Source organism: Bufo gargarizans, chromosome 11 (genome assembly GCF_014858855.1).
Source record: "Bufo gargarizans isolate SCDJY-AF-19 chromosome 11, ASM1485885v1, whole genome shotgun sequence".
Taxonomy (NCBI): domain Eukaryota; kingdom Metazoa; phylum Chordata; class Amphibia; order Anura; family Bufonidae; genus Bufo; species Bufo gargarizans.
Genome location: NC_058090.1, coordinates 39,663,511 through 39,773,571, shown reverse-complemented (window position 1 = coordinate 39,773,571; position 110,061 = coordinate 39,663,511). Strand labels below are relative to the sequence as shown.

At 44.8% G+C, this 110,061-nt stretch overlaps 1 protein-coding gene across 4 annotated transcripts; it reads left to right on the top strand.

The window, feature by feature from the left end:
• Window positions 1–19,110: 19,110 nt before the first annotated feature.
• On the top strand, window positions 19,111–95,449 carry RPAP1 (RNA polymerase II associated protein 1). 4 transcript variants are annotated; one of them, XR_006387073.1, is made up of 27 exons: window positions 19,111–19,172; window positions 21,039–21,248; window positions 21,475–21,623; window positions 23,417–23,509; window positions 40,501–40,681; window positions 42,239–42,403; window positions 45,427–45,603; window positions 48,392–48,507; window positions 49,914–50,012; window positions 50,340–50,441; window positions 50,919–51,086; window positions 54,867–55,070; window positions 57,462–57,596; window positions 57,926–58,105; window positions 59,391–59,548; window positions 60,675–60,854; window positions 61,917–62,118; window positions 62,540–62,649; window positions 64,120–64,315; window positions 68,102–68,251; window positions 68,439–68,581; window positions 85,521–86,325; window positions 89,851–90,027; window positions 91,469–91,525; window positions 93,363–93,538; window positions 93,808–94,018; window positions 94,749–95,449. XR_006387073.1 is itself a non-coding variant. In XM_044272282.1 (26 exons), the coding sequence occupies exons 2-25, from the start codon at window positions 21,059–21,061 to the stop codon at window positions 93,507–93,509; spliced, it is 4,284 nt and encodes a 1,427-aa protein (XP_044128217.1). In that variant the 5' UTR covers window positions 19,111–19,172; window positions 21,039–21,058; the 3' UTR covers window positions 93,510–93,538; window positions 93,808–94,062. The 4 variants fall into 4 exon arrangements, 3 of the variants coding, with proteins under 3 accessions (XP_044128217.1, XP_044128216.1, XP_044128218.1); XM_044272282.1 differs by lacking the exon at window positions 94,749–95,449 and having other exon boundaries at window positions 93,808–94,062; XM_044272281.1 differs by lacking the exons at window positions 93,808–94,018; window positions 94,749–95,449 and having other exon boundaries at window positions 93,363–93,802.
• The last annotated feature ends 14,612 nt before the right edge of the window (window positions 95,450–110,061 follow it).

Here is a 110,061-nt window from a genome sequence, read left to right as displayed (position 1 = left end):
TCCTAAATCACCCTCATTATTCTTTCAGAAGATGCCAGTTTTTCTGCTCTTTGGTGGTGGAAGCTGAAACTTTCCTGGTCTGCATTAGTCCTGACCAATTATTCCTATCTTGTATAGACAGGTCTATTTCTGGCTCTGATGATATAGCAGCAAGGAGAAAATCCTGTTGGGAGTTGCAAGTGGGAATTAAGGGCTGGCGCCGAAGGGTTGTGCTTCCTAGCAGCAGGTCATGGACTGGGAGAGATGTATCATGTACAGATCAGTGGAGATGATAGGGAAGGAGGGGGATAGCGAACCTCCGTGTAGTGTTAAAATCAAGCAATGGAATAATTGGAGGTCACCACAGTGGTATCAGGAGAGGTGTCAGGCTTTGGAGGTGAGATGAAGAACAAACGTTGGAACAGATCTATTGGGAATAGGAAATCGCTGCATATAATTGCAGACTCTAGGAGAAATTCTGAATAGGAGCGAATATATGGTACAAGGTTAACGAAACCCATCTGTAATATTTGCACTATGGGGTGTTAATAAATGAGATGCAGGCAGTAAGTAGTCCCTCATCTATAATGACTCAGACAAGAAGTGGTTATCAAAGCATAGCTTGACATTTAATACCATAGGGCAGCACGGTGGCTCAGTGGTTAGCACTGGTGCCTAGCAGCGCTGGGGTCCTAGGTTTGAATCTGACCAAGGGCGACATCTGCATGGAGTTTGTATGTTCTCCCCATGTTTGCATGGGTTTCCTCTGGGTACTCGGGTTTCCTCCCACACTCCAAAGACATACTGATAGGGACCTTAGATTGTGAGCCAGTTGGATGCTAATGTCTATAAAGTGCTGTGGAATATAGTAGCACTATATAAGTGCATAAAATAAATGCATAAAATAAATAAATAATAAAATAAATAAATAGCACGAACTCTGCATATATTATATGACTGCATCAAAAGGAGAACATAGTCCTACCACTTTACAAATCACTAGTCAGACCACACATGGAGTACTGTGTACAGTTCTGGGCTCCTGTGAACAAGGCAGACATAGCAGAGCTGGAGAGCGTCCAGAGGAGGGCAACTAAAGTAATAACTGGGTGGACTACAGGTCCCAGAAAGATTATCAAAATTATGGTTATTCACTTTAGAAAAAAGACAACTATGTATAAATATATCAGGGGTCAGTACAGAGATCTCTCCCATCATCTATTTATCCCCAGGACTGTGACTGTGACGAGGGGACATCCTCTGCATCTGGAGGAAAGAAGGTTTGTACACAAACATAGAAGAGGATTCTTTACGGTAAGAGCAGTGAGACTATGGAACTCTCTGCCTGAGGAGGTGGTGATGGTGAATTCACTAAAAGAGTTCAAGAGGGGCCTAGATGTATTTCTGGAGTGTAATAATATTACCGGCTATAGCTACTAGAGAGAGATCGTTGATCCAGGGAGTTATTCTGATTGGAGTCGAGAAGGAATTTGTTTCCCCTAAAATGAAAAAAAATATATGGATTCTATCTCATGAGGGTTTGTGCACAGCCTTTACCCCTCTTAATATGTGTCTGCTGTCTTTTGATGGTGCGGCAGTTTAGATAATAACAAAAAAAGGGGGAAATATAAAATAATACAAAAGAGATAACGTGGTGTCCCAATATAAATATAAATCACATACTGCAAAGAAAGGACCCATTAAAACACAATACTTTATTTCTATTCAGATAAAAAGTATCCCAAACCTAAATTTGTAGGCTAACTCCAATAAATACAAGATAGAGGTACACAAAGATAAAATATCAAACACAAACAAATCCACTATCACAGGGAAGGAAGGAGAATGTGGACAGTAAGTGTCGGGGAAGTCACCGGTAAACCAGGGAAGGGGAGACTGTCCCTAACAAAACCCTGGTCTACCCTCAGCCCGGGGACAATACAAAAGTATTGTGTTTTAAAGGGTTCTTTCTTTGCAGTATGTGTGGCAATGTAGGGCCTCAGTCTACACCAATGTCTTCTAGTGTCACTCAGTTAAGGGGAGTTAACGGCTCCTGTTGCGTTCCTACTAGAAAACCCTCTATTACCAGTAGCTCCAGTTCTTAGTGCAGGCTCCTGCTTCAAAGTCGGGGTCGAAAGAAGCCTCAATTCTAACTTTAATTGTTGCTGTCCATGAACTGGAATTAAATGAAAAAATGGGGCTTCTTTTCCTATGATCAAGGTCATCAGTATCTGATCAGTAGGGGTCCGCCACCTGGGACCACCGGCAATCAACTGTTTGAGAAGGCACCGGCGCTCGCAGTAGTGCTGCAGTCTTTCTCTGTGCTTACTGAGCACAGCGCCGTGCATTATATAGTGGCTGTGCCTGGTATCACAGCTCAGCCTCATTCATTTCAAAGGGTGTCAGCACAATTCATGCGCTTCTCATCTTGTTTGTGTGGTGCCAAATCAATTAGAAGTATAAGTATGTACGTATCATACTGCTTTCATAATGAGACCAGACACACTAGGTGGTTTCATGAAAGCATCTTCTCATCCCCCTGAGCCATGGTAGAAGAGAGAGACTTTATTCACATTACATTTACTTAAATAGCAGACATGACATCACAAAAGGGGTGTTCCTTAAGAATTGGCTCCTTAACCTAATAGGAGTGGTTTCAGCAACTTCAAATCTGAGTTCATAGGTAGATTTGAAAACTGCAATGTAATCCACATTGTTCCCCATTCCCCTTGACCTTAAAACTAAGAATGCACACATGGTTCATACATCTGGTTTACAGCCATCTAGTGGACACAAATGAGTACTACACAAAAATGTGTATTACAGAATGTTCCCACTACATTATATAGAGATATAGATCCCATCTCTCACAAATCCCTCCTTTTGCGGGAAATAGACCAAAGGTGAACAGGCAAAAGTGAGGTACTCTACCAATGCCCTAAACAGCGAAGAGCTGGACTTTTCTTATTGCTTCACCAGGTCCCCTCAACTCCCTTTCGGGTTTGCCTTCACCTTGACCTATTTACCCCGCAACCATCAAGAAGGTTTTATTTACTTCAGGATGGAATAATTTTTGCCTTTGACAGGGGCACAGAACATATATATAGTGTGGGCATGGATGTATTATACATTTTGAAAAACAATTTTCCTAAAATGGAGAACTATATAATAGCCTGGTAAAACCAAATGCTAAAAACATTGTAGTCGCTGAACCAGTTCCCAAAACATTATTCTGGCCATGATGTGATTAATTTCAGAAGTTTTCCCATCAGTTCATTTGATAAAGTGCATCAGTTTATTTAGATCCTTGGTGATCCTTCCATCAGGGGCAGTGTTGTCCCGAGTGTAGATGCAGCTGTTCCTGTAGACCCCTCCTTTTTCTGCTGTCAAGGACCAGTCGGTTCTGTAGAGTCATCACTGGAAAAGAGCTCAGTTGTTCCACTATTCCCTATTTTTACACTACTAATCGTGGGAATTAATGACTCAAATCCTGCAGCTATCTGACTTTTAGCTTTAAATTCGTCAGAAACTCTTCTACAGACTCCTATGGCATCCATGTATACATGTGAGTCAAAGGATGTAGGGAGTGACCTCCTTAGTCGTGACTGGACATTGTTTCTGATTTGATCTCACTCAGGAGGTGAGAATAGAACAAATGGCATCAGTACTTGATCAGGGTACATTGGCCACCTCATTCTACCTGCATCCTGGGTCAGAGTTTCAAATCTCCACACAATCACCAGATATCTGCGTTTTGACAATTTTGGTTGATAAATCAACTGTCAGAGTAAACGTTAGAGTCACTTCTCGTCTCATTCAGCTGAATTAAGTAAGAACAATATCCTGGAGGAAAAACACCAAAGGGCTTTCCTGCATAAAATCCTGTCTCTAAGACCAGTTTGTCTTTATATTTTTAAATTGGTCAAATATTTAATGCCAATTATAGGTAAGGATGTAGGAGCCACAGATGCAACTGAACTTTGAGGTTTTTCCCTTACCAACATTCTAAATTTGCCTAGGGGATCTTTGCCACTTACACATGCTCCTAAAACATATATCCCCGAATCCTGTTGGATAGGATTTCTAATGGACAGGAACAGAGGATTACACTCATTATGTTTACAACTGTTTGGTGGTGTTCCTTTCAGGACAGTCATCCTTTGCGACAAACCTTCACCTTTACTGACTCTAGAGGTAGGTTCCACTGGTTTATATTCCCAACACTTCAGACTAGTGTTCCATTCTGTTAGTCTCCAATATCCACAGTTGGTATGGTCATATTTAAACACAATTACCATAGACTGGGTCAGTTCCAGTCACACAGATGTACAGGTCCTTCTCAAAAAATTTGCATATTGTGATAAAGTTCATTATTTTCTGTAATGTACTGATAAACATTAGACTTTCATATATTTTAGATTCATTACACACAACTGAAGTAGTTCAAGCCTTTTATTGTTTTAATATTGATGATTTTGGCATACAGCTCATGAAAACCCAAATTTCCTATCTCAAAAAATTAGCATATTTCATCCGACCAATAAAAGAAAAGTGTTTTTAATACAAAAAAAGTCAACCTTCAAATAATTATGTTGGTCGGGAATCCTTTTGCAGAAATGACTGCTTCAATGCGGCGTGGCATGGAGGCAATCAGCCTGTGGCACTGCTGAGGTGTTATGGAGGCCCAGGATAGCGGCCTTAAGCTCATCCAGAGTGTTGGGTCTTGCGTCTCTCAACTTTCTCTTCCCAATATCCCACAGATTCTCTATGGGGTTCAGGTCAGGAGAGTTGGCAGGCCAATTGAGCACAGTAATACCATGGTCAGTAAACCATTTACCAGTGGTTTTGGCGCTGTGAGCAGGTGCCAGGTCGTGCTGAAAAATGAAATCTTCATCTCCATAAAGCTTTTCAGCAGATGGAAGCATGAAGTGCTCCTGTATCTCCTGATAGCTAGCTGCATTGACCCTGCCCTTGATAAAACACAGTGGACCAACACCAGCAGCTGACATGGCACCCCAGACCATCACTGACTGTGGGTACTTGACACTGGACTTCAGGCATTTTGGCATTTCCCTCTCCCCAGTCTTCCTCCAGACTCTGGCACCTTGATTTCCGAATGACATGCAAAATTTGCTTTCATCCGAAAAAAGTACTTTGGACCACTGAGCAACAGTCCAGTGCTGCTTCTCTGTAGCCCAGGTCAGGCGCTTCTGCCGCTGTTTCTGGGGAATGCGGCACCTGTAGCCCATTTCCTGCACACGCCTGTACACGGTGGCTCTGGATGTTTCTACTCCAGACTCAGTCCACTGCTTCCGCAGGTCCCCCAAGTTCTGGAATCGGTCCTTCTCCACAATCTTCCTCAGGGTCCGGTCACCTCTTCTCGTTGTGCAGCGTTTTCTGCCACACTTTTTCCTTCCCACAGACTTCCCACTGAGGTGCCTTGATACAGCACTCTGGGAACAGGCTATTCGTTCAGAAATTTCTTTCTGTGTCTTACCCTCTTGCTTGAGGCTGTCAATGATGGCCTTCTGGACAGCAGTCAGGTCGGCAGTCTTACCCATGATTGCGGTTTTGAGTAATGAACCAGGCTGGGAGTTTTTAAAAGCCTCAGGAATCTTTTGCAGGTGTTTAGAGTTAATTAGTTGATTCAGATGATTAGGTTAATAGCTCGTTTAGAGAACCTTTTCATGATATGCTAATTTTTTGAGATAGGAATTTGGGGTTTTTATGAGCTGTATGCCAAAATCATCAATATTAAAACAATAAAAGGCTTGAACTACTTCAGTTGGTGTGTAATGAATCTAAAATATATGAAAGTCTAATGTTTATCAGTACATTACAGAAAATAATGAACTTTATCACAATATGCAAATTTTTTTAGAAGGACCTGTACTTATCAGACCAAAACCAAGTGTCCTATCTGTCATCTGTTTTACAGTCCACTATACTGCAAAAGTCAACTTAGTTGTTCCTCACTCATCTTGATAATATAACACTGTTGGAATTTGATTTTAATGTGATTTCCTTCTGTGCAATATAGAATGAACAATAAGACATGCAAAACATTATAGCTCTTATAGTCCTGGGACTTGATTTCAATACGATCAGGCTCTCCTTCCAATTTGACAGCAATGGCAGCGGTTATCAGGACTTGATGTAGATCTCCAAACCGTAGCTCTAGGACTTTCCACATGTCTCTCGTTTCACCACTACACAAGTACCCAATCTTCTAATTGTAAAGAATGAATTGCTTCTATACAGTCTGGATTCTAGGAAACAAAAAAAACTTAGAAATACACATTAGACAATCAATTTGTGCAACAGACAACATAATTTGGAAAACTACTATGCTGCATCTGGAGCTGTTGGGGAAATAGAGACCTAATCTAGGGGCATACCCAAAAAATACTTCATAAGGACTTAGGCCTATCTTCTGGTTAGATGTGTATTGGCTGGAGAAAAACCCTAGGGGTAGGTACTCTCACCTCAGTTAGTATCTTTTAGTTGTAGCCTTTGCTACAGGCTAAATCTCCGAATTTTTATTTTTATTTACAGAGGTGGGAAAGCACTACTACTCCGTTCCCCCCTCCAGACGCAGCAGAGTAGTTGGATCTAATTTTGCACACCCTTAAGACGGTGATTAATTGGTGAGAGGAGTAGGAATTACATTACTATCTACTCCTACACATGTGATACTACCCTTAGCCATGAGAGATCATGGAACATGTTTGCTATGAGGCAATAGAATTAGATCCTAAGGATTGTATAGATAATAGGGATCCAGCATTTGATTCTGGATTGTTAATTCCTTATGAAAGGCTGAACATTTGTAGCTCCTCCCACGGGCGAGGAAGTGGGCAAGTACATACAAAGTCTTCCTCCACCCCCCCCCCCCTTGTGGGGAGGACTGATAGGCAGCCACGTCCCCCTTAGGCCTTTGTTCCATTCCCTTGCAGCAACATGGAGGGACAAAATGAACTTCTCTCAAGCCTAGCCAACACTAGACCTTTCCAGATGATCCTTAAGATCATCCATAAAGGCAGCACTTAGGATTTTCTCATGCATCTCTAAGGTAAGCTCAAACTCCCAAATCCAACCAGCTTTCCTGGAGTCTAGTGAAAACTTTCTCCACACTTTGTCCTGTCCTGATGACAATGTGACTGGCTAATCACCTAAATGCTTCCTCCTCCACCCACTGATCTTCACTATGCATTAAATCCCCAGCTCTATATTGGACTAAATTTTCCAGATCTCACAAACAACATGAGAAAACTCTCCATATTTTAACTCATTTTCTTACAAAGCAACATAAGTAAATCCTCTGGATTTGGAATTCTACTCATCATGGCAAAATTGATGTTACTACTGGGTGTGGTGGATGTCATACATCATACAATGATGCAGATATCCCTACACTTTTCTCTTACTGCCACCCAAATAAGTCTGAATAAGGACTAAGAATGGGTGCAACCTTAGATTGATAGGATTGGACACTTCCAATTGGCATCATGGAGCAATCACTGCGGGCACTTTCTTAACTAGTGAAACATACAATTGGTAAAGGTTAATGAATGGAGCCCTGCCTGAAAGATCTATTGATAACACACATGTTAGTATCTTCACAGTCTGCAGATGTATTACCAGTCCCCCCTCCCCCAACCCCCTTTATGGAGGGGTTGAATTCCTGAGGGGGGGTTTCAGTAAGAGCACATGGAAAGGAAAGGATGAAAATACACGATGGGAGGGTTTCTCTCTGGAGGATCACATTCCAGAGAAAAAACAGGAAATGTTCTAGTGGAACTACAAGTTCCAAAATTACTTTTGGAAGTTACAGCAGATGTGGTGGGGAAGGGATGCCACATGGCAGACTGTCCTGTTCTCTATGGGATTCAAAATCCTCCATCTTGCTTAAACCTTTTAATAGTCACTTCCATAAACAATTTATACCATAACTTAGCTTGCACCAGCCTATTACCCTTTATTCAACATCTCTTTTCCTTCAATACACTTTCCACAATCCTTAATTTAGTCTACCGGTTTCTGGCATATCAATTGCACACATGAACGATTTTAACTTAATAACAAACTTTTTAGGGGCTTTGCTGGTTCACCACTCAGGTACTTACTCCATGGCTCTTTAGTGGGCAGTTCAGTATAATAGATCTATGCACTTTGTTATATTTGCACTATGCACTTTATATCTTTTCGTGTACTGTATTAGATCTTTACTTTGCCCTAATAGCTCTGGCTGGCTATATGTATTTGACATCTTGTCTGGGCCATATGTACATTTTATGATATTTATATTATTCCTTTAGCCTTGATATGTCTAGTTATTAGTGGTGTCCCATGTCATTTTGTGTGTCCTCCATCCACCATTACATTGTCTTTTACATGTACCGTATTTTTCGCTTTATAAGACGCACCTGATGATAAGACGCACCTAGGTTTTTGAGGAGGAAAATAAGAAAAAAATATTTTGAACCAAAAGGTGTGCTTTTGGTAGCTTTTGAACTAAAGGTGGTCTGTGGATGATGTACTGTTATGGGGATCTGGGGATGACGCACTGTTATGGGGATCTGTGGATGACACTGTTATGGGGATCTGTGGATGACACTGTTATGGGGATCTGTGGATGACGCACTGTTATGGGGATCTGTGGATGACACTGTTATGGGGATCTGTGGATGACACTGTTATGGGGATCTGGGGATGACGCACTGTTATGGGGATCTGTGGATGACACTGTTATGGGGATCTGTGGATGACACTGTTATGGGGATCTGTGGATGACGCACTGTTATGGGGGGATCTGTGGATGACGCACTGTTATGGGGGGATCTGTGGATGACACTGTTATGGGGGGATCTGTGGATGACACTGTTATGGGGATCTGTGGATGACGCACTGTTATGGGGGGGATCTGTGGATGGCGCACTGTTATGGGGGGATCTGTGGATGACGCACTGTTATGGGGGGATCTGTGGATGACGCACTGTTATGGGGGGATCTGTGGATGACGCACTGTTATGGGGGATCTGTGGATGACGCACTGTTATGGGGGATCTGTAGATTACACTGAGGGGGGATCTGTGCATGACACTGAGGGGGGATCTGTGGATAACACTTATGGGGCTCTGTGGATGACACTTATGTCATCCACAGATCCCCCTAAGTGTCATCTACAGATCCCCCATCAGATGCATCAGTGTGGAGGGAGGAGGCGGAGACACTCATGGCGGGGCCCAGTGCAGTGACTCTACTCTAATACACCGGGCCCCACAACTGTTAAACATTCAATCTGATATATATCTAATAGTACATGCTCTGTACGGCTCTTAATGTAGTACCGTAAGTATAGCGCAGACCGGCATCTCCATCGGTCATGCGCCACCTGCCGCAGCTCCCTCCTCATGCGCCGTCTGCTCCAGCTCCCTCTGTCATGCGCCGCCTGCCCCAGCTCCCTCCTCATGCGCTGCCTGCCTGCTTATCTCACTTTATGAATGAACAGGCAGGCGGCGCATGACAGAGGGAGCTGGGGCAGGCGGCGCATGACAGAGGGAGCTGGAGCAGACGGCGCATGAGGAAGGAGGTGCGGCAAGCGGCGGATGACCGAGGGAGATGCCGGTCTGCGCTATACTTACGGTACTACAGTAAGAGCCGTACAGAGCATATACTATTAGATATAGATCAGATTGAATGTTTAACAGTTGCGGGGCCCGGTGTATTAGAGTAGAGTCACTGCACCGGGCCCCGCCATGAGTGTCTCCGCCTCCTCCCTCCACACTGTCACTGATACTTCGCTGGCCGCGCTGTGCAGCATAGCGGCCAGCGAAGTATTCGCTTTATAAGACGCACGGCCATTTTCCCCCCACTTTTGGGGGGAAAAAAGTGCGTCTTATAAAGCGAAAAATACGGTATTTTATTGTATTTTGTCTCGTATTGAGACCATAATAAAGTTTATACTTATCATTATTTGTGCTAGCCCCGTTTTCTCTTTTGGTGTTTTACCCCACATGCAGGCTTAGCACGGGTACTCACTTTTGTGAGTCATTCATTATTGGTGTTTATTTATTTAATAACAAACTTTAGTTTTGATATGCAGCCTCTAGGGGGAATTCTTGCACAATACTACGTATTTCCGGATAATACCGGATAACTCTGCTACACACTATAACTTAATGCTTTCATCTTTTTAACTGAAAATTTCTCTCTTTCTTGCATTTGCTGAGCCGCTGTTACATCTCCTCACTATATCCTGTGTAACATTAGAATTACCCATCATTGTAGGGCACCAACTTAACAATATGTGGTTGCTATTAAACTTACTAATATTATAATAGCTAAACAGTATTGATCCCACAATTTCTCTTGTATAGGGCACCAACTTAATAACCTCCAATTGCTTGTTTAATATGCAATTTTGTGTTAATCCTACACACTCATAAGGACCCCTGGTTACTACTCATGAATCTCCAAAACCTCTCGTCAGAGCATGGCTTAGGTCCAATTCTATGTCACGGATATCCGACTCAACTATCTATCAATTCCCGCTTAGTTTCAGCATGTCCTACCACATTAAAAGCCACACAAAGAAGGAATACTCAAACGGGTTCTTTCGTTCTAACGGACAGATCAGCTATAATTTGAACCCTTCTATCACAATAACACCAATTCAACTCTTGAGAACCCACAAAAGCGGCAGTTTCAGAGGAGAATCGTAAGAAATAAAGCTTTCTTACCGTGCCGGCATGTGATCTCGTCTGATGGTTCAGTTTAAGTTGCTCTCGTGGCGTTTGAATCAGAAGTTATGCAAGCTGTCTGCCCACCCAGGGACGCCATTTTGTCAGCGCAATTCATGCGCTTCTCATCTTGTTTGTGTGGTGCCAAATCAATTAGAAGTATAAGTATGTACGTATCATACTGCTTTCATAATGAGACCAGACACACTAGGTGGTTTCATGAAAGCATCTTCTCATCCCCCTTGAGCCATGGTAGAAGAGAGAGACTTTATTCACATTGCATTTACTTAAATAGCAGACATGACATCACAAAAGGGGTGTTCCTTAAGAAGAGATTATTGGCTCCTTAACCTGATAGGAGTGGTTCCAGCAACTTCAACTCTGAGTTCATAGGTAGATTTGAAAACTGCAATGTAATCCACAATTTCCCCCCTTCCCCCTTGACCTTAAAACAAAGAATGCACACATGGCTCATACATCTGGTTTGCGGCCATCTAGTGGACAAAAATGTGTACTACAGAATGTTCACACCACATTATGTAGAGATATAAAACCCATCTCTCACATGGGTCTGAGCTGAACCAAGGCCACGTGACCGATAAATAGTGATGTCATACGGCTCAGAAAAAGCTGGAGAAGGCTGCCATCTCAAACAGCTGATTGGAGGGGGTCTCATGTGTCGGACCCCCACCAATCAGATACTAACACTATCCAGAGGATCAGTTATCAGCAAAAAAAAATAAAAAAAAAACAGAAAACCCTTTTAAGGATGTGCAGAAGAAACTAAACGGGTGCAAACCATATATTTTTATTTTTTTATTACTATAAATAAATAGTAATAACTTTTTTCCCTATTTTTTTTCCATAACACATTTCCTTTAAAAGTATTAAAAACCAATTGTTAGGAAAGTTGAAATATCCTTCTCTAAAAGCCAAAGACTGCTTCTTCATCTGTAGAACCCAGCATCTCTGTCTGTAGATTACTTGGACAACACATGCTTCATTTTTCCTGTGGTGGCACTGCAGGTATATTGAACACACTTGCTGACATAAGACGAATTTGTAATGAGCAAGATAAGGCCTCATGCGTACAAACGTATTTTGTTTCCTTGTCCGTTTTTGTTTTTTTGCGTGACCGCAAAACACATAGCCTAACGTGCATGTAGCCTAACGTTCAGGTTTTTTTATGCAGTTTTGGAAGCCGACCAGGAGTGGATTAAAAAAAAGAAAAGAAGCATTATCTTTCCAATATCCATTCTCTCCTTTTATATTCTACTTCTGATTTTGGCTTCCAAAACGTCATAAAAACCTGAATGTGTGGCCGTACCCTCAAAGTGTATCTGTCATTTCATTTTTTAACGTATAGGGAAGGGAAATATGTCAATTTTTATCAGAAAACTGTATCTAAAGTCTCCCCTTAGCAACATTTAATTGATGAGATAAGAAGAATCAGTCTTCAGTGTTCTACTCAACCCTGAAGACACTGGATAACAGTATGATGCAGAGTGTTCTCAACCTGTCTCTGGTCTCCCTGTCTCCACCTCTGCCTCCTTACCCGTCATTGCAGTAGGATACCCAATAAATTGCCTGTTCATCGGTAATTACTTTCAATCCCCCTCCTTTCATTTTGATTGATGGCTCAGCATTTCTGCGCAATTGCAATGCAGAGAAAAGTGATTATGGGAAGACCGAGCCACCAACCAAGATGAAAGAGGAGGCGTTTGGGAGGGATTACTGATGAACAACCAGGACAATTAATTCCCTGGCAAACCAATGCCCAGCAGACACTCTTGATATATAAATGAGACCTCCACACTGCAGTATCTGTATGCTTTAATGTTTTTTATTATTTAGGCTAGGTGAAGGACTGACACACACTCTGCAGAAGTAAAATGGTAGGAAATACTTAATGAAGACTATTTAGAAAATTACTTAATTTTGCATTTAGAAAGAAAATTTACAATTAAATAAAATGTTAGAACAATGGCGTCCATAGTCTTAAAAAGTTGGACCGACAAATCATGTGTTCAGATACTGCAGTGGGAAGTTCTCTTCTGTGCACTTGTTAAATTGTGATCCTACTCCAGCTTCCAGAGTGCCATTACTTGTGTTGTATTATTCCAGCGGACACTTGCATTTTATATACATACTACACAAGATGGAATTAAACTTCATTTATTCTGGTGTTCTGCAGCAGTGTTTCCCAACCAGTGTGCCTCCAGCTGTTGGAAAACTACAACTCCCAGCATGCCCGCACAGCCAACAGCTATGAACGGCAACACTATATGCACCAAGTAGTGGGACACATTGATTAATGATTTCAGGTGTTTCGGTCCCATTGCCACAGGTGTATAAAATTTCAAAAATTTGTGAAAAATGTCTCATTTGTGATATTTCGTCCCTCTTATATAATTAGTATATTAAAAAGTGGAAGTGTTTAGGAACCTCAGCCACAAAGTGGAGACCACGTAAAGTTACAGATCGAGCTCGCATGGTACATAAAAGTCACCAGCACTCTGCTGACTCCATAACTGCACAGTTCAAACCTCCTTAGTAAAAATACTGTGTGCCGGGAGCGTCATGGCCGCAAGCCTTACATTATGAAGCACAATGCCAAGCATCGAATGGAGTTGTGTAAAGCATGCCATTACTGGACTATGGAGGATTGGAAACATGTTCTGTGGAGTGAAGAATCACGCTTCTCTATCTGCTGTCCGATGGATGAGTCTGGGTTTGGTGAATACCAGGAGAACGTTACCTGCCTGACTGCATTGTGCCAACAGTGAGGGTTGGTGGAGATAGGATAATACTATGGGGTTGTTTTCAGGGGTTGGCCTAGGCCCCTTAGTTCCAGTGATAGGAAATCCTACTGCTTCAGCATACCAAGACATTTTGGACAATTGGTATGCTTACACGTTTCTGAGAACAGTTTGGGGGAGGTCATTTTCTGTTCCAGCATGAGTGTTCCTCAGTGCACAAAACAAGGTCCAGAAAGGCATGGTTGGGTGAACTTGGTGTGGAAGAACTTGACATGCACAGAGCCCTGACCTCAGCCCCATCCAACACCTTTGGGATGAACTAAATCTGAGATTATGAGCCAGGCCCTCTGATCCAATATCAGTGTCTCTTCTGGATGAAGGGGCACAACATTTCCCCAGATACTCAAAAATGATGTAGAGAGCCTTCCCAGAAGAGTGGAATCTGTTTTAGCTGCAAAGGGCGAACCAACTCCATATAATGAATTAAAAAAAAAGATGTCAGGAAAGCTCCTGTAAGTGTAATGTTTAGGTGTCCTCATACTTTTGTAATACCTTCCATCTTTTTGGAAGGTCACAGAGGGACTCTTTTGGTTCATTGTGTGAAAGATCCATTTTCCTGCATATCTATAAACCTCAGGCGTTATCTTTTATACAGTAGGGTAGAAATAATCTGACTACAGAAATTTCTGTAATCCAAATTGCATCAAATAATTCAATAATATATAAGGTGAGCTCTAATATACAGATAAGAATCCGACAAACATCAATATTGTAAATGTAATAATGCAGATCTATACCTCATTTTAAAAAGAGGGACATTTAAGGAGTAAACAGGGACTTGGGTCAAAAGTAGTGACTGTCCCTCCAAAAGAAGGACAAGGACAGACTTTCTTTAACATTCCTAACATATCTTTAAGTGAATTGCATGTAGCAGAATACAGTAGACTCATATCAGGTCCTCGGTTATAGGTCTGCAGTGCTAGTGTCACGGATGCTCCCGCGACAGGTGGCATGAGATCGGTGAGACTGGCAGCACGTGGTTTGATCTGACATGTTTTCCGTTTGGATCAAATGACGTCTGTGTTGTTTCTGGTGCTTGCCACACCATCTTTCCCCAGGTGTGGCTATTATGGTAATTTAACCCCTTCACGACCAGCACCGTACATGTACGGTGCAACAGGACATGACTTAACGCCCAGCGCCGTACATGTACAGCAGCTGATCGGGCGGGTGCAGGAGCTGCGCCCACCCGATCAGCGGCAGGGGCCCAGCAGTCACTGATAGTCACTGAGCCGCCATTGGTGAAATCACAGATGCTGGTGCATTAACCCCTGCACAGCCGCGGTCAAATCTAATAAAAACGGTGCTAAAAAGACAATTTTTTTGTCACCTTACATCACTAAAAGTGCAACACCAAGCGATCAAAAAGGTGTATGCCCCCCAAAATAGTACCAATCTAACATCATCCCGCAAAAAATGAGCCCCTAGCTAAGACAATCGCCCCCAAAAATAAAGAAACTATGGCTCTCAGACTATGGAGACACTAAAACATGATTTTTTTTTGTTTAAAAAATGATATTATTGTGTTAAATGTAAAAATAAAATAAAAAAGTAGACATATTAGGTATCGCCACGTCCGTAACAGCCTGCTGTAAAAAAAAATACCACATGACCTAACCCCTCAGGTGAACACCGTAAAAAAGATAAAATAAAAACAGTGTCAAAAAAGCAATTTTTTGTCACCTTACATCACAAAAAGTGTAATAGCAAGCGATCAAAAAGTCATACGCACCCTAAAATAGTACCAATCAAACCGTCATCTCATGCAAAATAAAATAAGCCCTTACATAAGACAGTCGCCCTAAAAATATAAAAAAAACTATGGCTTTCAGAATATGGAGACAGTAAAAAATAATTTTTTTCACAAATGCTTTATTATGTAAAACTGAAACAAACAACCCAAAAAAGGAGTCATATTTGGTATTGTCGCGTCTGTAACAACCTGCTCTATAAAAATACCACATGATCTAACCTGTCAGATGAACATTGTAAATAACAAAAAATAAAAACTGTGCCAAAACAGCTATTTTTTGTTACCTTGCCTCACAAAAAGTGTAATATAGAGCAACCAAAAATCATATGTACCCTATCACGTAGTTTCCAAAATGGGGTCATTTTTTGGGAGTTTCTACTCTAGGGGTGGATCAGGGGGTCTTCAAATGTGACATGGCAGCTTAAAATTATCCCAGTGAAATCTGCTTTCCAAAAACCGTATGGCATTCCTTTCCTTCTGCGCAATGCCGTGTGCCCGTACAGCAGTTTACGACCACATATGGGGTGTTTCTGTAAACTACAGAATCAGTGCAATAAATATTGAGTTTTGTTTGGCTGTTAACCCTTGCTTTGTTAGTGGCAAAACATTTATTAAAATGGAAAATCTGCCCAAAAAGTGAAATTCTGAAATTTAATCTCCATTTTCCATTAATTCTTGTGGAACACCTAAAGGGTTAGCAAAGTTTTTAAAATCAGTTTTGAATACCTTGAGGGGTGTCGTTTCTAAAATGGGGTCATTTCTGGGTGGTTTCTATTATGTAAGCCTCACAAAGTGACTTCAGACCTGAACCGGTCCTTAAAAAGTAGGTTTTGGAAATTTTCGGAAAAATGTCAAGATTTGCTTCTAAACTTCTAACGTCCACAAAAAATAAAATGGCATTCACAAAATGATCCAAACATAAAGTAGACATATGGGGAATGTAAAGTAATAACTATTTTTGGAGTTATTACTATCTATTATAAAAGTAAAGAAATTGAAATTTGGAAATTTGCTAATTTTTCCAAATTTTTGGTAAATTTGGTCTTTTTTTTTATAAATAAAAATGAAATATTTTGACTCAATTTTACCACCGTCATGAAGTACAATATGTGACGAGAAAACCATCTCAGAATGGCCCGGATAAGTAAAAGCGTTTTAAAGTTATTACCACATAAAATGACACATGTCAGATTTTGCTAAAAATGGCCTGGACAGGAAGGTGAAAAATGGCTTGGTCCTGAAAGGGTTAACCGTCTCTATTTCTTGTTGTTTCTCCCACTATGCTATGGTCTGAGTTGTGGATAGCTGGTACCTTAATGCTTGTTTACCCTGATAGTCCCAGCGATCGATCCATCATCTTCTCAGGACTATTTTATCGCCCTATAACGCTTTCCCGCCTTTTATGCTAATCAACAAAAAAGAGTCATATCGTAGAAGAGTATGACCGGAGAAGAGTCATATTTTCTCCGAGTCAAGCGCCTTAGCTCCACCTAAGAAACGCCCCTATAGATAAAATCTCGCGCATGCGCAGTATTCATTTTGGGCAGAACTACGTTGCGTAAGTATCGCAGCGCTACCCTCCATAATGCACACTCCTTATTTACTTCCGCACGTAGTGGCGTGAGGGTGCGGGGACATACACTAAGGCAGCTGATTGGTCTTTCATAAAAAGGGCAAGTGCGCATGTGCGCGATTTTTGACGAGATTACAAGCAATGAGGGCAGAAAATGGCTGTTAATCAAAGTCTAGGGGGAGGGAAATAGGCTATGGTGGTGTGAGGGGAAGGAATTATTTATGCTAATGAGCATAACGGCGGGAAAGCATTATATGGCGATAAAATAGGACAGGTTAGTACTGAGAAGATTATGGATCGATCGCTGGGAACTATCAGGGTAAACAAGCATTAAGGTACATTTGATTTTATATGTCAGAACATGGTGACAGGTTCCCTTTAAGTGTTTTCTTTCCCTTTTGTATTTTCTTGGGGTTATTTTGTGTGTTGCATTTCCCTGTCATTTGTATTAAGGCCTGAGGGAGACTCCTGTTCGTCCTTCCTTTTGGAGGAACAGGTTGTCTCAGTCCCGACATTAGTACCAGGGTCCTATAGGGGGAGTTAGGACACTAGGTATTCCTGTGTATGAACTCACCTACCTCTGGGGTCTGTTCATACTGGTAGTTAGTCAGGGTTTTACTAGGAGGTGTCCATCTCCTTTTCCTAGTTTGCAGGCCCTATTCCCTCATCCCTTTCCCTCCTATGTTCAGTGTGGGGTTTCCCTCCCACACTTGAATGTGACAGCTAGGTTATGGTTCTGCAGTGTTAGATAATTGGTCTGCATGCTAGATAAGGAGTCAGCAGCGCTAGGTTATGGGTCTGCCGTGCTAGATTATGGGTCTGCCGTGCTAGGTTATGGATCTGCAGTGCTAGATGGGTCTGTGGTGCTAGGTTATGGGTCTGCCATGCTAGGTTATGGGTCTGCCGTGCTAGATGGGTCTGTGGTGCTAGATCAGTGTTCATCAACGCCAGTCCTCAGGACCCACCTGCCGGTCACGTTTTCAGGATTTCCTTAGTATTCAGCAAGTGATATAATTAGTGTCAGTGCATCAGGACTAACCTAAGGTATTCATTCTGTGGGATATTCTCAAATCATGACTGGTAGGTGGGCCCTGAGGACTGGAGTTGAGGAACTCTGTGCTAGATAATGAGTCTGCAGTGCTAGGTTATGGGTCTGCAGCTATATCCATAAGGATACATTCACACGACCGTATAATTTTATCCGCATCCGATCCATATCTGTTCCGCATTTTGCGGAATAGATGCGGATCCATTCATTTCTATGGGTGAATAAAATGTGCGGACAACGTTTAGTATGTTGTCCGCATCCGTGTTTCCGCATTTCTAGTCCGCAAAAATATGAAGCATGTCCTACTATTGTCCGCACAGATCAGTCCGCAGCCCCATCCAAGTCAATGGATCCGCAAATTGCGGAGGACATACGGAATGGTTTCCGTATGTCATCCGTTTTTTTGCGGATCCGTTTCCGTATTTTTGAAGGCATAAATAATTCCTTTTTTTTCTCTCAATTTTTTTTCCCTTCCATTTTTTGTGGACCGTAAAAAAACAGAAGACATACGGAACACAAATGGAAGTCATTTGTCCGCAAAATGCGGACACACGGTTCCGTTATTTGCGGACTGCAAAACAGAAAGGATTACACACGGTCGTGTGAATGTACCCTTAGCCTCATACTGGGCCGCTCTCCTGAGTTCTTCAAGATGGCTGTCTCTGTATTAGCTTGTATGATTAAATGCACTTTCTGGGCGATGAGCCCTCTCTCGCTGTTTGAGTCTGTGGATAAACGTATGGACCGTATAAGGCTACTGTGACATTTATAAGGTCACTATGGCTGGCACTTGTAAGGAGACTCTGAGGGGGGCACTTATGTGGCCACAAGGTCAGTGGTTGGCTCTTGTATGGGGACATTGTGGCTGCCACCTATAAGGGCACTTTAGCTGGCATGGTTGGTGACACTGCCCTGGCTGAAATGGTGTAAGACACTGGAAGCCACAAGGGCCGGGAGCCTGGTTGAAATACATTGAGGGGGACACTCTGAAGGAAACTTATGGGGGTCACTATTATTGGTAGTGTGATGTAAAATAAGTCAAATGTATAGAATTATACGTTTTGAGACTTATTTGGAAAATCTGCAGTACACAGTAATCATTTACGAGTTGAGGTAACTGAATTGCACTGGAAAGACACCACGCATGCGCAGCCGGCTGCAGGCAGCTACTTTTGCGTTCCAGAGGGAGGAAATGACGTCACCGCCCAGTGTTAGGGCGGAAGTGTGTACCGTGTGGTTTGCAGAGACTATGAGACAGGTGAGTGGCTCGCGCTGTCTTGCGCCCCGGGTACGCTTTGTACATAACGTCTCATAGCGCTGTACTCTCTCTGTGCAGCATGAAATAAACGCTTCCTCTGCCCAGTGCAGGCAAACAGTGCTGCATTTGCCAACAGCAACCAATCAGAGGTCTGGTTTCATTCTTGCAGTACTAGTTAAAAGTTACCATCATCTGACTGGTTTCTATGGGCAACGTCTCCACTTTTTGCCTTTGTCATGTTCAGTTACATATTTTACTCCTGTGCCGTCGGTGTGCGTGAGGTCACAGCGATGCATGTTTCATGGTGACGGGTGGTTGTATACATTGGGGCAGATTTACTAATAGTGTCGCACTTTACTGTGTCTAAGACTACAAATCACAGCCTCAATATTAGACTTATTTTGTCCGGTGCCTGGACCTTTATAAAGTTACTGTAAATCCTGCGCCAGATTTACGCTACAATTGCGTCAGTGCCCCAGAAATGTGTCCACGCTCCAGAATTTGGTCTGTGCACCAAAAAAACCCTGCCTAGTCTAGGTTTTCACCATCTATAAGTTGCTGTAGTTTTAGGTCCCTTTCACACGGGCGAGTTTTCCGCGCGGGTGCAATGCTATTGTGCGTTTATCACGTTGCAACGCTGGCCCCATAGAAGTGAATGGGGCTGCGTGAAAATCGCAAGCAAGTGTGGATGTGGTGCGATTTTTCATGCACGGTTGCTAGGAGACGATCGGGACCCGATCTGTATTATTTTCCCTTATAACATGGTTATAAGGGAAAATAATAGCATTCTTAATACAGAATGCATAGTACAATAGCGCTGGAGGGGTTAAAAAAATAAAAAATAATAATTTAACTCACCTTAATCCACTTGCTCGCGCAGCCCGGCTTTTTTGCTGTGTGCAGGAAAGGACCTGTGGTGACGTCACTCCGGTCATCACATGATCCATCACCATGGTAAAAGATCATGTAATAGACCATGTGATGACCGGAGTGACGTAACCACAGGTCCTTTTCCTGCACACAGCAAAAAACCTGGGCTGCGCGAGCAAGTGGATTAAGGTGAGTTAAATTATTATTTTTTATTTTTTTAACCCCTCCAGCGCTATTGTACTATGCATTCTGTATTAAGAATGCTATTATTTTCCCTTATAACCATGTTATAAGGGAAAATAATACAATATACCCAGCACCTAACCCAAAGTTCGGGTTTGAGTACCAAACATGCCGATTTTTCTCACGCGAGTGCAAAACTCATTACAATATTTTGCACTCGTGCGGAAAAATTGCTCATTTTCCTGCAACGCACCCGCCTCTTATCCGGGCAAAAAACATGACGCCTGTGTGAAAGAGGCCTTACTCCAAAAACGCACCACAATTTTGGTGCATTTTTTTGTCACACGGAGGCCCATTAGGGCCAGGCCCCCTTGTCAGACGAGGCATAAGGCTAGGGCTATACGGCGACATATGTCATAATGACAAATGGTGCGCCGGCCTGATGCGCATGCGCACTTTGCTCAACGAAGCCGCTGCCAGGAGTCTGCACGAGCGCATCAGGCTGAGCCTAGTGCGCACGCGTGGGATCTGGCAGAGGGACGGGTGGATTGCGAAGGCGGCGCTGCGGTGAGGAAGGCGGCACTGTAACCGTTTCCTCCACTAGCTAGCAAGCGTTCCCTCCCTCCTATGGATTAAACATCATTGCAACCTGATCACTAAACAGGGCTGTGGGGTACCGGTGGCCCAGATGGATTCTGACCACTTTGCACATTTTTCAGTGGGGTATAAAATCCATATTGACCTGAATTCAACTACTGTAAGTGTATCCTAATGTAACAGAACCTGACCAAGAATTTATATTTACACTACTAGATGTTCTGAAGGAAATCACAATGCTTTCAAGACCAAAGCCGGGGGAGTCCGAAGAAGATCTTCTGGCCTTCCAAAACCAATTTCTTGCTGCCGGAGCTTCTTCAGCCGCAACTGTTGTTAGGAAAGCCGATAAAAGAAAAGGGGGCTCTGAAAACACGAGAGAGGGGCCTGCCAGAGGAGCAGCAGGAAAAGATGTTGTGTCGCTGCCGGGTAAGGACTGATGCATGATGTGTATTATGTCCATGTTACATATATATGTGCTACAGATCAGTAGTATGGTGTCCATAGCCTGCTATGGGTCCATGATATACCAACGTGTCCTTCTGATTTTATATGTGGAGACAAACGTGGTGGCGTGGAGTGAGGCAGCAAACTGACGTTACAGATGGGGCAGCCAGAAATTTTGTCATTATTCTGTTTCTTTTTTTTTTTAAAGATTTCTCTGATTTGCCTCCTATTCTGTCCCCGGGGCCAACTAAGAAATCAAAGGTTGCTGGAGCAAGGGTTCATTTTGCTGACGAAGATCCAGAAGACATATTCGAAAAGCATGACCAACATATCACAGCTGTCATCTCAAAAATTATCGTGAGTAAAGTTGACCCCTCCATTTATTTACACGTCAATTTACTTCTAAATTCTGTGAGGCAAGGGAAGGCTCAGGGAAAATTGGTCTGCAAGAATGAGCTCTTCAAAAGTGCATTCGTCCCCCATGCCCTTAAATTGGTTATCTTGCCTGGAGGTATTGAAGACGTATCCTTAGGATAGGTCATCAATATCAGGTCGGTGGAGGTCCAACACCCCCACCTATTAGTTGTTTTCGGCAGCTGCCCTGTGCCAGAAACAAAGAAGTGGACAAAGCCGGAAGCAGAAGACCCAGTCCACCCTGTACAGCCCATGCTGCAGCTCCGCTCCCATTCAAGTGGATCCCATTCTCGAGGATAGGCCGTCAATATCTCCAGGCTTGAAAACACCTTTAACATTTTTTCCTGCCAAGGACGTATCTGATATGTCTTGTTAGGGAAGCACTTCTGTAGCTAGGGATGTTTCTAATATGCTTTTGTGACTAAAGACTCTATCTCCAGCTAGCCGCAGTCCGGATCTTGCTTTAAAGCCAAGACAGCTTGGCTGTGATCTAGACCAGGCAGGAGCAGGTTAACATAGTAATAGTATGTATGCTTGCATCTCATACTTAAAGGGAGTCTTTCACCTAAACTGACCATTATAGAACGCTAACACTATTATCTGCATTATAGTTCCTATATTGGAATGCTACTTACCGTATAGCTGTCTGTCGCCTATTTTCGCTAAAATATACTTGTATTCAATATGTTAATTAGGTTCTGAAGGTGCCGAGGGGCGGCATTCAAGCGGCCGGTGCCCAGGCCCCTCGTCTCTTTTCATATGAAACCCCTCCCCTTTCACCCCTCTGGCCTACCCTAGGTTCTTCTGAAATCCAGCGCCAGCGCCATTCACAAGATTCGCCGCGCCTGCTCACTTCATTCCCCATTATGGGCAGAGGCACAAAAGCGTTTAATGTGCATGTGCCGGCCCGTACATCTAGCCGGCCTTGTGCCACTGCCTATAATGGGGAATGAAGTGCGAAGGCGCGACGAATCTTGTGAATGGCGCTGGCGCTGGATTTCTGAAGAACCTAGGGCAGGCCAGAGGGGTTTCATATGAAAGGAGACGAGGGGCCTGGGCACCTTCAGAACCTAATTAACATATTGAATAAAAGTATTTTTTAGCGAAAATAAGCGACGGACAGCTATACAGTAAGTAGCATTCCAATATGGGGACTATAATGCAGATCATGGTGTTAGCGTTCTATAATGGTCAGTTTAGGTGAAAGACTCCCTTTAAGGGCTCATGCATTTTTCCGTTTCCGTTCAGTTTTTTTTATACAGGTTCATATGTGGAACAATTCACTTTAATGGGTCTGCAAAAAAACGGAAATGAGTCCATGGGCATTCCGTTTCCGTATGTCCGCAGGTGTGTTCCACAATAAAACAGAACCTGTCCTATTCTTGTCCATTTGCGGACAAGGACAGGCATTGTTACAATGGATCTGCAAATAAAACGGATGCAACACATATTTCTTCTGTTGTTTTGCAGACCGCAAAATACATACGGTCGTGTGCATGAGCCCTTAGGCTGTGTAAAGAACAGAGTGGGAGCTAGCGGAGGACATTGTGGCAGTGTGCAGGGGGTGTAAGGGGACTGGGACCTACTCACCTCCCTAATTCTCAAAGATCATAATGGAGAGTGCTGAATGTATAGCCAGCAGACCCTTCAAGCTTCTTATCCCTGTATGTGATCTGTAGCACCTGTCACCTGTGTGATAGTAATAGTTATCCTTAATAATCTGTCTGTGGTTCCAGGAGCGGGACACAAGCACTTCCACCATCACCGCTCCACTCCCCACTGGAGAAGCCTTTCCTCGAGTATTTCACAGATCGGAGATAGCCAGTGCGGTAAGAGAGACTTCTGTGCTATCCTTTTAGGCGCTGTTTACACTACCATTGTGGCTTCTGTTTTGCAATTCTGAGCACATTGTATGCAGGGATAAGCGAACTTCTGTTTTCAAGTTCGGCGTCCCAGGTTCGGGTTCAAGACATATAAGAATTCCGTTTTGGATTCCGCTCCCACGGACCATAAGTTATGGTCCATGGTAGCAGAATCCATAAAGGAATTCTTAGATAACCCGACGCCGAACTTGAAAACAGACGTTTGCTCATCCCTAATTGTATGAGTAATACCACTGGTGTCTGACATACTTCATTGATCTTCCCTCTATGGGGAGGAGGTCCTATCAGTGATTGACAGCCGTCCCTCTATGAGGAGGAGGTCCTACCAGTGACTGACAGCCTTCCCTCTATGAGGAGGAGGTCCTACCAGTGACTGACAGCCTTCCCTCTATGAGGAGGAGGTCCTACCAGTGACTGACAGCCTCCCTATTCTCTATGAGGAGGAGGTCCTACCAGTGACTGACAGCCTTCCCTCTATGAGGAGGAGGTCCTATCAGTGATTGACAGCCTTCCCTCTATGAGGAGGAGGTCCTATCAGTGATTGACAGCCTTCCTTCTATGAGTGTGTATACAGACATAGCGGTCAATCACTGATAGGACCGCCTCCTGGAATTCAAAGCCCTAAATGAGCACAGATATAAAAGAATAAATTACAGGTTTTACTGAATCTTTTCCCATAAAAATATATATGAATCTGCTCGGCTCCTCCTCCTCTATAACCTGCAGCTCAGACACCATGTTCCACGTGACAGGTTCCCTTTAAGTATCCAAACCAGATAAAGATAAATCAATTGCCACTACACCATCCATACAGTGCGATTCCATCCAGCATTTCGCCAGCATTCATCAGCAGACCCCTCGTCGATCCTACAATGGTGCTGTCAATTAGCAGTTCAAGTCCAAAGCAGATTTAGGCTAGGTCTACACGACGACATTTGTCGCGCGACAGATAGGGCGCAACATTTTGTTGCACCAATGTCGCGCGTCAATTTTTATAATGGCAGTCTATGGTGTCGCACTGTAACATGCAACATGCTGCGACTGCGACGCAACAGTCGCAGAAAAATCCATCTCAAATGGATTTTCTGCGACTGTTGCGTCGCAGTCGCAACATGTTGCAGTGCGACACCATAGACTGCCATTATAAAAATTGTTGCGCGACATTGGTGCAACAAAATGTCGCGCGACAAATGTCGTCGTGTAGACCTACAGCACTCACCAATTCAAAGCTTCTCCATTTATTATACGCTCAATAATGAAAAAGGTAACGCACCAAGAAGGAGTTGTTGGACTGAAACTTTCATCATGATATACGTAAGCGATTACAATATTCAAGCTATAGGATAAGTTTATTAGAGAAAAATGTTACAAAATAAAAAGAGGCTCTAGGACCCTGTTAGGCCGGCTCTAGCCTGGATACAAGATGAGATACGGTTGGACATGGAGGCATACAGGTTTCCTATGGTATCTTTTGACACATTTGCCCACAGATGTTACAGCTGGGCCTATAGGTCCTGCACACTCGTAGGTTACGAACGATGGAGTCCCAGTTGGTCCAATAAATGATTGGTGATAAATCTGGCGACCGGGCAGCCAAGGATGTGTTATAATCTGGAGGAGACATTCCTGGGAATCCCTTGCTGTATGTGGGTGAGCGTTATAGTGCTGAAAAATGCCAGTTGGAAGCCCTACCATGAGAGGAAAGGCATGTGGCGGTATCACGTGTCCCTCGTATCACTACTAGGGGTACTGGCTGGCTCCACAGATCATCACATGAGCAGTTGGGGCAGTGTGTCGTTCCACAGCAAAGGTAGGATTGAAGTGCACACCATGAGGACTCCATATTCAAACCTGACCATCTTATAATCGCAAACAGGCAAACAGAACCTGGATTCGTCACTAAAGATGCTACGGTTCCAGTCTGTATTAGTCCGGTTTTCTTGTTCATGACACCACTGCAAACGAAGGCATTGGTAGCTGGCGGTCACTGGCAGGACACCTAGTGAGTACCATGACACCAAATGTCCTTCTGCTAAGCACCTGGAGATGGTCCAGACAGGGGTGTATAATGAAGGTGCCACCTGTATCCGGATGGTGGGCAATGAAACTATGGGAGCTGCTCCTCTCTACTGGTGGGCCGTCCAGAGCTTGTTTGCTGTGTGTGCATACCATCAAATAACCACTGCACCCAACTCCTCCTTACAGCCAGGTCAGAATGGCCTAGATCAGTGATGGCGAATCTACGGCACGGAAGCCAGAGTGGGCACCCACACCCTGAAAAATGCCAATCTGCCTTAGACTTTTCCTGCTATTCCTCAGTGCAGGGCGCACTATGAACAACACAAGCAGCACACTGAATGTAGGCAGCCATTACAGCTAAATGATAAAGTACATGGAGGATATACTATATTGGACTGTAGTATTCAGGTTAAATTGCCGTGTTGGCACTTTGCGATTAAATAAGTGGGTTTTGGGTTACAGTTTAGGCACTCAGCCTCTAAATGTTTCGCCACCACTGACCTAGATGGTGGGCAGTTTGTCAAAACGACAATCGTGCCTCTCTCAGTCCAATGATTCCCCTCTCTCTAGGTCTGTTAACTGGGCAAAATGTCTTAGAGTGCATCCTAGAGGCATGTCTAGCATTCAACTATCTCCCACCAACATGTGCACTGCCCAAAAGTAGTCTCTGAGAATCTTTTTATTGGACAGCAGGGAAGCACTTTTACACCCTCCTTGTGACAAAACCGAGTGTCCACATACCTGCCTGAGACACATCTGCATGCCAAGTTTTGCAGCAATTTGACATCTGGGTGCGTTTTTTTTGTCAATGAGTGTATATCAGTCCATTTAGAGACACAGTAGGGAACTCTTCCTGAGCCGGCATGATACCTCACATGACTCCCAGTAAAGGCCCATTTTATATAGCCAGTCATTAAAGGGGTTGTTTACACTTTGAGGTCTTTTGGGCAGACCCACCAGCGTGGCTGGACCTGCAGAGGCAATCATACTTACCTGATCCCCACCGCTAGGTTCTGGCTCTTTCGCTCCACCCCCGCCGCCACAGATCTTTGGTCTCACAGTGTCAACATCCGGTTTGAAGTGTGTTACGTGGCTGCTGCAAACAATGACTTCCGCAGCGGTGATTTGTCCCCCATGCGTCATGTCACGTGCTAGGCTAAGCAGAAAGATGAAGACTAGGGAGAAGGAGTTCTACACCTGAAGACAAGTTCTCTATAAAATCGATATAAAAAAAGTCAATAACTCTTTCATCCTATGATGGGCAAAGATGCAATAAATCTTTTTCTGACATTTAGTGCTTGTTGGATATGAACTGTTTTTACCAGCTGGGATTTTTTTGGGGGGGAATTTTTCATTGCCTGTAAAAGTGGCACAAAAAATGCAAATAATCCAGTAAATACAATAGTGCCGTACTCATTATAGAAAATGTACTAATGCTAATGCTGCGTCATAAATGTGAGAATCATGGCAAATACAAAATTATCTGTGCCTGTCTGCTAGCGTCAAGGCGATCCCTCCAGGATAGGAACCTAACACTAAACACTACCTCCACTGGTGCCATGCCATATCACTGGTGCCATTATTGCACAAGCCACAGACATGACAGTGAATCACAGAAGTGTGCTATCCGTGTTCTCCATGGACAGTACACGTGCCCATTAAAATAATGCATTTATTGACACATCAGTTATTTTCCACTGACCATGGACTATATTGTTCCGTGATGTGGACCGAACATGCCTATTGAAGTCAATGGATCCGAAAAAACCACTGACACAACATCCGAGTTCTGTCAGTGATTTTCACGGACCATTGGTCGGAGATGGTCTGGAAACTAATTTTCAGCTTAGCAGTCTGCGTGAAATACACATCACACACGGACAAACCACTGACATAGAAGTGTGAATGAGGCCTATACAGCATGGAGGTGACCAAACAATCAAGCCTAGAAGAAGATGATAAATGAGGCGTAAAATGCGCCAATTTGATAGCCCAGCCCCCTTTAACATTTATAACTCCTTTTTGGAGTGATGCATTCTTTATGGTGAAAAATGTGGTGAAAACAGTTGATATTTTTAGTACAAATTAAAACGCCAATCTTTTTGGCGCACTTTACGGCATAATTCTGGCGCAACATGCTTAGTAAATGTCCCCCATGGACTTCAAAGGGTCCATGAGTGTGCATGGTCTTCCTTTTGAAGAATGGACACATGGATGCCGTAAATACACGGATCATCTGTGTGCTGCTAACGGGTCTGCAAAAAATGTGGCTGCAACACTAACGGTGTCTGTATTTTGCCTCAAGTCTATTTAAAGGGGTTGTCCGGTTTATTGAAGACATATCCTCCGTATCAGATTGGTGGGCGTCTGCCTCTGGGCAATTCCCCCCGCCGGTCGTGTGAGCTTTGCATCCTCTTTTATCTGCACGCTATATGCATTGCAGCATGATTACAGCAACTCCTCCCATACAAGTGGATGGAGCGATTACACTGCACCTCCGCTACCATCCAAACACAATGCAGATAAACATTAAAAAGCACACAGAGCTCATGCGAGCGCTGCAGCCCTTTCACACGGCTGATTGGCAGGGGGCTGGAACTCAGATCTTCTCCGATCTGAATAGGATAGGTAATCAATATAAAAAAATAATTAAAAGAATAATGTAGCTATGTGAGGCCCTTATAGTTGTGAATAAATCGTTTGGCGACTTAGGCTACTTTGACATTAGCTTTTTTTTGCGGATCCGTCATGGATTTGCCAAAACGCTTCCCTTACCATAATACAACCGCATGCATCCGTCATGAATGGATCAGGTTGTGTTATGTCTTCTATAGCCATGACGGATCCGTCATGAACACCATTGAAAGTCAATGGGGGACGGATCCGTTTTCTATTGTGTCAGAAAACGGATCCGTCCCCATTGACTTACCTTGTGTGCCAAGACGGATCCATCTTGCTCCCCACCACATCGCAGACAGAAAAACGCTGCTTGCAGCATTATTCTGTCCGCGATGAGAGAGCAACCAAATGGAATGGAATGCATTTTGGATCACTCCGTTTCGTTCAGTTCAGTTTTGTCCCCATTGACAATAAATGGGGACAAAACTGAAGCATTTTCTTCCGCAATTGAGATCCTATGACGGATCTCAATAGCGGAATTGAAAACGCTAATGTGAAAGTAGCCTTACTGTTGAATCCAAAAGGGGGGTGTCCCAACATACAACGCACTATAGGCTTTGGATGTGGAAAAGGATTCAAAGCCTTGCTTGGTGTTGCTTAACTCCTTTCCCACATCTAGACATAAATGTACGTAATGGTCGGCACCCTGCTGGAGATTGGCTGTGATTAATAACCATCCTCCAGCACTAGCAGCCTTGATCGGCGAAAACTATGATTTCCCCTTGTTCACCCCTTTAATTACCATGTCCCATGCTTATCACAGTGTGGACAAAGGGGGTGGGCCACCTCTAGGAGCAACGGGTGGCATTGCCTTTGTACCTCTCTGCAACTGCAGACCCCTCTCTATGTTGATTGACAGGACCAGGTTTGATCACAGTTTCATTGCCTGGCCCTGTCAAAGTGCAGAGGGCGTGACAGTTGCAGAGAGAGCAGAGCCTCTAGGTCTAACGGCGGACGCCCCTGTTGCTCCTAGAGGCTCATTTGGATATAATAAAACATAATTTTTCTCAGCAATGCGGTGTGACACAGTGAGAGGTTTGGTCTGGGAAAACGTGTATTTTCCTCCAAGCATGTGCTGCTGGGCTGATTTACAGCCAGTTGAGGTCAAATACCGGACCAGATTTTAAGTGCCGGTCTGGGTTTTGGCAGCACCTTGCTGTCCTGAAATAGGCAGCTGGACTCAGAAGCCATGTTTGTGTGCTGGGATCTGAGACCTGTGTGTCAGGGGAACAGGCCGCCTAATGCCTGTATTTGGCCTTTCTGAGGAAGAACTTGCCACCAAGGTGAGTGTTTGTTATATTAACTTGCCATTGCGTGTGAAGTAACACCAAAACTGCAAAAGTGACGTTTTGTTTTTGGCACCATGTGTGAATAAACACTGAAGTTTGAATTACGAACTTGTATTTTGCCTCTGTACTGCGCCCGCTTATCCTAACTACCGGAGCGAATCCACAGTAGAAAAATAGATATACAATGTAGGAGTATAAACTGGGTGTCACTGAGTAATTATCCTACTTAAAACTTAACTTTTAGTTAAAAATAAGTCCCACAAAAAATAATGATGAGTATCTTTTGGATAGCTGCATAGGTCAGATGATGTGGACTTAGGTACAATAAGACACAAAGCAAAATAGGCAATCTCTTATGCTCAAAATTGGACCAATATAGTCCCACTCACGGTTTGATGATTAATTTTCTATATGGAGATAAACCACAGCAAAAAAGGGTGTAGTAGGAGGGTCCACAGGCATCTTAGTAGAGAGGAGTTACGATGAAACGATTTTTCAATTTGCAGGATGAGAGAAAAAGACAGGAACTGGGGAGATACAAATCCCTACCAGACTATTATGATTCTGCCTAAAAGCGGAGAAATCTCCCGCCTAAATGCGGAAGAATCACCTCCAGAGGAGGCGACCCCACTTATCGGTGGCTTTCCCTGTTGTCCTGTCCCTATACAGGTAGCTCCCAGTGTCTGTACAGCCAAAAAATGAAGAGATTTGAAATTCCCAACGCGTTTCCTCCAATACAAATGTGACCGGATTCATCAGGGGAAAAAATAGATGTTATATTAGGTATATGTGGCACAATAGCCCTCAGCACAATGGCTCTCTAGCGATAAATCCAACTGAATAATGCAGTCCAGAGATCTCTCTGCAACTGCACCTCTATATATATGCTGAAATAAATTACCTTGATAAACATTAAATGAGTTAAGTGCCCCAAGGTGTGAGTAGAGATCAGCGTGCGCTCCACCGTCGGTCAGGTGAAACCGGAAGTGCGTCATGTCACATGCGCCGACTACTGCTATTGGCCGGCGGTGGAACGCAGGCCGGGAATGAACCGCATGAAGACCGGAAGTATATGATGTACACCGGAAGTGACGTATACGGAACGCTGAAGCGCGTAATAATATGCGCTCCAGGGTGGATAACAAGCGAATACATGCAGAAAATATAAAATAACAGATAAAGATGAATGAAAGGCTGTTTTAAATATAGAAATATATAGCCAATGAAGATTTTAAATAGAATATCATCAAATGAAGCATATATAGATTAATTATGAAGAGAGTTGGATAGTTAGAGTGTGGGAATACTAAATGGAAACAGGGAAGGACGTTATATTGTCTCGACTAATAAAGTCCTAACAACTGATAGAGGTTCCATTAGAATGTAGATATTGCAAAGTAGACCTATTGCGGTCTGATGCCTTCATTTGTATAGTCCGAAGAATAATGAACGATAATTTTAATCAATGCAAAGAGGTATATCAAGTTATCGAAAAAATTGCATTGATTAAAATTATCGTTCATTATTCTTCGGACTATACAAATGAAGGCATCAGACCGCAATAGGTCTACTTTGCAATATCTACATTCTAATGGAACCTCTATCAGTTGTTAGGACTTTATTAGTCGAGACAATATAACGTCCTTCCCTGTTTCCATTTAGTATTCCCACACTCTAACTATCCAACTCTCTTCATAATTAATCTATATATGCTTCATTTGATGATATTCTATTTAAAATCTTCATTGGCTATATATTTCTATATTTAAAACAGCCTTTCATTCATCTTTATCTGTTATTTTATATTTTCTGCATGTATTCGCTTGTTATCCACCCTGGAGCGCATATTATTATGCGCTTCAGCGCTCCGTATACGTCACTTCCGGTGTACATCATATACTTCCGGTCTTCATGCGGTTCATTCCCGGCCTGCGTTCCACCGCCGGCCAATAGCAGTAGTCGGCGCATGTGACATGACGCACTTCCGGTTTCACCTGACCGACGGTGGAGCGCACGCTGATCTCTACTCACACCTTGGGGCACTTAACTCATTTAATGTTTATCAAGGTAATTTATTTCAGCATATATATAGAGGTGCAGTTGCAGAGAGATCTCTGGACTGCATTATTCAGTTGGATTTATCGCTAGAGAGCCATTGTGCTGAGGGCTATTGTGCCACATATACCTAATATAACATCTATTTTTTCCCCTGATGAATCCGGTCACATTTGTATTGGAGGAAACGCGTTGGGAATTTCAAATCTCTTCATTTTTTGGCTGTACAGACACTGGGAGCTACCTGTATAGGGACAGGACAACAGGGAAAGCCACCGATAAGTGGGGTCGCCTCCTCTGGAGGTGATTCTTCCGCATTTAGGCGGGAGATTTCTCTGCTTTTAGGCAGAATCATAATAGTCTGGTAGGGATTTGTATCTCCCCAGTTCCTGTCTTTTTTCTCTCATCCTGCAAATTGAAAAATCGTTTCATCGTAACTCCTCTCTACTAAGATGCCTGTGGACCCTCCTACTACACCCTTTTTTGCTGTGGTTTATCTCCATATAGAAAATTAATCATCAAACCGTGAGTGGGACTATATTGGTCCAATTTTGAGCATAAGAGATTGCCTATTTTGCTTTGTGTCTTATTGTACCTAAGTCCACATCATCTGACCTATGCAGCTATCCAAAAGATACTCATCATTATTTTTTGTGGGACTTATTTTTAACTAATAATTAACTAAAAGTTAAGTTTTAAGTAGGATAATTACTCAGTGATACCGGAGCGAATCCCTACAATTGGTGGAGGTTGCAGGCGAGCGCAGAGAGGCAGGCGTAAGCGCCGAAATATTGTTTTTGTTTAGTTTTTTTTTCCACCGGGCACGGTTATATGCCTTGCATTAAACCCGCTAAATTTGAACCTGTGACCCTTGACAAAATGGAGGCGGTAATGAAGGCCCTCGTGGAGGCTAACAAACAGCAGCAAGAAACAAATCTGCAACAGCGGGAGGCTAACAGGCAGCAGCAAACCAGCTGCTGCTACAACACGTAATGGCTTTGCAGACGGCAGGAGCAACCCCGAGCGTCTATGATGCCCGGAAAGCAGTCCGTGCAGCGATCCCCAAAATGACACCCGCAGATGACTTCAAAACCTACCTGGCGATGTAAGAGAAGGTGGCCACAAGGGAGAAGCTATCCCGAGACCAGTGGGCTGAGGTCGTCGCTCCGTTCCTGGCATCCGATTCTCAGCGGGTCTATTTCGACTTGCCGGACGATCAAGCGACCGACTACCAGAAAGTCAAGGGTGAGATTCTGGCTAGACTGGGGGTGAATGTGTTGGTCCGGGCCCAGCGGGTGCATCAACCCGGCTGAGCCTGCAAGACCCCAGTATTATAACTTACTTCACCTTTTGCAAAAATAGCTACAGCCTGACGTGCTGAATCCCACTGCTATGCTGGATTGTCTGTTAGCCGATATGTTCTGGAGGGCTTTGCCATACCCTCTCCAGCACTGGATTGGTCAGGTGTCTCCTGGCAATGCCCTTGAGATGGTGGACATGGTGGAACGCTATGAAGCTACCAGGAATCTAAAGGAGGGTTCTGTTGGGAGGGGGGTCGGCAAACCCCGGAAATCTCCACCCCAGACCCGGAGATTTGAGCCGATAAAATCTGCCCGGGATGTACCCACGGCAGACCTGGCTCCGATAGTCTGCTGGCGGTCTCAGAGCCTGGCCATGTAAGGGCTGACTGTCCCGATCAGGTTGAGCCCATGGACACTAACTATGGCTACCGTCAGTCGCTATATGCCAGGAGGCTGTGTGCAACAGGTACCCCAGAGTCTCTAGATCACTTGTGCCAGGTGGAAGTGGGAGACACTCCGGCGGAGGCTCTGCTGGACTCGGAGAGTCTGGTGACCCTAGTAAGGGCTGCCCTGGTGCTGTCCACTGAGTATACTGGCCAAAAAGTCGGGGTGATGTGCATCTACGGAGACTTAAAAGACTACCCCACCGCGCTGGTGTCTCTAACCACGGTGGCTGTCGGCACAAATCTACATTATGAACTCATAATAGGCAGAGACTTCAAGGGCTTCCCGACACTGTGGCCTGCTACGAGAATTACTGATACCCATGAGACAGGGGTAACCCCAGCAGAGTGGCCTTGCTCAGGGGGAGACCACAACCCTGGGAACCCGAGGCCGAAGGGCCAGTGGTAAGGGGCGAGCGCCACTTCGGTGGAAGAAGGGGAGACAACCCAGCTGAGTGTGATGATGGGAGACGTGGAGGACTTGCCGCTGGTTCCTGAGTTGGCAGACCTCAATGTCTCTGGGAATAATTTTGGTACCGCACAACACCGGGACCCAACCCTATCCCGAGCCTGGGAGAATGTGTTAATAGTAGATTGGTTCATCAGGGCATGCTGTATCGGATAAACAAACTACGGTGTGAGCATATTGAACAGTTGGTGGTCCCCAAGGCTTATTGCAAACTCGTCTTAGATCTAGCCCACCAGCACGTTCTCGGGGGTCATCTGGGCTTGCAGAAAACACAGGATCGTATACTACAGCGATTTTACTGGCCCAGCATATTCAGAGAGGTAGAAGAGATTTTTAAGTCTTGCCCGACCTGCCAGATAACTATCCCCCAGCTACATTTCTGTAGTTCCCTAGTTCCTCTCCCAATTATGGAGGTAAAATTTGACAGAATAGATATGGATCTCATAGCCCCGTAGCGAAGTCTTCCAGAGGGCACCAACACATCTTAGTCATCCTAGACTACGCCACTCGGTACCCGGAGTCGGTACCACTGCGACATACATCGGCTAAACTCATAGCTAAGGAGTTAATAGAAATGTTTTCCCGAGTAGGACTACCTAAAGAGGTTTTGACCGATCAGGGGACCCCTTTTATGTCCAAGGTGATGAGGGAACTCTGTAAGTTGCTGCACATAAAACAGCTACGGACGTCCGTTTACCATCAGCAAACGGACGGTCTTGTAGAAAGGTTTAATAAAACATTAAAAACCATGTTAAAAAGGATGGTGTCTAAAGATGGGAAGGACTGGGACCTTCTTCTGCCCTATCTCATGTTTGTAGTGCGAGAGGTACCCCAGGCCTCTACTGGGTTCTCGCCCTACACCCTGGCGGTCTCTTGGATGTAGCCAAAGAGCCATGGGAACAACAGCCCACTCCGTATAAAAGGGTTATTGAGTACGTTACCCAGATGCAAGAAGGATAGAGACAGTGTTGCCTCTTGTTAGGGAGCATATGGAGGCAGCTCAATGAGCCCAGAGTCGGGTCTATATTTGGCAGGCTCGGGTCCTGGTGTTTAACCTGGGTGATCGGGTTTTGGTTCTGGTACCCACCGTGGACAGTAAGTTCTTGGCTAGGTGGCAGGGGCCCTACGAGGTACTCGAGAAAGTTGGAGAGGTGAACTACAAGGTACACCAGCCAGGGCAGCGAAAGCCAGAACAGATCTACCATGTTAATTTACCTGGGGTATGTCATTGGGCGCGGAGTCATCAAACCCCAAGTGAACAAAATAGAGGTAATACGAAATTAGCCCCGACCTGTCACCACTAGGCAAGTAAAGTCATTCCTGGGAATGGAGGGCTATTACATGAGGTTTGTCCCCCACTTTGCTAGGGTGGCCTTGCCATTGACAGGGCTCTTGAAGGGACACAAGTCAGTGATGGTTCGCTGGGATGATCGGGCGGAAGAGGATTTCTCCGCTTTGAAGTCAGCCCTGTGTGGGTCCCCGGTTTTGGTGACGCCCGACTTCAAAAGGGAGTTTATAGTACAGACCGATGCCTCCGAAGTAGGCCTCGGTGCTGTACTGTCTCAGGAAGTCAACGTAAGCTCACCACAGCCGAGACCCGTTATATTATAGGGGAGAGAGCGTGCCTGGCTATCAAGTGGGCAATCGAGTCTCTCCCCTATTATTTATTGGGGAGAAAATTCTGCCTGGTGATTGACCACTCCCCTCTCAAATGGATGAGCCAGGCCAAGGACAGAAATGCCTGGGTCACCCGATGGTTTCTCTTCCTACAAAACATTAAGTTTTCGGTGGAACACAGGGCAGGCCGGTTACAGGGAAACGTGCATGCCCTGTCTCAGGTACACTGTCTGGCGTGTGTTCACCACCTTAGGGTTGAACAAAGAAGGGGGGTGGTATGTGTGACACAGTCAGAGGTTTGGTCTTGGAAAACAGGTATTTTCCTCCCAGCACAGCTGGGCTGATTTACAGCCCTGCCAGGTGAGGTCAAATACCGGACCTGATTTTAAGTGCCGATCCGGGTTTTGGCAGCACCTGGCTGTCCTCAAATAGTCAGCTGGGCTCAGAAGCCATGTCTGTGTCCTGGGATCTGAGGTCTGTGCTGGGCTGGAGAGATAAGACCCCCCTATGTCAGGGGAACAGGCCGCCTAAAGCCTGTATTTGGACTTTCTGAGGCAGAACTGCCACCATGGTGACTTTTTGTTATATTAACTTGCCATTGGGTGTGAAGTAACACCAGCACTGCAAAAGTGACGTTTTGTTTTTGGCACCATGTGTGAATAAAAACTGAAGTTTGAATTACAAACTTGCACTTTGCCTCTGTACTGCGCCCGCTTATCCTAACTACCGGAGCAAATCCCCACAGCGGGCACATATGAACATGGGACCAACACAGATGCCTTCAGCTGCCAAGCGCACATGTAACAGGTCAGCCAGTTTCATCGATACAAACCTGCTGACAGATGCCCTTTAACTTTGATTTGGCCATAAATCAGCTGAATAAGTGATAAATAATTTTATGGGATAATCCCTTTAACCCCTTAAGGACTTAGGGTGTACCCTATTTCACGAGTCCTTAAGGCGGTTTGCGGCTTTTACCTTATCCGGCTGTTGCGGGCGGCGGTGCCATCGGGTCTCCATGCGGCTGTAGGGGGGACCCGATGGCATGGAAGTAGGACAAAAAATAAAGTGAAAAAAATAAAGTTTTCCCCCCAAAAATTAAGTTTCAAGTAAAAATAAACAAAAACGTCACTTTTCCCAAATAAAGTTAAAAAATAATTTGTAAAAAGTAGGGAAAAAAAAAGTATACATATTAGGTATCACCGCGTCCGTATCGACCGGCTCTATAAATATATCACATGACCTAACCTCTCAGATGAACACCGTAAAAAATAAAAAATAAGAACTGTGCTAAATAAACCATTTTTTGTCACCTTACATCACAAAAAGTGTAATAGCAAGTGATCAAACCATCATCTCATCCCGCAAAAATTCAGACCCTACCTAAGATAATCGCCCAAAAACTAAAAAAACTATGGCTCTCAGAAAATGGAGACACTAAAACATGATTTTTTTTTTGTTTCAAAAATGATATTATTGTGTAAAACTTACATAAATAAAAAAAAGTATACATATTAGGTATCGTCGCGTCCGTGACAACCTGGTCTATAAAAATATCACATGATCTAACCTGTCAGATGAATGTTGTAAATAACAAAAAATAAAAACGGTGCCAAAACAGCTATTTCTTGTTACCTTGCCTCACAAAAAGTGTAATATAGAGCAACCAAAAATCATATGTACCCTAAACTAGTACCAAAAATACTGCCACCCTATCCCGTAGTTTCTAAAATGGGGTCACTTTTTTTGGAGTTTCTACTCTAGGGGTGCATCAGGGGGGCTTCAAATGGGACATGGTTTAAAAAAAAACAGTCCAGCAAAACCTGCCTTCCAAAAACCGTATGACATTCCTTTCCTTCGGCGCCCTGCCGTGTGCCCGTACAGTGGTTTACAACCACATATGGGGTGTTTCTGTAAACTACAGAATCGGGGCCATAAATAATGAGTTTTGTTTGCCTGTTAACCCTTGCTTTGTAACTGGAAAAAAAATTATTAAAATGGAAAATCTGCCCAAAAAGTGAAATTTTTAAATTGTATCTCTATTTTCCATTAATTCTTGTGGAACACCTAAAGGGTTAACGACGTTTGAGGGGTGTAGTTTCTAGAATGGGGTAATTTTTGGGTGGTTTCTATTATGTAAGCCTCGCAAAGCGACTTCAGACCTGAACTGGTCCCTAAAAATTGGGTTTTTGAAAATTTCTGAAAATTTCAAGATTTGATTCTAAACTTCTAAGCCTTGTAACATTCCCAAAAAATTTAATATCATTCCCCAAATGATCCAAACATGAAGTAGACATATGGGGAATGTAAAGTAATAACTATTTTTGGAGGTATTACTATGTATTATAAAAGTAGAGAAATTGAAACTTGGAAATTTGCTATTTTTTATAAATTTTTGGTAAATTTGGTATTTTTTTTATAAATAAAAATGATTTTTTTGGACTTCATTTTACTAGTGTCATGAAGTACAATATGTGACGAAAAAACAGTCTCAGAATGGCCTGGATAAGTCAAAGCGTTTTAAAGTTATCAGCACTTAAAGTGACACTGGTCAGATTTGCAAAAAATGCCAAAGTCCTTAAAGGGTTAATGCCCGTAGATCCCACACATTGATACTAGTGCCAGAGACTGCATTATACCCATCTGCACTATAAACTGCAGATCTGAGGATCCCACCCGCACTCTGCTCTCCCTGAAATCTACTTAATCTCTTGCGTGCAAAGCCATTTTCAGACATTAGTGACGTTGCCTGGAAATACATGATCCGGTGACATAGTTTCCTTGGAAACTATGAAACATGATGGATTTCTTTCTGTGCCCTGCATAGACAGCTCATTAGCCAGGAAACCATTGGAGAAGAGCTCGCAGCTCAGACGCTTTTAATTCCACCGTGTTATACTGGTTATGAAAGTCATTGTAGCAAAGAGTAATAATTCACAAAGAATCTCCATGTCAAGTTTCCTACCCCACGCCGATGCCAGTCCTAAGGGCTCATGCACACGACCCGATGTGCCCCGATGGCTATATTGCCGCCCGCATACTGCGGGTCTGCCATACATGGGGACCGGCCGTGTGTATTCCGCATCACGGACCCATTCACTTAAATGGGTCCGCGGAGATGCAGAACGGAGGCACGGATCGGGACCCCATGGAAGCACTATGGAGTGCTTCCGTGGTGTTTCTGGCTATGCCTCCGCACCGCAAAAAACGTAGCGCATGCAGACCGTCGGATGCGGATCGCTGACACCATTCAAGTGAATGGGTCCGCAATCCGCATGCGGCTGCCCCACGGTCTGTGCCCGTGCATTGCGGACCGCAGCACGGGCACGGAGCCCTTACGTTTGTGGGCATGAGACCTAATTCACACACAGCCTTACTTAGGGGATGTCCACTCCAGGAGGATACGCTACGTATTGCTGTCATGTATTACAGAATCAGCAAATCTCATCCACACATAGCAGAAAATAAATAAAATCTGCAGCACAACTTGATCTGCGATGCGGATTTCAAATCTGCAGAATGTCAATTTTGTGCTACAGATTTCTACTGTGGTTTTCACCTTTTACACATGGGGGCAAAAGCTGTGACAAATCCGCATTATTTTCTACGTTTGTTTTAGGCCTCATGCACACGACCGTTGTGTGTTTTGCGGTCCGCAAATTGCGGATACGCAAAACACGGATGGCGTCCGTGAGCGTTCCGCAATTTGCGCATCGGCACGGAAAGCCTTTAATATAACTGCCTATTCTTGTCCGCAAAGCGCGGACAAGAATAGGACATGTTATATTTTTTTGCAGGGCCACGGAACAGAGCAACGGATACGGACAGCACACGGAGTGTTGTCCGCATCTTTTGCGGCCCCATTGAAGTGAATGGGTCCGCATCCGAGCCGTTAAAACTGCGGCTCGGATGCGGACCAAAACAACGGCCGTGTGCATGAGGCCTTGGGCGTAGAAAATTATCTAAATCTACGCCAGCAAGTGAGCTAGAGTAGATGTGTCTAAGTTATGTAGAGGCCAACACCTCTACGTAACTTAGGCGCATTATGCACCATAGCAAGGGGTATTAAGACCGGCGTCTAAAACACCGGTCTTAATAAATGACTCCATTTATTAACTTTTAAATACATTAATTTATTATCCTTTTTTTTTTTGTTTAAAGTTAATGCAGTACTCAGCTCTCATCTGATGAATGCCGACTGTAATATGTCGACAGGTCGTGTCGCTCTTTGTAAGAATCTCTCCGATCTGGCTACTAGAGGGCTGTCCCAAGTAGGCTCCCCCATCAGGATCTCCTTATGCCTCAGAAAAAAAAAATTTAATAAATATTTCTGAGAGCTGGCGTTGATGTTATATCCATTATATTTAAAGGGGTTGTCTGACCAGGATATATATATATTTTTTTTTCTAAAAAAGAAAGTCAGAAATCTAAAATGACATTAGAAAATTAAAAAGTGGCAAACTGCGTGTTTGTGACTTTTTCCATCAAAATGATTTTTATTGGGTTTTTCAAGATTTTGTGCAGAAAAAAAGGATTGTACAAATCATCGTATGTGTTAATATTAAATATACTTATTTCCAATGGATATATCAAAGTAATATTGTTAGAGCACGTACAGTAATTTGCATAGGAAGTATAATCCTCTTTTTTAATAAACTAAAAGTAATAGAAATAAAAGAAGAAAGTTATAAAGAAACAAAAGAAAATACCATAAATGTTACAGCATTTATCAACATCTAGTCTTCCGGTCGTTGTAGTTTTAACATCACTTGTGCAAAAATCTTTTGTACCACTTTCCCAAAAATGGGCCAAAGCGAGGTTGGAGAAGGGGTCGGGGCCAGCAGGCCTGCCACATTTATTGTCCTTTACGCCAGTTTTCTATAATCTACGCCATCCCCTGGCGCACGGCCAGCCGGATGCTGCACCTAATTTATGACGAGGCGAAGTTGCTTCATTTAAAAAAAAAAAATGTTTTATTTTATTGTATATGTGTTATAAGATGATTGTTGCACAAGTAGACGTGCCCTTTAACCTAGGTGTTATCTTGTATCTCTTCTTCTTGAAGGCTATTCCAAAATCTGGAAAGGTAAGCATCTTTGCTCAAAAAATGGCTGCCAAAAAGGCCTCTGAGGCAGCGAAAAGTGGCAACACCTCTACAGCCCAACCACAGCGTGGACCCTCTGTTAATCCAGTGAATGTCATTCCCTCGGACGAAATTAAATCTTCACAAACAACAAAAACAACAGGTAAATGACCACTGAATGTACGCCTCTAGTAACAGCTGTTATTATTACACCGTTAATATGAGACTTAAAGGGGTATTCCCATCATCAGTTTTCAAACTTACCTGCGGCGAGCGCGACATTCACTTCCTGGATTTGGCTGGGCTTGATTGACGTCTTCTTCCAGCCGGGACGCGCTTACGCAGAAGACTGAAGATTTTCTCCTGGCTGGGCCGCGCATGCGCCATGGTGACTTATTCCTAGCCTGTATAGTACAGAGCCGGTGTGCGCGTTCGCAGCTCTGTACTATACTGACCAGGAAGAAGTCATCATGGCGCATGCGCGCCAGCGTGCGCGTTCAGGACATTGCCCGGCCGGGAGAAAATCTTCATTCTTCTGCGCAAGCGTGGGCCGGCCGGATTCGACAGGAGAGACGTGGCCGTAACCAGGGGAGACGAAAGACAACAATCGGGTAAGAGGGGACTTATTTTCTCAAAAAGGGTAGGAATTGGGTAATAAAATGTATTTACAAAAATGATCACTGTCAAATCATTAACAGATTTAACAGTGATCATTGTGATGGGAATACTCCTTTAATTTCCATATAGTGATTTCCCCCAGGGTAGGCATTCATCAATGACCCAAAGGATGATATTGGGTAGGGGTTTTCCATTATTTAATTTCACCAGTTTTTCTTGGCCCAAGTGTCGCTTCTAAAACTTGTGAACAGCGGATATAGCCGGAGAAGATGGTGACCCCTGCAGGGAAAATGTGGTATTACATGCTGGTCTTTCAAATGATCTTCCCACTTTATTTGCTTCCCTGTGTAAGGGCAGCATATTACAGCTACCGGTCCGTACTACTAGTAACGAAAACTGCCCGAAAATTGGCCCTGTTTGACACATATGGGGTCATTTATTAATTCCTGCATTTTAGACGCCGGTCTTAATAATGCCCCTGCGCTGGCGGTGGATTGCCGAATATATGAAAAGACGCCGGCCTCTCCATAACTTCGGCTCTGTTGCCGAATTTGACGCCTAAAATAGGCGTAGAAAATGATGAATGAGACGGGCCTCCCCGCTCACACCATGTCCACATTTTTAGACCTGGTGTGAGCGGAGAAAAGTCGCAGATTGCGGCACAAGTACATATAGGCGTATTTCAGGTTAATAAATGACCCCCATGGTTAAGTCTGGTCCCCCTGAACCCAGAATGCAAATATACACAGTGGCCTGTCAGTGACTACAGAGAGAGGTGAGAGGAGCGCCTGATGAAAATACTGGACTCATAAACTGTGTGTCTGCTGTACTCTTTCAGTGCACTGGCTACTAGTAGTATGGCTACAATGCAGTGGCATATTACGTGAACAGACCCACTTGGGGTACGGCTCCAAGGCGACACTGGTCACAGCCAGGATCACAGAGTAGCAGTGATCCCATAGAAATGAATGGGATCACAGCGCGAGGTTCAAAACCTCCGACCGGTGTTGCCTTGTAGCCGTAACCTTATATTTGAATGCAGTAAAAATAAACCTCAGGCTAAAGAGTCTTACGGATATTATGGCGTACTGTTATATTTCAGATGCAGCGCGCACAGACAGGTCCTATTTGGTAACAGGGGACGGTCTTCGAAGTTCAACAGGTTATGAAGAAGCAGAGAGGATACATCAAGAAAACGTAGAGAAGCTGAAGGCTCTTTCCCAAGAAGAGATACTTCAGGAACGTAACCGGCTGATGTCACAGCTCGGTAAGAACCTGAAGCTGTAGGCTAGCGCTATATGACGACCTTATCCGCAACTGTAATGTAAGTGAATGGAGTTGTGTTATGACCTGCAGGTTGCCGCGACCATTGCCTGACAGAAATTCAGCAGGGTTGGATTTCTTGCGACAGTCCAGTTGTGGTTGTGGCAACTTGCAGGTCAAAGCGTGGTTTTTAGTCGCATGACTGAGTAGCCCCAGCCGTAAGCTAGTTTCACATCTGCAGCCGTTTTCTCCGGCAGGTTGTCCCAGCATAAAACCACCTCCCCGAGTTCTCCGGATCCGGCATTGCCAGATACTGCTGTTTGCCTGCCGGACCTCTGGACCCCATTTACTATAATAGGGTCCAGCAGAGATCCGGCCACTACCCAGCAAACATGTCGGGAATCGGTTGACAAAAACCGCTGCACGCAACGGATTCTGTCTTGCTGATTCCCAGCATTTTATGCAAGAACAGCTTTCCGAAGAGGACAGTCGCAGGTGCGAAACTAGCCTTAGGGTACTTTCACACTAGCGTTTTTCTTTTCCGGCATAGAGTTCCGTCACAGGGGCTCTATACCGGTAAAGAACTGATCAGTTTTATCCCCATGCATTCTGAATGGAGAGTAATCCGTTCAGTTTGCATCAGGATGTCTTCAGTCGTTTTGACTGATCAGGCAAAAGAGAAAACTGCAGCATGCTACGGTTTTATCTCCGGCGAAAAAAACTGAAGACTTGCCTGAACGCCGGATCCGGCATTTTTTCCCATAGGGATGTATTAGTGCCGGATCCAGCATTCAGAATGCCGGATCCTTCGTTCCGTTCTGCGCATGCGCAGACTGAAAAAAAGGTGAAAAAAATAAATGCCAGATCCGTTTTGCCGGATGACACCGGAAAGACGGATCCGGCATTTCAATGCATTTTTTCGACTGATCAGGCATTTTTAAGACTGATCAGGATCCTGATCAGTCTTACTAATGCCATCAGTTAACATACATTTTGCCTGATCCGGCAGGCAGTTGTTCCGGCGACGGAACTGCTTGCCGGATCTCTCTGCCGCAAGTGTGAAAGTAGCCTTAAGAGTCAGTTCACATGGCTGATTTTCAGAATACACTTGTAAGGCTACTTTCACATCTGTGTTTTCCTTTCCGGTATTGAGATCCGTCATAGGGAAAAACGCTTCCGTTTTGTCCCCATTCATTGTCAATGGGGACTGAACTAAACGGAACGGAGTGCACCAGAATGCATTCCGTTCCATTTGGTTGCGTTCCCGTGCTAGACACAAAACATGCTGCAAGCAGTGTTTTTAGTGTGCGGCATGGGATACTGATCAAGACGGATCCGGCATGAAACACAATGTACAGTAAGTCAGTGGTGCTGGATCAGTTTTTTCAGGCTTACAATGGTTTTAGTGCCGGATCCGTCTTGGTCACTTTAGAGAGAATACAATCAGATCCGTTCAGACGGTTGTATTATCATAACGGAAGCGATTTTGCTAATCCATGTAGGGTTGTCACAATACCAAAATTTTGATTTGATTTCGATACCTATAAAAGAGTATTGCAATACTCCATACTATTCGATACCACGCCAAAAAAATATAAAACACCAAAAAAGCTAAGTGCATTCCGCATTTCATGGAACGTCCAGCCCATAATCGAACAGTCCTATCCTATTTTTTAGGGGGACAAGGTGACTAAAAATGGCAGTTTTTATTTTATTTTTTTCTGTTACTGTGTTCACTGCATAGGAGATATGTAATGTTTATTTATTGTTTATATATTTTATATGTAAAATTGGGAAAGGGGTGATTTAAACTTAATATTTTGGTGTTTGTTTTTTGTTTTTGTTTTAACTTTTTTTTAAACTTTTTATTTAATAACTATTTCCCCCCTTAGGGGCTAGAATCTGGGATATTTTAATCCCTTGTCCTATTCACCCTAATAGAGCTCTGTTATGGTGAATAGGATCTCACAATCTCCCTGCTGCCCTGTGCATAGTACACACAGCAGCAGGGAGCTGACTATGGCAGCCAAGGCTTCAGTAGCATCCTGGCTGCCATGGTAACCGATCGGAGCCCCAGGATTACACTGCTGGGGCTCCGATCAGAACTGCCACTGCACCACCAATGAGGAGGAGGGGAGGGGACCCTGTAGCCACTGCCACCAATTACTTTAATACTGGGGGGTTGGGGGGGAGGGCGCACTGCGCCACCAGTGTTTTTAATACTGGGGTATCCGCCTCCATTCTCTCTTGTAATTGGTGGCAGCAGTGACACAGTAGGGAGGGACTCCTTCTCCACTGTGCTGCTGAGGAGAACATGGTGTGCGCTGAGAGCAGCGCAGGCCATGTTCTCTGATACAAGGCTGCGCAGGTAGCGCACCCTAGTATCGGTAAAAGGCAAATCCCGGTATCGAGTCGATCGGGTTACCAAAGTATCGATTTGGTATCGATAATTCCATACGCGGTGCAACCCTAGATCCACTGCTAGATCCAGCAGATGTGAAAGTAGCCTAAAAAAATCTGCGCTGAATCCAAGCAGATTTTTACATCTCAAAATTATGAGCGTTTTTTTAATATGTTTTTTGTAAAGCGTTTCTCAGGCATATTTTTGACTATATTAAATTCTACTAGTACCTTCCCATAAGTGTTTTTTGGCGCGTTAAAGCACACAAAAAAAATGCGCGTATGTGCACATCTCAAATGGTATGTTTTTTTTTTTCTGCTTCCCATTAATTTAATTGGGAAAATCAGCGCTGATCCTGCCCCAGGATAGGACACGCTGCTTCTTTTTTACACGTGTGAAAAAGGAAGCAAGTGCTGCTTCCCATTGAAATGAATGAGAGGCTGTTTTGAGGTGGATTTGGAGCAGATTTTTAGGCATAAATGCTGTGCCAAAAAACTCTGTGTGAACTGACCCTTATAGTTCTGTGAGTTCCGCACAGTCGTTATTCATACAGATTCACTGAATAATCTTGGAATCTACGCCTATAGCTTTTTAACTTTTTCATATGCTTATTTGCACTCCGCAAGACCCCAAGATGGTTGCTTTCCTGAGATCGAAGAGGGAGAACCAGACCACCCATGAGAACACAAGTTCAGCGGAGGAACGCCAGTCTGTCGATATGGAACATCCTCATTGTCCAGCAGCGACAAATTCATCTGAGCAGACTTCAAGTAAGGATGAAGAAAATCCAAGTCTGCCGTCAGGTAATCAATCATTCTCCCGACAGGGCCTCTGCAGAGCGGATCAATAGTACTAAATACTGAAGATGAGCTCAACATAACATGGCAATGCTTTCATTTGGAAAAATAGCTTTCACTCTCTCGTTCTTCTAAATATTATAGCAGTACCCTCATCACACCTATAAAACCGAGTGCCTATAATGTGAACGTAAATAAGAATTACATTTATGGCCCTATATATATCACAGACAGAGATCTTTCTTGTGGTGTTCCCAGTGTGTAGCTGGGCTGTCACTTTCTTTTTTCCTGTTCATGTGGCTTCACCTCTGGAACCCTGGTTCTGACAAATCAAAGCCCCGTCCATTGCGATGATGTCATCACCCTTTGCTTTCCTTATGAGATCCGGCGCCCCCATTTCCTGTGTCAGTTTATGGAAACTTTACTTTTAGCATGTTGACCTTGTGTATGCACACACTCTGAGCTTAAAGGGGTTGTCCACCCACAAGGGCCTTTTAGGCAGACTCCCCCCTACAATGGGGCAGACCTGCAGAGAGTATCATATTTACCTGATTCCACTGCTGGATTCTGGCTCCTTCGCTTCCACTCCAGTTTGACATGGACCACGTGGCTGCGAGTGGCTAGAGTTAAAATGTCGCCCATTGACATGACATGTATCAAGCCAGTCATTGGCTGCTGCGCCACGTGACTCGCGAATGTTTATGTGGGAACAATGGAGGCGGGGGAGCTTAAGGAGTCAGAACCCAGTAGTATGATTCCCTCTCTAGCATGTAACAAATGTCAGATAGGTGAAGGTCTTCAGAATGGGGCCCCCCGAAATGAAGGGAGCGCAGACACACAAGCACGGCCTCCCTCCATTTATCCCTGTGGGAGTTCCGAAAATAGCCAAGCGCTGGCTTGGCTATTTCTGTCAGTCACATAGCGGTGACTGGAGAGATGGCCGTTCTTGCACGACTTGGTCTACATTCACTGCTTTGGGACTTACGATGAAGCTGCTCGCTCTGCTATTGTTGGGAATCCCATAGCAGTGAATGGAGAGGATGCCACGCATGCACATTGTGCTCATCATCTGGGGGGGGGGCACCCAGTTTTGAAGATACAAGCGGGTCCCAAGGGTGGAACCTGTACTTATCTGATATTTGTCGCATATCCTTGAGATGGGAAAATCCCTTTAACAGAATTAGGCTAGGGTTAGTTGCAGTTTTAGTTTCCTGCAGCTATCCCATATAGCATAGTTGGTGTCCGGCAGCAGCAGATGTTGCAGATATGAGATGAGGATAATCCACATATTGATTTGAGTTTGCAACTAACCCTAGGGACCATACTGGCGCAGCTGGTGTCAAAATAAGGCTGGCTTCATCTGTATTTCGTGGTCAGCCATTACTTTTTATAGGTGCCACATATTGATTTGAGTTTGCAACTCACCCCAACCCATGACTGCAACCGCATTGAGACATGCAGCTGCAGTTGCCATCTGGCCCTAGGAAACAGATCGTGTTTATGTAGGTGTGTATCACGAATAATATAGCTTCGGCAAGTACTATCACTGGGTTTGACCTACATTCTGCCACCGAGAATGCCTCGATTTGATTCACTTTAATGGTCCCTAAAAGGGTTCACCATTCAAGAATTACTACTGTGCACATAACTTGTCTGGGCATAGTGATGACTTAAAGTGGTTATCCCCATGACTAATGTAAAAAATAAAAATCGCACATTATATAGTACATGACAACCTCTTTCTAACAAAGCTAGAACCAGCCCTGTACCTCACATGGATCCAGAGATCTCCCCATTCATTGCTCTGCTAGATTATATCAAGCTGACAGCTCAAGGGGAGTGTCTTCTCTGCTGCAGCTAAGGCGACGTGTCCATGCTCTCTCTATGCACAGTTCTGGGGGCGTGTCTCAGCTCTCTCTACCACAGTTCTGGGGGCGTGTCTCAGCTCTCTCTATCACAGCTCAGGGAGAGCTGAGACACGCCCCCTGAGCTGTGATAGGGAGAGCTGAGACACGCCCCCTGAGCTGTGATAGGGAGAGCTGAGACATGCCCCCTATCACAGCTCAGGGGGCGTGTCTCAGCTCTCCCTATCACAGCTCAGGGGGCGTGTCTCAGCTCTCCCTATCACAGCTCAGGGGGCGTGTCTCAGCTCTCCCTATCACAGCTCAGGCGGCAGTGTCTCAGCTCTCCCTATCACAGCTCAGGGGGCGTGTCTCAGCTCTCCCTATCACAGCTCAGGAGGCAATTGAAGGATGAAACTGAGCATGTGCGGCCTTCTCAGTGAGCAGGACAAAGAGATAAGAAAAAACAAACAGCAGGTGGCGCTATACAGATACATTTATTGAATAACTCAGTTGACTATTCAATTTTTTTATTACATGCAATTATAAATGTATTCAGATCCAGGTGCTGGTTTGAAAACTGTGGAATTTTTTTTGTGGGACAACCCCTTTAATTGGAGGACTGTGGTCTCCACTTCAGACTACTATAAGCTGATATACGCTGTAAGAGCAGTTTTTACTTAGTACGACCACATACAGATGCAGCCACCTTGTTTTCACTAGCTTACAACAAAAGCACATTGCAGTAATACATCAAATCGCGTTAAAGTGACCGTCCTGGCGCAGGTGGTGAGAAAATTAGGCAGCCGAAGTTTGTATTTCATGGTTGGCCATTACTTTTAGTAGGTGCCATATAATATCTCATACTACGGTATGTTGGAAGGTATCTTTGGAAATCTTAAAATCTTCCCACTGGTTAGAGCTGCTCAGTCAATCCCAGTCTTTCCCATTAGTTGACGACCTCCCGGTGAAGCCTCAGAAGGAGTGGGTGCATATGGAGAAAGTGGAGCTTGAGAAGCTGGAGTGGATAAAGGACCTGCCGCAGATCAGACAAAAGAAAACTAAGAAGGTATTTGTATATTGGATTTTTTTTTTTGCAGGTTTTCTACATTTTGTCTACTCACATAATTTTAAAGAGAGTCTGTCACCAGGGCCAGACACAGTGCCTTCTAGGGCTAACTCATCGAAAAGTAATATTCCCATTCACTTAGGTTACTTTCACATCTGCGTTGTGCTGTTTGGTTTTTAAATCCGGGACAGGCTATCAAAACCGCAGCACAACGCCTCAGTTTTGTCCTCATTCATTGTCAATGGGGACAAAACCGAGCAAACCAGAACGCAGTGCACCAGAATGCATTCCGTTCCGGTTTGTTGTGTTCCCATGCCGGACACCCAATTGCTGCGAGCAGCGTTTTTATGTGCGGCATGGGAAACTGTGGAAGCCGGATCCGGCACCAAAAGCCATGCAAGTCAATGGTGCCGGATCTGGTTTTTTTTTTCGAACACAAAAAAACGGATTCCGGCGCCTATTTACTGCCGATCCAGCTTTTTCATTTTCAATATAATGCAACCGGATCCGTTCAGAACGGATGCAGCCAGTTATTTTAAAATACCGGAAGCGTTTTGCTGTGGTTTTGAGATCCCATGGCGTATCTCAAAACCAGACCGCAAAAGCGCAGATGTGAAAGTAGCCTTAGCGATCTGTTGCTTCGTTCTGGAGGAAATGTACTCTTAATGGATACGTAAATGAGCAGTTAAGTGCACAGAGGGCGGACCCAAGCTACTCTGTGCACCATTTTCTTCTGTCAGTCTCTCCTTCTTGAATAACAGGGCTAGGTTCATCCTGCCTAGTTATTCTGTCTGGCCCTGTCAATCAAGAACATCAGGGAGGGGCTGCATAGGAAGGAAGAGGAGCAAGGGTGCACAGAGTGGTTTGGGCCCACCCTTGGTGCACTTAATTGCTTTATTTGCATATGAATTAAAAGTACTTCTTCTCCAGAATAAAGTAACAAAGGTATCATTACGTTCAGCAGAGCTAGCCCTGCAAGGCAATGTGTTTGGTTTACCAGTGAATTGCCTGGCAGTGATGGCCAGTTCGCCCTGCGAACACATGCGAGCTGCCATCTTTACTCACAAGTCCGGCGATGCCTGTGCCGGGAGCCGGTCTGAAATGAAATGCGGTCTCCGGGAGCAGGCAGTTCCGTGAACAGCCCGATGAAGACCCCCCGGAGGCTGTTCTCGGAACTGCCTGCTCCCGGTGACCGCATTTCATTTCAGACCGGCTCAGGCACAGGTAAGGACTTACCTGTGCCTTGCCGGACTTGTGAGTAAAGATGGCAGCCCGCATGTGTTCGCGGGCGAACAGGCCATCACTGTTGCCTGGTGTCAGACTGTCTTTAACTACTCATTCAGTTGTATTTGACTATTTTCATCTAACATTGGATGCAGTGTAAACCTATTGTATCCGATTTTCAGGGAATGCAAGCACGATTCAGCCTGAAGGGAGACTTGATACCTCCAGATGCTGACATGCCTACTCATCTAGGGCTACACCATCATGGAGAGGAGGCAGAGGTAATTTGCTGATGATATTGCACTACCAAGCACCGTCACACATGCAGACAGGCCGCTGTCCCTGGATATACATTGAAGAGGCTGCAGCGCTCCATTGAGCCGGGGGTCCTAAGATTAGGCCCTCCATTTATATTCCTGGAAAACCCCTTTACTTTGGCTGCTATAGTACAGATTATGGGGATAATATATTTTTTTTAACTCTTAGCTGATCACTTGGCCACCATTGATACACCACTCGGATAGCATAGTGTTTGAATCTTCAGCATCACTTTGCTGACTGTCTACTCCTTGTAGTCACTGCGTAATCCTTTGTATTTGATTTTACAGAGAGCTGGTTACTCCCTACAAGAGCTTTTCCATCTGACTCGCAGCCAGTTCATTCAGCAGAGAACTGTGTCCTTGCAGGTCCTGGGGCGTATCGTGAAGAAGGTAAGGAATGTTCCCGCACACATCAAATCATCGACATTAAAGAGGTTGTCCTGGCTTTTTCATATTGATGACCTATCCTCAGGATAGGTCATCAATATCAGATCGGCGGGGTTCTGACACCCGGCACCTCCGCCGATCAGCTGTTTGAGGAGACAGAGCGCGCAGTGCGTACGTGCCATCTCTCTTCCTCCTGTCCCATAGACATACAGCAGAGAGAAGGGAGACGGCACATGCGCACTGCGCACGCCTTTTCCTCAAACAGTGGATCGTGGGGGTGCCTGGTGTTGGACCTCCTGCCGATCTGATATTGATGACCTATCCTAAGGTCAACATAAAAAAGCCCAGACAAACCCTTTAAAAGGGTTTACCCATCTCATAAGGTATTGGAATATCACAAGGTCATCAATGTAGGAGACCGGACCAACCCCTTTAATTGGTAGCTGGCATTGGATTAATCTGTGCTTTGTTGTCTTGTAGGCCAAAGAAGGAGAGTTTGCCTCTGTTCTTAAGGGAAGTGCGCTTCGACTTTTGCTGGATGCAGGGTTCCTCTTCCTCCTACGCTTTTCTATAGACGATCCCATAGACAACGTTATTTCTGCATCGGTTGGCGCACTTCATTCCTTATTGGTTTCACAAGAAGACGAGGTGAGTAAAGAATTTGATGTTTGACCTGAGTTAAATGGCATGGCACTTGCTCTACATACTATGAACTGAATGCCAATTGAACATGACCACGCAGATCAGCAGTATTAAGTATGGATAAGGGTAAATGGGTATGATTAGTTTCTCAGAAGTGTGTCATCTTCTAGAAGGTCACAAATGAGTCCAAAAAGGAAACGCACAGTGGCGGAACATATGGCGTTATCCCGATAAAAAAACATAATGTTGGGTGTGCGGATCTTGGGGAGTTGTTCTAGAACCACAACAAACTCTATAAGACGTGTAGAAGGTTAGAGGTGCATCCCGAAGTCCAAACCAGTATATGTCCACTGTAGATACTGGAGTGCCAAGGATAGAGAGTCTTCAAGCGTAGGTTCTTTTACTTTTTTTATTGCTGTATAAAAGGCAATGCATTTCAGGACTGAACTGGACCAGTCCCCTTTCATCAGGCCTTATACAATAAAACAGAATGATACTATTTTATTTCGTAGTGCCTGATGAAGGGACTAGTCCAGTCCCAAAACGCGTTGCCTTTTACACGTCAATAAAAAAGTAGAAGAAACTGCGCTTCAAGACTCTCCATCCTTGGTAGCGCTCAGAAAAGCCTAGTATCTACAGGGATCTTCTAGAACAGGCATGCTCAACCTGTGGCCCTCCAGCTGTTGTGGAACTACAACTCCCAGCATGCCTGGACAGCCTACAGCTATCGGTCTACAGCAGGGCATTGTGGGAGTTGTAGTTTTACAACAGCTGGAGGGCCGCAGGTTGGGCATCCCTGTTCTAGAAGTGTTCTCCAAGATGTTATATTTTCTTTCATTTTTAGATCACATTTATTATTATTATTATTATTATTATAAAATTGGAGTGGATATCAGTAGGTCTTTGTCAGGGAAATGTTTTTCATGCTGTGTTTTTAGAGGAGTTTGTTTGATAAATCATCTAATTCTCCCATGCACAGGATTGTGTCGGCTATGTGTGCTTTGTGTAATAGCATCAATAACAGGAACTCTTTTAGCTACATCTATCGCGCTCCCTTAGTTTAGATGCAGCCTCTGTGCAAGGACGATAATCATCCAACTACCGAAAACGTTCAGTAACAGCACAAAAGTAGATGTAGTTGGGTAGAACAGGCAAAACTTGGCGGCCGGGGGCAATTATTATATATTTGGCGAAACACATTTTCTGCCAGTCAGAAACTTGTTAATGGTCAAGCACCTGACGCCAATGCGATCCCATTTGTGTCCTATAGAATGTCCAAAATCGTGCTCATGCACATTTTTGGGGACAGGGGATGCGAGGTGCTTTTAAATTTATTTATTTTTAACCTGATAATTTTGTTACATTTAGTTCTCATTTAAAGGGCATCTGTCAGCAGATTTGTACCTATGACACTGGCTGACCTGTTACATGTGCACTTGGCAGCTGAAGGCATCTGTGTTAGTCCGATGTCCATATGTGCCCACATTGCTGAGAAAAATTATGTTTTATTATATGCAAATGAGCCTCTAGGAGCAACGGGGGCGTTGCTGTTACACCTAGAGACTCTGCTCTTTTTGCAACTGCTGCCGCATCCTCTGCACTTTAATTGACAGGACCAGGTGTGATGATGCTTACACTGCCTAGCCCTGTCAAAGTGCTGAGAGAGCAGAGCTTCTAGGTGTAACGGTAACGCCCCTGTTGCTCCTAAAGTATCATTTGCATATAATAAAACAATTTTTCTCAGCAGTGCGGCCACATATGAACATGGGACCGACACAGATGCCTTCAGCTGCCGAGTGACATACAACAGGTCAGCAGAGCACAGTGCCATTGACCATGTAAACTATCAGGATGTGCAGGCACAGGGACCAGTTCACGCACTGTGGTCAGGAAGAGGTTAAAGTCTTGAACAGCTCACTAAATCAGCAACATCAAGAAAATTACAGCATTTGTATTGGTCGTATAGGCAATCCATACTGAACCCTGCAATATATTATGTATATGTTTTTAAGACTGGCTATGAAACATTGCAGAGCAAAACTGATGAAGAGAGGAAGAAGGCTGCATTAGTTATGGGGCAAATTATAATAAGTGAATCAATGCTTTTAGATATGTCAGGCATCCGATGCCACCCTCGTCTGATTGCGGCATAGGATAGAGGAAGAGATGCTTAGCTTGGGGATATATATATATATATATATATATATATATATATATATATATATATATATATATATATATATATATATATATATATATATACAGGGCTTTTTTTCTCAGAGAAAAGGTGGTGGAACTCACCCCCCCACCCCTAGGACCGCCCCCCCCTAAAACCGCCTCTTTAGAGAACAGGGATGCAAGTAAAATTTGGGGGGGCTATAAAAGTCCAGCCCCGCAAAGAAACCCCCCAGATGGGGATGGCACTGTTAATGGGGGATCTTGGGATAGCACTGTTAATGGGGGATCTGGGGATGGCACTGTTATGGGGTGGAGGATCTGGGGATGGCACTGTTATGGGGGATCTGTGGATGGCATCCACAGATCCCCCATCCTATAACAGTGCCATCCACAGACCCCCCCATCCTATAACAGTGCCATCCACAGACCCCCCCCCCCCATCCTATAACAGTGCCATCCACAGACCCCCCCCATCCTATAACAGTGCCATCCACAGACCCCCCATCCTATAACAGTGCCATCCACAGACCCCCCCATCCTATAACAGTGCCATCCACAGACCCCCCCATCCTATAACAGTGCCATCCACAGACCCCCCCATCCTATAACAGTGCCACCCACCCCATAACAGTGCCACCCACAGACCCCCCCCACCCCATAACAGTGCCATCCACAGACCCCCCCACCCCATAACAGTGCCATCCACAGACCCCCCCACCCCATAACAGTGCCATCCACAGACCACCCCACCCCATAACAGTGCCATCCACAGACCCCCCCACCCCATAACAGTGCCATCCACAGACCCCCCCACCCCATAACAGTGCCATCCACAGACCCCCCCCACCCCATAACAGTGCCATCCATAGACCCCCCCACCTCTTAACAGTGTCATCCACGGACCCCCTATTGCCGCTCCAGTACAGTTATAAAATGTGTAATTCAATTAATAATGATTCATGCTGCCCCCTCTGTAGTATAACATTCAATATATTCTACTCACAGGGCTACTGTCATCGTAATGCAGGCCGGCCGGGCAGACGAGCGACAGCGTCACTGGCTGACGTCACGTGCCTGCCCGGCCTACTTTATGAATGAAGCAGGTGGTGCAGGCACGTGACGTCAGCCAGTGACGCTGCCGCTCGTCTGCCCGGCCGGCCTGCATTACGATGACAGTAGCCCTGTGAGTAGAATATATTGAATGTTATACTACAGAGGGGGCAGCATGAATCATTATTAATTGAATTACACATTTTATAACTGTACTGGAGCGGCGGGGCCGGAGCACAGTGAACGCACCGGCCCCCAGCTCCTCCTCCGCTCTATATATATATGTAGTATTTGATGGCAATATTTTTATTAAAAAGCAGTTTTAATAAGGTGGGGGTCCAAACCACGCAGCGTTGGGGTCCGAACCACCCGCTGTTCCGAGTACTGCAGCGTGGCCCCAGTCAATATACTTATCATGTAAAACAGCGGGCACAATATTTCATATACTGTTTCCACATTTTATTTAGACATTTCTTTGGATTTTAAGCCGTGAATTATTGCGCTGTTTGTCATCTAATGATTTAATGCGCAGTTTTTATTGTTTTATGTTCGGAGCAGGAATACTTGGATAAGACTTTTTCTTGGTATCAAGGAACAAAAGTGTTTCCTTTCCTACCCAGCCAAGAGGAGGAGGAGAGGAGGAGGAGGATGAAGATGATGGTAGAAAAAGGCCTGAATAAAACCACAGGAAAAGTGGACAAGCAAAAGGATAAAGATGAAAAGAAATCCGATCCTGATGTTGCTCGATATGATGCTATAAAGGTGAGACAGAGCTTTCCCCCAAAAAAAGCATGCGCCCCTAATGGTGACCCTCATTAACATACATTTGTGTCTTTAGGTGTAAAGTAAAATAATAGTTTAAGCGCACCTATTCTTAGAACAGAAATCCTTGTGCTGTTCCTTATTTATTACTCCTGGAAATGTATACATAAACTAACAGCTGAATGTTGACTTTTGTCTTGTCAGTGGGGCTTCTACATAGTAGGCCTAAATTTAGGGGGTCATTTACTAATCTGACATACGCCTAAATTAAGCATATTTCAGGTGAATATACTGCTATCTGCGACTTCACCTCGCTCACCCCAGGTCTAAAATTGTGGGTGGGGATGGGCCGGCAGGTCCGTCTCATTCGTCAATTTCTACGCCTGTTTTAGGCATAGAAAATGATCAAAATATAAGACATCTCGGAAGCTGTCTTACTTTTAGAACTGGCGCTGGATGTGCCGAAGTTATGGAGAGGCCGGCGCCTCTTCATAACTTCGCCGGATCCACTGCCAGCTATGGCCCTTCATTAAGGCTGGTGTCTAAAACGCCCCTTAGTTTTCTGTGTTTAGAACCGCTAAAAGGGGTTGTCTCACTTCGGACATATTGTTGGAGAATGCCACCAATGTCAGATAGGTGGTGTGGGTCCCACCTCTAGAACAGAGCCTCTGTCATGGTAGAATTTTGAATGATCCCTAAACAAGGGATCTAACCATGTTGTCTGCAATGCTTCAGATCTTAAAATTTTCTCTAGGGGTAAAAGAATGAGGAGACTTGATTCATGGTGATATTTGAGTTTACCTCTCCGCCCACTCCTTATGGCAGAAAAGCTGGGTGTGACCCGTACAACGTAAAATACAAATAAAACAATAGGCATGTGACATGTGGTTTAGCAAAGTGTGATGTATACATCATCATAGTGTAAATCTGGACACAATTGGGATACTACAGCGCAGGGAAAATCTAAACTGAAGAATGCCTCGTCCAGATATGAGGTCCCCACTATTGCCATCTAGCTTTTATACCAAGTATTGCACCCTATGTATATCCAAGGTTTAATTATGTTAAAATAATCCTGTTATATCCCTCCCAAAGTGAGCAAGAGTGCACTGCGCATGCGTAGCCGCCCTGCAATAATTTCTATGGGAGTTTCGAAAGTAAACGAGTACTGGCTCGGCTATTTTCAGCAGTCCCGTAGAAGTGAATAGAGCAGCCGTGCTTGTGCGGTGCACTCTCCATTAATTTCTATGGGACTTTTTAAAATAACGGAGTGCACTCACTCGTCTATTTCTGGAACTCCCATAGTGGGGAATGGATAGGTGGCTGCACTTGAGCGGTGCGGTTTCTGATCACTTCAATGAAAGTCCCAGAAATAGCCAAGAGCGCTCACTCAGGTATTTTCTGAACTCCCATAGAAGAATACAGAGCAGGCCACACATGCGTGGTGCACCCTCATTTACTTTGGGGGCACAATTCTGGAGATAGGTGGGAGTCCCACCTCCATATATGATATTGGTAGCATATCATATCGATATCCCACCACTGTGTGAGGTGACACAACCCCTTTAACAATGCACCAGATTTATTAAGAATTGATTGACACAACCCATGATTGGACTGGGAAACTCAGTCCGTGTGTGGGCCACATCTCACAGGCCGACCGGCCCTCACTTGACCCAAACTGACTGCATTATAGTAACTCATGATACAGTCAGTTCCTATCTGATCATGGAGCTAGTTGTAGTGTACTTATAGCATCGTGTGAGCGCAGTACAATAGACCTGCGATCAGATTGGAACTGGCTGTATCATAACTCACAATGATGCAGCCAGTTTGGGTCAGAGGAGCCTCTGTTGGTCAGGAGATGTGGCTAATGCATGGGCCGTGTTTCCTGGACCGAGCACAGTCGTGTTAATCAGGCCTAAAGCAACTGCCTGTGGAGCGTTCTCTCACTGCTCCCTAATCAGTATGAGACTCTGCACACTGGGCTACAATCCCAGCTATGTAAAAACGGAAAGGATCAGCAAAAATCTGTGTTCTTGGAAGGATTTGTACAAGACAGTTTGTATTAGGAGTAGAGTTGAGCGAGGCGAGCTTCGGATGCTTAATCCAAAGTCACTTCGGAATAATACTGTACGGAGATTTGTTTATGGGCTCCAATGAGCCAAAGTTCGTTTTTCATAAAGTCGCGCGTGACTACGTTGAATAACTTCGGTAGTTGATTTTTTAAATGAAAAACCACTTTAAAACGTGAAACCGAACTTGGCTTTGGTTACGACTAGTACCTCGGAGTGTTACTATGGGCAAGTTTTCTCCTGTATAGTTTTAACATTAATTTTTGGGTTTGGCGTTACTATAATCAATATAATAACTCTTCTCGCTTTTACTTAGGGTCTTCTGAAGACAAAGTTTCACCATCGACTAAGATACATCTTGGAAGTTGTGAGGCCACCAGCCTCAGTGGTCCTGCAAATTCTTGATATTCTGACGAGAGTGGCCCGCCATTCTGCAGCAGCCTGCAGCCAGGTGAGGTTAACATCAAGAGACTGAAACATAGGCTAAATGCAATTGTGTGAGAACCATGCAAGCGGAAGGTGTCCTCTAACAAGTTCTAGTCAACCATTACAGGCACTTTTCATGTTAAAGAGCGGGATTTATAAGAACATTATTGCACCATGTTCCAAACACTGTACTAACAGGTGCAAGGCTTCTCTGAAATGAAGTATATGCTGCCATATACAGCCTTCTCTGCACCTAAAATAAGCAGGACCTTGACGCACGAGGCACATCTGGAGACAAAATGGGTTTCAGTAAAGTTGGGAATTTTCATTTAACTCCTCCTTTGTTATCTATAGCTCCTCGATTGTCCTCGGCTAATGGAGACCATTGTACGCGAGTTCCTGCCCATGCAGTGGAGTACGGCAATGGATACTGATGATCCTGGTCCTTCCAGTCTCCATGGCGTGCCCTGTGCCGCAGCAATAAAATTTCTACGGGTGTTGGCTTCCTCAGGTCGTCATGCTGCTGCCAGACTAGTAAGTAGCTTGGAATATGCAATTGAGCAGATCTTTTAATTTTAACAGTGCACCTGATCATGTCTTGTGGTTGACAACTGGGGTTAAAAGCCTTTTGACAGAATTAAAAGGGGTTGGCTTATATTGCACGTTAGTGGCATATCGCTAGGCAATGCCATCAATGTCCGAAAGGTCCGACTTCATCTCTAGAACAGGGGCCCCTAAGTGACGAAGGGTGCACCACACAAGAGCTACCACCCTCCATTCACTTCTATGGAAGTGCCAAAAATAGCCAAGAGCTTTCTCGGCTATTTCCAGAACTCCTCTAGAGGTGAATGGAGAGCACACCGCTTAGAGGTGGGACCCGCACCTATTGGACAATCCAAGCGTATCCTAGCGATATGCCACCACAGTGCGAGATGAGCCAATTTAAATATTGAGGACCTATCCTCAGGATGGCAGAAAGGCCATGTGACTGATGGACATAACGTCACAGAAAGAGGTCGCTGTGTTCCGCCGACCTTCACAGCTCCTTCCAACAGCTAACGTATTTTTCGCCCTATAAGACACACTTCCCCTCCCCCAACCCCCCCAAAAAAAGTGGGGGGAAAATTACAGTGCGTCTTATGGGGCAAATGCTGCAGTTTACAATGATACACCACCGACCGCATGCTGCACAGTGCAGTCGGCGGGTGTATCAGTGGGGAGCGAGGAGGGGCTGGGGGCCAGCATTTGGTTTTGAATGGCAGCGGGGCCCGGTGCAGTCACTGTATTCTATTGCATCGGGCCCCGCTCACTGTAGTAATCCTATCTATAACTGTAGGCATTGTTTAACAATAATCTTCAATATATCCATTAACCTTCACTTACTAACGTCCGTATCGGGCAGGAGGCCGGGCGGGCACTGGCAGCATAACTCACTACGTCACGCGCCTGCTCCGCCCACTTTATGAATAAAGCAGGCGGCGCGGGCGCGTGACGTAGTGAGTTACGCTGCCAGTGCCCGCCCGCCTGCGATCCACAAATGCCCCCGTAACAGTGCCAGCCACAGATGCCCCCGTAACAGTGCCAGCCACAGATGCCCCCATTAGTTCAAAACCCACCAAAAGCGCACCTTTTGGTTCAAAATATATTTTTTCTTATTTTCCTCCTCAAAAACCTAGTTGCGTCTTTTATAGGGGGCGAAAAATATGGCAATTAGCTGGGATGACAGAAAACGGACCCATGAATATTTACCTCCTCCCTTTTAAAGCTGCTGTAAAAATAAAACCATCAATTTTAACAGCGTTTTGTTTTTCTGTTGTAGTTGAACACCTTTGACATGAAAAGCCGACTCAGCAGATTTGTGGTTCAGGAACCCCAAGATCTTCCCCTTTTGAAGGGAGAAGCAGAGCGTTTAAGTACTGAGACCTTTCGCCTCTGGGCTATAGCTGCCGGCTATGGCCAGGCCTGTGATATATACAGGTTAGTTACAATGAATAATTATGTGAGTATTCAGCATTTATGTTGTATATCTTTTGCCCTCTGCTGTATAAAAGGGTTTTTCAATATCATGGTACTGAAGTCATAGCCCTCTTCTTCACCGAAGCGCTTACCCCTGATGCAGTCATGGGACATGGCAGGAAAACCTCTCTATGCAATGTACACTTGTCCCGCCTGTTACAAAGGCTGTGGGGGGAGGGGAGTTAATGTACGGACCTGTTTGTCTCTCAGCGTTCACATGCGATTGTGCCCAGTTCACTGAGCGCTATAGGGATGGATAGACAGGATTTTTGTTACCAGTAGGGATGAGCGAACCCAACGTTTTCAGGTTCGGGTTTGGCGTTTGGCGGGGGATGAATTCCGTTATGGATTCCGGAATTTAAAAGGTATTCCATTTTGCATTTCGTCATAATAGAAGTCTATGGGCAGCATAACTGATCCGTCTGGTTTCCGCTATGCAGGACGGAAAACAAAGGCCTGTCCTGCAAAGCGGAAACCAGACAGATCCGTTATGCTGCCCATAGACTTCGACAATGACAGAATGCCTCTTAAAGGCTTCCGTTCTGAATTTCGTCATAGAATTCCGTTATATTACGTGCTAACGCAATCCATCCACCGCCTGAACCCGAACTTGAAAACATCCCTAGTTACAAGCAAAAATATACACATTCTTCTCCAAAGTGTTTTTGACATTATGATACTGCAGGTTATGCCATCGTCTGGCCACATTTCCGGATTTGGATTCCTTCTTGATTACGGATTTTGTTTGCTTGTTCCTTACGGCGGTCGTACACATTAACGTCAGCTGATTTCACTAGTTTGGTATGTGCATAGTGAGGAAGAGGCCTGTTGGACCCTGGGGATCAGCTCTACCAGCTTAACCCCTTGACAGACAGGTGCTTGGTAGCTGAGAAAACTCTTTTTGTGCATTCACAACTTTAGTGTAAATTACATACGGTTCCTACTCCCTTATGCTAACAGGCGCATTTTCCTAAACATTGGTAATTTCATCATCATGCAGTTGACTTGAATTGATTTTTAGTTTATGATGCCAATATCTAACAAAAAAAACTAACAAAAGGTGCCTGATGTTTCTTTCGCCTTCCAGAGATCTGTACCCTGTTCTTGTGGGAATCATCCAGTCCTTTCCTCCTCTGATCACTTCTTGCAAAAGGACTCCGACCTTGGTGACTGTTTCCATCCAGCGAGCTGCTGCAGTGATTACTCTGATTTCTCACGTGACCCAGACGGCAGGCTGTACAGCCGAGCTGGAGGCACAACTCCACAGGTAACAGGGATTGTAAGGAGTTTATATACTCAACAGGGTCATATTATTTGGCATTTCTAAAGCTCTATCGAATAGCATTCCTATAACAGAAAACACAACAATAGCTGATCTTAGGGAGATCAGCTACAAAAAATATACTACGGAGCCCTCTTTAGGAGTCTCAACGCAGCAATCCAGAGTGCAAAGCTCCTAGAACTGAGCACTAAATGTCCTTCAGTTTTGCCATATTATATTAGGCTCTGAGGTTTAAGGGGTTCCCCTGAAATTAAACATTGGTGGCCTGTCGGCGGAGATCTGACCTCTGGGATCCCTGCTGATGAGCAGAATGAAGGGGTTGTGGTGCTTTCTAAACAAAGTGTCGCCTTAAAGGGGTTTTGCAGTTATAATTATTTTTTAAGTAATGCCTGTAGCCTGCCTCCTGAAAAAGAAGATTCCTACCTACCTGCTCCATGTCGCTCCAGTCCATCTTCCATCTAGTTATGATCACATGCACCGCTCCAGCCAATGACTGGCTTCAGTGGTGACATGCTGCTTTTGGCCATGTCACCGCTGAAGCCAGTCATTGGCTGGAGCGGTGCATGTGATCATGCCCTTAGACCTTTAATTCTTACACAGGTACCACTGCTTGTTCGCAAGGGTGGCTGTAACTTGCACTGCAGCTTATCGCATTCATTTGGGGCTAGCTTCGGTACCAGACATAGCCACTCATATGGATGTGCCGATGTACCTGTGTAATCAGTGAAGGGGCCCCCCCAAAGGATAAGACATTAATGCTGAAGTCCTGGAGAAACACTTTTATATCTTGGAGACTGTGACAGTACATGAGGACAGTGATTACTGACCTACCCCCGTAAAGCTTTGCCTATAGAAACACCTTAATTTGAGCTTGATCAGCGCCAAACTTCTTTATAGCAGAGGTTTCAATACGAAATTTGATAATAAATTCAGTATGAATGTATCTACATGGATCCATGAATATTCTGCAGTTCTCGTTAAGGTGAAACACACTGTATTCTACCAGGGCTTTATTCCTATTAATGAAAGGACTTGCGTGACTTACAGCACACCTATTGATACAGAGCCTCAGGTTCCTCCACCTCCTGTGTCCTGGGCCGACATCACTGGGCTGCTACCTTTAGTGGAAGGATGTCTGATGCGATGTCTCCAAGAAATATCAGATTCCAGCACCTGGGAACTTCTCCAACCCCTCACCACTGCATCCATCAACTTCCTGGCTTCTTACTACAAGGCAGCTTGCCGACAGGTGGGCCTTAACCTCCACAATGACGCATCTCTTTCTTTCTCTGTTTTAGGGCTCATTCACACGACCGCATGAATGGGTCCGCGTCCGTTCCGCAATTGTGCAGAGTGGGTGCGGACCCGTTCATTTCAATGGGGCAGCAAAAGATGCGGACAGCACCCGGTGTGTTATCCGCATCCCTTGTTCTGTTCCGCAGACCCACAAAACTATAGAGCATGTCCTATTCATGTCCGCAAATTGCGGGCGATGTCCGTGTTTTGCGGCTCCGCAGTTTATGAACTGCAAAACACGGAGACGTTGTGCCCTCGAGATATTTATATTTTATTTATGTGAATTAAATTTATTCTATTGTTGTAGTCAGCAAGACTATGATTATGGGGAGCCTACAATGTATAAGGTGACCATTATGCTTCCTCTTCCGTAGCCGTCCCTGAATACCGTCTTATGTAACGAGGAAGTTGAGAAGCTGACTGATAGCGTACTACTACCATTCCTGCATCATGTGGCTGTGCGGTCCATGTGGGATTCTCTCTGGTAACAGCCTCTCCTGTCATTACATGATCAGCGGCCCAGTATTTTATTTGCACTTTGTAATGTAAATGCACTGTATTTTCTGCTATGTTTATGCTATGTGTGACAGTACTCTTAATAGGGTTGTGCAAGAATGAGGGGAAATTTTGAAACCCTCCCCCCCACCACCACCACTCGGCCAGACCTGTAAAGAGAAGCTTACTTACCTGCTTCCCAGCGCTGGCTCCCTGCTCCTTCTTCTCTTGGCCGGCGATGCTCCGCTGTGCTCCCTCGCTGAAAACATCCAGTTTGACATTGCCGCAGCCAGTTCCCCTTGCGTCATGTGACCATTTGTCATGAAGTAAGGATTGCTGGTCACCGCCGCAGCCAGTGATTGGTTGTTGACAGCGAGGGAGCCCAGTGGAGTATCACAGGCCGAGAAAAGGAGCGAGGAGTCAGCGTCGGGGAGCACGTAAGTAATCTTTCCTTTACAGGTCTAACCAAGTGGGTCGGAGGAGGTTTGCCGAAACTCACCCCCCCCCATTATTGAACAAAGCAATATTAGGAAAGAACAGTCACTTGATATTGAGGGTGAATATTGAACCCTGACATCCTTTCTCTTGCGTAAGATGCTGGCAGTAGTACATGAGCTCAGTAATAATAATTAACCAATTAAAGGTGTTGTCACGCGCCAGGGATTTTCCATAGCAGAAAACTGTGTGTGGGAAAACCTGCAGCCGTTACAGCGGCAGCAAAGAGGATGCGATTCTAAGTGGATGTGATTTAAAAAGATATTATCCATGTGCTGCGGAGAGTGTCGGCACTGGAATCCACACACAACTTACCCTTCGGTGCAGATTTTAAACCCACAGCATGTCAATTTATGTTGCAGATATCTACTGCAGATCTCATCCTTTGCAATGCAAATCCACAGGTTTCTCCAGTTAAATGCCCTGCAAAATCGGCATGGTTTGGTGCAGATTTGATATCCTGCAGATTATTTTGTTGTGGCAAATCCACGGTGCACGGTGCCATTCTGCTTATTCCCAATAGCATAGCCCAGGCATGCTCAACCTGCGGCCCTCCAGCTGTTGCAAAAATACAACTCCCATCATTCCCGGACAGCCTACAGCAGGGCATGGTGGGAGTTGTAGTTTTACAACAGCTGTAGGGCTGCAGGTTGAGCATCCCTGGCATAGCCTATAGCAGTGATGGCTAACCTTGGCACTCCAGCTGTGGTGAAACTACAACTCCCAGCATGCTCCATTTATTTCTATAGAGTTCTGAGAGCAGCCAAGCAAGCGGGGCATCTTGGGAGTTGCAGTTTTACCACAGCTGGAGTGCGAAGGTTAGCCATCACTGGCCTATAGCATGTTTTTTTTTTTTTTTTTTTAAGAAAATGTTCTTCATATATTAATCTGTCTTTAAAATTCTGACGAGCAAAACGTAATTTCTGTTATATTTTCCTCTTTTGCCGAAATCCTTTACCCTAAGGTCTTGCTCTGCTGTGTGCAATCCCCTTTCCTGCTCCCCATTGCCGGAGTCTGTCAGCAGCATTGTGACTTTGAGTTGCGCAGGAGAAAAGCCACCACTCAGCTTGGCTGGAGTAAAATCACCTTACCCCATCTTGACATCTGTGCTCAATCTCATCTGCAGCATCACCAACATACACAAGGGACTGGTCAGCAAGGTGAGCAGGACATGACTGGAAACACGTTGGGCTCCATAGGAGCTCCAGATACAACATTGTAGGGTATTTTAGATCTAGACAATTTGCAAAGTTTCCTCACATTTAGTTTTTGATACATTTGGAGGAATACATTTTTTTATTTGGTATCCGACAGAATTCTTAAACTATTTGTGGTGGCCTTTATTCTCTGGTACGAACAGTCATTGCCACCGTCCCTTCAGAGAATACATCCCATTCCAAATGGTGGTTGCATTGGTCTGCTCCAATACCCCTGATCATTCCTGCTTCAGAAGGGAAAGATTGTGAAAATGTATAATATAATGTATAAAGTGGCTCTATGTTATAGGTTTAATGTACAGATGTTAAATAACATATTGGAGATACTGGCTCTTGGTAAGAAGACCAGCTGTGTATGTAGACTTAGTGCCCCTACTCTATAGGAAAATAATATGCAAATAGATATCTACCAGAGTATCTGAACCACCTCACTCAACCAGTCAGAATCCCACTCCGGCTTGGCTGTTTTCCCTTAAAGTGGTTGTGTCATCTGGGAAATTGATGGCATATCACTAGGATGTGCCATCAACATCAAATAGGTGCGGGTCCCACCATTGAGACCTGAAACTCAAACCTATCTCCAGAATGGGCACCCGAAAGTGAAGGAGAGCACAACACGCAGGCCCGGCCATCACTCCATTAACTTCTGTGGGACTGCCGGAGATAGCCAAGCCATAGAAATGAATAGAGGGCGGCTGCGCACGTTTGTCCTTTTCTGGAGATAGGTGTGGGTCTCAGGGGTGGGAGCCACAACTATCCGACATTGGTGGCATATCTCAGCGATATAAAGGCAAACAAGGACTACAAGTATCGGAACACTGCTTTGTGCAAGAAACATAACATAAACTCTGGAAACATAACTGTAAATGCATTAGTGCTATACTTAATATATGAAAATTAGAAGCTCTTTACCCACATTTTTGATCAAATTGTGTCGGGCACACATACCAGCAGCAAGGTGGCTTCTAGCAGATGGGACCTACACTTACAGGTTTACCTCTCTTGGGTATTTGGCCTACAAAATTCAGGGCAATGTAGAATCCAGCTATGAGATACTCTGTTTAGAAGCACTGTCTGTTGGAAGCCACCTTGTCGTTGGTAGGTGGACCCAACACAATTTATATCACAAATATGCACAAACCGCTTCTAATTTTCATATAGTAAGTATAGCAGTAATGCAATCTACTTTCATTCATGTTTTCAGTATTTGCATGTGTCTTTGTGCATAAAGCAGTGTGCTGCTACTTGTAGTTCTTCTTTGCTTTTGCATTGCAGCCATGGAAGCGTGTACCTGAACTTTCTTTATACATAGTTTGGAAGTGCTGGTCTAAAGCCTCATTCACATGTCAGTGTTTGGTCAGTGATTTCCATCAGTAATTGTGAGCCAAAACCAGGATTGGAGCCTCCACAGACATAAGGTATAAGGGTAAGATCTGCACCTGTTCTGTGTTTAGAGCCACAGCTGGTTTGGGCTCAAAATCACTGATGGAAATCACTGACCGAACACTGACGTGTGAATGAGACTTAACTTTCTTTTGCATATCCTAGCGATATACCACCAGTGTCTAAGATGAGACAACCAGAGGTCACAATAACGCCTGTTCAGGCCATTTTACTCCCTTGAAAAAGACTCATGAGTATTTTTCCGCATGGTCTTTTTCTAGTCAGAAGCTGCCAGGTGCGGCACACATGAAGCCCTGCCCCTCTCCTGAGAATCCCCGCCCCTCACGGACATCTCTCTCACCAGGAGCAGCTCCAGCGTCTGGACTAAACACTGCATTGTGGTTACAGGACCTGTGGTGATGTCACAGTCATGTGATCAGCCCTGTGTGAGGGAGGAGTTAGGGGAACACAGGCTCCGTGTAGGACTGTGCTTGTGGAGAATGCAGAGGTACTTTATGTATGGAAGATGTGTATAAAGCAGAGCTATGTCAGTGTAACCAGTCTATTGTACAGTTTTCTGTGTGTAATGTGCACACAGTAGTTCTATCTGTGTAATGGACATGTAGCAGAGCTGTGTGTGCAATGTGCATATAGTAAACTATCTGTGTAATGGGCATGTGGTAGAGCAGTGTATGTAATATGTATAGTAGTGTCAGGTGGGCGCCGTGTATGGCAGCGTCAGGTGAGCACCGTGTATGGCAGCGTCAGGTGAGCACCGTGTATGGCAGCGTCAGGTGAGCACCGTGTATGGCAGCGTCAGGTGGGCGCTCTGTATGGCAGCGTCAGGTGGGCACTCTGTATGGCAGCAGTGGTCTTATGTTTAGTGTATGATGTTGGATAAATGTAAAATTGTCTACGTTTTATTTCTGCATGGGAGACTAGCAATGGTTCCCTGCAGAAATATCAGCCTCATAACATTATGTGGGCCTATGCATTATATATCTGAATTACCGCAAATATTGTACTCCTCCTTGGCTAAAAATACTCCTCAAAATTGTTAAGAGGAGTATTTTTACTCTTCTGGAAAAAATGGAGTGCGACCTCTGGAGACAACCCCTTTAAAGGGAGACTGTAAGTTCATTGTTCCACCAGGTACATTGTCTTTTAGGCTAGCTCAGCTGATTGTAATGACATCTTTCACTTAGTGATCCTTTGCTGCATTCTGGAGAAAAGTATGGCTTTTGGCCTACAAAATTCAGGACAATGTAGGATCCAGCTATGTTATACCCTGATTAGAAGCACTGTCTGTTGGAAGCCACCTTGTCATTGGTAGATGGACCCAACACAATTTTTATTGCAAATGTGCACAAAGAACTTCTCATTTTCATATAGTAAGTATAGCAGTAATGCAAACTACATTCAATCCATTGTATTTTAATACAAATCCATATGCAAATGAGCAGTTAAGTGCCCCAAGGGTGGGCCTAAGCCATTCTGTGCACCCTTTCTCCTCCAGCAGCTCGGACCAAAGCATTACAGTATTTATCGCCTATTCTGTGGAGAGGTGATAAATACCTTTCAAGGGATAGCCCTATTATCCTGTGTGTCTCACACGTGCTAGAATAATTAGCGTTCTGGCCTCCCATGGACACGTGCTGCACAGGTGCCTTCATGTGGTGTATAATGGGGATGTGAAAGCTGTGAGGAGGGTGTGATTGGCGCATGTGAATGGATGTGGAGAACTCTTTTGCTGCACTCATGTACAAGATTTAAAGGGGTTGTCCGGGATTGGGGACATTGTTGTAATAGTACTAGAGTGACATACATAATACATACATACATGTCCTACCTTTGCCACATATTTCTGAAGCCCCGTTTTCATATAGGAAATTCTTAGCCGGAAGTGACTGTTTTCTTATACTCGGTGACGTACCGGGTCTCTTGCAGGCGAGCTGAAGCCTCTTCTTCCGGCTGCTCAGGGAGCCCGGTGACGTCACCGGCACTGATGGGTGGGCTTTAGCGCTGCTCTAGCCAGTAAAACGGCTAGGGCAGAGCTAAAGCCCGCCCATCAGAGCTGATGACGCCACCGAACACACTGCTGGGCAGAAGCCTCCGCCCGGCAGTGTGTTATTGTAAACAAAAGAGCCTTTGCCCTGCGCAATTTAGCGCAGGGGAAGGGAGCGCATCTGAGCATGAACTGCTCCGATGCTCAAGTCAGGGGGGCTGCCGGGGTGAAAATGGAGGTATGTCCAGGTTCAGAGCAGATTTATGAAGGAGCGCAGTACTGCACTGTACTGTAATAATACCGTATGTACTCACACAGGTTATATTTGCTTTTTTGGGCAGTTCTCCTTTATCCTTCAATACAAAGGACTTGAAAAATACCTACTGAAGATAAGTGAATGCCCGACTCCACCAGTGACTCCATCCTCCAGCTGGCTCCTTCGACACGAGTACCACTTTCAGTACTTTGCATTGTCTCTGCTATATAAAGTGGTTAGTACTTCTGTCATTTTATTTTCTCACATTTATTATGCCACAAGGTTACATCTTCCTGATCTGTTTTATGTCGGTGTATTTTTAGCACTTCCTTTTATGGATTCCTGCTTTTTATTCTTGTTTTTTCTAGAAATTGGGAACAGATTGTAATAACTTTTTATTTCTTCCATTTCCCTTCAAATAGGCGGCCATGTATCCTGAACATTCCCAGCATGCATCTCTATGTCATTCTGTCTCCATTACCTTACTGAGTCGACTCTTGCCTGGCAGCGAGCATCTGGCCCATAAGATTATTTCTTCCTTTACGTTCAATCCGACTTTTTTGCCGTAAGTTCTCGCTATGACGCAGCTTATCAAAGTGACTAATTATTGTATGTGAATTCTTGACTGGTTATTTTATCATTGGATGTAGTCAGTGACTTGGCTGATTGTTATTTTGATGTTTATGACGGTTTTATACTAATTACCTAATATGCTTGAATTAGCAGATATGCACTTGTATGTAAATATAGTAATGTTACTTCATAGCTGTGGCAATTCCAAGTGTCCATTGCTGTCCATTCCCAACCGACTACAAAATGCCATCTACACTGCCCATCAGTCTGTAGTCAGTAGGAAAGAGCAGATCAAGGAAATGTTGAAGTCTACCAGGCACAGTGCAAACATATTGTACTTTCTGAAATGGGGCACATCTTATCTTGTTGAAGATTTTTGCTCCAAGGTGGAGGTGCGGATTAAAGGGGTATATGCTACAAAGGTCAGATCGTGTGGGTCCCTCCTCTGGGACCTGCTCCTATCTCCAGAACGAGGCGCACAAAGTGAAGGGAGAGCACACTTCAAGTGTTCGGCAGCCCTTCAGTTACCACTATGGGAATTCCAAAAATAGCTGAACGCTGGTCCGAGGTCCGTGGTCTGAATTTTGCGGCCAAGTATACGACTTGTTCTATCTTTTTGCATAACAGACATATGGATGCAGAAAACACATGGGATCATCTGTGTGCTTTCCGCCTCCATATGTCCGTTCTGCAAAATGCGGACCACAGAACTATTGAAGTCAATGGGTCTGGAAACAAATGCAGACTGCATCCGTATTTTGCAGATTTGCGGACCGCAGAGTGGTAACAGTCATGTGCATGAGGCATAAGCGCACCAGCTTAATAGGTAACTCAATATACCTACGTTTTCTAAAAGCGTGTTGTGTTGCCTCCAAGTTTGTTCCTCAGATTTAGGCTCTGTTTACGAGCTTCTTTTGGCATATCCACCAGGGAAATCTTGCAGAGTGTGCCCCCATTATAAAGCCTGAACATACTCCACGGTATACCATGTATAAACCCTATGGATCACTGACCATTGTGTGAACACAGCCTTAAAGGAATACTGTCATTGCAACAAAATGTGCATGAATTAATAGTGGAAACAGATATTTAAAAAAGTCTACAAAGTTTATATGGAACCCGCACTGCCGCAGTAAGTAGGGGGAGAATACTGCACTGATTAACACTCCGAGTGCCTCGCTGCTTGTTCTAGAGAGGGTTAATTGCCTCACCCCTCAATTTAATTCAAGAAAGAAAAAGATAAACAACTAGACCCGCGCTGATTGTTCAGTGCTGTATAATGATATAACGATAATATGGATAATGCCCACTTAAATATGTGAACCCTTAAACTATATATTCAGCAGTAATACACTTATTAGAGATACTATGTATTAATTAGCTTTATTTTTATAGTGTATTTTATCAATTGTTAAGGGCTATTGTCTTCCCTGCTGCTGCTTGATAGTAATGAAGGGGTTACACCAATTTAGGTCGGTGATCCGAGAGAAGCACACTACTTGCCTGTTTTGTTGCGAGCGGTGGTGCTGTTTCGCTGTTCAGCAGGTCTTCAGCCTCCACTGCCAGCGCGCGCGGTCCCGGCCGGTGACACGTGTGCGCAAGGGAAGCAGCGCTAGTAATCCAATGGAGTGAATCTTCTGTGTGACGTCACACCAGGTATGGATGCCTACTTGGACCAAAACTTCTTCGACGCGTTTCACAACTGCCCAGTTCCTTCCTCAGGGATGATTCTGGTCCTTCCTGCGCATGGATAAATAGGCATTTGTTTCCATGGTTACCAGTCCTATTCATCTCCTTGTTCCGTAGACCACTCGGCTGTAGATGACCTATCTCAGCGTTCTCATACCACCTCCAATACATTTTCTATATGGATCCGTCTTATCAGTATAGGCTGATATTAAAGTATGTGTTTGAAAATATATTTATCAAACATTACTTGATTTGATATACCCACATTAGTGGATGTTGGCGTGGCCCTATCTGCATTATTTTTATGTTTATATTTGTGTTTATGAGAATGCGAATAGTTCAATCTCTTGGTTAAGCCCTGCTGGTGCAAGGCTATTTAAGTTAAAGGTCCACTTAGTTTCGTTTCTTGACATTAATTTAATGAAGTCCCTCCCTCTAGGGTCAGGTTTTGTTTGTTCCAATGCTCCAAACCTGGACCCCCCAAATTTCCCGAGCGACCAAAATCATCCCTAAGAAAGGAACTCGGCAGTTCCGAAAAGCATTGGAGGAGTTTTGGTCCAAGTAGGCATCCGTACCTGGTCTGACGTCACACAGAACATTCACTCTATTGGATTACTAGCGCGGCTTCCCTCGCGTGCACGTGTCACCGTCCGGGACTGCGCGCGCTGGCAGTGGAGGCTGAAGACCTGCTAAACTTATAGCTGAACAGCGAAACAGCGCCACTGCTCCTGTTTAGAGAAACACAGCAAGAAACAGAGAAACAGGCAAGTAGTGTGCTTCTCTCGGATCACCGACCTAAATTGGTGTAACCCCTTCATTACTATCAAGCATCAGCAGGGAAGACAATAGCCATTAACAATTGATAAAATACACTATAAAAATTACAAATGAAACTAATTAATACATAGTATCTCTAATAAGTGTATTACTGCTGAATACATAGTTTAAGGGTTCACATATTTAAGTGGGCATTATCCATATTATCTTTATATCGTTATACAGCACTGCACAATCAGCGCGGGTCTAGTTGTTTATCTTATTCTTTCTCAGATGATTAAAAGAACTTAACACATCTTATTACATAAAATGCCTCTTTCTCCACTTATCAGACTAATCTAAGTCTCTTCATGCATCCAGCATTGATCATTCACTCTTAATTTATTGCTAAAATCTGTGCTGAGAAAGCTGGTTTGAGACCAATTTTCAGCATTCCTGATGGCTCAGGTTCTAGCTTCTGGCCATAGAAGTCTATGGAGAGGGGAAGGGTAGGAAGGAGAAGCAACGGAGACACAACCACACAGAGATGCTGTTGCAGCTAGTAATTATTATTATTTATTATTAAAGCGCCATTCATTCCATAGCGCTGTACATGTGATAAGGGGTGCACATACATAATACAGACAATTGCACTAATCATAAACAAGATGAGTTACAAACTGGTACAGAAGGACAGAGGGCCCTGCCCGTGAGGGCTTACAATCTACATGGTATGGGAGAAGGACACAGTAGGTGCGGGTTAAGTTGGTCATGGCGGTATAGAGGCAGCAGGGTCACTGGTTGTAGGCTTGTCTGAAGAGTTTGTATAGTAAGTGTGTTACTGCCTTACCCCAGTGTTTGATTCACAGCTACACTGTTCAGTTCTTCTGTGTAATGTACTCTATGCTTCTTCTGCTGTGATGTGTACTGTGTATGGGATATGACATAGCAGCTAGTCTACACCACTAGCTCAGGAAATAACTGACTATTAAAGATGGAGCCTGTAGAGGGGAAAAGTGATGAAAAAACTAGAATTTTGTACTTACCGTAAAATCTGTTTCTCTTCATTGGGAGACACAGGCTTGACCTTGGGTATAGCTATTGCCACTAGGAGGCGACACTAAGCACAAAAGTGTGAGCTCCTCCCTTCAGCTATACCATTCCTACAGGGACTAAGCTAAAACAGTTTGTGCAAAAACAGTAGGAGAAGCAAAAGAAAAAACAGGAAAACCAAACAATGTACAAACCCAGAAACACGCAGGCCACGACGAGGCCCGCAGCAAGAGAAAATGGGTGGGAGCTGTGTCCCCCCAATGAACGGAAGAGAAACAGATTTTACGGTAAGTACAAAAATCTAGTTTTATCATCCGTATCATTGGGGGACACAGGCTTGATCTTAGGACATTACAGAGCAGTCCCTGGGGGTGGGTCATAAACTAAGAAGACCTCCGGCCAATCGGAGAACCGTCGTCTGCAATACTCTACGCCCCAGAGAAGCTATAGAAGATGCAAAATTGTGTATTCTGTAAAACTTGGAAAAGGTGTGTAAAGACGACCAGGTAGCCGCCTTGCACACCTGAAGGGCCAATGCCCCATGATGTACTGCCCACTGCCTGAGCAGAATTAGCAGTAACCCGGAAGGGCGGGGCCCAGTCACTGATGCAGTACGCTTCCACAATGGCCAAACAAATCCATCGGGACATTGAAACTTTGGACGCAGCCAGCCCTCCCCTCGGTCCCTCTGGAATGACGAATAGAGAATCCGTCCATCGGAGAGAGGACGTCTGAGACAGATAGATGCGAATGGCCCGAACCAAATCCAGAGTGTGGGGCGACTGTTCACGAGGATGAGTCGGGGCAGGACAAAAGGAAGGAAGAATGATCTCTTCATTGAGATGGAATGCCGACACGACCTTTGGAAGGAAGGACCACTTTATCCTGGTGGAGGATAAGGAAGGGGGACCGACAGGAAAGAGCCGCTAGCTCCGACACCCTACGGATAGGTGATCACCAAAAAGGCCACCTTGTAGGACAGAAAGCAAAGGGACACCTGCTGCAAAAGGCTCAAATGGAGAGGACTGGAGAGCACTGAGCACCAGATTAAGGTTCCATGGATTCAACTGAGAACGGTAATGGGGCAAGCGTGCGATCTGTACCGCAGAAAGCAAAGGCAGATTTTGTTGAAAAAGAATGGAAAGGGCCAAAACTTGCCCTTCGAGGGAACTGATAGGCAGCCCCAAGTCCATGCCCGACTGCAGGGTGGACGAGTCGAGGCAACGGGAACCGAATTGGATACAACTGGTGGTGTTCACACCAATTAAAGTAAGACTTTCAGGTCCGGTGATAGATCCGGGAGGACAATGGTTTCCTAGCCCGAATCATGGTCTGTACAAAAGCATCCGAGAAACCCCGAGTTCTTAGTATGGCGGCTTCAACAGCCCTAAATTTGGGTGGAAGATCAGTCCCTGCGACAAGAGGTCCTCCCGAAGGGGAAGGCGCCAGAGTTCGTCGGCGAGGAGGGAGACTAGGGATGCGTGCCATAATCTGCGTGTCCAGTCTGGGGCCACGAGAATGACTGGCAGACCTTCGGACCGCAACAAAGGTCTCTACCTTTAAGTTGAAGCAGGAGGCCATGAGATCCACATCCGGCTGACCCAATCGCTTGCAGATTGTGAGAAAGACCTGTGAATGCAAAGCCAATGTGCCGGGATCGAGTCTCTCTCGGCTGAGAAAGTCGGCGATCCAGTTGTCGATGCCGGGGATATGAACTGCCGACAGAGCTGGAACATGGCTCTCTCCGCCCAGGAGAGGATGAGCGCTGCTTCCGACATGGCTGCGGGTGCCACCCTGGTGGTTTAGCTATGCGACTGCCATGGAGTTGTCTGGTTGAACCTGAACTGGATACCCCCAGAGACTGTCTGTCCAATTACCAGAGAGCGAGATAATTCACCCACAATTCCAGAATTGGAATTGTCCAGAACTCTCCCCCATCCCTGGAGACTGGCGTCCGTCGTGAACCCTATCCAGTGGAGGGGAAGGAAGGAGCGGCCCGGAGACCTCAACCACCACCGAAGGTCTCGGTGCTTCGGGGCAGGGAGACGGATGAGTCAATCGAGGGAGGCTGGGGAATGGTCCCAAATGGTCAGAATGCACTGCTGAAGAGCCCTGGTATGGAACTGAGCATAGGGCACTGCTTTGAAGGAAGAGACCATGTGGCCCAGAGCCCTCATGCACTGGTGAATGGTAAGAGGCTGAGTCCGCAATAAAGGGAGGATCTGACGACGGAGAGCAGAGAGTTTGGCCAGGGGCAAGAAAATCTTGGCCCGATCGGTGTCGAACAGCATACCTAGAAAGATCAGCTGCCGAGATAGATGAAGACTTGACTTTGATAGGTTCAGAACCCATCTGAAGCATTCCAGGGTGTCCCGGACAATGCGCAGGCTGTTCGCCATTGCCTGGAATGACGGACCCTTGATCAGGATATCGTCCAAGTATGGAATCGCCACTATCCCCCTGGCATGAAGGAAAGCCATGACTGAGGCCAGAATCTTGGTAAAGACTCTGGGAGCTGTGGCAAAACCAAACGGGAGGGCCCCAAACTGGTAATGAAAAGGTCCCTCTGCGAACGAAGATATTTCTGGTGACCGACGCAGATGGGAATATGAAGGTAGGTGTCCTTGATGTCAATCAAGGACAGGTATTCCCCCGGGTACATGGATGCAATGACCGAAAGCAGGGACTTCATCCGGAAGCGGCGGAGCCGAAGGAATTGGTTGACAGCTTTGAGGTCTAGGATGGGACGGACCGTACCCTCCTTCTTGGGGACTACGAAAAGATTGGAGTAGAATCCGGCGAAAACGGTCTTGAGGCGGAACCTGAACAATTACTCCCTGCCGCAGAAGGGAGAGAATAGCCTGAAAAAAGAAATGGGCGGCGGAGGGAGAGGTCAGGGCGGACGAGCGAAAAAAGGTGGGGGTGGGGATCGGAACGCCAATTTGTAACCCTCCAATATGACTTCTCGAACCCAGGCATCCGTGACGTGAGCTAGCGGGGCGCCAGAGTTCACCCGTCATGCAGAGGAGGACTTGCGGGTATAGGACTTGGAGACCTGCTGGCGAGGACTCCAGGGAGGGTGAGGATTGAAAGATGGTTTGCGCTTCTGCTCTGGGGCAGATTTGTCGGTTGGCTGCTTCAGGCTGGAGGAACTACGAAAGGGACGAAAAAGAGGTTTGCTCTTTTTAGATCTGTTGAAGCACGTCCTTCTCTGCGGCAAATGGGTGCTTTTCCCCCCTGTACCATGAGAGATAATCTTATCCAGATGCTTGCTGAAAAGTCTGCTACCTGCAAAGGGGAGGCACGTCAAGGCCCGTTTAGAAGGATTATAGCCATAGTACAGCGAATAGCCACCAAAAGGGCCGAAGAGCGGGCCAAAAGCCTGGTCGCGTCCAGAGAGGCCTCCCAGATGTAAGAGCTGGCAGGGGAAAGTTGCACTGCAATATCCGAAAGTTCCTCCGGGGAGTCCCCAGAGATGAGGCCCTGACGTAGCTTGTTTGCCCACTTGGTCATAGCCTTACTTACCCATGTCGAGGCAAAAAAACAAGCACAGGGCAGTGCCAACTGCTTCAAAAGAAGATTTGGCAAAGGATTCCAATTTCTTATCACTCGGGTCAGAGAAGGAAGCCCCATGCGCCATAGGCAAGGTGGTATTCTTAGCCAGGTGGGATACCGGAGGATCAACAATAGGAGAGGAGGACCACCTCTTTGTCAAATTCTCTGGAAAGGGATATACATATGGAGCAGGGTTAGCACTCCAGCTCTTAACTCAAATTTCTTAACTCATTGCGTTATCTTGAGACCAAAGCCATTGAAAAGCAATTGGAGGTGTTTACTTAGATTAGATAACACAACTCAGAAATCTCAGAAAACAGGAGTGTTAACTCTACTCCCCATCCGTAAGACGTCTAAGCGTTTCAGTAAAGCAAAACGCCTGTCAGGGAAGTTCCATTCCTTGGAAAGGGAGGAATCAAACTCTGGTTGGGGAACATCTTTGGCGAGCGACAGGATCGCCTGAAGTGAAAACCAGAACCGGCAGAGGAGGGCGCAGGGTCCTCAACCTGTAAGGTCTCTATAACAGCAATGAGATTGTCTACCATAGCGGACAGTTTGGAAGACTGGTCCTCCGGTAAGTCAGCGTCTGACAACGAAGGGGGCAGCAGAGGGGTCCCTAGAGTCAGACTGCAGACCTGCATGTTACCCTGAAGACGCCGGTATGCCGGCAAAACATGTCGGGAAGCAGGGTGTGCGTTTGCGTGTGTTTTTAGATTCAGTAGTAAGCAGCCAGCATTAGAGAAAGCATGTGTATATAAACTGAGTTAAACTGAAACAAAATGTAGCCAGTCAGAGCACTCACTGACTGATTCAAGCTACATTGTTGCAAGTTACGAAGTGCTGCTGTGGAAAACGTAACAGCAACACTATCTATACTTCAGGTAAGGGTACTTTCACACTAGCGTTTTTCTTTTCTGGCATAGCGTTCCGTCACAGGGGCTCTATACCGGAAAAGAACTGATCAGGTATATCCCCATGCATTCTGAATGGAGAGCAATACGTTTAGTATGCATCAGGATGTCTTCAGTTCAGTCGTTTTGACTGATCAGGCAAAAGAGAGAACCGTAGCATGCTACGGTTTTATTTCCGGCGAAAAAAACTGAAGACTTGCCTGAATGCCGGATCCAGCATTTTTTCCCATAGGAATGTATTAGTGCCGGATCCGGAATTTCAATTAATTTTTAAGACTGATCATGATCCTGATCAGTCTTACTAATGCCATCAGTTGGCATACGTTTTGCGGATCTCTCTGCCGCAAGTGTGAAAGTAGCCTTAAATAACCTATTTAGGCTATCTGCTTAAAACCTACTGATATTTTTAAAAATAATAAGTCTCACAGTTTATTAGTTTGATATTTAATGGAAAAATAAAAGTGAAGTTTTAAACTAATAGCACATGAAAATAGATGGTGAAATGACCAAATGGTAATAGACACTAGTAATGTAAATGTTATACATGTACTAATAGATCCTATTTAATTTTGTTTTAGTCAATTTACAAGCGGCCCCGGCGGACTCCACATGAAACAGGTGGTGGGAGGGCAGGTGAAGTGGGGGTTAGGGCCCAGAAAGAAGCTTGGAAAGTACAGAGGGCTTCCCTTTACCCCACCCTCACAGAAGAGCTGACATGCAGCTAATAACTCTTTCCCCGCCAGGGGGGACAGGCTTCCTGGGGACCATACTAGCAAGTAACCTGAGGGGGGAAAAGAGGGCTTGGAGCCAGGAATACTTACCCGTCTGGCGTCTTCTGCCCCCTGGTTCCAGCCAGATCACCACCTGCGGTGTGCGGCCCCTTGGGGAGGTGTCACGATCAGTGTGGGGGGAAAACTCCACACTGAACACAAGAGGGAAGGGGAACAGTAACTGGGCCTGGAAACTAGGGAAGGAACAGGTCACCTCCTAAACAACCCTAATCTGTGCCCTAATTACCTATCAATATGAATAGACCTAGAAGGTAGGAATATTCATATGCAGGATACCTAGGCCCTTATTTCCCTATAAGGCCCTTGGAATAAGGTTAGGACCAGAGACAACCCATTCCTCTCCAGATGGATGAATGGAAGTCTCTGTCTCAGGCCCAGATACAAACAACAGGGAATATAACAAACACAATACAATAAGAAAAGACAAGACTTGGCTTAAAGTAGAAAACTGGCAACTCCAGAAGCACCAGAATACAACGACCAGCTAGTAAGAAAACAGGAAGAAAATCTATAAACCGCACCTCCAAGAGTGAGAAGCGGCTACTTATAGGAAAGGTAATTTACCAACAAGCAACACCTGAAGCAAGGGGTGTGGCATTCACCAAAACACACACAATAAGATCCACAAGGAACGTGTCAATTTAACCCATGTGTTGCCAGTCTCTCTGATCTTCTGGAACCTGCCACGGGAACATCCGTGACAGGAGGGCCGCTACACCGGAAACAGAGGGGACTTGTCGTGGGTGGCCGTGGAGACTTGAAGGCTGGAGGGATACAGAGGCTTTAAGAACCTCTGGTCCTCCTTGTCTTCTGGAGACCGGTAAGGAGTAGCGGGTTTGGAGACCCCCTGGTCTCCTGTCTCCTGGGTGGGAGTGCAGGCAGCTAGGACTGCCTGTAATCCTGCTGAAAGAAAGAAAAAAAGAAAAGAAATCAGCAGACCTGGAAAGCAGGGAGGTCTGCCTCCTACGGACACACTAAGCTAAAACTGTATATTGTTTGGTTGGGCACTCCTAATACCTGAACCCAATTATGGATACACTATAATAGTACATATAATATATTAATTAAAAAATATAAATTTATAAAAACTGTATACAGTATAGAAATAGAATTGAAAGACTCCAAAAGTGTTTGGGATGGAATAAAAAATCTTTTGGTAAGAACGAGTCAATATGGTGACTGTCTAATATACGATGTTCCGATACATTCCTAAAATACTGTGACAGCGGTATAACTTCTAATATGCAATCAATATTACCAGTGATAATAACACCAGAAATACACTCTTGTCCACAGCTATTGTCAAACATAGATACACAATTGTGGTTAATGGCAATAGAATTCCATATGCTGCCGGTAAAGTTGTCAATGGTCACAGCGTTAGGACTTGTCACAACAGTGGCGTTAGGACTTGCTATAAAACATATTTCTTGATTTTCAGGTTGTTAAGAGAACAATATTCTCCACTTGTGGCCAATATGGTTCTCAATTTTTAACAGTGCACAGTCTATAAGTGGGTTACTCACTGTAGGTCCGAAGTGGGGTCTCGCAGCTGCCGTGGCGTCCCACGTGTATTTGCGCCCCAAATGCGATCTTACCGGCCGCTTCCTGTTTCAGTGAGCCTTGTTGTCATGGTCACTACTCACCACTAGATGGCAAAGTGGATCCGCAGCTTCTATATTGTTTAGACTGGTCGGTGTTCTGACTCAGTACTTAGATGACTGCTAAGTTTTTGTTCGGAAGCGCTCTTTGTCTTTATTTACATCAACTGTGTCTGATGTCTTTTTAATAAGGGGGTCATAAATACCAGACGCGTTACGGAGTTATTGCACTGGTGACCACTGAAGAAGGAGTAAGTGGGGGGGGGGGCGTGGCTAACTGCCGACATGAGCGGTCGCATCTGATCTGAGCTCCAGCTCCCGCTAAGCATCCTGACTAATCCTGAGCATTGACACGGTCTACATACTCACAGACTTGTCGGGTGACACTACGAGACCCCACAGAGACCCTGCAGAATCTCATTATGAGTCCCAGCAAAGCTCAAGCGGCGGCTGACCGGCTGAAAGAATATGCGCGCCAAGACTCCCAGCATGGCGCCGCAACGTCCAGTACGCCCCGCACTCAACATACTCGCGGCCAGGCGGCACAGCAGGCGATTGATGAGGAGCATGATACCCCAGAGCTCTCGCCGAAGGAGGCACATGAACAGCTGTTGTCAGCGATTATGGCATGTCAGACCTCCCTCACCACCAAGATTGACGAGGTGCGTGTGGATGTGGGCCTCCTTAGACAAGATGTCCAGCAGCTCAGGGAGCGAGTGAAGGGAGCGGAGGAGAGGATCTCTGACTTGGAGGATCTCACCCGCCCCATGCCAGCCAAGATTCATGCCCTGGAAGATTCGGTCTCCTTGTGGAGGCAAAAGTGTGACGACCTGGAGAACCGGGCCAGGAGGAATAATGTGCGCATTTTGGGCCTGCCGGAGCGCTCGGAAGGGCCTGATCCTGCCACTTTCCTAGAAGCCTGGTTTAAATCTACCTTTCCGGAGGCTGCCTTCTCCATGGCGTACGCAGTAGAGAGGGCCCATAGGGTTCCAGCTCGCCCACCGCCACCTGGAGCTCCACCTAGACCGATGTTGGCACGTATGCTGAATTGGAAGGATCGTGACCTTATCCTTACGCAAGCGAGGAAGAAGCAGACCATCCTGTATGAGAACACCAAAGTGTCCTTGTTTCCAGATTTCTCTGCGGAGCTTCAGAAAAGGCGTGCGACCTTTGTCGCTGTCAAGAGGAGGCTGCGGGACATGAACTTACCTTACTCCATGGCGTACCCAGCCAGGCTGAGAGTGGTGGATGGGGAGAAATCGCTTTTCTTTACTGACCCTAGGGAAGCGGATGATTGGGTCGCAAGGAAATCGCGCAGAGTGGCGCCATCTTGAGGTGCAGTATGGCTGTGATACCTTTACCTTTTTTCCCGCTTTTTTCCTGTACTGGGACTTTATCAGCGGATCTTGTTGCTCTCTGAGGGTGGTGTGTGGATACTTACGTTTTGTGGACATGTTCTGGTCCTGGACTTTACAGCGCTCGTGACACCCACCCCGGAGTGAGTTTTGCTTTTGCCTGTTATGTCACTCGTCATATGTTATTATGCTATACAATATTATGGGGGCTGGTCAGATACCTGCATGGTTTTATTACCACCTTGTACTATGCGGGTTCCTGACTTTGCTGCCACGGGGAAATCAATTTCCCATTCTGGGCGAAATGTATGTTACTGCATTATTTGTTTTTGGCATGTCATGTTTTGCCTTATGTTTGCATACTTAGTTTGGGCATTAAGTGGTACACCATTTAGTACAATTAGGAGAGAGGATGCGATTGGTGAAGTGGTGGGAGGAGACCATTCGACTTTGCAGCAGGAGTGTGGATCCGTGTTGATATGTGATGTGCGGATGCTATGGCCGCCTTGAATTTAATGTCTTGGAATGTGCGAGGGCTTGGGGATGCGGGTAAGAGGTTGTCTGTTTTTACACATGTCCGTCGTTATGCTCCTCACATACTTAGTCTTCAGGAGACCCACTTGACACCTGATACTGACGCTAGACTGCGGAAACCGTGGGTTCAATGTGCATATCATTCCTATGGTACCTCTCACTCCAGGGGCGTGTCTTTATTAATCAACCGTTCTGTTAGATGGGAGCTACACACAACTGTGAGCGACGCGGAGGGTAGATATGTGTTTGCTTATGCGCATGTAAATGGCGCTCCGTTTGTGATCCTGAGCGTTTACTGTCCCCCTCCAGCTGACCTAACCATTCTACAGACTGCACTCCTGTTTGCAGCTCAATTTCCGCATGCAAAACTTTTGTGTGTGGGGGACATTAATATGGTCATGGATTCACGGAAGGACCGCTTTCATGCTTCCCCGGCTTCGCCGGCTCGTGGCCCCCCTACTTTGCTGGCGGCTTGGGCTGGAGAGGTGGGCTGGCTGGACTTATGGAGGGAGAAACATCCAGACCTGGTAGAATACTCCTGTTTTACTCCTTCCCAGGGAGCTTTGTCCAGAATAGACTACATGTTTGGTTCCCCTGATGCTTACTTGGAGTTGTCTGACGTTTTTTATGGCCCTCAAAATGTGTCTGATCATGCGCCCCTGATTGCGCAGTTTAATGTTGCACAGGGAATGACCTCTCGTTTGAAAATGAGAATTCACCCATTTTGGTTGACCCTATTGAAGGAGCAGGATAGGATACCGGACCAATTGCAGGTTTTCCTGGGAGTGCATGATGCTGAGACGAATGCCCTCCTTCTATGGGAAACAATGAAGGCATATTTGAGGGGATGTCTTAAATCATCGATTTCATTTATCAAGAGGGATACTAGGAAACAAGAGGACTCCCTCAATGCTTGCGTTAGGGAAGCTGAAGCTAGGTTCCTGTCAGACCCTTCGGAGACACATAGGCAGGATTGGCTGTTGAAAGGCAGGATGTACTTAGTCCATCTGCATGAAAAGAGTAACCGTAGGCTATTTTTTTATAAGCAGCAGGCCTTTGAGGTAGGAGATAAGGCGGGAAGACTTCTGGCTCAGATAGTGCATAGAAACACCTCTGCGCCACCGGTTTTACGTATTCAGGCGCTGGATGGGGTGATCAAAGACTCTGTGACAGACATAGTGGCGTGTTTTGCTGACTTCTATCGTGAGTTATATCAATCACGAGTGTCTTACTCTGAGACCGAACTTGAGCATTACCTGGATGAGATATCTTGTCCGTCACTCTCAATGGAAGACAGCAACCTACTGGAGGAGGACATAACTCTGGAGGAGATTCAAGCCGCAATTGCTGGTTTGGCAAATGGGAAGTCTCCTGGCCCTGACGGGCTGCCTCTGGAGGTATACTCCAGGTATGTTGACATCCTTGGTCCTCAACTGAAAGAGATGTTAAAGGAAGCGTGGCGTCTTGGTACACTTCCGGACTCTCTATATGAAGCATCCATAGTAGTGATTCTCAAACCGGATAAGGAGCCGACGGACTGTGCTTCCTATCGGCCGATATCTTTGCTGAATCTGGATTACAAAATTCTGACAAAGATCTTGGCCAATAGGTTGAACAAAGTGGTATCTAGCATAATCCACTGTGATCAGACCGGATTCATACCCGGGAGGTCCACTTCTAGCAACATCCGCAGAGCGCAAATCATAGCCCAAATTGGAGCCTGCCAGGGGAGACAATGGGCGATGGCCTCGTTAGACACAGCCAAGGCCTTCGATTCGCTGGAGTGGCCGTACCTGCTGAGGGTGTTGGGGAGATTTGGCTTCGGTCCTAAGTTCTTACAATGGATTCGAATATTATACAATAATCCGAGAGCTAGTATTTTGGTCAATGGCACGGCCTCCCCTTGCTTCCCACTGCAGAGGGGTACGAGGCAGGGTTGTCCTCTCTCTCCCCTTTTATTTGCAATTGCCATCGAACACCTGGCCCTGCGTATCCGCCTTGACTCAACATTCAGGGGGGTTGGTTTGGGAGGGAGAGAGGACAGAGTGGGTCTGTATGCAGACGACCTTATACTGTATATGAGTGATATGGATACCTCCTTGCCTCGAGCGATCACGATTATTGAGCAATTCAGCCATTTCTCTGGGTTGCACATTAATTGGGCTAAGTCTGCCCTGATGCCTTTATGGCGCTCCGATTGGCCTGCAGTTCATCATAACCTTAGGGTAGTGGACCACTTTAAATATCTAGGGATTATCATTACCAGAGTGCCAGGTGACTCTTACTCCAGGAATGTTGCCCCCCTGGAGACCATACTCACTGAGAAGTTCAAGGTGTGGAAAACCCTCCCACTGTCTGTTATGGGTAGGATCAATCTGATCAAAATGGTCTTGTTGCCTAAAGGGCTGTATATTTTGGGACATGCGTGCACCCCTATACCACGGAATCTATTGGACCGGCTCCATTCCTCAATGACTCGGTTCCTATGGGGCAGAGCCAGGCACAAACTCGCCTTGAATACATTACAGAGGCCCAGGGCACAGGGGGGGGCGTCGCTGCCGAACTTCCATTTGTACTTTTTGGCAGGACAGCTAAAGTTCTTGGCTGGGTGGGTCAATGGGAAGCCCTTGCAAAATATGGATTACCTGCAGCAGCACCTGGACATATCTAGCTTGTGGCCAGTGCTGGAGAAGGCTAGCTCCTTGTCGAGACGGTTATTACCGATACACAGGTTGGCACAACAAGTCTGGAGGGATGCTAAATTGAGGCAGTATCAAGACTGGGCCGACACCATACCTTTGTGGGATAACTCTTTATTTCCCCATCTGCAAGGGATTGTGGGTACGCATGCTTGGGCAGATGCCGGTGTTATAGCTTTGCGGGATTTGTACAGTGGAGGTGTCCTACGTTCATTCTCCCAAATCCAGGAGCAATATGGTTTGGCACGCACCCAATTCTTTAAATATCTGCAGATTAGGCATGCTCTACAAGAACAATTTAGAGATAGAAACAGGGCCATCTCTTCTTACCCCCTCATAGGAGTTATTAAGTCTCAGGGACCCCGGGGCGTAGTATCTGTGCTTTACACCCATCTCCTAGAGAATCACATGTCCGCGCAACCTATACTCGCTGAGGCGCGGTGGAAGGGGAATATCCCGCTTCTCTCGGCGGAGGATTGGTCGGAGGCGTTAGAGGCGGTAACTAGGGTATCTCCCTCAATCAATAATAGGTTGATCCAGTTATTTATGTTACATCGCAGCTACTTGACCCCCACTAGATTGCATAGGATGGGGAGACTTCCCCATTCCAACTGTTTGAGATGCTCTCATACTAACGCGGATTTCTGGCATATGATGTGGGACTGCATTCACATTAAGTCATATTGGCAGGCAGTATTGGGAGTGCTTTCATCTTTGGGCCTGGGTCCCGTTCCGCTATGCCCCAAGGTGTGTCTGTTGGGTATCCTAGACAATGATGGCTGGACTCATTATAACAAAATATTCTTGAGTGAATCCCTGTTCTTGGCCCGTAAGGTTATTGCCCTCAAATGGATGGCGGATGATTTCCCGACTTTGGGGATATGGAAAAGGTTGGTTAACCAGGTGATTCCCTTTGAGAAAGTGATATTTGTTAATAGAAAGTGTCCAGATAAGTTCCAGAAAGTGTGGGGTTTGTGGTGTGACTCACACTTAACAACCTCAATGAGGTCTGCAGTCTCTGTTGGACCTGGATAGGATCGATTTTAAGGAAATTTATTTTCTCTTTTTCTGTTTTGCCTTACTTGATCTATGGTATCTCTGCTGTGTAAGCCCTGAAATGCTGTACCCTCTCTTCATTTGATTAATTGTGTATGTATAATCACTGTCTTTCCGTGTGATCAGATTTGTACTATGTTTTGGTATCCTCTGTGCAATTGTACCACTGAAGTGCCTTGTTACTCTTGTTTCAATAAAACGAGTTTAAAAAAAAAAGGAGTAAGTGCAATAACGCGTCTGGTATCTATTTTTATACTGTATACTTTATTTTTCATATTTTTTTTATTAATAAATATATTATATGTACTATTATAGTGTATCTATAATTGGGTTCAGGTATTAGGAGTGCCCAACCAAACAATATACATACTAGACATAAATCAATAGACTGGGTGAGTCTATTACAGTTGGCGCACCCTTATTCCACATTATCCAAGGGGTGAGCCATTCCTACCATACCATGTACTAAGCTAAAACTGCTTTATCGTAGTCCCTGTAGGAAGGGTATAGCTGGAGGGAGGAGCTCACACTTTGTGCTTAGTGTCGCCTCCTAGTGGTCAAGCCTGTGTCCCCCAGTGATACGGATGAGAAATGCAGAGTACAAGTCATATAATAGGTAGATATAATGTTATTCCTTATGTAAACGAACATCCCCGCTTATTCTAAAAAGTAGCCACATATTCCACTGCAGCGGCATGGACGCTCCAGGCTCATCACAAAAGAAGCTGCTCTAACAGGATGGCTTTCCATTGTGGCACATAGGGTGGGTTCCGAGGGCGGAATACCCTCTTTGATATCTTTATGCTGCAATAGCTCATATGGACATAGGTTTTCCTAGTGAGAGAGCCCCTTTAATATGCACAGCATCATACATTTAATGTGAATAAATGGTTTGGGTTTCAATCATTTTTTAACGTCCTCTTCTTCACAGAGAAGGAAGTTCGGGAGGTCCACAAGCAGCGGATTTGTCAGATATTTTGCACATTACATCTGACGCCAAGCAAGCAGCCCCTAGTTCAGCTGCTGCAACCTCCACCTCTCCAAGCCGTGGTGCTTTGTTGGAAGAAGCCTTCAAAGATCTCCCTTCCATCCGGGCTTGCTATTTGACTCACTTTGCACACATGGAACAAGCTCTCCACCACTCCAGGGTTGTCTACCAGGAAAGGACTTGTTTCATCAAGACTGCTTTGCTTCCAGAAGCCAAAGGTCCGATTTTGCCATCTGACTGGTCGTTCCTTCCATTAATCAACCTCTACAATAAAGTGACCAATGCGGAGACCAAAGGAAATATTGTGAACACCCTCCCCCCTGATCTGGTGAACACAGTAACTAGGAACTTGCAGTGGGTCTTTCTTTTGGAAACTTGGCGCCCCAGCTCCTTGCAGAGCATACCCACCGCAGCAAAGCTGGCGCGTCTGGCCTGCGTGTTTCTCACAGGCAGTGACCTCTTCTTAGAAGGCCCTGTCCATGCATACACGGCTGCTCTTACCGTTTTTTATAGTCAACCAAAATTTATGGAATCTCTAAAGCTTGATGCACCTCTTCCCGGTCTGGCTTCATTCTATGATTTTTACATGGACCTTTTGGAGCAGTTTGAGGGGGTTTCGTTTGGAGACCCCTTATTTGGAACATTTGTACTTCTTCCCTTACAGAGACGTTTCAGCGTCCAGCTTAGGCAAACTTTGTTTGGTGAACATGTTAGCAGCTTGAGATCCCTGTCTGTGCCCCTTAAAGAGGTAATGTATTAAAGTACATATCAATATGTAAAAAAAATGTAGCTACATGAAAGGAACATGAAAAAAGAAAAACAGACAATACTGACCTGTTTGATCCCCTCAGCTCCTCCGCTGTCGGTCTTTGTTTCCTGTTCTGTAGAAATTAGATGCCTTACAACTACTCAACTGCTGCATCCAGTCATTGACCTCAGTGGTGATGCCTGCATGTACTGTATGGCACAAGACCATTGAGGCCAGTGCTTTGCTGCAGAGGTCATGTGGATGTCATCACTGAAGGACAAGTAAGCAAAACCCGGTGGCAATCACTGGAGCAGCAGTGCTGAAGCTGCAGGGATCGAATATGTGAGTATTGGTTATGTTTTTTATGTTATCGCCAGCGCAGGAGACTTCCATGCACAGCTTTAATACGGCCATGTGCAGTGATCGGCAGTGTATACACCTTGGCTTGGCCCATATCTCGGCAGTGCATTTTAGTCTTCTGCATCGGCGCTGACATCAGGATACAAAGGGGAGGTGTAGGAGAGGCCTTGGAGAAAGAGATGGGCGTGAGTGCGGGGAGATGATTTGTGACCTTCAGACAGAACAACGTCCAGATGAATCCATGAAGTACCTGCTAATGACATCATAGCCATTTTTTTTTACTCTATATGTCAATCCTGGTGACAGGTTCCCTTTAAAGGGTGTGTCCACCTTTGCAGCATTTTTATTGCACTAAATATAAAATTTAAAACAAACTGCAACTATTAGCCAAATACACTTTATTTAAAATTGCTCTGCTACTTTGTACGTATACAGCAAAAATGCAGACCTATGTGTCTCCATGGTTACAGATGACATACAGCCATGTATAATCTGAACTAGCCTTCCGATCGTTGGTTGCAAAGGTGTACATAGCCTGCAAGGGAACAAATGATTAAGAGAAACGGTTACTGGAACCACCTCAATTTGCTGAATAGAGTCCAAAAAGTGATTCACAACTTTTTCATTATTTGTCCCAGACCACAGGTATGGTCACACTTTGATTCAGGCCATGATGGGAACGGGTATTGAGGGTGACGTTAGGGAGGCTTTAAAGAAGTTCTCCAGGCTTTTACTATTGATGATTGAAATTCCAAATCAGACGGCTCATGACCTTGGTAACAATGTCTGCACGGGAAAGGAGCAATCCCCATACGATTCATAGGAGATAATCCCAGCAGACGCACTTGCTCTTAATGGTATACTTTATTCCAAAAACAACGGTTCACAGAACGTGTTTCGGCTTGTCCAGCCTTCCTCAACTGCACAATGTGAACTGACACCTTCTCACATTTTAGAGGCACAGATCACAATCACATGGTCATGACATCGTCAATCAATTAGTAACATAGGAACTAACATCACTATATAATGGCAGAAAAACCTCCTATCCTGATTCTTGTCCATCCACTGCAGTCTGCAAAGAAATAAATTAAATATGAAAAACCCAAACTCGAGCCCCTCCTCTTACTGCTGGAACATCTAAACAATGTCTGGGAAGAGTTAAAATTTACTATGACATAGGATTGCCATACTGTTAGCTTTTTGGATGTACAAATATCCAAACGGGCGGATGGGTGTTTGGCCAAAGATTTGTATCGCAAAGAAACAGACGGAAACAGCGTACTGCATTACCAGAGTGCACATCCACTTCCCTTGAAAAAGGCTATCCCCAAGTCCCAATTTTTAAGGGTTAACTCCTGAAACGCAAACCTTGAGAATGGAAGAAATGTCTTCCAGGTTCTGGGGCAGGGGCTACCCGGAGGGGATACTCAGTGCCAGCGAGGGTGTAATTACAGCAACAGACAGGAATGCAGGTGCACGCATACCATTTGTTCACAAATATCACCCATATAAACACTGGCACATCCTGGGTAAATCCTACTCTATGGTGGAAGAGTTCAAAAATCCACCCCTCATATGCAACAAACGTAGTCCTAACCTGTGAGACCACCTAGTTCACTCAGATATAGGAACCACCATCAATACACGGATTCGGAGAACTTTGGTCAGCCAAACGGGAGGTACATTTCCTTGTCTCCACTGCATGCAGTGTAGTAATGTACAGAAGGGACAATGTTTCTATCACCCACGCGCTGGGAAGGCCTATAAGATTAGAGGCTGATATACTTGTGACACAAAAAATGTCATTTATCTTATTAAAGGGGTATTATCAACCCGCCGTTTCATACTTACCTGCTCCCGGCGCGCTGTCCACTTCCTGGTTTCGGCACTCGGCAGGGGGCGGGCTCCATCTTGAAGTCTGGCCAGGAAGAAATTACCATAGCGCATGCGCGGCCTCGGCGTGCACTTTCGGGACTGCGCGCGGCCGGCCGGGAGAAGAGAAGAAGTCGTCTGCGCAAGCGCGGCCACCGCGATTCCTGAGAAGAGCGGTGGCCGTAACCAGGGGAGACGCAATACAACAGACAGGTAAGTATATGTTTATTTTCTTCTAAGGGGTGGGAATTTCATAATTAAATATATTTAGAAAAATGATCACTGTTAAATCATTAACAGATTTAACAGTGATCATTAAGATGGGAATGCCCCTTTAAGTGCCCGTGCGGCCTGCTGTATGTGGGGGAGACAATCCAAATGGTGAAAGAGCGTATATGCAAGCATAAATCTACAATACGCAAACAAAATCTGCTGTTACCTATTCCTTCTCACTTCCATAACCATTCAATTGCACAACTGAAATATCAAGTCATAGAGCAGGTCTGCCAACCAAGGAGGGGGGGGCGATTTGAAGAGGCTGTTATTGCGCAGGGAGGCCTTTTGGATACGCTATACTCATAAGGGCTTAACGGAGATTATGAGGTCATGTGTTTTTAATTATTTTTTTTTTTCATATTTAATTTATTTCTTTGCAGACTGCAGTGGATGGACATGAATCAGGATAGGAGGTTTTTTCTGCCATTATGTAGTGATGTTAGTTCCTATGTTACTAATTGATCGACGATGTCATGACCATGTGATTGTGATCTGTGCCTCTAAAATGTGAGAAGGTGTCAGTTCACATTGTGCAGTTGAGGAAGGCTGGACAAGCCGAAATGCGTTCTGTGAACTGTTGTTTTTGGAATAAAGTATACCATTAAGAGCAAGTACGTCTGCTGGGATTATCTCCTATGGATCAATATTAGATCGGCGGGGGTCCGACACCCGGCAGCTCTACCGATCAGCTGTATGAAGGGCAGGCATGCGCAGTGTGCATGTGCCGTCTCCCTACTCGCTGCTGCTATGTCTAGGGCAAGCAGGGAGACGGAGCGTGTCTTCCCTTTATACAGCTGAGCAGTCGGGGTGTCAGGTCAATATTAGAAGCCCAGAGAACCACTTTAAGGGCTCACTACTGTGACAGCATTTTAACTTTTTAAAGTTAGTTTTTATTTTAGGAGAAAATACAGAAAACAACGTATCTCTAATTTAAGCACGCTAGCATAGTAAATCTAACAGATCCACTGTATTGTACTTTTTCCAGAGCTCTGACCTATTTCTCTTCTCCTCCAGTTTCCCGTCGCCTTGACCTTGTACACATCCCCTCCTGAAGACAACTTGAATCTCTTACGTCTCTATTTCCGGACGTTGGTGACAGGAGCCCTCCGTCAGGCCTGGTGTCCAGTGCTGTATGTTGTGGCAGTTTCCCATGTGAATAGCTTCATTTTTTCACAAGAGCGTGTGGCTGAGGTACAGTACTTACAGAAAACAAAAAAAGCTTGCATGCAAAGTTCTGACATGGACTGACAAAGATCACATTGTATTATATACTGGAAGTTTACAAAGGACAAAGTGATAGGGAGAGAGAAACAAAACACAATGATTCTTTATGGGGACGAGCGATGGCATTAGCCATCGCTGCTCCCCTTACTGTGGAGGAGATCACTGTATGTACATGCAGCTTTCTCCTCCACTGATAAGCAGGCGATCGTCGGGAAGGGGCCTTAACACGGGATCCACCATTCACAATAGGTGATGGTCACAGCTTATCTACTTCCCATCCGTGCACAGCGACCTCTACACAGGTCAGTGAACATACCCACAACACTCCTATAGAAGTCAACGGGTCTTCTACATACTACAGATTCCTATAGCATATGGTGCCTGCTGTAAAATGTGTCTCTGAATGCTGTTAGCAGCTCAGGCAAGATGGCTAGGCTTGAGCGAATTGAGCTTCGGATCATAGATCTGAAGTTGATTTGTTAAAAAAACTTTGTTGGTAATGCTGTTTCCGTGCAGCATTAAAATGTTTAGGCTCCGTGTAGCCAAACTTTGTTGCGCGAGACTTCGGTGAATGACTACAGTATTCCTATCTGCGTATTTTAAAATAGGAATCCGAAGTACTGGCTGGTACCTCCAGTATCTGCAGATACCAATTTCGTAGTCATTCGCCGAAGTCTTGCGCAACTTTGGCCGAGACGAATTTTGGCCACATGGAGCCGATACGGATTAATGCTGTACGGAAACAGTATTACAAACAACGTTTTTTAATGACTCTACTTCAGATCTATGCTTGGAAGCTCGATTTACTCAAGCCTAAAGATGGCTGCTTCCATAATCTCGTGCAGAAAATAGAACTTAAAAAGTAAAAAAAAAAACAGATTAGAAAAAAAAATGAAATGTGTATCGCTATCTGGTTTTAATTAGTAAGAAAAAATATAGGTGAACGCCCCCTTTAAGGGCCCTTGCACACGACTGTATGCCCTCCGAGACATATGGTCCGTGAGCGGGCCATATGTCCTAGGGCAGCATTGCTCATGCGCACGGGAGCGCACAGCATCATACATTTCAATGATACTGTGCTGGACAATAGTCCGGCGGGCGATTCGACGTGCACAGTAACCTATAATGCTGTGTGCTCCCCTGCACACGATCAATGCCGCTCCGGGACATATGTTTCGGAGGGCATACGGTCGTGTGCAAGGGCCCTAACACAGAGCTTGTGGTGACCTGCCTAGGAGGATCGGCCTGTGTGTACATTGCACAACCTGTATTCTCTTTAGGGTGTTCATGCACGATTATGGTTACATAACGAGTGCGGGGCATCAGTGAATCCTTTTTTAGGATTTTGCTGAGGCTGTAGTGAAGGAGCAGCAGATTCAGTTCCTTATACGTTTTCAGTTTGTTCCAGGAAATGGATGCAGCAAGGAAAAACATGCTCAGGAAGACGTACCTCTTGGTGGATGAGGTATGTAAGCCAGCACACCGACACTTATCTCAGTGCTTCCAGACCAGATATCAGACAAGGCTCCTTTCACTGAACATCAGAGTCATCTACTTCATATTATAATGATTTCACACCGGCTGTACACTAAAGAGTTACTAATGTAGTTGTACGCCTTGGATCGCAGCCAGTTTATATGTTATATTATTATCCCCTCTCCTTTGCTTCGTTGTGACAAGCTATGTCTACTAAGATATTTACAGAAGTTGCCTACAAGACACGAGTAAGGATTCTGATTTCTCTGAAGTCTTGCAGGTTATTATAGGAAACATTCCTGTATTTAGAAATTACAATAATTGCATTCTATTTGGAACATTCTGTAATTGCATTTTTCACCAAGTTCAGAATATGGAAAGTTTAATGATTATTTTGGTCTCCCTAATGTCACAGTACAGGGATAATGCCCAGAATGATCCCACGACAGTATAATAATGTGCTCAATGGTGTCACAATAGTGGGAAACGCTGCCGTGATGTCACAGTAGTGAATGATGTCACAATACTATAAAAAAAAAAAAAAAAAATAGGCACAGGTATCTGACAATAGTTGGATAATTCTTCCATGATGTCACAGTACAGGGATAATGCAAACAGTGATGTCATTATAGTGGACTTGTGCTTATAGTGATGGCACAGTAGTGCGGTAATCATCTACTCAGGTTACAGCACAGGAATACAGTCGTGTGAATGAGTTTGCATCCGTTCCGCAATTTTGCGGAATCGGTGCGGACCCATTCATTTCAATGGGGCTCGCAAAAGATGCAGACAGCACACAGTGTGCTGTCCACACCCGCAGTTCTGTTCCGTGGCCCTGCAAAAAATATAGAGAATGTCCTATTCTTGTCCACAGTCACACAAGAATAGGCATTTTCTGTATAGGAATGGCCGTGTACGTGTTTTGCGGATTGCAAAAACATTCACGGCCGTCTGAATGAGCCCTTATACAAACGTACAAGGATAATGCACAACATCATATAGCACAGAGATGATGCAAACATTAAAAGCAGATTACGGTGTACCTATGACCTCACAGCAAGGGAAAAAAGCTACAATGATGTCACGTGCTGGTATAATGTACGTGATATGGTTCAGGAGTAGTTCAACAAGTACCACCATTAGAGATGAGCGAATTTCATATTTTGAAATTCGTTCACACTTCGTTTGGTGGTAAAAGGTGAATTGCGTTATGGATTCCGTTACCACGGACCATAACACAATTCTATGACGGAACGCATAACGGATCTGTCCCGTTAAGTTATGCAGGACTCCCCAGCATAACGGAAACGTGACGGATCCGTTATGCAGGCCATAGACTTCTATTATGACGGAATGAATAACGGAATCCCTCTAAAAGCATTCTGTCATAGAATTGTGTTATGGTCCGTGGTAACGGAATCCATAACGCAATTCACCTTTTACCACCAAACGAAGTGTGAACGAATTTCATAAGCGGACATTGGCTCATCTCTAACCACCACACAAAGGGATAACACATGGCTTTATTCCGTTTTACACACTGCCTTCCATAGTCATTACTAACGGCACCTTACGTCTGAGCAGAAATGGGCCCCATAGCAGCTGCTTTTGCCTGCTACCCTGGTAGTAATGCCCATGGTTTCCTGTTGAGGACCCCACTTCTAACAGGCAGAGTTGAACGCCGCTCGAAGGTCCTTATTAAGGGAAGGGGTTGTTCCTCCTGTGCAATAGTGACTTTCCCGAACAGGAATTAGGAAGCGCCTGATGGAGAGAATGGATAGTCTTGGTTTGTTAGGATATTTGATAATCCTCCCTTCTAATTCCAGGGTCTGAAGAAGCATCTCTTGTACTACAGACAACTCTTAGGCAGCAGTCCGCTGGGCTTTGATTTGTACGACGCTCTTCCACCTCTCAGGGAAAAGTATCTAAAAGCGGTAACACAGCGGCAACAGCAAGCAAAAGAGGCATCATAAAGCTGGGAAGCCATGCTCAAGGACACAGAGTAGGTGCAGTAGAAAAGATCTAAAAAAAAATAGCCAGCTACGGTAGTATATATTGTATTCTTTATGTCCAGTATCCCACAACCACCTTTACTAGATACATTACTGGACATCCTTGAGGCTCTAGTGCCCAGTTCTATCTGGATTGACCTTTATAATCACAGAAGCATTTTAAGATGAACTCTGACTTGTTCCAGTGCCCTATGTCTCCACCTGTAAACTGCACTTAAAAACGTAATAAAAAGCATATTTTTGTTTTTACTGCATACAGCGCTGAGGCCAATATACTTTCTTGACACATCAGCAATACAACACCTTTGGATGGTGGGTGACTTCATCGGTCTCCACAAGAACCAGAAGATTCTGGGTAGTCACCCACTTACTGCAGTACACTGCCTAGAAGACGGGTGCGAAAAGCAAATAAAGAGTATACTATGAGTACGTACAGTGCAAAACCGGGCCCTGGGTCCTTATCGCTAGAGGTGAGCGAATTTCATATTGTGAAATTCGTTTGTGATTCGTTTACTTGTAAAAGCAGAATTGCGTTATGGATTCCGTTACCACGGACCATAACGCAATTCTATGACTGAATGTCTTTAGAGGCATTCCGTTATTCATTCCGTCATAATAGAAGTCTATGGGCTGCATAACGGATCCGTCCCGTTTCCGTTATGCAGGGGAGGACCCAGATTGTGAGATGTATGGCCCTGTCAATCAACAGGCAGGTGGGCGCTTCTTCACCTGTGAGGTGAAGAATTCTGGCTAATAAGATGAATCTATATATATTTATATACTGCCCTGTCACCGTCACAGTGAGTGCTGACAGCGTCCTTGTGATCTGTATGTCTCTGGCCTGTTCGCTAATTAGCCCCTGGGAGATAGCAGATCACTGCCGACTCCTCTGCATCTCCCGGTGGCTAGTTAGCTTAGTGAGCGTGCCGGCCATTCAGATCACACGGACGGTGTCGGCACTCACTGCTGACTGTGCAAAGATGTCGGACAGGGCAGTATATAAATATATACAGCGTTTATGGCCAGCTTTAGTCATGTATGAGGGAGACAGCGAGTGAGGAACATCTTGACTCTGCTGTAAAGACCGATTAGGGAAAACCTCAGTGTCAGTTTTTTTCATTAAAAATTGCAAAATCAATAAATAAACCATGTTGGAAAAATGTTCATTATCACTTACCCTACACATTTAACAAAAAAAAGAAGAAGAAATGGCATTTACACTTTAACCCTTAGGAGAGCACCTTCCTGGATGAGACATCTCAACTCCAATTTACATAAGTTGAATGAATTATTGAAATTATTTAGCCCCGATTTCTGCATTTGTTTTTGTGTTTTCTTTTTGTGCTAATCCTTTGTTGTCTCTTTGTACACAAAGCACGCCTGCCATTGAGGATTGAAACGCGTCAAATACACTTGTATATTTTAGGTGCTTTTTTCTTCCATTTATTTGTGTTATTTGGATTGAGATTCAGTCTAAGTTACTCTTGGGTCTGATTCACACAACAGGATTTTCCATCTATGTGCCTACTGTGTTCACAGCGGACTGCACCCAAACCCATTAAAGACAGTGGTTCAATTCACACATCTGCTTTCCGGCACAGACCTACTCATAGCAAGCACTGTTCTTGTCCATCTTACATCCGAACATTCAAGTGTATGGGTGTGGAAAAAACACTGGCACACCCTGGCATCACACAGCATGGCATACATCAATTTTTGGCAGGCGTAAATTGGAACAGCCATGTGAATCAGGCTTTATGCGTTGTCATTTAGAACAGGGATGCTCAACGTGCTGCTGTCCAGCTGTTGCAAAACTACAACACCCAGCATGCCCAGACAGTATACAGCTATCAGCCTACAGCAGGGCATGGTGGCAGTCGTAGTTTTACAACAGCTGGAGGGCCGCAGGTTGTGCATCCCTGATGTAGAACATTTTGTTTCATTAAACAGTGAATGCCTTTTAGTGAAAGACACTGTGAATTGGATATAATTTGACCAAACAATTATTAAAGGCTATGTACACCTATGCCGGAAATTTAGTTATTAGTGCATTGTACTCATTATGAGCTAAACATTTTTTTTTTCAATTGGTCTTCATTAAAAATATGGAGCCCTTTTCTCTGTACAGAGCTGAGATGCTCTACTAGGAGGATCTGAATTTTCTCTGGTCAGACAGGGAGTTGATGGGCTCCTTATATCAGCAGTCATCAAAACTCAATCCTTATCTTGCTGATAAGAATGTGGCTTAAATAAGTGTTTATGACCTTTTAGAAATTGAGATTAGATGACCAGCACAAAGTGAAAGTACCAGTCACACAGTTAGAAAAACTGTTAACTCTTTGTGATAGAATGGCTCAATATTTTTTAATAAAGACCAACTGAAAAAATTATGGGCGTTCCTTCTCCCTCGCTGTATTCTAATTACTACTATCGGAACACCGGGGAAGGAGACATCAGCTTCTCTCCCTGGGCGTTCCTTCTCTCTGGCTGTAGCGCTGTCCAATCGCAGCGCAGAGCATCACAGCCTGGGAGAAGGTGAGTTTTTTTTTTTTTATCCCTGGCTGTGATGCTCTGCGCTGCGATTGGACAGTAGGTGGTGATATTACCATTCTTGTTATTGGTATGTGATGTACTTTTGTGTTGAATATATCGCTTTCTTCCAGAGAGTGAGCAGCAGGTTCCTGGGATCAAATGTGCTATAAGAAGTGCATGACCTTTATATTGTACCTTTTGACACAGCAAGGCCTCATCAGGGGTGGATTGACCAGAGACATTACAGGGCCCCTTTCTTGGCCAACCAGTGGAAGTTTTTGGGGATGTATTTTGTGCTGCTGGCAGTATTTTATGATAGACTGTGGTATTTGGCTCTGTTGGGGTGGTATAATGTGCTGCAATATGGTATTGCTGGCCCTGCCTTCCATTAATTTGAATCCAAATACAAAACGGGGCCACTTTTAGTATTTTTTCCAGGGCCACTTTAAGTTCTCAGTCTGCCCCTGGGCCTCATTCACAGGAATGTGTGCCGGCTGCTCCGTGCATTGGAGACAGCAATTTGCAGTCCCCAATTCACGGGCACCATCAGTTCGGTTGCCGCCAGACAGATGCAGACCCATTCAACTTGAATGGGTCCTTGATCCATCCGCACCGCAAAAAAAAATCCCCTCCTCTGGACCTTTTCTTTGGCCCCCCCCCCCCCTCCCCAGCATGGGAGGACATTTGGTTGGGATCATACTTACCTGATCCCCGCCACTGCTCCACCACAGCTCCTGGGTCTACAGGCGTCAACATGTGGTTTGACGCAGGTTGCCTAGCCACTGCAGCCAACGACTGCCCATAGCAGTGATGTGTCGCCCCAGCATCTTGTCACTGGGTCACATGATGCATGAGTGATGCTTCACTGCTGCTGCCAGCACACAGGACCCACTTCAAAGCAGATGTTGGACCTGGACCTCACAGGCGGGGGATCCGGTAAGTATGGTCCAGACACAACAGGAGGCCTTTGGGGGTGAACAACCCCTTTAAAGAAATAAATGACAAGTTTTACTAAGTGTTTTCAAACAACGCTATGTATCAATCAAGCTTCTGGAATACAATGATTTACTAAAACGATTTATATCTGATGATGAAAGGTTTGCTCCATTGACATCTTCATGATGTAAGTTGACTATTGCGCTGTTTTAGTTTTTTTACCTTTTTATTGACTTGTCCATTTTCTTACATTGTTTGCAAACTTTTCTGCAGACTCCAGTTCTAGAACAAAAAATAATTATAATTTATTTACAGTCATGCCACTGACATTCTCCGTCTTCCTTCACCACTCAATGTCCTGCTGAGTAAGAAGTGCTCTTGTTTATTCTCTTCCATGGAAGACATAAAGTTGTCAACACATTAATTCTGCCAGACAGAGAATGTCTTGTAAAGGATGAGACTATAAATCTCAGCTTTTAATAGTCTGGATTTTGGATCAGAGACCGGCAAATCAGTTTATGGCGGTAGAGAAAAAGGTTGTCACAAAATGTGCCGCACACCAAGATGGCTGCATGTAGTCTGCAGGGGCCTCCTGGCACCGGACTGTGGCATACCGTGATGTGAGAGCAGACACTGCAGTGCTCACATTGTACACCTTAGGCCTCGTTCACACCTCCATGTTCCGGCACAGAGCAGCCTGCTGGATCTTGCAGGATCTGGAGTTAGCAGATTCTCTACTTCACCGCCCGTACCCCATTGACTGTAATGAGGTCCGGCGGTGATACATGCGCTTTACGGCATAAATGTCGGGTTTCAGTCGGACAAAAAACATTCAATGCAAAGGTTTTTTGTCCGGCCAACAGCCGGCATTTGCGCCGGATCTCCTTAATGAAGATATGAACGAGGTCTTAGGCTACATTCACAGAATGGTAAAAAAAAAAAAAGGCCATTAAAATCTGTCCGTTTTTCAGGGCGATTTTGCATCAGTTTATGCATCCATTTTCTGGGCATGTATCTGTTTTTAATGACCATTTTGCAATAGTTTTTCTGGATGTAGTTCATTAGCTTTTTATTTTTTACATCTCAACCCCTTCACTGCCCTCAGTATATTTTATTCCCCCCCCACAGTGCCCACTGGACATAAAGTGACCCCAGTATATATAATGGCCCGATAGTGTTCCCTCAGTATACACAGTATCCCCTTAGTGCCACCTGGTATGAATAATTGCCCACATTGTGCCCACTCAGTATAAATAATGGTCTGTTAGTGCCCCTCATTATATACATTTGTGCCCCCAGTACCCCAGTATATGTAATGTGCCCCTCCCCCAGTAGTCAACAGATCCATAAAAAAAAAAAAAAACGCTCACCTCATCCACTTGCACGCGATGAAACACTCGCTCCTTACTGCGCTCCCAGTGAGATGATGCCACCATGCTTGGCGCGTCAGTTCCTAAATCCTGCGGCGAGGAAGTGGATGAGGTATTTTTATTTACTTTTTATAATATATATATTTTATTGTATTCTTTTATTTTTAACCCCTGTTTTTGTTTTGTTGCACCTGTTTTTAACAGCTATTTGACGGGTGCACTCCTGCTTAGACGGCATTAAAACAGTCCCATTAATTTTAACGGAGTCCGTTTGGGTGTAAAAACGGACAGAAATAGGACATGTCTAATTTTTAATGGGAGCTATTCTCTGGTCGTTTAAAAAAAAAAAAAATGTCTGTGTGAATAGCCCCATGAACTTCAATTGGTTTGTGTGGGCCACAGAATTGTGTCTACAGCTGTGGACTGGATGGTTATATTCACACACAACAGATCTGTTGCAGACATTTTGCAAGTGGCCCCTTATCTGACCAGAGATTGCAGAAGTCCTTGCACGTGCTGCAGAAGCAACCACAATCAATCATGTATGGAACGGATTTTTAATCAGACTTCTGCAACAAATATGCCGCTTGTGATCATATCCAAGTATTTTTCATTCCATAAGACTCACTTCCACACCCCAAATAGCAGTGCGTCCTATGGTGAGAATACTAGTGAGCGCTACCATTAGTCCTCATGCTCACAACTGTGTCAGTTTTGTGGTCTGCAAATTGCAGATCTTGGCCGTGTACATGCCACCATTTTTAAAATAAACTCCTCTAGAAAATTCCTACCCTTGTCCATCTTTTTTGTGTGGCTGCGGAACGGACATACGGATGAGGACAGTACACTGTGTGCTGTCCGCAGCTTTTGTAGTCCCTTTGAAATGAATGATTCCACGTCCAATCCACAAAAATGTAGATTGGATACGGACCGAAACTACAGTCATGTGCAAAAGGCTTTATGGAAATGCTCACTAGTACACAGTAGGACCGGGGAGTGGTGAATACAGTGCTCTTGGTGCTGGCTGTACTCGCTGCTTCTGGGCACCACACCACACTGTCCAGACACCAGGTCACGGTGCAGCGAGGCGCCACTGGCGCCATCCAGAGCAAAAGAGGTAAGTTCACTTATTTATCTTATCTGATTGAGGTCTAATGAGGCATAGGGGGCCAATGGGGATCTGATTTGAGGTCTAATAATGAATGGGAGGCTGATTTGGGGGACTGATGAAAAATATTTTTTTCTTACTTTCCACCTCTTAATCCTTTATGCGTCTTATGGACTGAAAATCCGGTAATATGACTGCATTTGAAACGTTTCTAAACATATGTGAATACACCTTTTAGGCTGGGTTCACATATGATGTTATTCATAAGCCATTAAAGAAACTGTAGTGTGAATAGACCGATACACTGAAGATGGCTGTCACGCTCCTCTTTTGGTGAAGTGGGAATGTACTTAAGTCCTATAATGCCAAGTTTGAATTATTACCTTTTGGTTAGGGCTCATGCACACGACCATATGTATTTTGCAGTCTGCAAAAAATACAGATGACGGAACAGTTGGCCCTTAATAGAACAGTACTATCCTTGTCCATAATGCGGACAATATTAGGACATGTTCAATTATTTTGCGGAACGGACATACGGAAACGAAATGCATACAGAGTAACTTCAATGAAATGAATGGTTCCGCATACGGTCCGAAAAAAAACTAAACGGAACGGATGCGGAAAGAAAATACGTTTGTGTGCACAAGCCCTTAGTGTTAACTTGTCACCCCTCGGCCATGTCAGCCGCATCTGCATTGTTTCTTCTGTCTGCAATGTTGAAGGGGTTGGCCCATCTTACACTTTGGTGACAAATTGCTAGGATATGCTACCAATGTCAGATAGGTGCGGGTCTCACCTATCGGGCATTGGTGGCATATACTAGAATTATGCCAAAGTGCAAAATGGGTAAACCCCTTTAATGGCTGCACAGTTTTGCGGGTGCATGGCCATTAACAATGAAGACGGAAGAAACAATGAGGCTGTAATTAATAGGATGTAACTGTGGCTCTAATGGCCGTGCAGTACTCGGCTGCAGACAGTCCCAAACGCAGCACGGCTGCTCCATGTGGTCCTATCCTTAGTGGCTCAATCTGCTGTTCTGGTTCTGATGTCTAAGGGCTCTTTCACACGAGCGGATGCCGTGCGGATAATCCGCTGCGTGAAAGAGAGCCAAGCCGCGCTCCGGACAGCAGAGACACGGAGCAGTAACATGACTGATAATGCTCTTTGCCTTTCTGTGACCTTTTTACTACAAAATCACAGTAGGATAAAGTTGTCACCGTGATTTTGTAGTAAAAAGGTCACAGAGAGGCAAAGAGCATTATCAGTCATGTTAATGCTCCGTGTCTCTGCTGTCCAGAGCGCGGCTTGGCTCTCTTTCACGCAGCGGATTATCCGCACAGCATCCGCTCGTGTGAAAGAGCCCTTAGACATCAGAACCAGAACAGCAGATTGAGCCTCTAAGGATAAGACCACATGGAGCAGCCGTGCTGCGTTTGGGATGGGACTGTCTGCAGCCCTAAGGCTTCATGCACACGACCCTATACGCATTCCGATCCACAAACCACCCTTGAAACCTTACATTTTTCTCACTCCCGTCAATGGAAATGGGTAACCTCATCCACAACAGGACTTGTTCCATCACTAGCGGAATGACCACACGGATCTGCAAAAACACAAACGTGGGCATGGCCCCATAGAAATAAATGGGTCAGTGTGCTATCCGCAAAAAACGCACACCGATGAAAAGCCATGTGCAGCTCTGTCTTTTCCGGTCGGTTACCTTGTATTTGCGCAGGATTCACAGAATACAACAAAAACTGAATGACGACAAGATGGAAAAATTCTAAAGTAAAAAAAAAAAAAAAAAAAAAAAAAAACGTATTAAGCGCTGTTCTCACAAGTGATGTATTTCCATTTCTTGGGCTCTCCGTTGGTTGTGATGTGCAGAGTCTGCTGCATTATTCTTCATTGTAAAATTAAAAACCAGCACTTGACACGCTCTGTAATAAATCTATTGGATCCATTATTAAGACTCCAGTGGGGACAGAGCTGCTGATTCACCACGTTTGCGGGTTTTTTAGCATGGCCACTTCACGGTTAATCAGGCAGGTGCTTTTACAGACCGCTGCGAGTGCTAATGTCTGGGGATTTCCAGAAACGGCGACATAATCCAAGCAGAATCACGAGGCAGTTGGTTCTGACCTTCCAAACGTCATCTTTTCCCTGTGCATTACAGGAAGAGAAGTCACAGTGCGCCCTGTGTGCACATGGACAGTCTTCTAAGGCTTTGATGCAGGAACATATTGGAAGAACAGTCCCTGCCGTGTACAAAATCCAATGAAAGGGACAGTAATTTGTCAGAGTACAGACAACCAATTCATTCCGCACTCACATGGAAGACATGCGGAACATAGTGTGAACGGAGCTGTAAACTTGGCACCTATTTATACCTTTTAGTTTATGGTCTCAATAAAAAAAATGTTTTATTTGTTTTCTATCTTGTATAACCAGAACTGTGACCCCGAGGCTTCTCTTGAAGGGGTTAAAGGGCATCTGTCAGCAGATTTGTACCTATGACTCTGGCTGACCTGTTACATGTGCGCTTGGCCGCTAAAGGCATCTGTGTTGGTCCCATGTTCGTATGCGCCCGCATTGCTGAGAAATATGAAGTTGTAATCTATGCAAATGAGCCTCTAGGAGCAACGGGGGCGTTGCCGTTACACCTAGAGGCTCTTCTCTCTCTGCAACTGCTGCCACACCCCCTACACTTTGATTGACAGGACCAGGCAGTGAAAACATGATAATACCTGGCCTTGTCAATCAGAAAGACCACAGCCTCTAGGTAACATAGTACATAAGGCCCAAAAAAAGACATCTGTCCATCCAGTGGGGAAATTAATGGAAACCATACTTAGAGAGGATTGTGGAACATCTAAAATCCCATGGATTGAAAGATGAAAATCAGCATGTGTTTACTTCAGGGAGATAATGTCAAACTAATCTTATTGATTTTTTTGATTGGGTGACTAAAATAATAGATGGCGGAGGTGCAGTAGACATCGCTTATCTAGACTTTAGTAAGGCTTTTGATACTGTCCCACATAGAAGGCTTATCAATAAAGTGCAGTCTTTGGGCTTGGACTCCCATATTGTTGAATGGATTAGGCAGTGGCTGAGGGACAGGCAACAGAGGGTTGTAGTCAATGGAGTATATTCAGACCAAGTGAACCCAGTGGGGTACCTCAGGGATCTGTTCTGGGACCCATATTGTTTAATATCTTTATCAGCGAGATTGCAGAAGGCCTCGATGGTAAGGTGGGTCTTTTTGCTGATGATACAAAGATTTGTAACAGGGTTGATGTTCCTGGAGGGATACACCAAATGGAAAAGGATTTAGGAAAACTAGAGGAATAGTCAAAAATCTGGCAACTAAAATTTTATGTGGATAAGTGCAAGATAATGCACCTGGGACGTAAAAACCCAAGAGCAGAATATAAAATCAGTGATAAAGTCCTAACCTCAGTATCTGAGGAAAGGGATTTAGGGGTCATTATTTCAGAAGACTTAAAGGTAGGCAGACAATGTCACAGAGCAGCAGGAAATGCTAGCAGAATGCTTGGGTGTATAGGGAGAGGCATTACCAGTAGAAAAAGGGAGGCGCTCATGTCGCTCTACAGAGCACTAGTGAGACCTCATTTGGAGTATTGTGCTCAGTACTGGAGACCATGGGCCAGATTTATCATTAGCTCAAGTCAGAATAATGGAGTGAAAAAGTCGCAAATTTTTGCGCAATCGCTTAAACTGCGCAAAAATTAGCGACTTTTTTCTGCTCTGCACTATGCGCGCCAGTTTTCTGAAAGTGGGCGTGTTTTCTTATGTAAATGAATCTCTAGACAGATTTACTATTGAGACTATTTAAAAAGTCGCAAAAAAGTTGCAATTTCACTCCAGTGAGGACCATGCTTATCTTATAAGACTTTTTAATAGAACATGCGACTTTTTCATAAAATGTGCGACTTTCATAAAAACGTGCGACTTTTTCATAAAAACGTGCGACTTTTGTAAAGCTGCTTACTGACGGATAAACTGCTACCGTTAAACCACATTTATTACAGTCTTAAAGGGCCGATCATAAATCTGACTTGGCTAAAACTGACTTTAGCCATATGTTAAAGTGGAGTGAGCTGTCAGAGTCATGATAAATCTGGCCCCATATCTCCAGAAGGATATTGATACTTTGGAGAGAGTTCAGAGAAGAGCTACTAAACAGGTACATGGATTGCAGGATAAAACTTACCAGGAAAGAGTAAAGGACCTTAACATGTATAGCTTGGAAGAAAGACGAGACAGAGGGGATATGATAGAAACTTTTAAATACATAAAGGGAATCAACAAGGTAAAAGAGGAGAGACTATTTAAAAGAAGAAAAACTGCTACAAGAGGACATAGTTTTAAATTAGAGGGGCAAAGGTTTAACAGTAATATCAGGAAGTATTACTTTACTGAGAGAGTAGTGGATGCATGGAATAGCCTTCCTGCAGAAGTGGCAGCTGCAAATACAGTGGAGGAGCTTAAGCATGCATGGGATAGGCATAAGGCTATCCTTCATATAAGATAGGGCCAGGGGCTATCCATAGTATTCAGTATATTGGGCAGACTAGATGAGCAAAATGGTTCTTATCTGCCGACACATTCTATGTTTTCTATGTTTTTTCAGCTCAGCCTGTTATCCTGCAAGTTGATCCAGAGGAAGGCAAAAAAAAACAAAAACTGTGAGGTAGAAGCCAATTTTCCCCACTTTAGGGGAATAAAAAATTCCTTCCCGACTCCAATCAGGGAATCTGAATAACTCCCTGGATCAACGACCCCTCTCTAGTAGCTATAGCCTGTAATATTATTACACTCCAGAAATACAGGAGTAACGGTTACGCCCCCGTTGCTCCTAGAGGCTCATTTGTATATATTAAAACATAATTTTTCTCAGCAATGCGGGCACATATGGACATGGAAGGAACACAGATGTCTTCAGCTGTCAAGCGCTGTAACAGGTCAGCCAGTGTCATAGGGACAAAGCTGCTGACAGATCCCCTTTAAATATCTGTGCCACGTCGTTATGTACAGATTTTAGTGCACACATTTTCTGTAGTGTGTGGAATTTCTTTTCCTGCTTCCCACTGCATCCTTTAAGTATTAAATGGTGGCATTAGAAAGTACAATGTGTGCCGCAAAAAAAAACATGTCCTCATACAGCTATGTGAATGGAAAAATAAAAAAGTTATGGCTCTGGGAAGGCAGGGAGCGAAAAGCAAAAATATAAAGTCACCATGTCAGGAAAGGGTTAAAAACAAGATATGAATCCACATTATTGCTTGTTTTGTTTTTTTTTGTTTTTTTTTAATATTTTTATTTTTTTTGCAGATTTTCAGTTTATTTTAACAACCTCATTGAAGTCTATGGGGAAAATTATACATAAGGTGCAGAACTGCACAAACAATTGACCTGTTGCGGTTTTTAAAATCCACTCGGCGGGTCAATTTCTGCGCGTGTGCAATACAAAAAGTGAACATTGTATTTGGCAAATCTCATTCACATGGTGCAGATTTGTGTGCAGAAAAACACGGTAAACTCCACACCAAAAAACTAACTCCTAAATGACTGAACAAAAATGACCCAAAGGCCTCTTTCACACGGGCGAGAATTCCACGCGGGTGCAATGCGTCAGGTGAACACATTGCACCCGCACTTAATCTGGACCCATTAACTTCAATGGGGCTGTGCAGATAAGCGGTGATTTTCACGCATCACTTGTGCGTTGCGTGAAAATCGCAGCATGCTCTATATTCTGCGTTTTTCACGCAACGCAGGCCCCATGGAAATGAATTGGGCTGTGGATGCAATGCGATTTTCACGCATAGTTGCTAGGAGATGATGTTAGTAAATTGATAAAAGTCAATTTACTGTACTATTTTCCCTTATAACATAGTTATAAAGGAAAATAATAGCATTCTTAATACAGAATGCTTAGTAAAATGTTGCTTGAGGGGTTAAAAAAAAAAAATTAACTCACCTCATCCACTTGATCGCACAGCCGGCATAGTCTTCTTTCTTCTTCTTTGAGGACCTGCAAAAGGACCTTTGACGATGTAATCACATGGTGAGCGCGGTGACGTCAGCGCAGGTCCTGCAGAAAAAGCGCTTGTAATCAGCAGTCCTATGTGCAGTCCTATGTCTGGGCTCAGAAGTGTCTGACAAAAACCAGCTGAAAAACCTGCTGCAGCTTGTGCTGCGTTTCAACAGCAAGAAAAAACTCACGAAAAACTGCGAGAAAAAACGCATGTATTAGATGTGGTTTTTGCCGTCAAAAAGCCCGCAGATTTCCTCCTCTCCATTGGAAAGGGTGAAATCCGCAAGAGAAATCTTAGTATGAATTGACATGCTGCGGATTTCAAATCCGCAACACCAGTTTTTCAGCGTTTTAAAAAATTTTTTTTACACAGCCTGTGAATGACCATTGTGAAATTCTCATCCACTTTGCTGTTACCGTACAATGCTGCGGATTTGCCGACCTAAAATCTGCAGCCACATCCCGGGCCTTAGGGCTCATCAACACAAAACGTATTTTTTCCCCCATGTCGGCCCGTATGTGGACCCATTCACTTAAATGGGGCTGGGAAGAAAAAAAACTTAAGTGACTGTGTGCATTCCGTGTCCACATGGCCGTTCCGAAAAAAAATTAAATGTGTCCTATTATTGTCTCTATTACAAGGATACGGGGGGTTATATTTGGGGTTGGACCTTCCGTTATGCAAAAGTACACGGCCGGTATCCGTGTTTTGCAGATCTGCAATTTGCGGACCGCAAAACAACAAACATTCGCGTGCATGAGCCCTTATAATTTATTTATTTTCGCCATGCAGCCCTGGTTAATTTGTAATTTAACAATCCCGATATTACATTTATACTGTGTAATGCGAGATCCATGTGATTAAGTGGAGTGAGGACAGTACCATGCGGCGATGAGTACAGCTTTGCAAAACCGCCCTTGTGAAGTTCTGTGTGGTACCGTATTTTCACGTATTCGCGATTACAAGTACATATCCAGTGAATCGCTAACGAACAGCAAGGGAAGTGTTTATCCATTATTATTCTGCAGCAATTGTATAATTGGCAATTGAACAAACCACACGTAGCAAGCAGAGGCGCTGAAAAGCAACACGGGGGGACAACATCCAGGTCTGTATACAGCGGAGAGATCTGTGCATTATATATTAGAATATATTACAGATTATTGCATAAAACATTACAGCGACTCACCTGTAGCGTGCAGCGTCTGAGAATACGCCGATCCCTGTTCGTACATTGTCCAGCAATTCTTAATTTAACTTTCTGCCTTCAGGACACTGGAATTTCTAGTTTCCTTATCAAAGAATAATATGTAATATTAGTATTATGTATGTGAGACCATAGAACAAAGAGCGTGACCCTCCTATTCAGGTTTCTTTTGTACTTTAAAGGGGTTCTGCAGTTTGTTTAAACTGATGATCTATCCTCTGGATAGATCATCAGCATCTGATCGGCGGGGGTCCGACACCCAGTACCCCCGCCGATCAGTTGTTTGAGAAGGCAGCGGCGCTCCAGCAGCGCCGCGGCCTTCTCACTGTTTACCGCAGGCCCAGTGACGTTGATACTAGTCGTGACGTCACTCGGCCAGCGGTAAGCAGTGAGAAGGCCGCGGCGCTGCTGGAGCTGATCCCAGGTGTCGGACCCCTGCCGATCAGATGCTGATAATCTATCCAGAGGATAGATCATCAGTTTAAACAAATGCAAATGCATGCTGAATGGAAAAGGATCCGCTCAGAATGCATCAGTTTGTCTCCGTTCAGTCACGATTCCGCTCTGGAGGCGGACACCAAAACTCTGCCTGCAGCGTTTTGCTGTCCGCTTGACGAAACTGAGCCAAACGGATCTGTCCTGGCACACAATGTAAGTCAATGGGGACGGATCCGCTTTCTCTGACACAATCTGCCACAACAGAAAACGGATCCGTCTCCCATTTCAATGGTGTTCATGACGGATCCGTCTTGGCCATGTTACAGATAACACAAACGGATCAGTTCATGACGGATGCATGCGGTTGTATTATTGTAACGGATCAGTTTTTGCAGATCCAACCATGACAGATCCGGCCAAAGCGCGAGTGTGAAAGTAGCCTAATATTACATGTATGGTCACTATTAAAACAAGACAATCTGTTAGAGCGGAGAGAACTCCTCTACACCACACGTATACACTTCCCGATGCTGGGCGATAAATGTGATGCCAAATTGATTGGCTTAATTGGAGACAGAATTTTACATCCAAACTGCGTTGCCATTTTGGGTCAAAATGTCACATATTGGGTCACACTCCTTTTACTGTGAAGTGACAGTTCCCTTTTTTTTTATTAATTTTTTAACACCAATTGACATGGCCTTGTCAGGCTAGGCGCAGACCATTTCTCTAAACCTACAGTAAATGAGAAAATCTAGGTGCACTGACATTAATAAGTGGGGGCCACTGTGCATGTAGCAGATTTCATGATATGCTATGAATACATTGTTGTGGGTGTGTCCCTGCACAGTCTGTGGGTGTGTCCCTGCACAGTCTGACACTATCCAACCAGTGTTGCCAGCCTCAGACTGTGCAGGGACCCCCCCCCCCCCAACTGGTAGCACCCATCTGGACCTTTATTGCAGACTGCTGGTAATTTCTTCATTACTTCTAGTAGGAATAATAAAGGGATAGCACAGCATAGAGCCATAAGAATAGATGCTTCAGAATTGTTATTTCATAGGGAATGCAAGAAGTTACTAAAACAGACAGGTCAGGGGAGGTTACAAATTGGCAGAAGGCGGGGATAACCCAAATAGGCAGAGCCCCAACCGATCCAAATACCGCCCCAGCAGAACTACCACATTGTAGCATAAAATACCGCCCCAGCAGAACTACCACATTGTAGCATAAAATACCGCCCCAGCAGAACTACCACATTGTAGCATAAAATACCGCCCCAGCAGAACTACCACATTGTAGCATAAAATACCGCCCCAGCAGAACTACCACATTGTAGTATAAAATACCGCCCCAGCAGAACTACCACGTTGTAGCAAAAAAAAAAACGCCCCAGCAGAACCAGTGATGCCTCTCTGAAGATGTCTATGATGGATCCGTGTTTGGTCTGTGTGTCCGTTTTTTGCTGTCCATGTGTCATCGACACTGCACAGCCCAAAAAATTTTTTCAAAGCATCTCTTCCTAATGATCCATGAAACACCGATGGCATCCGTGGTTTTCACGGACCTATAGACTATAATGGGCATGATGGATCCGCGAACACAGACAAAATAGAGCCTGCATCCGTACTAAAAACACGGACCGTGGTAAAAAAAACTGATGTGCGAATACACACATTAAAATCAATGGGGACGGGCGCTGTCCGTGGATGATGTGTGAATGAGGCTCGACCGCTGCGCCCCTTTTTCGGCTTTTTCTTTAAACAAGGGCCTTGTGTCGCTCGTCCGTCTTGTCCTACATTTTGCAGTCGAAAGAACCCTAATTAGATAAGTGGATGATTGGGATTTCTTCATTGTGCCGAAGGAAGAGGTGAAATGAGAATCATGAGCTCCTTATTTCATGTGAAGCAGGACATTATCTTGATATGTTTTGCATGCTGGTGCAGCTGATTAGATTTCAGCCCTCGTGAGGCATTAACCATTTGCATCAACAGCCTTATTGTACAGTTTTAGAGAAAAACAGGCTGATTTCTCCATCGAGGCTCCGATAATAAAGCTGGACTTTGTGTTTGCTGCTCATACAAGACCAGTCGTGATCTCCTGTTTTCCATTCCTAGGGGGAGCTGAAGTATTTTTTTTCCCTGTGTTTTGTATGTTAGTCATTCAATTCTTCAATTATATCTTTGTTATATCTCTGTAGGGCCGTATAGTGAAAGATACATCAACTTAAAGGGGCTGTCTCACTTCAGCAAGTGGCATTTATCATGTAGAGAAAGTTAATACAAGGCACTTACTAATGTATTGTGATTGTCCATATTGTCTCCTTTGCTGGCTGGATTCATTTTTCCCATCACATTATACATTGCATAACGGAAACGGGACAGATCCGTTATGCAGCCCATAGACGGAATTCCTCTAAAGACATTCCATTATGCATTCCGTCATAGAATTGCGTTATGGTCCGTGGTAACGGAATCCGGGACACAATTCACCTTTTACCAACAAACAAAGTGTGAACGAATTTCAAAATATGAAATTCGCTCATCTCTAGTTACGACCACCCTGCAATCCAGCAGCAGTGGTCGTGCTTGCAGACATTAGAAAAAAAAAAAGCACCAGCCTCTGTGTACACCCACTGTCCCGGCATTTTTTCCTATAGTGTCTAAGAACGGCCACCGCTGCTGGATTGCAGGGTGGTCGTAACCAAGGGAACTAGCAGTATATTATGTGATGGACAAATGGAGGCAATATGGACAAATCACAATACATTAGTAAGTGCCTTGTATTAACTTTCTCTACATGATAAATGCCACTTACTGAAGTGAGACGACCCCTTTAAGCAAGATGCCTG

Coding starts and splice junctions, on each gene's coding strand:
- RPAP1 (XM_044272282.1), top strand. CDS start 21,059: ATGCTTTCAAGACCAAAGCCGGGGGAGTCCGAAGAAGATCTTCTGGCC. Junction 45,604..48,391: donor AAATCCAAGTCTGCCGTCAG/GTAATCAATCAT, acceptor CTTTCCCATTAG/TTGACGACCTCCCGGTGAAG. Junction 68,252..68,438: donor TGTCTCTGCTATATAAAGTG/GTTAGTACTTCT, acceptor CCCTTCAAATAG/GCGGCCATGTATCCTGAACA.